Below are 121896 nucleotides of genomic sequence, written 5' to 3' on the forward strand. Positions count from 1 at the left end.
GACAGATTTTGAGCACCTCTTGTCGTCTTCTGTTTCAAGCTTCCTTTCCACATATTTTTCCAAGCTCCTTATCTCTTTCTTTTCTCCTTCATTCCTTTTCCCATAGTTCTTGTCACTTTTTTGTTTTTGTTTTTTTCCTTGTAGCATAATTTTAAATGGTGAGCTCGATACTGTTTCATGCGTTTGTGCATTGACTTACCTTTTCACAACTTAACACTTCAGCAAGGGGTGAATATAAAAAAGCTGAGTGGTCATGTTGTTCTTTGCATTGTCTTAGATGGAATACCTAAATAAACTGATTTCATTTTCTTGTTTTGGATTGCTTTGAATGTTTCACTGCTATTATTTCCAAATTTACCTTGTTTCTTTTCAAAAGCTTTATCTTAATCTTTGCATCAATTTCAGCAGTAGTTAATCCTGATAAATGACCTGGTTGAGAGATGAAGTTATTAAATCTTTCACTGGAAAGTGTTTCCACTCGTTTTATCAAGTTTCATTTAAATGGTCAGCTTTCCATATCCCAACTGTAATGAAAAATCTTAGCTATGTTTTCATCAAAGCCTATACGGACACCAAGTTATCACGAATAATGACAGTTGGATAGTCTTCTGTTTCTTGTTCTCCTCCACCGTAATTTGGCATGTTGACAAAAACATGGGGATGTTTCTCAGTCACTGAAGAATGGGCAAAAATCTTCAGTAAACACATCTGGATTGAAATGTTATATTCCAGTTACCTGAAACCCTTTAACAGCCCCAGCTGCCTGAAACCCTTTAACAGCTTTCTCCGTTGTTGAGATCCTGTTGTTCTCTAAATATAGCACTGACAAGTGAGTGGATCGAAGTAAGTCCTGGATTGGTCACCATCCATTTTTCCACCTCTACCGAGTATGCAGATTACAGAGGACCAAAGAAGGATTGTCGGTATGCCTCTGTGTGGGCTCTAATCTCTCTGATTTTATCCTCATGGTCTCTTCGCGAGATATACGTAGGAGGGAGCAATATACTGCTCGACTCTTCGGTGAAGGTATGTTCTTGAAACTTTGACAAAAGCCCGTACCGAGCTACTGAGCGTCTCTCCTGCAGAGTCTTCCACTGGAGTTTATCTATCATCTCCGTAACGCTTTCGTGATTACTAAATGATCCTGTAACGAAGCGCGCTGCTCTCCGTTGGATCTTCTCTATATCTTCTATCAACCCTATCTGGTATGGATCCCACACTGCTGAGCAGTATTCAAGCAGTGGGCTAACAAGCGTACTGTAACCTACTTCTTCTGTTTTCGGATTGCATTTCCTTAGGATTCTTCCAATGAATCTCAGTCTGGCATCCGCTTTGCCGACGATCAACATTATATGATCATTCCATTTTAAATCACTCCTAATGCGTACTCCCAGATAATTTATGGTATTAACTGCTTCCAGTTGCTGACCTGCTATTTTGTAGCTAAATGATAAAGGATCTATCTTTCTGTGTATTCGCAGCACATTACACTTGTCTACATTGAGATTCAATTGCCATTCCCTGCACCATGCGTCAATTCGCTGCAGATCCTCCTGCATTTCAGTACAATTTTCCATTGTTACAACCTCTCGATACACCACAGCATCATCCGCAAAAAGCCTCAGTGAACTTTCGATGTCATCCACAAGGTCATTTATGTATATTGTGAATAGCAATGGTCCTATGACACTCCCCTGCGGCACACCTGAAATCACTCTTACTTCAGAAGACTTCTCTCCATTGAGAATGACATGCTGCGTCCTGTTATCTAGGAACTCCTCAATCCAATCACACAATTGGTCTGATAGTCCATATGCTCTTACTTTGTTCATTAAACGACTGTGGGGAACTGTATCAAACGCCTTCCGGAAGTCAAGAAACACGGCATCTACCTGTGAACCCGTGTCTATGGCCCTCTGAGTCTCGTGGACGAATAGCGCGAGCTGGGTTTCACATGACCGTCTTTTTCGAAACCCATACTGATTCCTACAGAGTAGATTTCTAGTCTCCAGAAAAGTCATTATACTCGAACACAATACGTGTTCCAAAATTCTACAACTGATCGACGTTAGAGATATAGGTCTATAGTTCTGCACATCTGCTCGACGTCACTTCTTGAAAACTGGGATGACCTGTGCCCTTTTCCAATCCTTTGGAACGCTACGCTCTTCTAGAGACCTACGGTACACCGCTGCAAGAAGGGGGGCAAGTTCCTTCGCGTACTCTGTGTAAAATTGAACTGGTATCCCATCAGGTCCAGAGGCCTTTCCTCTTTTGAGCAATTTTAATTGTCTCTCTATCCCTCTGTCGTCTATTTCGATATCTACCATTTTGTCATCTGTGCGACAATCTAGAGAAGGAACTACAGTGCAATCTTCCTCTGTGAAACAACTTTGGAAAAAGACATTTAGTATTTCGGCCTTTAGTCTGTCATCCTCTGTTTCAGTACCATTTTGGTCACAGAGTGTCTGGACATTTTGTTTTGATCCACCTACCGCTTTGACATAAGACCAAAATTTCTTAGGATTTCCTGCCAAGTCAGTACATAGAACTTTACTTTCGAATTCATTGAACGCCTCTCGCATAGCCCTCCTCACACTACATTTCGCTTCACGTAATTTTTGTTTGTCTGCAAGGCTTTGGCTATGTTTATGTTTGCTGTGAAGTTCCCTTCGCTTCTGCAGCAGTTTTCTAACTCGGTTGTTGTACCACGGTGGCTCTTTTCCATCTCTTACGATCTTGCTTGGCACATACTCATCTAACGCATTATGTACGACGGTTTTGAACTTTGTCCACTGATCCTCAACACTATCTGTACTTGAGACAAAACTTTTGTGTTGAGCCAACAGGTACTCTGAAATCTGCTTTTTGTCACTCTTTCTAAACAGAAAAATCTTCCTACCCTTTTTAATATTCCTATTTACGGCTGAAATCATCGATGCCGTAACCGCTTTATGATCGCTGATTCCCTGTTCTGCGTTAACTTTTTCAAATAGTTCGGGTCTATTTGTCACCAGAAGGTCTAATATGTTATCACCATGAGTCGGTTCTCTGTTTAACTGCTCAAGGTAGTTTTCAGATAAAGCACTTAAAAAAATTTCACTGGATTCTTTGTCCTTGCCACCCGTTATGAACGTCTGAGTCTCCCAGTCTATATCCGGCAAATTAAAATCTCCACCCAGAACTATAACATGGTGGGGAAATCTACTCGAAATATTTTCCAAATTATCCTTCAGGTGCTCAGCCACAACAGCTGCTGAGCCAGGGGGCCTATAGAGACATCCAATTACAATGTCTGAGCCTGCTTTAACCGTGACCTTCACACAAATCATTTCACATTTCGGATCTCAGTCAATTTCCTTCGATACTATTGCACTTCTTATCGCTATAAACACGCCTCCCCCTTCACTGTCCAGCCTGTCTCTGCGGTATACATTCCAATCTGAGTTTAGGATTTCATTACTATTTACATCTGGTTTCAGCCAACTTTCTGCCCCTAGTACTATATGGGCGTTGTGACCGTTTATTAATGAGAGCAGTTCTGGGACCTTTCTGTAGACGCTCCTGCAGTTTACTATTAGCACACTAATATTGTTATTCCCTGTTGCATTTTGCCTACTCCTACCTTGCTGCGTCTCAGGAGGCGTCTTGTCGGGCCTAGGGAGGGGATTCTCTAACCCAAGAAACCCCCATGTGCACTCCACACGTACTCTGCTACCCTTGTAGCCGCTTCCGGCGTGTAGTGCACGCCTGACCTATTCAGGGGGACCCTACAATTCTCCACCCTATAGCGGAGGTCGAGAAATTTGCACCCCAGATCTCCGCAGAACCGTCTGAGCCTCTGGTTTAAGCCTTCCACTCGGCTCCAAACCAGAGGACCGCGATCAGTTCTGGGAACGATACTACAAGTAGTTAGCTCTGATTTCACCCCACGAGCAAGGCTTTACGCCTTCACCAATTCTGCCAACCGCCTGTACGAACTGAGGATGACCTCTGAACCCAGACGGCAGGAGTCATTGGTGCCAACATGAACAATTTGCAGTCGGGTGCACCCAGTGCTCTCTATCATCGCTGGTAGGGCCTCCTCCACATCTCGGATGAGACCCCCTGGCAAGCAGCCAGAGTGAACACTGGCCTTCTTCCCCGACCTTCCCGCTATTTCCCTAAGGGGCTCCATCACCCGCCTAACGTTGGAGCTCCCAATAACTAATAAACCCCTCCCCCCGTGTGCCTGCTCGGACCTTGCTGTAGGAGCAGCCACATGTCCACTCACAGGCAGAGCGGGCGACGCCACACGGCCAGCCTCCACATTGACCCTCCGCCTCGTGCGCCGCGAACGCCGCCACTCCCCTTGGGGAGAGGGTGGCCCAACCGCGCCCAGTACACGCGAAGATGTCTCGACAGCAGGGACAGTGGGTGAAGCATGTAACACCTGGGGTGTACCTTGCGACGCACCAGACTCCCCACTGCCACTACACTCCGAGGCAGCAGCCTGAAGACGGCTGACCGTGGCCATCAACACGCTCAGCTGTTCGCGAACAGTGGCCAGCTCCTCCTGCGTCCGTACACAGCAGTCACACATCCTATCCATCCTAAGGAATCAATTTACTGAAGAGAGTTAATCAACCTTTAACTAGACTGCTAATTCAGTAAAGGCGGCTGTTTATTAACTAAACTGTGGTTGCTAGGCACTTCTTGTAGAAAAAAATGAAAATAGCACTACCTGTCTCTGGACTGTATTGAAAACAAACACTAGCACTACTGGCACTATGGCTGACTAAAGGGACTCACTCTGACTGTATTCAAAACAAACACGAAATCTATGGAACACTATTAATAGCACCCAACAATTGAAGCTTCCTAAAAGCAAATACACACGGAAGAAGACGTGACAAGTAAGAAAAATACAGTTAATACTTAAATTAAGGTAGCTCGCTGCACAGCAGACGTGAAGCAGACGGCAGTTACAACGACACTGAGGCATCCACCATTTCATGAAACCTGGGGCACATATGGCTTTTTAAAAAATACCACGTATGCAGCAAGTATTATTCCCCATGTCCCATCGGGTTCCATCTTGGAAATATTGCATTCTCTTGTTTATATTTCACTGGTTACTTTGCTAAATACTAGGACATTACATTCTGGTAAATAGTAAGTTGGGTGCAACTTTAGAAAGAGCTGTTCATGAAATCGTCACAGGCATTAATAAATGCTTTGAAGCATCGTGTAGTCTGCTTACAAGAACACAAAATTCACAAAGTTCACTGTTGCTGAGTCTTTTTAAGCTTTTCTATATGCAGTTCGGAACCTTAATGAGATTTTCCCCAATCATACAAATAAATTATGAGAACATGGTTATAGAAGACGTTAACAAATTTATATCCCTGAGATTACAGCTTGATAATACATTCAGGTGGGAGGATTATATCATAGAAATGCTGAAGTGCCTAACAAATAATTTGGTTACATTCATTATATCACATGCTGTTTCAAATTTTGAGGTAACACCCCAAGCAAAACTAAAGATCACAAGAGTTCAAAAGCACTCATTTTTTGTATTAAATTGAAAACATTTTACAGACACATGTTCAAAGGACTTGGCATACTAACTGCTGCTTCTTGGTATAGTTATTCCTTAATGATTTATTTTTCATTTTTTGTAAATTATACATCCCTTTTTAATTCAACCGACAACTCAATTCCCATATTAAAAACAAGAAATAAAAATATTGTGCATAAAGGCACTTATTTTGAATATACAGCATGTATTATTCAAGAACACATTTTTTCAAGCAATTGCCCCAACCATAAAAAACATTAGATACTAATAAACTACATTAAAATAGAAGTTGTGTGGACTTAAGTTGATCGGCTTCTACTCTGAGCAACACCACCTAATGTGAATACAAATTGCCCACCGAGGTTCTGCCCCCCTCTCATGATAATGCATAGCTGTGAGATTTTTTTTTTTTACTCAGAAACTTCTTTCTCAATACTCTTGACCACAGGAAATCACTTTGTATAGTTACCTGTGTAAAGAAGGTAAAAATACATCCATATTCTCAGTGCTACTCAGCAGAGCAAGCCATGTCTACAATCATGAACTGGACAGAGTGAACAGGACAGTGTCGCTTGTGTAGATTGTTCAGTCTGTCAATGTATCTTCAACAGTCATTTAACTTTCACCACAAGCACATTGTCACTTTATGAGAAGTACAGTTGTTACCCACTAAAGTGGCCATACATCACAGCAACGTTACTCAGATATTGAGCACATACCCTGAGAGACTGTCTCATAATTACCTCCACCCATAAAAAATGAATTGTAGGTGTCTCAAGGTGGAGGCAACAGAGCTGCACACTGCCTTATTGGAGACAACTGGGAGGCCTGTGTCACCCTAGACAGTACGTAACCGTTTCCAAACTACTAATTTTGCCTAGAGCTGTCCATTAGGAACAACAGCACAACAGTCCCAGCACACTGTCACATTAAGAAGGAACACACAGGATTGGACCAGATTAACAGTGTCAACTGTACTAAAATGAAATTAATGCAGCCATGAGGATGAAATAATGAAGATGAAATGACAAATGAAAACTGTATTTAAATACAACTGAAATTACTCGAAATAGGACAGATTTTTGCTTCTTTCTGTGTCAACTTCTACAGTTAAAATCTATGTCTGGTGATTTTAAGTGCTACAAATGCATTTAATGAAATTTTTTCACACATGTCAAGAATAATTTAAAACAGGATCAATTTACAAACAAGACCAGTGTAATTTAAATTGCATATATTTCTTAATGTTACATGTTTTTACAATTACATCAAGTTTTCTCATTTTTCTATCTTTCTATATTTTTCTGTCTTTCTATATTTCTATCAGCACATTACCATGTGTTCATATTTTTCCACCACTTGCATGAAACTAAAACTACACAAAGAAATAATATATTTTTCCCTTAGTTGGTGGAATTAGTTTACTTTTAACTGTTTTTAATAGAGACATATTCTGTATTTTCATAAACTTTATATTGAAACTGAATGCCATTTTCTTCTTGGATACCCGAAGGTACTGTAGGATCACTGAAAAATAAACAAATATATAATTAATGCAAAAATTTATTGAGTAGGTTCATTACAAAAGTCTGAAAAATACTTGCCATACTAGACAATGACACACAGTACACAGTACACAATATAGAGGGAAACTGACTGTTGGAACCTATTAACAAAGACAAAAAGTGGCTGTTAGCAGTTCAATACGCAGCCACAAACATATTTGATCATTTGCCCAATAACACAAACTATGCTGACAGGTAGGAAATCAACTTTTAAATTTAGCCTTAAACAATTTCTTCTGGACATCCTACCCCATTTTGTAGACAGAATTTTAATTAAAACTTGTAGCATGTGTAGCTGAAAAACTGAAGTGTGCCACTAGTTACATGAGTAGTGTTAAAGACTAATATGTTAATTCTTATTAAATTTAACAATGTGTTGTTTAATGACCTCCAAATGGCCAACATACTTATACACAAATCATACATACATACATAGCCTGTAAACTGAATCATTGCGCACAATTTCAGTAAAAATTGTGCAAATCATCAATGGAACATGCAGCATCTCAATCTCATACAGTACTTTGTTGTAGGAAGTTATAGTAGAATGTAAATACTTTTGGATTAAAGGAGATCACTCACCAAAAAGCAGAAGCATTGTGTTGTCAATAGGCACACACAAAACAAAGGAACACACAAAACAAAGGAAACTTGCTAGCTTTCAAAGTTTTCCTGCGCACACGCGCACACACACGCGCAGGCGCGCACGCACACACACACACACACACACACACACACACACACACACACACACACACACACACCTATACCACTATATGGTGTCAGTTGGACTAACAGTGTTAGTACAGCTGGCACCATGTATGGGTGAAGCAGCTCGTCAAAGGATAACAGTTTTTGTGTGCCTACTAAGAACTTCAAACTTCTGCTTTTCAGCGAATTTGTCTCCTTTCGTACAGCATTTTGTTTTCTCTCTCCTGCTACCTTCTCTCCATCTATTTTCTAAATTTATGAAGTTACGTAAAACAGTCTTCTAGTATATGCAACAGAATGGAAAGAATGTAATGAAACACAATAACCATATTAACACAGTCATGACCTTTTCATCATTTTAAAGCACATACCTAGAAGTCATATGATATCAACTTTGGTCTTGTCTGAAGCAAATTTTGAAGTCTTTCATCATAAAAACTGATTTATGTCAAATATCCCACTAAATAAAAAGAAGAGGAAAGTCAATTCACTCTTTTTGATGTTTATTTATTTCCTGAAGCCTTAACATTCATTACATGATGGACACCAGGATCAGAGGCTTCAAATAATGTATTTCTATCAGAGTTCGATAGGAACGCAGAGACCATGACATCAAACATCGTTCAAATTCTTTAAACGTACTAAGTCTGCTGCTGGAAAGTACTGAAGTTATGAGGTGTTTATTTGAATGTACTTAGCAGAAGTTCCTTATGCAAAATGTTTATTGTACATACTCCTGGTCCTTGGTTCGATTATTGAAAAAAAGAAAGAAAGAAAGAAATTGCCTCAGATTGAAAATAAATGCTCTTATTTTATTATATCATGATCAGTTTTGAAGGCTGTAGCCTCATCATCACACGTGCTTGTTAACAAGAGAAACTTACCATAAGTCAATGCTACACATAATAAAATTGTATTACATACTGTGTACATGCTAACAAGTTTATTGGCCTCTTCTAGCCTTGACACTGATTAATGGCCCTAACACTAACATCAAGAATGTACATAAATCACAAATGTCCATAACAACTGACAAGTAACATATAGGTATTTAAGAACTTGATGGTGTTGGCAATTTGATTATGTCTTAGTTTAATAAAAACTGGAAATGATGCATTCCATACAGCACGTTTTTGCACCAGAAACCAAGTTAAGTCATGTGGTATAGAACAGTAGCAGATTTGCTTCCATATCGACGGAGACACCTTCAACTGTGGTGTGCGATATGTGATGTAATACCATTCGGTAAATAAGAGTTGTATGTGGATCATTGCATGGAGGTATTAGGCAGAAGCTTCTAACACCTTAATAACATAGAGTTCCCATAGTGTCTTGGAACTTTTAAGTCCTTGTGTCTTATATTAAAGAATTGTACCTTGTTTTATAACAAGTTCTTTAGCACATAAACAATACATAATGTAATTACATTATGTATTGCACTCATTTACTGCACATTTCTATTGCAAACAAGTAAATATGAGGATAAGGCTAGAAGTGCCAATATCAATCATGGTATAATCAAATTAAGAGCATTTAATTACAGTCTGAGGCAATTTTTTTCCTAATTAATTGTAAGACTGTGATCTCCACAGACCCATCAATGACGGAAAGGTAAAATAACCTTATTTCAGTTTAGTTATGTGCCTGTTCCATGTACTGTAATTGCAACTTCTCCTTATTTATCATTTGGTTGGTGATCAAAGAATTTTGTAGCTGAACATCTTACTCCTTTCTGTCACTATCTATGGTTAAGAGATGAATACCATAAGTAATTTCTTCTTCTATTATCATATTAATGAACATTGCTGTTGTTTTCTGTGGCTGATGGTTGAAAAAAAACTTGATAAGCGAGTTAATGTACTGTGACACTTAACAGTCTTGTTCAACTTGTTAAAGAATGGTATCTGGTTTTACAATACTTAACTGATTAGTCCTATTGTTTCACTTTATTTATGGCATACTAATATGGGACAACAAGACAGTATGAAGTCACTGTTTATAAGAGCTGTCTATGCCATGTCATCAATGTTACAGCCTCTATGTTGCTACACGGCCACACCTATTGTTGATGAGGCTGTGGCTGCTATCTAAAAATGGATAGGAACTAACATAGTTCAGAATTTACAATTTTGACACATTTAATTATTTTTTAAAAGTGCTGCAATGTGGAATATTCATGGTGAAAATCAGAAACAAAAATTGCAAATTAACAGAGTTCAATCTTCCACTGAAAAGTCAGGAGGGCACAAGTGTACTGCCTGGCTACATTTTTATTACTTTATGCACATCATGTATGTTGAGACAATGTGATAATGGAGCAAAAACTACACTAAAGGGTGACTGAAATATACACAGCAGTAAGGAGAACCTGTTTCACCCCCCCCCCCCCACCCACCCCTCTTGGCACCCATATCACCCTGGACTGCAGCAACGGAACCATTCCCCACACCATGATTTTGATTACCCATGATCATATACGGAAATGAGGGATATCCTACCCGAGATTCTTCCAACCCTTTCTAAAGTGGTATGTCATCGCCACACAACTGACACAACATGCCTATGCCACTCCCAATTCCTTGCCACATGGGTCCTATCTCCACGGAAGATCCAGGTGCGAGACCTGCTCAGTTCATCCAATCCAGTGCATCCCACTTCAATGCAGTCACAGGCATGTCCTATCCTATCACTGTGAAAACATCCATATCATCTGTGGTACAATCCCTGCACAGCATTTTATGTGGAAATGACCACCAACCAGCTGTCCGCCAGAATGACTGTCCCATCACTCTGCAGCATTTTATGTGGACATGTCCACCAACCTGCTGACCACCAGAATGAATGGCCACTGTCAAACTGTGGCCAAGAACAAAGTTGACCATCCAGTGGCACAACACGCCTCTGGGCACAACATGCTTAAATTCAATGGCACCATCTGGATTCTTCTCCCTAACACCAGCTTTTCTGTACTATGGAAGTTAACTTTGAAACACATCCTTCGTTCCTGTAATCCTCCTAACCTCAAAAAGTGTCCACTTATCCACTGTCCTCACAACCTTGATCCAACAGTTCCCCTCCCACTGTTCTGTCATCCCCTCCCAATCCACGCCTTCATATCATCTTCACCGTGTGTCTTATCTCACCGGCTCCAGTACCATTGTGTTATGTGCCCAGCCTATGCATCTGCCACACCTCCCTACAGCATTCATATGTTGCAGCCCTGCTGCCCCTCAAGCCCTTAGCTACATGTCCCCAACCCCTCCTCCCACCTCTTTCTCCCTCTACCTATCCCACCTGACACAACCTCCACTTTCAGTCCACCTGCTGAACTACAATCCCGGCATTGTGTGTCTGGGCAGCACAATGTAGGTGCACATGTATGTATGTGTGTATGTGTGTGTGTGTGTGTGTGTGTGTGTGGTTCTTGAATGTAATCTGTAACAGCTACGCTGCATATTAAATTGTCCAGTAGTTGAGACCTATTACTCTTTCTCTGCTAAGAATCTGAAGGCTTCAAAACATGTGTGAAAGCACTTAGCATAATTGAGATTTGAAAATCTGGTACATTTGTTCAAAAACATGAAGGCCAAAACATTACTGAAATTTAAAACACAATTAAATGATCTTCATTCAGACAAACTAAGTGAAACAAAAAAGTTGTGTAGACAGTTAAAATCTATGTACAAGTGTTTTTCTGGTGAAAACTTGCAGCCATTGTTTTATGTTAATTCTTCCTGTCTCTTTAATCAGCACCTGTAATTAGTATCCCTGTCACGCTGAAGGAGGAGGAAGAATGTCTACAAATAGAGAGCAGTCAACAGTACTTTTCACTGTGAACACAAGGCTGTTGATACTAGCAAAGCAAGTAATTCTCCATGCACTTCATTCTCTTGAAAGTAGCAACAGGACATTGCAAACTTAATAGGAAACACAAATCATTCGGAAAGGTGAGAGGAAGGTGAGGTAGCAACTACAATTTTATGAATTTATATGAGCATGCTGAAGTGTGCTATACTGGGAGCTCACGAGGAATGGTCAATTATTCAGGGATACAACAGGAATGATTATTGAAAGCAAAAGAAATCTAGTAAACATTGGCCTTAAAATGCATACCTTAAGAGCTACGAGCACTTCATCTTCGATACTGTGAAACAAATCTCTTCCACTGCAAAATCTTTGCTTTCCATATTTTGAGAGGTGGTAACTGCCCAAGATCTTTCAAATTCTTCCAATCTGACAGCACCCTGGGGGCAGATGAAGATTATAGAACACTATACACAACCCATGCATAACCCCACACCATCCACCAGTTAACTTGTTTGTCTGGATCTCTATGACCACAAATATTAAATATAATGTTGTCTCAAAGGCACCTTCAAGATTCTAAGCTTTTCAAACTAACTGGTGACATTTTTGCAAGGTGTGATAGGCATTAACACCACAGATAAAGAACTTAAGCAAATGACTACACTTTATCATGTTCACTCCCTTCAAAACTTCGAGTAACTGGGCATGAAATGATAACAGTTCATCCGATTAAAAAAAATAAAAATAAAAATAAAAAAAAATAAGTGTGTGCAATGCAAATTTCTCCAATTGGGTAATAGTGCTACTGTTAAGGTTTCAATTATCATTTAAAATTCTGTTTAACATATTGTGCTTGCTGCCTGTAGAAAATATGGGTACATTGTGAGTCCTCTAACAGTTGGCATTTGAAGAACTTCTGAGCGCAGCTTTCCTAATTATTAATTCGCAACACATTATTTCTCAGCAGTGATGGCTGGAAGTCAGTTGGTCACTCTTTAAATACATTGGAGAGCTGCTAAATGGATGTTCCTGTTTCCACAAAGTGCTTCTTGACTTGAAAAAGGTATTAAAGGCATAATGAGTTCCCACACTTCTGTTGTTGCAGTATGCTTCCGTAATAGTCCTGATAGAAATGTTTGTCACAAAACGTGACAATTTGACTTATGAAGACATTCTGTAGCTGCTTGAAGAAGCTGGTTCTAAAATTGACGATAATAGTTCTGAAATCAATGACAGTAGTTCTGAGACACATGATAATCTGCTTGAATCTTTCATCTTGCAAGCAGGAGCCATACAAAGTATGGTGAAAAAGTTTACTATGTCTGGGGGACTGCAGCAGTCACTGAGGCCTGACTGGAATGTGTTAAAGAAATCTTAATTAACCCTCGAGTAGACTCGCGGTATACTTTGTACACACATTACCAACATAAATATCTGTGAGCAAAACCACAGTTTAATCTTAGTTTAATAAAACAATGATAATATAAACTTACATAATATGAGCTAACACACAGTCTAATTACATAATAATAAAATAAACTTTCGTTATATCACTCTGTTGCCATGGACACATGTTACGCCACAGTAATGACTCACTCGATGCATTAAACAGAGTAGTGGTATCAGATGCCAGCGAACCCCTTATTCGATTATTAATTGGGGTCGTTTTCTTGCATGGATCATAAATTTTTCCTCAACTAGCTAACCAGCTATTTTATATTACTGCTGCCTACTGTGGCATATGACAACACAATTTATCACTGTGTCTACTGAAGCAATAATGAAGGAATAGGTATGGACTTGCAGTTGAAACAATAATGGAACAGAGCAATTTTATTTGTGGTTGGCACTTGAGCATTAACACTGTCTAACTTTGAACTTATATCAGTGAGGTAGACAGCAGCAATAATGACTCAGATCATTAATCCACACCTATTTAACTCACTATAATATATATTCGTTGGAAAAAGATTTTAAAATACCTCACACCTATGCATGGATGATCAAGCTTTCAATCATAAATAAATGTTGAAAATGTTACCCACTCTTTAACTGTACTAAAATAAATGAAAAAGTCCATCATCTAACTCCAACTAATTCATTTATGAGACTGCATACTGTCACACTTTTAAAGTAATCAGGCAGAGAAATGTCATAGCATTTGTTTCCCGAGATAGAATACAGCACATGTTGGCACGGAACACAAAGCAAAGCATACATCGAAGTTCTAGCCCAGACTGGACAATCGGAACCAACCGACAGCTGAGTCATCCTGTGGCAATGATGTCATTCGGATGCAGTATGGAGAAGTCCTACACACTCCCGGCTGTTGTTAGCCTTCTACTTCTCACGTAGCTCCTCTGTTGGCATCACGAGACATCTGTGTACCCTGTTATATTCCTCCCACCAAGAAAAAATCACTGGCAGTACTGGGAATCGAACCTGGGTCCTCCACATAGAAGCTAGACCCACTGACCACTGAGTTATAGAGGCAGACTGGCACGATAGGGGACATAACTGATTTTATAAGATATTTAGTCATTGGACCCCGAATGTTTGATTAAGTTATAGGTAAATAAGGTTTTTGGGGTGTAAGGAGTGGCCAGGGAGGGATAAGGAAGCACAAGTGTGCACATCATAAAGTCTTTTCTGTTCCCCACCCCCTCTCCCGAAATGATCAGAGGTTATCACATTAATAATGACACCTCCCATTCTCCCACCCAAATGGGATGATACAAGTATAGTTTTAAGCCTGAACTACCCAAAATGGTCAAAAGATTAATACTAGAGAACTGGTGGCTGCTAAATATCATTGTTGCCACATATTACACCACCATAAGATAGCCAATAAGGTTTGCAATGACACACAAAGAAGTTCTGTTTGCTGTAGATTAAAAGCCTTTGCTTCCCAGTAGACATACAACTAAATTTGCCCCATGTAACTGGTATATTAGTTTTTCACATTTAAATTCATCAATCTACAAACAACAGTTTTTTAGCATTACAACTAAAAGAGAATTTAATCAAACATTTGTGCCTGAATTAAAAGTGAGGTTAGTTATTTCTTTAATATGTAGCACACACATAAGCCAAACAGTGTGTTCAACAATACTCAAAATGTCAGAATACCACTAGAGAAACAAAGCAAACATTAAGAAACAAATTCAAATCTATGCCTATCATCAGCAGGCGTGTGCCCTATGGAACAATGAGACCATACTGCTCCCAACATTCCTGTGGGTGTAGCTTGAAAAGGACAGGTATCCTATCGTGAGCACATGGTGGAGGGAAGGAGCACAATTTCAAGGATTGCGCAGAATTTTAGAAACAGTCTGCTGGACTGTACTCTGGCCATGAATGATGAAGTGTTTCTGAACTGGTGTAGACAGATAAAGCAATGACCCATACCTAAAAAAGGATATGTTAATAATTACCTCAAAAAACATGGTAACAAATGACTGATGAAGTGAAAAAAAACAATGTAGTGATTACAAAAGATTAATGATACAAAACAATAAGAAGCAAGAACCAGTAATACAGCAAATATTCTCCTTTCATGCGAAAATCTTTCATGGTGTTCATGGAATCAATGAACCTGGGAAATAAGTATTCCTGTCAGCTATTGCAATACAGAAAAATATGGAAAATATTAATGGGGGCAATTTACGGAAGTGTGCTGAAAAGAACTGGAATAATGGTATGGCAAAATGAAATGAAAATGTTCCAACCACACCTGCAAATCAGCCACAAAGCAACATCAACTTCATTAGATACATCACGGGCTGGAATGACTGAACCACTTCTACCACCTCTATTTAATTTCTTGAGCATTCCATTACAATAATTAACACAAGTCCGTTTCTGAGCTTTAGTCAAACTGTGTAAAATTCATTAGGAACAGATATTTATCAAACTCACAGAAAATCATTTCAATGAAAACTCTCACATGAAATAAACCATTTTGTTCACATCTCAACAGCATCATCTAGTATCTGTCTGCAAAAACTTAAAAATCTGATACTCTTAATGTTTTATCCATATATTTCATTGCCCAACTACAGCTCAACATTTCCTCTCTCAGTGACTGCAATCAACACTATTTTTTTTTTCCATTCTTGTATTAATTTTGCCACGTACCTCATTCCCACATTTCAATCCTGTGTTGTCAGTCTTTCATTGTTGTTTCTCTATTCAGCAAATTCTTTCTTGACACACATTTGTTATTTTTTCTTTTCTTTCTTTCTTTCTTTGACACACAAATTACCCCTAACATACTATCCATGCAGTACAGGATAATTTTTGCAATACTCAAAGTCTTCCTTGAACCCTTCAGTAACTATTTCAGCTGAGTTGGGGTTCCATAAATGAACCAATTATTAATTTATTTTTGTTGTCAATTACAACCTTTACCCGTATTAACCCACATAAAGTCTACTTCAATGTCACTACAAGATAAACTATTTCTAAGAGCAACCAACATGCTGCAACCAATCATCATCTGCTTCAGTGCTTTCTATGAGCGCTTGGAATTCTGGTTCCTTCCAGACAAAACTATGACAATTCGGAACTATGATACAAATGTGAGACGTTAACTTTTCCCAGCGAATTGAATGTTCAAATAACTTACGGGTTTGCTGCTAGGTGACGTCGTCGACCACTGCCGATATTTCGACAGGAGCACACACTGCCATTCTCAAGGCACAAATGCAAGGAGGAAGCAATGTGCAAGGGAATTTAATACCTCGGTTCACAGAGGAGAAACAAGGAAGATACCACACACAGAACAAGTAACCGCAGAGTCAACACACAACCAAAGACAACCAACATCAGAAATATCAATGGTGACTATTAATCAACAGGTGAGGTAGCACTAATTCTGTCCCTCTGTTTTTTGACAAGAGATAGAGCCGGATTTCAAGCAGCATTTAAAGAAAATCCACCATCTCTGTTTATAAGGTTGCTTGATAGTTTGATTTCAACAGCTTCCTTAATAACACTATCCCAATAGCTGGACGTGCAAGCCAGAATCTGTGTGTTGTTGTATTCCACAGGATGACTGGTGTCAAGGCAATGTCCTGCAGTAGTGGATTTGCTCGGCTGTTGTAAGTGTGTGTGACATTTATGTTCAGTCCTGTTGATTAATAGTCACCGCTGATATTTCAGATGTTGGTTGTCTTTGGTTGTGTGTTGACTCTGCGGTTACTTATTCTGTGTGTGGTATCTTCCTTGTTTCTCCTCTGTGAACCAAGGTATTAAATTCCCTTGCACATTGCTTCCTCCTTGCATTTGTGCCTTGAGAATGGCAGGGTGTGCTCCTGCCAAAATATCAGCTGTGCTCAACGACATCACCCGGCAGCAAACCCGTAAGTTATTTACACATTCAGTTCACCGGGAAAAGTTAAGGTCTCACATTGTTTACCTCTACGGGGAGGAAATGTATCATTGCTTGTGGAGGTTGGATAAACTTAGCAGCAGTAGAGTAAGGTTGGAATGTGCTTTATCGTTTTTATTGAAGTGTCAAAATCATAGTGTGGTTCCAACATTTGCTAAGGTTATGCATCATATTAATTCTCCTGCCACCAATCGCATCAAGCAACGTGCTGGTTTAGCTCTTGTCAGTTAGATTTTGTTTCTAAGGAATTATTTCAGCTTCATTTAATGATGGTGTCTAATGTTTCTGAATTTTCTTGGGATTGGGTGGACGGTGCCTCTTGGTCGCAGTCTGACAGGGAATTTCAATCTGTAACTGCTCATAATTTGGAGAGTTTGAACGTTTCCTTGGCTCAGTGTCTAATTCTAATTTTAATTCTCGACGTTCTGTGATCAATCTCACAGAGAAAACGTTTGACGACGCAGCTTTGTCTGTGCTGGGGAAAGGTTTGAATTTCGCACCAACGCCTAAGAGTTTGCCAGTCATTGATTTTATTAGTTCTATTGAACAGGCTGTTTATAAACTACCTTCCAAGGCTGCGGAAGAGGTTAGGAGGGAGGCCTGTCATGTGTTGACTGGGGCCCGTCCACCGAACTGCAATATACAGCAGCTGAGGCGGCCGCTTTACGTTCACTCAGAATGGATCCTGATATTGTTATTTTACCTCTGGACAAGGGAAATGCCACGGTTTTGTTAAACAAGCACAATTACATTCAAAAGATGCAGTGTCTACTTTCTGATTCGGCGTATCGCAAAATTGGTGCTGACCCTACTAAGAGTGTTGAGAGAAAGACTAATAACCTCCTGAAGAAAAGTTCTTTGTCACAGGAGACTATCAAGAGTCTTAATTCTTACTGTGCTGTACCACCTAGATTATATGGCCTCCCTAAGGTCCATAAAGAGGCTGTCCCATTGAGGCCTACTGTTTCTAATATTGGTGCTCCGACATGTCATGTAGCTGAACATCTTGTTAGTTTGTTGAGCCCACTAGTAGGTAGGTGTGAACACCACATTAAGAACTCTGCAGATTTCTTAAGTCGATTGCAGTTCCTCTCTCTGATTCGTTGCAGCTAATTGAGGTTAAGTTTGGTGTCGAGTTAACAAATCTATTTTGACATGTGCTGACTTCCACTTACTTTTTATTCAACGGTCAGTACTATTAACAGACTGATGGAGTTGCAATGGGAAGACCACTGTCACCTATTATGGCCAAATAGTTTATGGAGGACTTTGAGGAACATGCACTGGAGTCAGCAACCTTGAAACCTGCTTGTTTTTTCAGATATGTAGATGATACTTTTGTTGTTTGGCCTCATGGTAGTGAGAATTTAAACTGGTTTTTGGAACACTTGAATTCAATCCACCCAAATACTCGGTTCACTATGGAGGTGGAAAAGAATGGATGCCTTTCCTTCCTTGATGTGTTAGTCAGAAGCAAGACTGATGGTACGTTGGGATATTCTGTTTATAGGAAGCCTACTCACACTGACTTGTATCTGCGAGCCGATAGTTGTCACATCCAGCTCAGCGTGAAGGAGTACTTCGTACCTTGGTTCACAGGGCCCACGTTATCTCAGACCCTGAAAGTTTGGCAGCTGAGCTATCACATCTCTAAGTCCCCTCTCGTCAGAATGGTTATAGTGAGAGGCACATCAAACGTGTGTTGCGCTATCAGCCTTCTGTGCAACGGATGAGTGGCGACAGCAACGAAGTGGCACCTAAGTCTACGGCCTTTTTGCCTTATGCAAGAAGCATTTCCAACAGGATTGGCCGTATTTTGCAGAAATATGATGTGAAATATGTTTTTCGACCACCTTCCAAGATTAAGGCCCTGTTAGCACCCGTAAAAGATGATCTTGGTTTGCGTAAGGCTGGTGTCTATCTTATTCCTTGGAGTTGTGGCATGTCATATATTTGTCAATCAGGGCTGTGGAAGACCGGTGTATTTAACACAAACATCACACACTCTTACAACAGCCGAGCAAATCTGCTATTGCAGAACATTGCCTTGACACCGGTCATCCTATGGCATACAACAACACACAGATTCTGGCTTGCATGGCCAGCTATTGGGATAGTGTTATCAAGGAAGATGTTTAATCAAACTATCAAGCAACCCTATAAACAGAGGTGGTGGATTTTGTTTAAATGCTGCTTGGAATCCGGCTCTGTCTCTCATCAAAAAACAGAGGGACAGAATTAGTGTTACCTCACCTGTTGATTAATAGTCACCATCGATATTTCTGATGTTGGTTATCTTTGGTTGTGTGTTGACTCTGCGATTACTTGTTCTGTGTGTGGTATCTTCCTCATTTCTCCTCTATGAACCGGGGTATTAAATTACCTTGCACATTGCTTCCTCCTTGCATTTGTGCCTTGAGAATGGCAGTGTGTGCTCCTGTCGAAATATCGGAGGTGGTCGACGACGTCATCCGGCAGCAAACCCATAAGTTATTTGAATATAATACAAATGTTTCTTAGGTCTACCATTGTTCTGTGTTTGACCTGCACCCTTTGAAACTGAACACTCATTTTTACTTTCCTGAGACCCACTACCCCAAGAAATTGCCCAGATCACTCCACACAGCCCCCGCTACCTCAAGTAGCTGCCTCCTGTGTGAATGGACTCTTAATCCATGAAGCAGATCCCAATATCTCTACAGTCCATGGTGCAAGTAAAGGAAAATGCAGCCTGCATGGTCACAGAAACTTCGCATCCGCTGATTCAGACTATCACTCAGCTCTGTGCTAAAGACGCACTGCCAGTCCTGTCAACGATGCTGAAGATGGTGAGCTCTGCATGCATATTGCAAGCAAAACTGGCTGTCTTTATCACTTCAGAGCCACCAGAAGCCAGAGAGAATCTCTTCCAATCCTAATTGACACACCTCAGTATTCATATGAGCAACTACCTACCGTTGGCTGCACCCTGTGCTCTCCATAGCATTCGAAAGTACCAGGTACATATCTGGGATGACTCACCCGGTATGCAAACTGCGTGCACACAAAATTTCTTTCGCCCTTTGACAACTATATCACGCGCCTCGCATTGGTGTTCCCAAATATCAATAATCCCAATCTCTGTGACTGCTTGTATCTTGTTGGCTATGAGGCTTCCTCTGCAACAGGGCAGGCAATTGCAGCCGGCTCAAAATCTTTATCAGCTATAAATGTACCTGAAACATATTTGTCAGAAAAAAAATTGGGGAGGCCAGTCGATTGGTCCCCCAGAATGTCTTCCGCTGCCAGCCATACCTTGAAATGACCTCCCAATCGACCACAGGTGATGGCTCAACCTCAATACTGGTGGGGTCAGGCCAACCACAGTGTTAGACTGATCGGGATAAATGTGAGATGTGCTGGATTTTCCTTGAGTCCTCCACACACAATGAAATCCACTGGCTGCATGACTAAAGCCAGAACCACCTGGAGCTGTGACTGAAGGGTCTCCAACTCAACTTGCATACCAAACACAGCTTTCACAGTCACTATTCATACTAAAGATGATGGAAATATACACTACACAAGCATGTGAGAAATTTAGTATTAAACTACAATAGCATACACAGAGAGCTAAGTAAGTAGATCTTTTTAGTTCAAAGTTCCTAATACAATGCACAAACAAAACAGCTAATCTCCTGGTGCTGCACAAATGAAGGTTGACACATGAATGCCATTTCAGACAATATTACTTTGATTCCAGTTTCTGTTGTCACATTACTACCACTTGAAATCTTTTTCTCTCTTATGTTGCTACATTTTATCTCATTCATACTTCACAAATTTTTCCTGGGCCAATTTGGTTAACTGGACCATGTTTGTTTGCCTCAAGGACAACATACATGCCACGAAACATTTTTGTACAATGAGGAAACAATGGCACTCATTCTGATACTTCTTACTGTTTCACTGAATAATTTATCACTACCATCCAATTTATTTTTCATATGAATCTTCTTCATATATTTACTAATTTATACGCACTATCTGATCAAAAGTATCCAGACACCTATTAGTGGACATTAATATGGGTTATGTCCCCCCTTCACCTTTACACTGTCTTGAACTTTGCTGGGGACGTTTTCAATGAGGTGTCTGAATGTCTTTGGTGGAATGACAGTCCATTCTTTCTCAAGAGCTGAAACCAGAGAAGGTAGTGATGTGGGATGCTGGTGTCTGGAGCAAATTCGATGTTCTAATTCAGTCCAGAGGTGTTGCATTGGGTTCAGGTCACGACTCAGAGCAGACAAGTCTATTGTAGGAATGTTACCATCTATGAACCATAGCACTTCACAGGTGCTGCTTTGTGACAGGTTGCACTGTCATGCTGATAAAATCAATCACTGTCACTGAACTTTCCCTCTGGTGTACACTGTACACAATGATGTAAAACATATTCATAGCCTTCCACATTTAGAGTTTCCTTAAGTGAAATAAGGAGACCACACCCTTACCATGAAAAACACCCCCATACTATGACACTACCTCCTCTGCACTTCACAGTTGGCATTACACTAGATGACAACTAACAGTTACCAGGCATCCACCAAATCAAACCATTCATTTGGATTGCCTTCGTCCTCTTGTCTCAATAGAGTTCTGGATGTTTTTCACTTGTTTACCTGCTGGATAAATGCGCTGTGTTTGCTGGTGATCACTCACAGAGTAAGAGCAGAAAAAGTGTGTGTCATTTGCATCAGGGAGTGAGTGAGTGAGTGAGTGAGTGAGTGAGTGGGAGGGGAAGGGGGGAGAGGGAGGGAGGGATGGAGAGATTGGTTGGTTATTTTGGGGAAGGAGACCAGACAGCGAGGTCATCGGTCTCATCGGATTAGGGAAGGACGGGGAAGGAAGTCGGCCGTGCCCTTTGAAAGGAACCATCCCGGCATTTGCCTGGAGCGATTTAGGGAAATCACGGAAAACCTAAATCAGGATAGCTGGACGCGGGATTGAACCGTCATCCTCCTGAATGCGAGCCCAGTGTCTAACCACTGCGCCACCTCACTCGGTGAAGCGAGAGAGAGAGAGAGAGAGAGAGAGAGAGAGAGAGAAAGAAGTAACATATATACAAATATCAAATATTTAAAAGTCATTTGTAAAAATATCCTGAGAGCACCCTCAGGACATAAAACCCAGTAGTCAAAACCTCCTCACAGTTCAGACCCATCCGATTATTAGCACATAACAACCTAGACTTACCAATTCATTCAGAAATTTCATCTTCAGAATCCCAGCAACTGAGGTCTAGAAAACCATTATGGCACACAGAAATCAGCCTGCAGGCCATTAACTTCAACATGCATGAAGCCTGGAAAAATCAGTGGCAGGAGCAATCTTCCATGAAGCATCACATTAATCAAAACTACCTTGGGGCAATCAGCAGGTTTTCACCTACCTCGACAACATAGGTGCACACTGAATCGGATCAGAAGTGACCAGGGCAGATGTTGCACCAGTGTGGATAGAAGTCTTCCACTCAATGTGACTATAGTGAAGAGCAGCAAACAATACATCACATAATGTTTGAATGTTCCCTCAGAGCACTCAAAGTATCAATGGAAGACTTCACAATTAGTCTGCAGAAGCTTCTGCTCAGCTTTCCAACCTGGACTTACAGTTATGAACTCGTTACTAACTTGTGATTGTATGTACCTGTTTAGAAATGTATATATTTGTCATATGTAGTTGTCTATATTTCTGTGCCATCATACTATAAATAAATAAATTACCATATAACTGTGATATTCTCGCAAGAACCATGGACCATGCCATTGGTGGTGTGGCTTACGTGCCTTAGTGATACAGATAGCTGCACCATAGATGCAACCACAATGGAGGGGTATCCGTTGACAGGCAAGACAAATGTGTGGTTCCTGAAAAGGGGCAGCAGTTTTTTCAGCAGTTGCAGGAGCAACAGTCTGGCTGGCTGACTGATCTGGGCTTGTAACATCAACCAAAACGGCCCTGCTGTGCTGGTACTGTGAACGACAAAGCAACGGGAAACAACAGCTATAATTTTTTCCAAGGGCATGTAGCTCTACTGTATGGTTAAATGATTTTTCCTGAGGGCATGCAGCTCTGCTGTAGGGTTAAATGATGATGGCATTCTCTTGAGTAAAATATTCCAGAGGTAAAATAGTCCCCCATTTGGACCTCCGGGTGGGGCTACTCAGGAGGATGTCGGCATCAGGAGAAACAAAACTGGCATTCTAAGGATTGGAGTGTGAAATGTTAGATTCCTTAATCGGACAGGTAAGTTAGAAAATTTAAAAATGAAAATGGATGGGGTGAAGTTGGATATCGTGGGAATTAGTGAAGTATGGTGGCAGGAGGAACAAGACTTTAGATCAGATGAACACAGCATTATAAATACAAAGTCAAATAGGGGTCATGCAGGAGTGGAAATAGGAATGCACGTAAGCTACAATGAACATCATACCGAATGCATTATTGTAGCCAAGATAGACATAAGGCCCACACCTAGCTCAGTAACCCAAGGCTGTAGGAAGCAGTAATTACTTATGAAGAGGCTTGCATAGCATAGTCTTCAGAGTGAAGACCACCACCACCACCACCACCACCACCACACCACCACCACCACCACAACAACAACAACAACAATTGTGATATTAATTTAACAACAATGAGTTGAAGAAATGTAAATCAGTAGTACAACTGATGTTCTTCAGTAGCTCTGAAGTAACCCTTGGCAGCAAGACGACAATTGGCTCCAACCCTGGATTGTAATTGATACATGGGCCACATCATTAGGTCATGCATTGCATGCTTCCCAAATAGTCTTGCTGCATATGGGCAAAATGTGAAAATCAATTCCATGGTAGGACACATGCTAGACAGCTACGCTGATCTACCTTGGGGCACTGAAGTGGATGGCTCCTCAAATTAATCCCATCATCAGCGTCATTTATGCTCTTTACACATGCAAATCACTCTTATCTATATACAGTCACCAATAAGAGCACATAAGCTTTACAAAACTGGTAAGCATGTGCTGTGCCCTCTCATCAAATCCTGTGTTTAAGACACTTCAGGGTATTCAATCCTTCATGGACCTTGCTCTCAGGTCCTTTAAACTGGGCTTCAAGATGCAACACATTACCATGGGTCTCATTGTAACGGAAGCTTGTCAGTGTTTTCTGGGACACCCTGTACATCACCTATTGAAATGCAAACAATAACAAGCATAAATTTCTCCAGCAGCTAATAAGCAGTGTAAATGCTAGCCTTCCTTCAGGTTATGTCATTGTTGGTAATTAGTTTCCTGTTTTCAAATTTCCACCTCAATTATAATGAGAAGCCAGAGAAAAGCATCATTCGACATATGCGCAAAATTTTGGACTTGGGTGAAGGAAAGCTGGAGCTGCACTTGATTGTTAAGTGCAATACCCCCATGTATTTTGCATTTATGTACAAACTGAGACACCTACATTCTTCCTTTCCTACACCATTTTGCTTACTTTATGAAAAACATTGGGTCATATGAATAAAATGGAGAAAGTACTTCATACTCAGAATTTCAGAGAACATTCTCACATTTGCATGAATAAAGTGAGTCAGAGGATGTACTTCACACGAGAATGTTGATAGGTTGAGTAAAAAGGTGGGGGTAGTTTTCAACACACAGAAAATTCTCCAATTTCGTATGAATAAAACTAGAAAAGTTTCTTACAAGAGGAGAACATTCTCAATTTTTTGAAATGAGCTTTGCAGTATACTTTGAGCTGAGTTAGTTCTGTTAATGTTCTAAGTTTTACCAATGTTTTTAGTAAAAATGGAAGAAATTATGGTACTTGAAAAGGAAAAAAATATATATTTAGCACAAAGAAATACTGAAGAGAGAAACTGTAGAAGTTTACACAGGTTTAACAATGAAAACATTATTTGGCTTGTGAGTCACTTTCTTCCCGAAAATCATGAAAAAGGGGGTGCCTTTTCAAACAAATTGGGAACGAAAACATTTTTGCACTATTTAGCAGACCCAGGTTTTCAGACTGGTGTAAGAGAAGACTTTAAGTATACACCTGACCACTGTGTCACTGACATTTTCAGTTACTGTTCATCATGTTATCCAAAAAGCACTTTTGTGGATTCAGTTTCCCAGAAACATATGCAAACTAGAAACAGCAAAAGTTAAGAGACTATCAAGGTATCAGTTTCCATGTGCAGTGAGGATTCTCTATCGCATGTGCATACCAATCATGAACCCCTCTGTACATGGAGATGAGTATGTTAATTGAAAGGGCTTTCCTTGTATAAATGTCAAGGGAACATGTGAATATAGTGAAAAGTTTACAAGTGTCAGTGCTTCATGGCCTTGATGATAGAATATGGAGAAATTCTAATGCATGCCAGATACTAAGACGGAACAACAGTAATGCTTTCATTTTAGGAGATGCACGGGTTGGCACTACATCATGGTTAATGACACCATATTACAGAATCCTACAACAAACCTAACTCCAAAGAAAGGGTGACAATCAAATGGTGCTTTGGACAGGTGAAAGGCATTTCCCAGTTCTTCAAAGCAAAATAAGACTTAGTCAAACAAAAGTCTATAAAATGATTGCTGCCTGATTTGAAACTTCCTGGCAGATTAGAACTGTGTGCCCGACCGAGACTCGAACTCGGGACCTTTGCCTTTCGCGGGCAAGTGCTCTACCATCTGAGCTACCGAAGCACGACTCACGCCCGGTACTCGCAGCTTTTACTTCTGCCAGTACCTCGTCTCCTACCTTCCAAACTTTACAGAAGCTCTCCTGCGAACCTTGCAGAACTAGCACTCCTGAAAGAAAGGATATTGCGGAGACATGGCTTTGCCAAGGTCCCGAGTTCGAGTCTCGGTCGGGCACACAGTTTTAATCTGCCAGGAAGTTTCATATCAGCGTACACACTGCTGCAGAGTGAAAATCTCATTCTGGCTGCCTGATTTGTTTCGCACAATGTTGCAAAACAGACAGGGGATGAGTATTTTGCAGCACCTAGTGGCAACGACAATAATCTTCCAGTGATGGGAGAAGAAGAAGCAGCAAACACACCTATGCCTTGTACAAACAGAAAACAAGAAATTGCTAATGTTATATGTCAACTGTAGAGCATGCGGGATTTGTACATAAACTTTATATATAGAAGCCTAATTTGTGTAATTTTTTGTAATTAAATAGTCTTTTGGTTTTTCTTGGACTAACTGAAATCTGATTTGGAAACTTTACTTGTACCAAAGATAGTTTCAAGGGTGTGCACCAGTCATGTAAAATAATGATTTCTAAATATCCATGTGTTATACTGTTGTTATAACTATATATTGTTGCATATGGTGTGCTGGTTATTAGCGCCAAAAAACAGTACCACAGATTACATTTGTTATCTCATGCACCCTTACATTCTCTCTCCGTAAATGCTTGTTCATAGATACAAGCAAATGGTAGCAAAAATTAGTGAATTGTCTGCAGATGTGCATTTGCTAGTGTTTTCTTCCATTCACTCTGGTGTAAAGACGGCTTAAGGGACCTATAGTGAGACTCAAATACTGAAAAACCTAAACTGGCAGATACAATGAGAAAGACACAGCAATTTTTTTTGTGAAAAACTGCTTAAAAATTATAAGAATAAGCTTTTTGAGCAGAGACTTGAAATACGCTTACACAGAAATCCGGAAGAGAGGTAAGTAATCATTCTTTCCACGCTCAATATGTGAATAGCATGGGCACAAAACTTAATATGGGCAACACTATGTACTACACTCTGTCAAACACTTGTAGGAATTTGCAGAATGTAGATGAAGATGTCAATAGGTGGTGGCCATGTACCACACAGGAATATCTTAAGTCTTGCAAATGTGACTTCTTTCCATTGGAGTGACTGCAGTGACATCAATCATTTGTATGCATTTGGATTTACTTCAAACAGTTTGTTACTTTGTCCGTCTTGCCACTTTTTCTGTCCCTGGCATATGGCCCTTCTTCTATGCTGTAAAAAGATAACATACAATGGAATGGCACACTTCATAGCAAGATTTTTCTGGATCCTATCTTGGGCTGTTGTGTCAAGTCCCTTGTTCATACAAATTCCCTCATACTCTGCTAATCAATGCAACTTTACTTCCTCCGATTGTCGCTATAACAAGAAAAGCTAATCATGCATGTTTTGAGCATAAGGTATATTGTCCGAATACACTACAGAGCAATTAGAGAATCTCAGCAGAAGAGGAAGTTCTTGTCTTGATCTAGTTGCACCACCTCCAGTTCCTACAGCTCTCCAATGAACACTGTAAGTAAATCTCAATCACACTATTAGGGACAACAACCACGCAGCCAACTTTCTCTACATGCTTGGACCCATCAGTCGATGTGGCTTTAAAATCGTAGTGTTCATACAGGAGTGCATATAGCCTCCTCAGTCCTCTAGTAGCGTATATGCTGCATCCAACTTCAATTTTTGCTTCCTCAGGCAATTAACTAAACTTGCTGTGCCCGATTGTAGTGTGTACTTTACATCATGTGCTCCCTGTGCATCACTTGTTTTCATTTCTGCACGCTACCAGTACATTTCAGTACCTGATTAAAGAAATCTGTTTATCACAGTTCTAGCATGGCTTCTAGAAATAAACATAATTTCTGCTTGTTTTTACTACTTCTGAATTATAATGTATTTACAATATGCTTTAAGATGCTTATATATGCTAAACTAGTGAATACATGATCTTTTTTCCCCCTCACAATAATACGACAACACATTCCCCCCTCCCGGTGTAGCACTGGGTCTACATTCAGCAATGATCTACTTTCTCATCACAAGAGACAAAACAAGAGGAAGTAGAGAATGATGAAGAAGAGAAGGAATATGTTGATAAAAATGATGCATTTCCAATGAGGAAATCCCCCACAGCAAGAAAGCTTGTGCCATCATCACCAGCAAGAATGTTTCATGCCATGAATCTACCTGACATGATAAATAAAACCCAAAAAATCATTTGAGGTGTGTGCTGCCTGCATGCAAGGTTATCACTTGGAGAAATGCATGGTAAATACTGTGCTGTCTTACAACATATTTATTCACAACAGGTTCTGATCATTGATCATCATCACAGTAGAAAAATATTGTGACAACTTCAAATGTCATACACACTATTTCACCAGAAAACACTGGGCAATGAAACCACCAATGTTTTCCATTTGCATTAGCCGGTTATTATGGTGTGAATTACCTTTTTCTGATGTTTGCAAGTCAGCTATGACATCTTTTCTGGTGAAATAGCATGCATGACATGTGAAGTTGTCACAGTATTTTTCTGCTATGAAGATGATCAAAACTGGTTGTGAATAAATATATTGTAACACAGCACAGTGTTTACCATGCATTTCTCCAAGTATATCGATGCTGTTGACAGTTGCCTGAAAAACATTTTTAAGGCTATCACATTTGTGTGGTACGCAAAATACATTATATATCTTTGTTTCACAGAAAAAGGAGCTGTTTTTTGCAATGGTGTTAAAAAAAGCAGGATGTACGTTATGCCCCAGGGAAGTGTGATATGATTGCTCTTATGCTCAACCTACATAAATGATCTTGAAATCAGAGTGAATAGCAATTTACAGCTGTTTGCTAATGATGCTGTGGTGTACGGGAAGATATCATCCTTGAGTCATTGCAGGGAGATACAAGACAAGCTGGACAAAATTTCTAGTTGGTGTGATGAATGGCAGCCAGCACTAAATGGAGAAAAACATAAGTTAATGCTGATGAGTAGGAAAAACAATCCTGTAACAGTCAAATGCAGTATTAGTAATGCGCTGCTTGACACAGTCATATTGATTAAATATCTAGGCACAACATTGCAAAGTGATATGAAATGGCGTGAGCACATCAGCCTGGTAGTCGGGAAGATGAATGCTCAACTTTGCTTTAGTAGGATTGTTAACGGCATACAGAATGTTAATACAACCAACTCTTGAGTATTGCTCACGTGACAGGGATCCCTACCAGGTCAGAGTAAAGGAAGACATTGAAGCAATTCAATTCAGAGGTGTGCTGCTAGATTTGTTAACAGCAGATTCAATCAGCACAGGAGTATTATGGAGATGATCCGTGAACTTAAATGGACATCCGTGGAGGGAAGACAACCCTCTGATTGCAAGGCATTATTGCAGAAATGCATAAAACTAACACACAATGTGTTAACATTAAGTCCCCTCATATGAAAAATTTTTTGATTGTATTTTCAGATATCATAATTAGGGTAACATTTTGTGACACATACATGTATTTAATATTTATGTGTGACTTTAGCATGAATTTATTTATGTATTTCGATTGTTAGCTTATTTATAAAATCCATCAAAGGAATCCCTGAAAACATGTCAATACTAGGACAATAAATATATTACTTTTGTCTTTCATCCCAGAACAACAAATTGACCAACAATATAAACTTTTCATTCACAAAATCTAGGCTCAAGGCAGACGAGGATAAAACATGCCTAAAACTTAACTCTGAGTACAAGATAGCTAGTATTAGTTTCAACTTAAAAACATTCAAGGCTTCATTGCTAACTCGGATGGAAATATATTCCAACCCTTGGTTACAGCATTCATGTTGCACAACAGCTACAATGGTGAGGTAGTCCTTTGCTCAGATTCCAACATGATTCATTGCTGTAGTATCATTAAGGGCTGATAGTATAAACATTGCTGATCAAATTTGACATTAGATCAGAAATTGAGCTACGTTCAGGGCTCAGCTCTACTGTACCACTAAACTTGGATCCACTGAAGCAGGTTCAGATTTGATCTAAAGTACTATGTAACATGCTTGGCAACATGGCTGAAATCCGCTATCGACACAATTATTGTGTTTTGACTGTAGATATTTATTGTACATCATAGATACACAGTATTTATTATCGACAGTGTCGTGTTATAACTATGGAAGCAAGTAAACAAAAAGGAATGATCCTCAAACTTTTCTCAATACAAAAAAGATTTACTGCTGGAAGTTGTGTTGGGCCAGCATAAAGACATACTGAGTGAAAAAAAAAGAAAAAACTGATAAAGTCACTGCAGCAAGGTAAAGGCATGGAGAGAAGTTGTGTGGACTTTAATTCACATAACATCAGGACAGATTGTGATTGAAAGCGTTAGAAAACATGTTACAGAAATGTTCAGAAAAGGACCAAGATGGCATTAGCGCATGACAATGTATAATTTCAAGACATACTTTCTAATTATTACATTTCATTTTTTATGTATGTAGTATGTAAACTGGAGCAAAAACAGAGTCAGATCTCTTCAAAGTAGAAACGCATAGAACTGGAAGTGGTAATTTCGTAAGGCCTACTGTTACAGAAAGTGGACAAAAGCTAACTGCAGCCCTGAAGCCAAATTTTTTTCCTATTTCTAATGCCTACGATGCCGATGCAGATTTTCATCCTAAAGTTATGTGCAGTGGTTTGTAAATATTTTGACATAATCGCATAAATTCTTATGAAGCAACTTTATTGTGTAAAAGGTAATTCATAATGTTCTTCAAATGGCTCTGAGCACTATGGGACTCAACATCTTAGGTCATAAGTCCCCTAGAACTTAGAACTACTTAAACCTAACTAACCTAAGGACATCACACACACCCATGCCCGAGGCAGGATTCGAACCTGCGACCGTAGCAGCCTCGCGGTTCCGGACTGCAGCGCCTGAACCGCACGGCCACCGCAGTCGGCTCATAATGTTCTTCGTTACATTCTTGTTCTGATACAGATAGCACTGGTTACAGTTCATTCACAACATCAGTAAATGAGGCGACAGCTGCAACTTCAAATGAAGATATTGCTTTTTTAATAATAATGAAAATGAAGGAGAGAATGTTTACATTGAGCTGGTAAAAATGGTAATGCACTAAGATAATGTAATAACTTTACTGTGACAGCACAAAATTGTGTACTTTACACAGAAAATTACCTCTAATTACAGGTAGATGTGTAACGTGCCAGCCAGTATTCTGTTATAGCAGGAAAATCTTGTCCCAAAAACAAAAGAACAGAAAATTTTCTCGATAAGAAAGACCAGTTTTACAAGAGAAGAATAGAATGCCTTGAGTGTGAACATGAAATCAGAGTTACAGTAATTGCTTGCAAAACATGAGATAAGACTGGAAACCCTCAAAATAGATAAAGAAATTAAAGAATTGGAACTTATAGAAATGAAAAAGACAATCCAGACTTTTAATCTGACACATTGTAAACCTTTCCAATCTTGTGACCTTTTGTATAAATACTTTGTTAATGAATTTCACACTTATTGCACTGTGACTGCTGTTACATTCGTTTTCTGTTGGTATGTAGCCTACTGGAACTTCATGGACAGACTTTCAACCTGAAGTTATATGCCATGTATCGTATACATTTTAATATGCTCTGGTTAATGTTTTGAGCTCGATCTGTTGTGCAACAGGGAGTTTATAATATTATTTGTGGTGTTCTTGTTCTGATAAAGAATTCAATAACCAGGACACAGAGAAGTAACTAGAACTAAACGAAAGGAAAAGAAAATCTGGCTTTCAAACTGACAACTTGTACATTTATTCCAATTTTTAAGTACTTACTTAAATACATTGTCAATGAATGCCACTCTCACTGCATTAAGACCCCAGTTGACTTTGCGTTCTGCACGTACTCAAATTTCTGTGTACACTCTTCTCCCAGCAAATACAAGTCATCAATTTCAGACTCCTGCTCTGATGCGTTGACAGCCATATTGTGCAAAAGAAATGCTGCAACTATTGTAATTGCTGCACGATTTACTTTTACTCTGAGTCCTACACTCAAACAGGAAAATCGTCTTTTTACTATCCCAAACATTCTTTCAATTGCTGATCTTGTTTTCTTGAGGGCATGATTATAGATACACTCAGCCACCATTTCTTCATGAAATACAGGTGTCAAAAAATAGCTGCAACACTGATCGCCAGTCTCCCAGAAGTATGCCTTCTGGAATTTCTCCTGTTTCCAACTGAGCAGGTACATGTGAGTTTGCAAAAATACTGCTGCCATGGACAGATCTTGGCGATCTAGCTAAAATATTTAAACATCATATTTAGCGTATGAGATCACTTGTATATTTAAAGAAAACCACCATGACGATTTCTAAATATCTCAGCATTATCGGCACCAGGTGATTCGATGAGGATATGCCAGGAAAATGTGCTATTTGACAAAAATTACACTGGATGTTCCTAACGTCATTTTCATAATTGGCATTTTGATAAATTCATTTTTCAATGAAGCAGTGCAGCCCGATACCTTACGGACAGCTCTGCAAGTTCTTGCTATGCCTACTTTAAACAGATCACCAACCACTAAGTGACAGGTTCCTGTGGTGTAAAATCTTAACATTAACAGCAACATGCACGTTGGAGTCAGTGGCTGGTTTCTTCTGGTTGATCAGTAGCCTCTAAGCCTTAGTTCCAACTGCTCTACAATTCTTTATTCCAAACAAAACCTCAGCTTAAATGACTTGTTATTTAATTCCAAGAGTGAGTTCACCCTTTCAGGGAATGTGGCAGGGAGCTCACTGGATCTAGTCGTCGTCCTCAGTGGACACATCTGGATACTCAGATATCTCTAAAGTAAACGAAAGCAAACAATGTAATTCACATCGCGTAGGGTTGTTACATACAGAATTTTGCCCAATAGTGGTCCAAAACACTCAGGAAACACAGAGGGTAAGGTATGGTTTCAATGGTATGGAATGGAATGTCACGGTACTGTTGTTATAATTATCTTTACAAACAATAAAGTGGAGAAAGTAGTAAGAAATGGAAAAAAAATTTCAGAGATTTGACATGGGTTTGAACACATGATCTACTGCACAGCAGTCACTAATGCAACCTCTGAGCCACTGACTCGTATGTATCAGGTCACAAGGTTAGATGTTCAAAGACACTTGCTTACGTTCTATTTATCACCGTACGTACATTGAACTGTCATAGCAGTTTAAGGATGTATTCAGTAGTTAAAAATGTAATACAAATTCCATAGTTACTGTTGCTCAAGCTGAGAGAGAACATATACGAGATGTTGAATAGCTATTAGCTGCTGTCAAAATTCCCATTCACTGCAAACATTTCAAATCTTCCTTTCTTATTCTGCTGCTAAGTGTGTATAAAATGGCTTTGAACTAATCACATAAATTATGAATCACCTCCCAAGAGCTATGATGAGATTGATCATTACATACACACAGTAGTCGTAATTCCCTTAACCTAACCTTCCAGATGGAAAAAAATTATTTTGAGCATCAGTCAGGTGAGGGGGCTTAACACACATTTACTTACCATTTTTTGTGTTAAGAACAACTTTTCTTATTATTTCAATTGGTATCTACAAAAAACAAAAGCGATGAATCATAATACCAGAACACTATAAACTGACAATTAGAGCTGAACCTGACTTTGAATCGCGAATTTTTGCCAGTCAAATATGGTCTAACTTCATGGTGATATGATCTAGGATTAACATTTATACAACACAGATTTCCAGGTTAAATTTGATCTGAGGTAATTTTTCTATTTTAATCTACAGTTAAATGCTTTATACAATTGACCCTAAGGAAAATACATTCAGTTAGCAGTCATGCTTACACACTGAGTTAATATTCAAGTGGCAAAAATCAAGACCACAGACATCACAATTGACTTAACATTATGAAAGTCCCACACCACAGGAATATTTTCTGAGTGGGAAGTGATGGATTACCAGCTTCAGTGCATATGCCAGATTTATGATTTACTGCAAAGAACCTGCATCATGGCTGACACCCTTAACACGGACACTGTCCGACATTTTCAGATATGATGGTCGCACTGATTCACATACTTTACAGTTAAAGAGTACCGCTGGAATTGAGCAAAGGCTTTATAAAATATTACAATGGAAGGTCTGTCTCTACTCCAAACCCAAACACAGGGGCATTTCAACATGTACAGTGACAACCTGTAACACAAATCTTGGCCCCGAGAATCTAACTGGACTTTTAAAACTGAAAACATGTGTCCTCCGGTTGCAATTGTCTTATATCGGAGGAAAATAATATTCTGAGACACATCATTCTTTAAGGAGTACAGGTGAAAACTACATTACCAATTTGATACCTGAAATATTGTTCCACAAGAGAAAATTGTAGTACAATAGGGAGGCAACCATGAACCCAAAAATTATGTATTTGTTGTCAGATATCACACAGCCAGTTGTTTTCAACATCAAAAAATACATCTATTAGGTTCTGACTGACCAATTAAGACCTCTTTATCACTGTCTCCAGATACATGAAATGGCTTTTCAGTTTATTGGATGCAAGAAAACACACTAAGTAGCAGCTGTTAGAGACCTCAAATGTCTTCTTAATGAATCAGGTGAGAACCACATTACAATAACTACCTCTATTAGTACCATCTTGCTTTTGATTCAGTGGAGTGACAACCACACTTAATTGGAAAGAGTGAAGTGCTGGTCTTTGGATGTGGCATTTAAAATCAATTTTTAAAAGAGTACTTCATCTGTTGTGGTGCTCTTACGTGAGTCGCTGATAAAGTATGTTCCAACTATGATGTTGTGAATGGGTAATTATAGTTCATGAAATAAGCTTAATTGGAATTCAGATGATACCTGTAAAATGAATTTTAATGGTTGCAAGGTGTAGGTCCAAGATTAACACTGAATCTCAAGTTTGCAGAAGTTACTGACAATTATCTGGGAGATTGTATATGATGTGTTTGTGACAACACCATAAACATGACGACTGTTGGGGGTAAACTGGCTTTAGCATTCATCTAACTCTACATCTACAAACATACTCTGCATGCCACCATATGGTGCATTATGGAGGGCACCTTGTACCACTACTGGTCATTTCCTTCATCTTATCTTCATGGTCTTTATGCTAAATGCTCATGTTGGCAGTAGAATCGTTCTGCAGGCAGCTGCAAATGACAGTTCTCAATCTCCTCAATGGTGTTTCACGAAAGGGGTCGCCATTTGAGATGATGAAGAATCTCTGTAATATTCATGTACTGGTCGAAACTACTGGTAACACATCTAGCTGTCCACCTCTGAACAGCTTTGATGTCTACCTTTAATCCAAACTGGTTGGGATCCCAAACACTCACGCATTACTCAAGAATGGGTCACACCAGCCTTTTATCCACAGGTCTCCTTTACAGATGACCCAAATTTCCTAAAATTATCTCAATACAACGAAGTGAACCATTTGCCTTCTCTATTACCGTTCATACACAGCCGTTCCATTCCAGTTGATATCTCTTTGAAACATTACAGTCAGATATTTAACCCTTTTGCTGTTAAAAACCGGCTCTTTGCATTCTGGGCTGAGGCTGCTTTTGTTATGGCTGTCTGCCATAAATGCTGGTGTCTGTGCTGCAAGACAGTGTTTTACTCAAAATGAAATACTAATCATGTGGTTTTTCAAAAACTATTAGGTGAAAAAAATAGATTTTTGCACATCTTACAGTCTGATATCTTCACTTGATAAAGAACTGATATCTTTCATTATCCACCACACTTACTGTGCTGCATCAAATTAAGTAGAACATTGCACTAAATTTTAAAGACTTCACAGAGGTAAATACACATTACGTAAACTTTGCATGTGGTTGATTTTAGCTCATACTTTCATTCTCAAGTTATTAGGTTTTATATCCGATGGACGGTCAGGTGTGACATGTCATCTGTTTTTAAGAAAACTACATTTAAGAAACACCAAGGTGGAGGCGAGAGATTTCACTACAGTATCCTCTTTAACAAAACTGTCAGTCCTGCAACACTAGCAGGTGTGAATCTCACAAAATCAGAACAGGAAGAGATAATGGTAGACAATGTTTATGTCAAGTCACAATACAAGTTCAGACTGGTTAGTTGGTAAAATAATTCCCACAACAAACAGGGCTCTGGATTTGTGTCCCAGTTCTGCACACTTCTCAATTGTCAAAAAAGGTTTGTTGCCACATTGCTAATTAATATGTTTTCTTTCCCGCACAATATTTAATACTGCATGAATGGTAAAGTCAAAACCACAATGAGACTGCTATTACAATGGCTATCTCTGACATTACTGCCAGTACCTGTAGTTAAAACTTTAATGTCCTTGTCAGCGATTTAAATAAATATCAGACATGCAATAAAATAAGGCATAAGAAATACTATATTTTCTCTTTCATGATTTCACTTCTTCCAAAGCTTTGCATAAGGAAGAATATGTAATAACATATTTATTCGATAGGAGGTTACTCTACAGGTCCTCCCAACAACTGGCTAAGTCAGCTGGTTCCCTCCTCAGAGCAAGGCAAGTGCAACAACCTTCTACTGGTGCATACTTTTGATAAAACACTAAGGTGTTTAAATTACCTCCAATATGATGATTATTTTTATTTTATTGTAAAAAATCAACATACATGTTCTGCCTGTACAGCATAGGACTATTAGCTTTCACCGAATTGCTGTTTCACAACATCGACTGTAGACAATATACATGTAACACCGTACATTGTAACAATCCCAATGAAAAGACAACATTAAACTTAGTCTCAACATATTTTTGAGTTACTCACCTGACAGATTTGTACTGGCTACCAATTTCTGGAAAGAATGTATCACAATTGTAGTCTTTCAAAATATTGGTTATATATAACCTGTGACAGTATGAGGATTTCATCATTTCCTGTAAGAATAACAAAAGAAAACTAATACCTGTAATGACAGAATTAAATACAGGTTCACACATAAACATTGCAAAGATCACACAGTAATGACACTGCACATTATAACAGTTTGAATGTACCAAGTCTCAGGAAATGTGTGAGTCTACCACACGCACTATGTGATCAAATGTATCCGGACACCTGGCTGAAAATGGCTTTTAAGTTCGTGGCGTCCTCCATCGGTAATGCTGGAATTCAGTATGGTGTTGGCCCACCATTAGCCATGACAGCTTCCACTCTCACGGGCATACGTTCCATCAGGTGCTGGAACGTTTCTTGGGGAATGGCAGCCCATTCTTCACAGAGTGCTGCACTGAGGAGAGGTATCAATGTCGGTCGACGAGGCCTGGAATGAAATCGGCGTTCCAAAACATCCCAAAGGTGTTCTATATGATTCAGGTCAGGACTCTGTACAGGCCAGTCTATTACAGGGATGTTACAGTCGTGTAACCTCACTGCCACAGGCCGTGCATTATGAACAGCTGCTGCTCAGGCATGTTGAAAGATGCAATCACAACCCCCGAATTGCTCTTCAATAGTGGGAGGTAAGAAGGTGCTTAAAACACCAATGTGAGCCTGTGCTGTGATAGTGACATGCAAAACAACAAGGAGTGCAAGCCTCCTCCATGAAAAACACGACCATGCCATAACACCACCACCTTCGAATTTTACTGTTGGCGCTACACACGCTGGCAGATGACGTTCACCGGGCACTTGCCATACCCACACCTTGCCATCGGATCGCCACATTGTGTACCGTGATCTGTCACTCCACATAACGTTTTTCCACTGTTCAATCATCCAATGCTTACACTCCTTACACCAAGCGAGACATCATTTGGCATTTACCGGCATGATGTGTAGTTTATGAGTAGCCACTCAACCGTGAAATCCAAGTTTTCTCACCTCCCGCCTAACTGTCATAGTACTTCCGGTGGATCCTGATGCAGTTCGGAATTCCTGTGTGATGGTCTGGAGAGATGTCTGCCTATTACACATTACGACCATCTTCAACTGTCGGCGGTCTCTGTCAGTCAACAGACAAGAATCGGCCTGTGCGCTTTTGTGCTGTACGTGTCCCTTCACGTTTCCACTTCACTGTCACTTGGGAAACAGTGGACCTAGGGATGTTTAGGAGTGTGGAAATATCATGTGCAAATGTATGGCACAAGTGACACCCTGACCACATTCGAAGTCTGAGTGTTCTGCTCTCTCACAATATCCAATGACTACTGAGGTCGCTGATATGGAGTACCTGGCAGTAGGTGGCGGCAAAATGCACCTAATATGATGAACATATGTTTTTGGGGGGTGTCCGGATACTTTTGATGACATAGCGAATGCACATAAAACACTTAACATATTTAAAGAATTTTGTTTATTTTCCTTCACATAGACACTGAGGCATGATGAAATAAAAAATATTTGCAATCGTTTATCTTAATGTCACTATCCCATTTTACTATTCATAATCAGCATATACCTTATTTATAGGTAGTACAGTTTGTGATTACTGAAAATCAGTTCACAGTTTGTCAGAGTAGTAAAATATGTAAAGTCCACTGTTCAGTAAAAAGGAGAGAGTTTGGAGCTTAATGTCATGTTAGGATGGAGCACAAGCCCAGACTGGGATAGGATGAGGAAGGAAATCAGCCTTGGCCTCCTCAAAGGCAGGATGGCTGGCAAGTATCTGAATCTCAGTCCTGAATGCAAGTCCAGTGTCTTAAAGTTTACATCATCTCACTCAGTGTCATTACTTGGAGGTCAGAAACAAACACTTATCACAACTATCAATTCTTTATGAAAACTGCTTGTTTTTATTTGCAAATCCAGGAACGAAGATAATATGTTACATATCGGCACACTTTGCACAGAGAACATTAAATATGAATAAATTGTCAAACTTATTTTTCCATTTTTCACATTTTATTCTTCTTTCAGTTCTATATGGCAATTTACAAATATTTACTCATGTGTTTCAGTCGTTCAAAAACACAATTTCTCAGAATCTACTAAATAATGGTTTATTTCAGCTATTATCTCTTCATATGATGGGATTTTCTTTTCATTAATCCACTTTCTCCAGTATTCACAAAAAAACATCACGAAGTAGCCAAATCTAGAAAATTGGCAGATGATGTAGCAGCTTTTGGCACAATTTCACAATTTTGACTGTGGTACCTTCAGACATGTGGGAAGGTGCATTACTCTGCTGAAATAAAATCCTTTGCTTAGTAAAATTGGGTAACTTTTTCTTCAACTTTTACAGAAATTTGATATACAAAATTATACTATTTGTAGTAACCTTTCTGCATTTTTGATGGGGGATGGGGAAGATCCGTTTTCACCAATATGGTGGAAATCCAAAAATTACAATGTAACTGAAGATCCTGTCAATAGCTTCTCCATAGCTAAAGTTTCTTCTAGAATATTAAATATTTGTTATTTTCTATGTTGTTATCTTGCATATCTATAGTCAGCAGCTGCCCAATAGGATATAAAAACACTGGCCTTTCCCCAAAGGCTTCTCTCATGTACTTGTCACACACACACACACACACACACACACACACACACACACACACACACACACACACATATATATATATTTTTTTTTTTGCACACATCTCCTTTCCCCCCTCCCTGTGTCGACTTCTACTTACCCGATCTCTGTATCCATCTCATCCTCCCCACTCTCTTTATCCAACTTCTCCTCTCCGTTCTTCCTTTTCCACCTGTCCACTACCTCTTTACACCTTCCTCAGGGCTCCTGCATCTGCCCCCCCCCCCCCTTCCTGTATCTCTCTGTCCATCTCCATCTCCTGCTCTCTCTGATCACCTCCACCTACGCCTACACCTCCACACCTCTCTGATCATCTCCTCCTCCTCACCTCTTCGCTCTGCATGTCCCCTCCTCCCCGTCTCTCTATCAATTTTCTCCACCTCCCTCTCTCTGCCCGTCTCATCCTCCCTGCTCTCACTGTCCACTTCACCCTCCCCCACTCACTGTCTCCTCGGCCCTCCTCTCTTTATGCAGCTGTGCCCAGCAGCATATGTCTGCAAGACATGCCATTACTACTCACACAAAACCTCTTCCCCTCTGTCTATTCTTCTCTTCTTACCCCAACTCTGTCTGTCAACCCCCATCCCTCCCTCCTCCTCCTAGCCCCTCTCTTGCTGTCTATACTTTCCTCCCCCTCTCTTTATCACTTCCTCCCCATCTCTTTCTGTCTGTCCCCTCCTCCTCCACTTCTCCGTACACCTCATCCTCCCATCTCTTTCATTATCAATTTCCTCCCCCCTCTTATTGTTCAGCAGCATCCATCCGCAATTGTAGACCCTGTCAGGTATGCTGATACTACACACACAAAACACCTTTTGTGTACAGCAGCCTACTAATCAGGGGTTGAAAAAAAAAAAACCCTTTTTTGCCCCCATCTTTCCTTTTGTGGCAGCTAGGACTTTCTGAGCCCACAGCACTGATTTTCATGTAGCAAGCAGCATGTGCACCAAATTTGGTTGAAATCAAACCACTGGTTTAGGGGGAAATGCTGGACACATGCACAAATACATACATAAATCCTGTTTTTTTATATATAAATTGCTAACACCCACAGACCACAATACGTGGTCAGCACTTCTCTGCGCGTATGTACACAATCGAAGTCTATCACTTGTGGGTCATACTATGCAAAAGAGCACACAACCAAAATTATTTTATTTTTTCCTTCTATCCTCTTGAATAATTTTCAAGGCAAAAAGTTCTATTTTATGCACACTCTTCTCCATTTAGAAAAAGAAACAAATTTTCTGTGTACCGACTACCTTCAGACTGTCTCACCAGTGTTATGACAAAAAGATCCAATTGAATTTCTCCAAATATATAACAGTTGCTCGATTTCAGAGATAAATGAAAGATGTAATTAAAACCCCCTTTCAAATTTCAGTAGTTAAATTGTTTGTAACAAATCTAGTCACTTCCATCGTTCTTAAGAAATCTCTCCATAAATAATTTACAGTTACTTTGTGCTCTATCAAGGTTCCATTAGTATGAGGACTGTTCAAAAAGTATCCTACTTTTATTTATAAAATCAATATTTATTCAGACATTATGTTTTAGTCACATTTGGCTTCTACACACCTCTCCCAATGCTGCTGCCACTGCTGAAAACATCAATGGACAGCCTCTTTTGGTATGGTGTGCAGCTGCTCCGTCGAATTCTGCATAATTTTTCCCTGTTCTGAAATCTGGTCCCTCTCAGAGTCTTTTCAGTTTAGGGAAAAGCCAGAGGTCACTTGGTGCTAGGTCAGGGGAACTGGGAGTTAGACAAAAAACAGCCATGTTGAGGTGGTCAAAAAACTGAATTAACTAAGAACAATGAGCAGGTCAATTATCGTAGTGATGGCACCAACTGTCCACTGCCCGCCAGTGTAGCTGTTTGGTCTCACTGCTTCATGAAGATGATGCAGGACCTCTTAGTAGTACTCCATATTGACATTGGTACTTTCTGAGGCATACTCATGATGGACCACACCACTGGAGTCAAAAAAGATGGTCAGCAAGACTTTCACACTACTGCGGACCTGCTTCGCTTTTTTGGGTCTCAAGGATAATGGATGTTTTCACTGTGATGATTAGAACTTTGTTTCTGGGTCATACCCGTAAACTCAGAACTCATCAGCAGTGATCACTGTGTTAAGAAAGATGGGATTACTGTTCATAGTATACAGCATGTTCTTACGATCTCCAAAGTTGCTTATGCTTAGTTGTTAGCAAGTTTGGCACAAGTTTTGCTGAGAGACTCCTGAGGTCCAAATGTTCTGTTAAAGTAGAATGAATAGATCCTATACGAACTTTAGCTTCATCTGCAAGTTCTCCGATTGTGATTTGTCTAGCTTGCATCACCAGATCGTTACCTGATCAAGAACAACCTCATTTGTTCATAAATTTTGACAGCACAGTCTACGGAGAGCAGCGGCCTGATGTTTTATTTAAGTTACAACGAACAGTCGAGATCACAATAATATTTCTTTATTGACAGGTTTGGGCTTATATACAAGCCATCTTCAGTCTCCCTCACACCTATGGCTGGTGATGAGGGCTCCTCGGATTTCTTGTGGTATCACGATCAACGATCGTGATGCCACAAGAAATCTAATAGATTAAATTCATTTGGTTTTACTGTTCTTAAACTGGTTGCATTAGAGATTGCATTCAGTTGGTAATGGCATGTTCATTGCTGTAAGAGGTAGTTTATCTTGTAGGGAAATTGAATTAGTTGCTGTGACTTAGTATGGGCAGATGTTATACTCAACAACCTACCCTCGATATGCTGGCAAAAATACATGTTTAAATTTGGTAGTAAGCATAAAACATCATCCAATATTGCACTAAATGGTTGCCGAGATAATTATTTTGAACAAGAAGTTCAGGACCCCAGTCAAAGTGTAAGCAGTTGCAATAACATACTAGACCTCTTAAACAAATACTCCTCAGTAAATAGGAAGCGTAACAAAGGATATAAGGACTAGTGACCACAATGTCGTCGTAGCACGACTGAATACCATAATATCCAAATTCATCAAAAGTAAAAGTAAAATATATCAATCTGAAATGCAGATAAAAAGTCACTTGATGCCTTACTGAGAGACAGTCTCTATTCCTTCCAAACTATGTAAGCACAGATCAGATGTGGCTTAGATTCAAAGAAATAGTATCAACAGCAGTTGAGAGATTTACACCAAATAAATTAATGGCAGGCAGAACTGATCCCCCATGGTACACAAAACGGGTCAGAAGACTGTTGCAGATGCAACCAAAAAGGCATGCCATATTTATAAAAACCCATCATCTCCAAGGTCAATGATCTTTTACAGGAGCTCAAAATTTCAATGTGAGAGGCTCTTAATGGTTTCCACAAAAAAACTCTGTCTCAAAATCTGGCAGAAAATCCAAAGACATTCAAGTTCTACATAAAGTACAGCTGAAGCAACACACAATCAACACCACCATTACAGATGAGAGAGTTGCTGAAACGGGGTTACCAAAATTCCACCAACAAAAAAAAGTTTAGAAATAGTCTAAAAATTGTTCGAGGAACCTTCTGCTGACCATTTAAGTGTAAATGCAGAGTATTCATGTGGATGTATAGCTACATCTTAAGTCAATTCATTGTGCCACTAACACTTGCAAAATATGCACACACTTCAAACAAAAGCACCAACGCTACTGAAAACAGGTACACTGCAAAGTCAGTTCACACAACAGCAACAATAAGAAATTGTACAGTCCTACAATAAGAAATTTTACAGTCTTACAGGAAAATTAATAGCAGTACTAAAAGTCATGTAAATTTAACAGTTTTCCCTGGATTATACTACTCAACACCATTAATTAAAGTGTATTATATGCTTCAGCTTAACAGGATGTACAACAAAATTGCAGTCCAACAGCTTACTTCTTTAGTAATGTGTATGGTTTTATATATTCCCCTCCTTTTTTCCTTCATATTTTCTGGGCTTCATATATTAAACCCAATCAATGGTATTAAATTTTGTTTAGTTGGCTAAAAACATAAAATATGATTTTCCCAAATACAATCTATATAGTAAATTTTATCAACTATTTCTCATAAGTCATTCCATGCCAAGTCAACTCAGTTGCCAACCTGATCATCTCCAATCTTCATCAAATTTGGTGTGTTTGTTGAAATAATGCTAAATTACAGAATTGCAGCGTAGTATGACAGGAATAATGGCAAACTGACATTCTGAAAATCTGTGGAAAATTTGACAAACACTGCAGACAAAAATGATTTTAACTTCTTTTCCAGTAGACAGAGATCTGCAAAACAGGTAATTTTGGAAGGTCTGAGAACAAGCTTTCAGATAATAAGCAACATGGCCATAAACAAACAATGTACACAGTTAAGATCAGTAACTTAGCGACCTAGAATATCTCAAACCAGGTCATGTTCAAAACTAATAAAAAACATACTTGCTTCATGTTTCACTACACAACATAGTAAAAATTAAAGTTGGGATGACATTTCAATAAGGAGACATAAATTAATAAGAACATGTTCCGAAAGAAAAACCACAACCTGTCACGTCATAGCAGTGACTAGTGTAGTGAAACCAGGGGTAGGATGTAAAAATGTTGTAGACACTAACAATCAAACAAAATTAATGCAGGGGAATGACTTTATCATCTGTATAATGGGATCAAATGATGTGGCAAAAAAATGAAGCAACTGTTTTGTGAAAACGCTGCAGAATTTTCAACAAGATAACAAATGCAGAAACACAGTAGTTACCACACTGCCTCATATGCTTGATCTAATTTATAGTTCATATGTAACCAAAGAAATTCGAAAAACAAACATTACAATAAGGAAACTATGTTGACAATATGCTAAGTGCAATGTACTGGATATAAGCAACCTGCACCGACATCTGCACACAAAGCGTGGACTGCATTTGAACTATGAAGGGAAAAGGTTTGTTTGTGATCGTGTTAATGAAATAATTAAAGAATGACTTTTAAGGAATAGAACTATATCAGTTTCCTATACATCCTTCCAACACGACAGCGAGGAAAACAAAATGAATAAGAAAGAAGAACGAAAATAAAAAACAATACTGATGATCCTAATTTAAACTAAAGGTATGTGATGCTGTAAATACACTATGTGATCAAAAGTATCAGGACACCTGGCTGGAAATGACTTACAAGTTCGTGACGCCCTCCATCAGTACCGTATTTACTCGAATCTAAGCCGCACTTTTTTCCGGTTTTTGTAATCCAAAAAACCGCATGCGGCTTAGAATCAAGTGCAAATTAAGCGGAAGTTCTGAAAAATGTTGGTAGGTGCCGCCACAACTAACTTCTGCTGTTGAATTATGTAGCGCTACACAGGCATGCTTTGCAGGCACAAAGATAAATACTGGCGCCAAAACCTCTGCGTCAGTAAAAAAAAAAAAAGGCGGAAGATGAGCTTTTTCTCTTTGCCTCGAGTTTCGACCACTGCATTTTCATACATTATCCAATGAAGTAAATACAAATTCCGTATTGGTCATCTTCGAATATAGAAGCATTCCAACGTACTACGAAAATCCGACTGGCAAGACTGTTTGGGATGTTTGTCAATATGGCCAACTCTGCATTCCGAATTTTTTCCTACCTGTGACAAGAGATCGTTGCTAATAGGAACTTTTATGAATTGTGAATCACATGCAGTATTCTCTTCACCATAAAAATAAGATGAATATAAACATTTTGCCATGTACTCTTTCGTATTTGCTGCTATCTCATTTAAATCCTGTCTGCCTAATAAACCGCGAAACTAGAGTGAGACAACAGCAAAGGCGGAATAATATACATATCATGTCATGTTTATATTCGTATTATTCTTATGCCTAATAGTGATACAGTCAGAAATGAAGCACGGCAATTGACAAGATTTTTAAATCTAAGATGACTAATTTCTGTGCAGAATGTGTTGTACTACAGAGGCATCGGCAAAGATTTTCAAACAAAGAAAAATTTTCGCTAAACTATCGTTCAGAACATCTATCATACGCAGTCTATTATTTGGTTCTTGTTGATCATTATCAAAGAAAGCAGCAGTGTAAGTAACAACAAATAGCAGTCTCTTGCCATTGTTTTGCTAATGAGACAATTCCTCTCTTTTTTAAATTGTAAGCTGTGTTAGCGCGCACAAAAGCAAGTCATGCCGCAAGCGGCGACAGGTCGTAAACACACATTATCAGAATGCAACAAACAATGCGTGGCACAGTACAGTAATGCATTTTCAGCTTAGAGTGACGTAAACACCTATAACAAAGAGAACGGCACTTATCAGATCAATGAAAAATAAGCAGTCAATTCAAACCAGATGAATCACGTGAAAATGGAATGGTACCCGTATAAATACGGACGGAGCACCTGACGCATAGCAATGGCTACATGGTAAAGCTTAACTGCTAAGCTTAAGACTCGAACCAAGCTACTGTAGCTGTATCGTCATTCATTCGATCTAAATTGTGTCTCATATTACAGTAGACCAACTTTGTTTCGATTTGGAGGTGCGGCCTAAAACTTTTCTCTCCCTTGGAATTTCGAGTCTCAAATGTCAGGTGCGGCTTAGATTCGAGTGCGGCTTAGATTCGAGTAAATACGGTAATGCTCGAATTCAAGAAGGTGTTGGCCCACCCTTAGCCTACATGATAGCTTTCACTCTCGCAGGCATACGTTCCATCAGGTGCTGGAACGTTTCTTGGGGAATGGCAGCCCATTCTTCACAGAGTGCTACACTGAGGAGAGGTATCAATGTCGGTCGACGAGGCCTGGCGAAATTGGCGTTCCAAACCATCCCAAAGGTGTTCTATATGATTCAGGTCAGGACTCTGTGCAGGTCAGTCTATTACAAGGATGTTGTTGTTGTTGTTGTTGTTGTTGTTGTGGTCTTCAGTCCTGAGACTGGTTTGATGCAGCTCTCCATGCTACTCTATCTTGTGCAAGCTTCTTCATCTCCCAGTACCTACTGCAACCTACATCCTTCTGAATCTGCTTGGTGTATTCATCTCTTGGTCTCCCTCAATGATTTTTACCATCCACGCTGCCCTCCAATACTAAATTGGTGATCCCTTGATACCTCAGAACAGGAATGTTATTGTCGTGTAACCACTCTGCCACAGGCCGTGCATTATGAACAGGTGCTTGATCGTGTCGAATGATGCAATTGCCATCTCTGAATTGCTCTTCAACAGTGGGAAGCAAGAAGGTGCTTAAAACATCAATATCAATGTAGGCCTGTGCTGTGATAGTACCACACAAAACAACAAGGGTCAAACCCCTGCATGAAAAACACGGCCACACTATAATGCCACCGCCTCCGAATTTTACTATTGGCACTACACATGCTGGCAGATGATGATCACTGGGAATTCGGCATACCCACACCCAGCCATCAGACCGCCACATTGTTTACCACGATTTGTCGCTCCACACATCATTTTTCCACTGTTCAGCCATGCAATGTTTACGCTCCTTACACCAAGCAAGGCATCGTTTGGCATTTACTGGCATGATGTGTGGTTTCTGAGTAGCCACTCGACCATGAAATCCAAGTTTTCTCACCTCCCGTCTAACTGTCACAGTACTTGCAGTGGATCCTGATGCAGTTCAGAATTCCTATGTGATGGTCTGGATAGATGTCTGCCTATTACACATTACAACCCTCTTCAACTGTTGGCAGTCTCTGTCAGTCAACAGAAGAGGTTGGCCGGTACGCTTTTGTGCTGTATGTGTCCCTTCACATTTCCACTTCACTATCACATCCAAAACAGTGGACCTAGGGATGTTTAGGAGCATGTAAATCTCGCATACGTACGTATGACAGAAGTGACACCCAATCATTTGACCACGTTTGAAGTCCGTGAGTTGTGCAGAGCACCCCAGTCTGCTCTCTCACAATGTCTAATGAGTACTGAGGTCTCCGACAGGGAGTGCCTGACAGTAGGTGGAGCACAATGCACCTAATATGAAAAACATATGTTTTTGGGGGCGTCCGGATACTTTTGATCACATAAGGTACTAACCCCAATTATCAAATCATGAATATGCCAGATCTAAAAATTTATCACCATAATGTGAAATCCATGCGTAATAAGATCGATGAAATTAATGTACTATTAACAGATGAACTTAAAGATATCTCAGTGTTATGCATTTCTGAGCACTGGCTTAACCCAGAATTAATTCAGAATATGAAAATAAACAAATTCATTTTGGCTTCTTACTACAGCAGGAAAAACAGCAAGCAGGGTGGGGTGGCAATTCACAAAGGAAAACGTAGATTTTATTACCCTACCTGACTTAACTAGAGCAAATGTTGAAAAGGATTATGAAATTGCAGCTATACAAATTATTCAGTTTAACTTGGTTATTACTACAGTTTACAGATTACCATCTGGAAATTTTTAACTTTTCTTAAACACAATGGAGTCATTGTTAAATAAAGTAAATAAAATGTATTGCGAGTTGATAATCTGATGACTTCAATATTGATTTCCTCACAAATAGAGAGACCCTTTTGAGCCCTGCAACATCCTTTAATTTAAAGGTCAAAGTAAAATCTGCTACCCGAGTAACAGAAACTTGCCAAACAGCTCTAGATCAATTTCTACTCAATAAGAGTTTACACACACTTCACTACAAATTTTCAATGCATGTTTTAGTGACCATCTTGCTATAATATTAAGCATAAAAGTAGAAGGCAGTATTATTAACAACAAATCTTTAAGAACCTCATGTAGAAGTTATAATCAGGATAAAATAAACTACTTCAACAGCTTATTACAGAAATAAAAACGGTCAGAAGTGTACAAAATGAACGACATAAATGAGAATTCAACATTTTTATTGATACATTAACCCATTTCTTTCAAATTGAATTTCCACTGAAAACTGTAACCATACAGGGGAACTCTAGAAAAAATAGCTGGACAACAAGGGGAATAAGGGTTTCATGCCAGAAGAAAAGACTACTGCATGAAATTTGTAACTCAAAAAATTCCTCACCTGAATTATGTGCATTAAAAAAAAAAAAAAAACTCCAAAATATTAAGAAAAGCAATAAAAGCACTAAAAATTATGCATAATGATGAATACATTTATAATTCAGCTAATAAATCAAAGGCTATGTGGAGTATTATAAAAAAGGAATCTGGAGAATACAGACAATCTTGCAAAAATATAACACTATCACAAAAAAATAAAAAAGTAGCAAACCCCTTAGAAACAGCCAACACTTACCAATTTTTTCACAGGTGTTGCTGATAACATGTTACAATCAGACTTACATAAGAGCAACCAGGCACATGAATATAAAAAGTGGATGTAGAGGATCAATGTACTTCAGTTCTGTTTCAGAAGATGAAGTAGCTACAGCAATGAAAGGACTAAAAAATTCCAACTCTGCAGGCATTGATGGTGTACCTGCGACAATATTAATGAAGAGTGTATCAAACCTAATTGAAATACTCACACACTTATGCGACTGTTCACTTCAGGCAGGCACTTTCCCTGATGTACTGAAAACATCAAAAGTTATTCCTGTATATAAAAGAGGTGAGAAGGAATAATGTAAATAACTACAGACCCATCACAATTTCCTCTTGCATCTCAAAAGTATCAGAAAAAGTTGTGTATGACAAATTTATAAAACTTATAAATAAAAACAACATCCTATGTAATGAACAAATAAGAGGTCAATGACAACTGCTATTTATGAGTGCCTCAATTCCAGTCGAAACCTGATGGACACAAAACAGCAGTCAATAGGAGTATCTACTGACCTGTCAAAAGTTTTTGACATGGTGGATCATAAAATTCTGTTATCAGAGCTTGAAAGATATGGTATTCGAGACTGGATCAGTTCCTTCCTGACTAATGGTTAGCAGACAGTGTGCATCAAGCTTACAAATATCAAACTAAAAACTGTATCTCAACACTTGGTGTACCCCAAGAATCTGCAATTGGACCCCTTCTGTAAATAAATGACCTAAACTTAAATATTGATGCACATAAAACAAATATATTTCCAGATGACACCACAATTCTGCTAAAAGGAGATAGCAATGAACATTTACAGCAGTCAGTAAACATGGTGTCAAAACAACTTAGCAGCTGGGCACAGAATAATCAACTTGGGGAAAAAAACACCATTGCACTAAAATTCTAACATTCCACAAAGCTCCTAACATGGGTGCGTTTATCCCATGAGTCTCTAGCAACGACGAAATAGTTGGTAACAGTACTGAAACCAAATTCTTAGGACTTTAGCTGCAGAGCAACGTAAAATGGAATATGCATATTGAATATCTCAATGTAGAACTGAGCAAAACATGTTACCTTCTTTGCTCATTAAAATCATGCTGTAGTGAGAAAACAGTAATGAATGTATACCATGCCTACTTTCATCCTCATCTTTGATATGGGGTCACTTTCTCGGAAAACTCTAAAACAGCTAATAGCACTTTTAAACTAAAAAAAAACGAGCCATTAGAATCTTGTTTGGGTGCAAGCCTAAAGACTCTTGTACGCCTCTGTTTAAGAAATCTGGTATTCCTCCATTACCATGTGTATACATTATGGTTACCCTTTTATTCTTCAAAATACATGTAATAGGTAAGGACTGCAGACTGCAAAAAAACTGTGATATACATGATCACTTTACCCGATAAAACAGAAACTTATACATAACCCAAATTAGCAAACCTCTGTGCCAAAAACGTACTTTTCACATGTGATTAAGCTTTATAACAAACCTCCTGAAAACATAAAAGCTATTACTGAGATCAACACCTTTGGAAAACCTCTAAAGTCATATTTACAGCATCATTGTTTTTACTCCATTGAAGAATATTTGAATTTATGAAGTCCATTGAAGAATATTTAAATTTATGAAGTGTATTACATAAATACTTATGTATAAAGTGTATTATCTTAAACAAGTGCATCTAGAAATGACTTTAATCTGTACATTTACAACTTGACTTGTCCAATTTCTTATGCATAAGCTGCTTTGTAGACAAGAGGACCAATAGATACAATACAATACAAAAAACATATCTAAGTGATGCAACAAAACAATACAAATAGTATGCAGACTAAAATTAAATAAATAAACGAATAAATAAAAGACAAAGTATTGAAAAACGTGCACAGTAGCTGTATGGGTAGGCTAATAGCAAGCATCTGTAGTATGCAAAATACGATATAACCACCCCAACAAAACATGTTTGCAAGGCACGGAACATAGGGTTGGGTTTACACAATCATGATGACAAATTTATCACCAGGACTTTTATGTCTCAATACTTGGTAGCATGATATAATAATGTTTGTGCATCTTTTGGTGAAAGAACATAAATTTGGCCCATTGCTGTTCTCACATGAACGTTTGTAAGAATGTCCTCCTTGTCTACTATAAAGATGTCAAATTTCTTTGGGTATACAAATGAAGGTAAAGGGCCATGAGGATTTAGGAAGCTAATTGTCACCCCAACAATGTCTTTATTGCCATTCAAAACATATCCAACATATCAATAACCTTCCTGTATGCACAACCCTGTGATATCACGGAGGTGGTGTTAGAGATTCATTTCTGATGTTTGGTGAATTGGGAAAAACTTTCATTTGGTTGTTACTATGACCAATGAGAATAAGACAGTGTAACTTGTGCATACCTGCAATTGTGTGAATTTGTACAAACAGATCTCAAAGGAGAGATTCTCTGTCATATTCACAGTTTGTTGTACAATGAAAGTGACACTGTAATGTTCTTGGAACACCACTCGAACAACTGCCTGAGTGTCATTATTTACGAGTTGAGATGCACTGCAGACTGGCACAGCCAGCCAGTCTCTTGACAACACTAGCGATACCATCACATGGTCCATTGCCACGTAATGTGGCAAAGAAATGCCACAATGCACAGATCCAGAAATTACTCTGATGAAATAATTTTCTAAAATTCTTACCGTTCTTATACTGGGCTGCAGCACCATCTGAGAAGTAATACATGTACTAGGGTATTCCATGGACATGGGATATCACGATATTAACCAAATGGCATTGGAAAAGATGAACATTCACAGTGGTGGTATGATAACAAATGGGATGTGATCTACTGCACAGGTTTCTGGATGTCTATAATAAACAACAAATATGTGAATGGTCGACTGTGCACTGTTCCACTAAAACCATGGACTTAACCTGCAAGACAAATGAGCAATTCTCTGCAAGTGTCCCATATCACAACATATTCATTGTCACACACTCTTTCTTTCAGATGTTGTAAAAATTCAGACTGTTGAGTGACTATGAAGGAGTGCCGCAGGACATTTTTCGTTTGTCTGCAAGGTTTTCCAAGATGTCTTCCACAGAAGACAGATATGTCTGAAGAGTTGTTCTATCTGTAGATGCCCACAGTTTGTATGTTATTTCATGAATTCAATTTTTGACAAACAACTCTTCTAGAAATGTGGTGAACAAATGTGCACCTCAGCAGTTCTCACAAGTTTGCATATAGCATTTTGGCTGTGCAGAATTACAAATGATCTGAGGAAGACAATGTTCGTATGTGTTGACAGTCTGCATCGCATGTCAGCTCTTTCAGGTTGAGGTAAAAGTCACATAGTACAATCTCCTCGCAGTTTTCATAGTTTATGTACAATATATGTGCACAATATTCATCAAAATACTCATTGCAGACTTGTCCATTATCTAATATACGTTTTCTCAATTTACCTTGCAGCTTTAGTTTTTATGATGAAACGAGCATTAAATATGGCAAAGTACATATAAAAATGGTGTGAATGCAAACATTAGACTTTGCTACAGGCCAATCTAACACCACAACCTTTATTTAGCATTCATATTCATTGCCTTCACCAACTCTCAACCAAATTATCACCTTATCTAGACCTCATATTGCACTACAGCTCAGTCTGTCACCACAACTAAGATTTCAAGGGGTGGGGTCCAATATCAAACTCAATCTGACACCCTCCAACCTAAGCTTCATAGTTTGGTGAATACTGCATACACACATACTACAGCTATCATTTGCAACAGCTAGAACACAATTCTTTAGTAGTAAATGTCAGAATTTGGATAATCTGATTTTCAGTTCTGGATGTTCATCTTCGAATCCTCGACACATCTCATACAGGTTTCTCAACAACAATCGTTTTTGTTTATGAACCCTGGGACTATTTTCCTTGACACAAATAAAATCCTTCTTGCCAAACAAACTGCAGCTTATGTCTTCCCTGTTGTAGAATTCTATAAAATGATTCACAACATGTTCACCCACGACACATTAAGGTCTTTGATTAGGATTTGTTAAGATACCACATTATTTGACTAACTGTTTTGCTTTTTTCACTAAATAGTTTGAAGCTCCAAATTTGTTTTCAATCTATCAAATCACTGATGTATCCTGCTGCTAGCGCAAGAGTGAGGGTGTGCTGATTGTGGCCTCACCATGAGTGTGTACTTAAATCAACCGCCAACTGTATCAGGGTGGGCCAGCCATTAGAGGCCACCTGTAGGAAGCTTACACACGGCACAGTCTCTGTTGCAGCATCTACCAGTGACTTGTGCCTACATACGTGCGGAGCAGCACTGACTTACTCTCATTATGTTCTTTTAGTTTATACTGTGGTCATCAGTTGTTCTCTGTTTCACTTATGTCACACCTTTTGTATGATTCTTTTGTTTTGTTACATGTGGAGTCATGACAGGCTTATTTTCGTTGTTGTTCAGAGGTTTATGAATAACGCCATATTTGTGTTACTTGGATCTGTTTTCTGTATTACTCGGTTACTACACGACTAGCGCAAGTCACCTGTAGGCGGCATGGTGAAGACCATTCTGTGCTTCCCACAGGTGGCCTCTAGTGGCCGGCCCACACAGACACAGTTGGCGGTCGATTTAAAAGTCTACGCACATGATGACATTACACTTAGTATAAGTAAAACTTATGAAACTATGAACTGTTTGCACTGCTGCCATCCACGGCTCAGTTTATGTTGGAGTCTCCCAATTATGTGCTGCTGCCAGGGTCCTCATCAATGGCAGTGCATGAAAGGCAATTTGCAATACATCATCGCACCTCTGATATTCATCCTCCAACTCTTGCACCATTCTGCAGTGGCCTTTGTTTGAAGAGGCTCGCCAAAGTATCATATCTAGTCAACCAACTGGAAAAAGCAAACTATATTGCAAAGGTCCACCTCCTGCACGTTATCGTCACACATGATCAGACTTTTCTGCACACACTATTTTCATCACCTTAGGGTCTTATTTATTCAGTGGTTTTTTTTTTAACTGCCTGCACTCGCATGGTGCATTACCCAACACAATTACTGATCAGAGTGGAAAGTTAGGAAGCACCTTTTTGTAAAATCATTTTTCAAAATTAGCGGAGTTCATCTGCTCCCGATAATCGTTCAGTGACGATTTAGCCAAAACTAGAGCTGTTCTTCCTTGAAAAACATTGTTGAGGCACCACTTCCTATTATAAGCCTACTGCGGGACTTCTCCACGCTGTCATGCCCACCGCACCTGTCTGTTAGCAATTTCCACATCTAAGCCTTGTCAGTACAGGTTGTGACATAGCACGTTGATTCTTCTTCCCGTCTGTTATGTCTTTCTACATCCACAAAAAAGCATTTTTCAATACATTTATCTGTTGGTATGTAAAACTTAGATAAAAATCTCAAGTTCTTATTTAGACTGAATTTCACTGAAATTTGTTATTAATAATATTAATTTGGATGTTCTTATTCTACTGGTGTAATTATTTTTCATTAGGGCACCATTAATTAAAAGTTGTGGTTAATTAAATTATATCACTACAAGCAAAAACCCATGAGCTAACACATATATTTTAGAAAGGTGACATGTCATTTGAAAGTTAAGCATTACGACTTCCCAGTACTAGAATACATTACTTAACGTATTTTTAATGACCTAAAACTAATTATCTTCAATAATAATTGAGATTTGAAATTCATAAGCAACCCTACTTTCCATTGCAGATTTCATAATAATCACTGTTAGGTTCTGAATTTTGACTATCTACCTTTGTTAGGTTAATTTTTCTGTACAAAATGACTAGCACTGATTGATTGACTCATTAATTAATAATTTCATGTAATTCACTCTGATTTGCAATATGGTGCACATAAATATAAGCAATGCGATTCTGACCAACAACATTTTCAGTAAATCAAAATCATATTAGTTCTTGAGGTTCATCAAAAACAGTAAAATCCAGCCTATCTGAATTTCAAAGCATTAAGCAGTTTTCAAAATAACAGTTTGTTCCCATGCAAGTCTTTGTAAGATCTTCTCAGTGATGAAAAAGTCAGTCCACAGTTTCAAAATAGATGAGTAACATCTATGTTTGAGCATACTCTCAGTGTTGGTTCATGTCAGAAATATATTTGTTCTATACATGAAAATTTGTGCAACAGTCACTGCAAAACTCAGGAAATCTGTGTGTGTGTGTGTGTGTGTGTGTGTGTGTGTGTGTGTGTGTGTGTGTGTGTGTGTGTGTTTTGATGTCATCCATTTTTTAGCAAACAACATTCCATATTCATTTAAACTTTCAGTTTTGAGGCAATCAAGACTGGCACTACCGAGGACAAGAGTACAAAATTAAGATCAGATCTGTCGCAAGGTGTCATCTAAACAGTTGGTTGCACACAAGCAGGTTTTAGCTATAGGCAATGGGTATTTCTGATGAATTCTGGGAAATCTGCACAACCTATCTTTGTGTTTGTGGAGACACAACCTTCTGGTCGTTACCTCTAGTTCTCTGAAACAGTGATCCTGCCTCCTCAGCTTACCGCACAAGAGTGGATTTCTGCAACGGGCCACGTTCAGGAAGTCCAACAGTTATCCGGTGGTTTTCATGTGGCAACAAATTTTAAATGCTTCAAGTATGGGGAAAGAGTGAACTAATGGCGACATCAAAATATCCACAGAAATAGCCACATACTAATACATCACAGCTAAAAATGGTGCTGCGGCGTAAAATCTAGATGTCATGTAAATTAAAAATTATAATTTATCTGTATTCCACACTTGCAGTTGGTGCATTTCACCCTATTACATGTTTGATGTTTGTGTGGCATTCCACACTCAAGTATGCATTTTAATTCATTTTTAATTACTCAGCATTTAATTTGAACATCTCATGTTGACTTGTCCACTTCTGTGGCTTAGTAGTCAATGTGGCTAGTTGCCATGTGGAGGACCCGGGTTCAAGAGGTGCCACTAGACTGAGTAGTAGTGGCACCAGGTCTGTTAAGCCAACAATGACCAGGAACTGCCCCTCCATACCGCACCCACATGATGGCACTGACTGATTACTGACACTGCAGTCAGTCAGTCCCAGCTGACCAGTGTGTGTAGAGAACTGCAATGCTATTATCCTATGTTGACTAAAGGAATGACGAATCCAACCACTACAACTTTCACAGAAATATTTGTATGTAATAGATATATTTGTATCTATTCATCTCTCTATTTCGGTTTCACTTGTTAATACTGGGACACATTCATGTACTTTTATTTCAGCCAAAATTTTCGGAGATGGATAAATATGCAGACACATTTGGCCGGCATAACCAATATAATTCGTTAAGTAATCTATGTTGTTGTTGTTGTTGTTGTCTTCAGTCCTGAGACTGGTTTGATGCAGCTCTCCATGCTACTCTATCCTGTGCAAGCTTCTTCATCTCCCAGTACCTACTGCAGCCTACATCCTTCTGAATCTGCTTAGTGTATTCATCTCTTGGTCTCCCTTTATGATTTTTACCCTCCACGCTGCCCTCCAATACTAAATCGGTGATCCCTCGATGTCTCAGGACATGTCCTACCAACCGATCCCTTCTTCTAGTCAAGTTGTGCCACAAGCTCCTCTTCTCCCCAATTCTATTCAATACCTCCTGATTAGTTATCTGATCTACCCATCTAATCTTCAGCATTCTTCTGTAGCACCACATTTCGAAAGCTTCTATTCTCTTCTTGTCTAACCTATTTATCGTCCATGTTTCACTTCCATACATGGCTACACTCCATACAAATACATTCAGAAACGACTTCCTGATATTTAAATCTCTACTCGATGTTAACAAACTTCTCTTCTTCAGAAACGCTTTCCTTCCCATTGCCATGCTACATTTTATATCCTCTCTACTTCGACCATCATCAGTTATTTTGCTCCCCAAATAGCAAAACTCCTTTACTACTTTAAGTGTCTCATTTCCTAATGTAATTCCCTCAGCATCACCCGACTTAATTTGACTACATTCCATTATCCTTGTTTTGCTTTTGTTGATGTTCATCTTATATCCTCCTTCCAAGACACTGTCCATTCCATTCAATTGCTCTTCCAAGTCCTTTGCTGTCTCTGACAGAATTACAATGTCATCGGCGAACCTCAAAGTTTTTATTTCTTCTCCATGGATTTTAATACCTACTCCGAACTTTTCTTTTGTTTCCTTTATTGCTTGCTCAATATACAGATTGAATAATATCGGGGATAGGTTACAACCCTGTCTCACTCCCTTCCCAACCACTGCTTCCCTTTCATGTCCCTCGACTCTTATAACTGCCATCTGCTATCTGTACAAATTGTAAATAGCCTTTCACTCCCTGTATTTTACCCCTGCCACCTTCAGAATTTGAAAGAGAATTCCAATCAACATTGTCAAAAGCTTTCTCTGAGTTTACAAATGCTAGAAACGTAGGTTTGTCTTTCCTTAATCTTTCTTCTAAGTAAGTCGTAGGGTCAGTATTCCCTCATGTGTTCCAACATTTCTATGAAATCCAATTTGATCTTCCCCAAGGTTGGCTTCTGTCAGTTTTTCCATTCGTCTGTAAAGAATTCGGGTTAGTATTTTGCAGCTGTGACTTATTAAACTGATAGTTCGGTAATTTTCACATCTGTCAACACCTGTTTTCTTTGGGATTGGAATTATTATATTCTTCTTGAAGTCTGAGGGTATTTTGCCTGTCTCATACATCTTGCTCACCAGATGGTAGAGTTTTGTCAGGACTGGCTCTCCCAAGGCTGTTAGTAGTTCTAATGGAATGTTGTCTACTCCGGGGCCTTGTTTCGACTCAGGTCTCTCAGTGCTCTGTCAAACTCTTCACACAGTAACATATCTCCCATTTCATCTTCATCTACATCCTCTTCCATTTCCATAATATTGTCCTCAAGTACATCACCCTTGTATAGACCCTCTATATACTCCTTCCACCTTTCTGCTTTCCCTTCTTTGCTTAGAACTGGGTTTCCATCTGAGCTCTTGATATTCATGCAAGTGGTTCTCCTTTCTCCAAAGGTCTCTTTAATTTTCCTGTAGGCAGTATCTATCTTACCCCTAGTGAGATAAGCCTCTACATCCTTACATTTGTCCTCTAGCCATGCCTGCTTGGCCATTTTGCACTTCCTGTCGATATCATTTTTGAGACGTTTGTATTCCTTTATGCCTGCTTCATTTACTGCATTTTTATATTTTCTCCTTTCATCAATTAAATTTAATATTTCTTCTGTTACCCAAGGGTTTCTACCAGCCCTCGTCTTTTTACCTATTTGACCTTCCGCTGCCTTCACTATTTCATCCCTCAAAGCTACCCATTCCTCTTCTACTGTATTTCTTTCCCCCATTCCCATCAATTGTTCCCTTATGCTCTCCCTGAAACTCTGTACAACCTCTGGTTTAGTCAGTTTATCCAGGTCCCATCTCCTTAAATTCCCACCTTTTCGTAGTTTCTTCAGTTTTAATCTGCAGTTCATAACCAATAGATTGTGGTCAGAGTCCACATCTGCCCCTGGAAATGTCTTACAATTTAAAACCTGGTTCCTAAATCTCTGTCTTACCATTATATAATCCATCTGATACCTTTTAGTATCTCCAGGGTTCTTCCATGTACACAACCTTCTTTCATGATTCTTGAACCAAGTGTTAGCTATGGTTAAGTTATGCTCTGTGCAAAATTCTAACAGACGGCTTCCTCTTTCATTTCTTAGCCCCAATCCATATTCATCTACTATGTTTCCTTCTCTCCCTTTTCCTATTCTCGAATTCCAGTCACCCATGACTATTAAATTTTCGTCTCCCTTCACTACCTGAATAATTTCTTTTATCTCATCATACATTTCATCAATTTCCTCATCATCTGCAGAGCTAGTTGGCATATAAACTTGTACTACTGTAGTAGGCGTGGGCTTTGTATCTATCTTGGCCACAATAATGCGTTCACTATGCTGTTTGTAGTAGCTTACCCGTACTCCTATTTTTTTAATTCATTATTAAGCCTACTCCTGCATGACCCCTATTTGATTTTGTATTTACAACCCTGTATTCACCTGACCAAACATCTTGTTCCTCCTGCCACTGAACTTCACTAATTCCCACTATATCTAACTTTAACCTATCCATTTCCCTTTTTAAATTTTCTAACCTACCTGCCCGATTAAGGGATCTGACATTCCACGCTCCGATCCGTAGAACACCAGTTTTCTTTCTCCTGATAACGATGTTCTCTTGAGTAGTCCCCGCCTGGAGATCCGAATGGGGGACTATTTTACCTCCGGAATATTTTACCCAAGAGGACGCCATCATCATTTAATCATACAGTAAAGCTGCACGCCCTCGGGAAAAATTACGGCTGTAGTTTCCCCTTGCTTTCAGCCGTTTGCAGTACCAGCACAGCAAGGCCGTTTTGGTTATCGTCACAAGGCCAGATCAGTCAATCATCCAGACTGTTGCCCCTACAACTACTGAAAAGGCTGCTGCCCCTCTTCAGGAACCACACGTTTGTCAGGCCTCTCAACAGATACCCCTCCGCTGTGGTTGCACCTATGTTACGGCTATCTGTATCGTTGAGGCACGCAAGCCTCCCCACCAACGACAAGGTCCATGGTTCATGGGGGGGGGGGGGGGGGAGGGGGGGGGGGGGGAAGTAATCTAACTGCATACGAAATCTAACAATGTAGCACCAAATATTTTCTACGATGATAAGACTCTGGCAACAGCAATAGCTTTTGTTATCATGGGGGCATCACAAGAGTTTGAGAGCTTAAAGAATCTGACTGGACACATAAAAATCCTGATTGTTGATGTTTAGGCTTACACTAATTTGCGATTTAAAGCACCAGAAATGTACATTTTTTGAAACCTTTGTTCAGTAAACTGCTTATCTGCTTGCGTACCCATTATTTTTTCTTTTCAATCTTATCACAAATGGTGATTCTACCATGGGCAATTTTAGACTGTCTTCATTTTCAGTTTCTCAATCAATGTGCATCAAACACGAAGCTATATTTTTCATTCTTGCAATCAGATGACCCCTTTATCACATGAATGATCAATACGAAGTAGAAAATTATGTGAGGAAAACTTGGTCCTGCAGATAGAAAATACCTCACATGTTGTTATTTATTTTCGCTTCATACATTATGTACATTTAATTTTATGTTAATTACATGTGGCTCAAAAACAGCATACAGTAGTAAAAGTTTTCACCAAGGACTATTTATAGCAATCTTCTTCTTCTTCTTCTTCTCCTTCCTTCTCCTTCCTACCACCCACAGAAGCTGTGACCCATACATTTCAACAGGATCTCAACATCATGCACCAAAGTAAAATCAAATTAAGATAACCAAACACAGTTTTGGGCCCCACTCCTCTCAACCACAATTTTGGAGTTCAAATCCCACGAAAATAAAATAAATGCAATAGAGAGAAGGCTGACTCATTCATTATCCACTAGTTCAAGAGAGATGAAAGCTACTGAGGAGAAAGAAAATCCAATGGTATTGCGAGAAATTTTTGTATCTAAAATTCCAGAGAAGTTAAAAAAATACTGCTGATGAAAATGTAGCTGACTACTTACCACAAACAGTGGTTAATTTGTCTGCAATTTAGAAGATAAATATGTAGAGAGAGAAAGAGAGGGAGGGAGGGGGAGAGAGAGAGGGAGAGGGGGAGAGAGAGAGAGAGAGAGAGAGAGAGAGAGAGAGAGAGAGAGAGAGAGAGGCGCGCCAGTAGGACCCACGCTCTCATTCCCAACATATTTATGTATAGATGATTGATAACGATGACAAAAATTTCGTGTGGCTCAATGGCCTGGTGAAAGTCTTTCAATTGGACATCACTTTGGTGAGTTACATGGCCTAACCTATCAACAGTTATCCAACCAGGGAAGGGGGACCTGTAGTTTAATGTGGAATCTGAACTACACATTGTTTCTGGTGACTCTTCACAGCCTTTAGAGGCGAAGGCTAGAAGGCTAGATTGAAACGAAGACTGAGAAGTGTGTGGTCTGACAGATTCTATCGCATGACCTCTCTGTTTCTGGACAAGCATTTTAGTGTTAGACCACCAGGCCTGATATGTACATTAATAGTTCATCTATAGGTTTTGCTGAGTAAGTTTGCAAGTATCAAAATATGTGACATACATGACTGTATCTTTTGACTACATTGACTTAGAAGCTTAAATTTTCAGATCACCAAGTGACTGCAGACCTTAGTATGTGGCATAAATTTCAAGTTGATACCCCTGACCGCTTCTGAGAAATAGGTGTCTAACTGTCAGATAGACAGATGGACAACAAAGTGATCCAGTAAGGATTCCATTTTTTCAAATGAGGTATGGAACCCTAAAAAAGAGGAAAAAGAAAATAAAGTGTTCAAAGAAAGAAAGAAAGGAAGACAAGCATAATTTGCAGCCTACATATTCCATAAAATAGATTCCCACAAAGATTTTTATTCTTTTTTATATATAAGTATTAATTTTTATCAGAATATGCACTAAAAATAAGTCTTAAAGGACTGTTTTATTTACTACTCACGTCATAAACAGAACTTCCACCAATCACCCACACAGTTTCTACATCTTGCCTATTGTGCAAATCTTTGATGGCATCTTCAAGGCTGGTATGAACTATTACTTCTTCACCAAGTGACCTGAAACGTGAATCACCAACATTAACAGATGTTTCATTCTTCTACCTGATATACCAAAGTATTAAACTGTAGTGGTAAAGTACAGAACAGCCATAGTAGAATTCACAGCTACCTGATGTACCAAAGTTTTAAATTGTAGTGGTAAAGTACAGAATCAGACATAGTAGAATTCACAGAAGTGGTGCTTCATGCTCTTGACAAGTAAGAGTGAGTCAGAGGCATACTGTTATATCTTTCTAAGGCTTTTGTTACAGCTGACCATATGATTCTACTAAATAAGCTATAATCATTTGGAATAACAGGTGTACCTAATGACTGGTTCTGATCATACCTAGCAGATAAGGTACATACACCTAAAATAAGGCAAAGCCTTAAGTGAAACACTTACTAGGACCAATACTGTTCCTGATATGTATCAATAACTTTTTCAATAGTTGTAGTCATGGAGAAAAAGATTTTCTTTACTGATGAGATCAACAACATCTGTAGTCATTGAAAAAAGAAGAACGATCCTTGCAGAGAAAGTAAATTAAACCTTCATAGAAATTTACAACTGGTCAATACATAATAACATTACATTGAACATAAAGAAAACGAAGGACATGAACTGAAGAGGGAAAATGAAACTGTTCAATTAAATAGAGATGGAACCGCTGAATGTCATACCCTTAAATAAAAGACAGGTCCTGTAAACAATGTAGAAAGTTAATCAGATTCGAGCTTTATGAAGTGAACTCCATAAACAGTGAAGGAGTGAACAAGATAACAGAATCAATGAAGCAACGTTCTCATACAGTAAAGACTAAATAAGGTGATAAAATTAATGAAGCAAGGTCCTTAGGCAATAACTGCGAGACAGAAAGTACAAACTGTAAGTGAGAAAAAGAGGGGGCTTGTCGTGGGGACTACGCTATGTCATGAGAAGCCAATAAAAAGTTTATGACGTATTCTGTAGCCCTACAGGAAATGACCTCCTGTTCCCTCCACACAACCTCCAAAAGGTTCCTCAAGAATAACAAGCCACGTCAGCTAGTAAGACCATGTGAAGCCTTTGATGCTTTGTCATGCTAGAGGCTAGCAGGGTCGAAGGGGCAGGGAAACGAAACAAGACAACCAGCGGTCCAGAGGAGAGTTGTACAGAAATTTAGTCAAGAGTTATGGCCAAGTAGGCAGAAAGGGTTACAGGTGAGAAGCTATCATCGACAGAGGATGCCAGAATGTTAGGCTGAAGTCACTGGAAGCAATCAGATAGCTGCGAGGCTCTGCTGACCTAATATTCATACAAGGAAATCAGTCAGTAGATGGAACAGAAAAAACAGTCGCTGTCTCTGTGCAAGGACTTTATTTCAACATGGAAGCACCTCAGTTAAGAATAGTGATGGGAACAACTGAATGAAAACAATCGATTCATTTGGTTGTTAGAAAACTATTGACTAATTCGGTTTTCCTTGTGTGTATCGGTTGAATTATTCATTCATTCTTTTGAGTGAAACGAGTCTGTGGGAGCAACCGAAATATAACAATTGTTCAATTGGTTGGACTACTCATTCATTCTTTTGAATAAAACCAGTCTGTAGAAGCAACCAAATGAAAACAGTCAAGTCTCAGTTGTACTGTTAATTGTCAGTTGGATTATCATTCATTCATTTCCTTCAAGTGAAACAAGTCTGTGGGAGCAACCAAATGAAAACATTCAACACCGCTGTAGCTTTGCATATTGACTGAATTACTCATTCCTTCTTTTCAAGTAAAAGCTGTCAGTAGTTTTTCTGTTGGTTGAACCATTTATTTATTCTATCCACTGAAGCAATCATTTACTGTTTTAGTTCATACTGGCAGAAGTTAGCACTAGACCTGCATATCTCATGGGGTATGCCGAAGTTAAAATAAGCATTATACATTTTCATCTAATTATGTACCGAATCAAGTAACTTCCCTTTTCTTAATTTAAAACTGATTCATATTACAGTGTTGTGGATTAAAATGTTATACGTGCCATTACACGTAACTAATTAAGCTGATGTATCACTGGGGTATGCCTGCCATCACTTAAATTGCTGGCCCCAGACAAAAACTTTGAAAACCCAAGACATCTGGGTCAAATCAGATTATTTTCTCAGAAACACACAGTCTATAGGCGATAAGTTAGCCAATGGCCACGATATGCTGTGCGAAGCGGAGACATTAGAGGGGGAATGTTTCCTAGCTCACGCGTTTCAGTGCTGACAAAACCAGCAGGTGTGCGCCTCCTACCGATCAGCAGATGATAAATTACACACGAGAGTAACAAGGGTTTGTGAAAGCGCATTATAGAGACATTAATGTTCAAATGTAGTACTCATTTGCAGTAAGGCATATGAACACAATTTGCATCAGTTTTAATACAGCTCAGTGAATAGAAGGCAAATGTCATTTAAAATATTCAGTTGTCTGGTGGGCAGGGAGATGACACAGTGCACGTGATTATCAATTGTCTGCAGTTTCCCATTGTGACAATAAAGAAGTGTGAAAAATACAGGGTGTTCCAAAATGATCTTTACAGCTTTGATCACGTATATTTCAGAAATGGAGTGAGGTAGAAACGAGCAGTCTGCATATAATGTTCATATAAACCTAAGATTCTGGTAGCCACATGCTGTAAAATTTCTTCAGTGTGTCTGGTTTCTTCAACAGTATATGAAAACATTCAACTCGAGTTTCATCATAATTTATTCTGGTCACTAACATTCACTGCTCCATACATTGGGAAAAATCCTTTCAGTAGCAGCGTACTGATACAGGTGAAATGAAGATCTAATTTGTAATAAATTGTTTTGTAAATCCATAACAACTAGGTGTCCCGAGTTCCTTTTGGAAAACCAAAACGGGGGAACACACAGCTAGAAAAATCATGACTGCCACAAAAAAAAGGGAGGGTGGAGGGGAGGGGAAGGGAAGGGGGGGGGAGGGTCACAAATAGTCACCTTACATGTGAGCACCATCTGAAGCATACAGGATATCTAAGTGACATTCCAGTTCCATGCCCGGCCAACATGTCCTTGTTAACACATGCTGTTAGGTGTACGTGAACATTGTGCAGCAAACTGTACCTTCCTACCTACTTCCCTTTCTGAAATATATGTGATTGAATCTGTAAAGATCATTTTGGAAGATCCTACACATGTATAGGAGAGTGTCTGTGTAATTGCTTCTGCAATTTTTAATGTACTAAAATGAAGAAAGTACCTTCAGCCCAGTACTAATTTGATGAATTTCAGCTATAGTTTATTATTGTATATTCCTAATCAATCGAATTTTCCCAGACACAAAAAAAAGGTCTGCATAAAAATCCCTCCAGCAAACCTCTGCACGCTCTTAACACGACGATAAATCTGGGGAAACACAATGTCCCAAAATTATAACTTTTCCATAAGCGAATTAACTGAAATATATTTGTGCTCACAGTAACACTGAGCGAGTATGCCCATGCTTATTTGAACACGGGTACAAGATGTTAAATGAAATTCAACTGAGCAGTTTTAAGGCATTATTTTAAAATATGTCTCATTGCTGTGTGCCAGAATTCGGAAGGCAAGACCTGTCTTGGTTAGATTCCCCGCCACCTGGAATTGCTTTTTCGAGCTAGACTGAGTGCAGTTTTTTACAGGGTTTCTCCACACTCGTCTAGAGGAATGCTGAGCTGATCAACCATTTCAGCCTCATTTACACGATGGACAAACACTTCCAATACGTAAAACATATATACATATTAACACTATTCTGCAGGCACATTTCAACACACATAAGACTACCTGTAGAGGTAATGTCGGGTTGCATCGTCAAGATTATTGAGTTTTGATTGCTGTAAGAAGTTTGCAAAGTTTGAAATTTATAAATGTGTTTTGTTCATTTGTACTGGTTCAATGGCAACAAATAATACTGCAAGTGAGTCTGATGTACGAAAACCCTGATGGAAACGAAGAAGCCTTAACTACTACATGAATCAAAGTAACATATATGAATGGGAGAAATCGTATGACTGAGAAAGACATGATCCTCAAGATAAATTCAATGTGATATACAATATCAAAATGATTATATTATGAAACTATATCAAGCAAAGAAATTCAAAGGAAATTAACAAATGCTGACACTTAATTTTTGTGAAAAATACTCCCCACAAGTGGTGGTAAATGTTTACAATGCAACTGAACAAGATACCAATTTTTAAAAAAAAAAAAAAAAAAAAAAAAAAAAAAAAAAAAAAAAAAAAAAAAAAAAAAAAAAAAAAAAAACTGTATTGTATGTGGTTTATGATCATGTCACCTCAGTATTTACTGAAAAAGAATTATTAATGTTGGGTACTAACTGGCAGTCCCTACCAGGGGACACCGCCTTAGCATAGGCACCTTCAATGGCGGGCGGGAGGGTTTGCATGCTCCAATGATGCCGAGAGCTGTGCCAGCAGTAGCGTAGATACTGGCAGGGTCACCCAAGCCGGATTGATCTCGACAGAGGAGACAAAGTGTGTCCTGCAACATGGGAGGGGGGGGGGGGGGGCCTCTATAGGCGTAGGGAAGCCAACCCTCCTCGGGGAGTGAACCCTAAAAAAAATTCAGGTCCTCCAAGATGGGGGTTGGGTGTGAGGCTAAAAACCTCACCCTGGAGAAAAAGAGCTTGTTATGGAACCAAAGGACAAAGAAAGCCAGATGGATGTAATGGATAAACGGCCTTGGCAATGGAAACGGCACACGAATTGGTATTTAGCGACATGGAATGTGAGAACAATGAACAAGTCCGGAAGACTACAGAACCTGAAAAAGGAAATGAAGAAATATAATGTGACGATAGCAGCAGTACAAGACGTGAAATGGAAAGGAAGTGGAATATTAGCATTTGGGACACACATACTATTTTACAGCTGTAGAAGCAGGGGCTATGGAGGCATAGGTTTTCTGGTTGATAATGCTCAAAAGGCTGCCACATTGAACTTTAAGCCTGTTAGCGAAAGAATATGTGTATTACGAATGAAAGCCCATTTCTTCAATATATCCTTGGTATGCACATATGCACCAACAGAACATGCGGAGTCAGTGGAAAAAGACATGTGCTATGAGCAACTGGAGCAGGAAATAGCAAGGGTGGCAAAGCATGACGTTAAGGTGGTTATGGGGGACTTCAATGCTCAAGTAGGAAAAGAAATCTCATACAGGAAAACAGCTGGTAAGGAGAGTCTGTATGAAGTTTATAATGATAATGGTATCCAACTAATTGATTTTTGCCATGAGCAATAAGATGATTATTAAAAGCACATGGATGCAAAGGAAGGATATAAGGAAAGTTACGTGGAACTCCCCAGATGGGATCACTAAAAATCAGATTGATCACAAACTCATAGATAGACGGCATGCTTCAGATATATTAGAGGTGGATAGCTGTCGCGATGCAGATGGAGATAGAGATCATTATTTGGTAGGAATCAAATACAGACAGAGGATAGCCAATTATAGACAGACCAAGAAAGCTAACACGCCCAGATTTGATGATACCAAAGTTAAAAAAATGATGAAAATACAGTACAACAGTATAAAACTAGCTTGACAAACAGACTTAATGAAGCTGAAAAACAGGCAGGAGAGGATATTGAAGAAAGATGGGAAATGGTTAAAGGAATAATACATGACACAGCTGATACTGTACTGGGCAGAAAGATGCATTCGAGAACCCAGAGCTGGTTTGGTAAGTACTGTAAGAGGAAGATAGAAGAAAGAAATGAGGCAAGAAAAAGAATGCTTCAGAGGAGAACTAGAAGTACTGTAGAAGAATACCAGGAGAAGAGAAGGGAAGCAGATAAGGAATATAGGAGGAAAAATTTGAAAAACGGTGGATTGATGAGTTAGAAGAGAGAAATACTGTTCAAGCAACAAGGAAATTCTATATGAGGGTTAAAGATATAAGGAAAGGATTCCAACCCAGAGCAGTTTTCTGTAGAGATAAGGAGGAAAATATGATTGGAGGAAATGAGCAGATTTTAGACAGATGGATGGAGTATTTTAGTGAACTACTGAATGCAGAATCAGAAAACGAAGGAGGCATTGATGCCGGTATGCCAGAAGAGGTGGACCAGGAAGTAAACAGAGATGAAGAGCACCAGGAATCAGTAGCAGAACCCACACTGGAAGAAGTTATAGTTAGTATCAAGACTCTTAAAAACAATAAAGCTCTGGGAGGAGACAATATTACAGCAGAAATGATACAATATAGTGGAGAAAAACTAGTAAGGGTTTTGCATGAGATTATAGTGGAGATATGACGGAAAGAAAATATGCCGAAACAGTAGGGTACAGCAATACTCTTCCCTATACACAAGAAACATGACAAAGCTGACTGCAGGAATTATAGAGGAATTGCACTACTCTGTACAGTATATAAGGTATTAGGAAAAATCATGGCTGGGCGGTTAAGAACATACGTTGCAGAATATCTAGGAGACTATCAGTGTGGTTTCAGAACTAACAGATCCACTACAGACCAGATTTTCACTACCAGACAGATCCTTGAAAAATGTTACGAGTACAACACCGATGTCCACGAGCTGTTCATCAACTTCAAACAAGATTACCATAGTATCAAAAGGGATCAACTTTGGAAGACAATGCAAAAGGCAGGAGTCCTTAACAAACTGATAAGATTGGTTCATATGACTTTGAAAGAACAGTATGCAAAGTAAAGATCAAGAGCACTTTAACACAGGCATTTGAAGTTAACCAAGGACTGAGGCAGGGTGATGTGCTCTCCACTACTCCGTCTAATGTCGCCTTGGACAGTGTAATGCAAAAGACACAAAGCAACAACCCTGGGGGAACACTGTTTAATAGAATGACTCAGGAGGTTGCATATGCAGATGATATTGATTTGTTACCCAGGAGGAAAAAGGATCTTGAAGAAAAGCTCAAAAAAAGTAGAAAGATATGGCGTGGAGATGGGGCTGACCATTAATCAGTCAAAGACCAAGTATATGTTAACATCTAGGAAAAGATATAGTGAAGGAGAAAGAAGCATGACTTTGAATGGAAAAGAATATGAATGCTGTGAAAGCTTTAAATATATTGGGTCACAGGTAACTGAGAATAATGACATGAGAGGAGAAATACATGCAAGGATTGCAGCTGGTTACAGGAGCAACTTTGCACTGGTTAAAGTGTTTAAAGCAAGAAGCCTTAGTAGGATTCTGAAGCCGAATGTGTATTGTACAGTTGTGGTGGTGTATGGTTCAGAGACCTGGACTATGACACAAAACTATGAGGAGTTGTTGCTGAGATGGGAAAGGAAGATACTAAGGAAAATCTACAGGTCAGTGAATGATAGGGGTTTTTGGAGAATCAGAAATAATACAGAGATCAGAGAGTTGTACAACAAACCAGATATCATGACTGAAATAAAGAGTAATAAACTACATTGGTTGGGATGTGTAGAGAGAATGGTGGAAACAGCACAGTCAAGAAAGTTTTCAAAGAAAAACCCATTGGACGTCATATAAGGGGCAGACAAAGCACCAGATGGCTAGACAACATGGAGAACTTGAGAAGGATGGGAGTGAGAAGATGGAGAGCCAAGGCAGCCAGCAGAGAAGAGTGGGCAGAGGTTGTGTGGGAGGCCAAGGCGCTACAAGGGCTGTAGCGCCAAGGAGTAGTAGTAGTACTAACTGGCGGGAAGGGAGAAATAAAGCTCCAATAGATTTAAATTAAAAATAATTATTTAAATAAAAAACTTTTTAATATAACACATTTTTAAAATGTATTAAAAAATTTCTCCTAGGCTTGCACAGATAGTCCTGAATATTTGTGTTTGTGAATTTTTAATAGCTATGACAATAATTTTAAAATTAAAAAAAAAAAAATACGACACACATGCAATAGTTCACCTGAGTCACTAACGGTTTCATTGCACTTTAAATGAAATGAGCTGTTATGTGATTTTCCTCAACGACCGTTACTATTATCCATCGCATGCAATCTATTTTCAATTTTACAAGTACTGTCAGTGCTATTAAAACTCACAAGCAAAAATTTTCAGTACTACCAGGATGGCGTTAGGAACCTGTATGGGGACTAGAAGACGTTATTTAACACTTTTCAGTCTATTTTAAAAATGCGTTGTATTAAAAAGTTTTTTTATTTTAATAGTTATTTTCTGCTTTTTGGTTCTGTGTGTGTGAAATTTTTCAACTAATTTCACACATTCTGATGAAATTACAACAGAAACATGTTACATTTAAGGTTTATTCCAGTTTCTTTTCAACTTAAGTAACCAATATATTTCTTCTTCCTACATATATCTCACAAAAAGACTGCAAATGTAAAAATTAGATGGAGTCTAGCTCATGCAGAAGCTTAGCAGCAATCATTATTAACTGCAAAACATTCATGACTGGAACAGGAAAACATGGAAATAGCGATTGTACAGCAAGTACACTCTGCCACACACCTGAAAAGAAAGTGAGTTAATATTGCATTGTCATTCAGTTCTGAGCTAAGATGAAAGTTCCGAGTCTTAAGCTTATCGAGCTGATAGTCAAAAATCAGTTGCAAAATCTGTACTGAATAGGCAGACACAGACTGGAAAACAAAGTATACCCTCCACCATGCACCAGACTCGAAAGTGAATCTTACAATGTCATCCAGTTCTCAGCTATGTTGAAAGTTTCAAATGTCTAGCTTATCGAGAAGTTAGTTTAAAGACAACTACAATATTTGTAACGTACAAACAGACAAGAAAGCGACCTTATAGAGACGTGTTAAAAAGTGTTAAGTTTACAGTGTAGCGCCAGATATTAAACTTTTAACACCAAGCAAAAATTGATATTTAATGCCACAAGTACGAAAATTTGTATTTGAGTTAAGTACGTACACACATACAATTTGAAAACACTTTATTTTTAGAAATAAAAGTTTTATTTTAAAATAATTTAGTTTTTGGAAATATATGTTATTCACATTTTGAAATAATATTATTTATTACCTGTAAAAAAGTTGTCAGTCCTAGTCATGGTTCACGTATAACAGGCAAGGTTGACAAAGTATGTAAATAAAATCACTAAAACCCAGAGACTGAGTGAAAACATTCATTCATATAATGGCTGCAACCAATGGAGACATGTTTCATTGAAACCACTGAAACCTGGTGCGTGGGTGAAGACATTCATATAACTGACATGATACTAAAATGTAAACTTTCACGGCCGGAAATATCATGTCCATTATAATTATCCGGGCTGTTATGCCGTGGTCGGTTGATGAATTCTGAGGTGATTCCCAACGTTTCGTCTCCGACTGCGGGAGACATCTTCAAGGGGGTCCGTAGCTTGATGGAAGGTCCAACACACACACTGGCTCGCTACTGACTGCCGCTAAATTCCGTGTCCGCGCGCCCCCGCGCCGCGGCGTGACGTCACGTGTTTTGAAAACGTCAGTGCAATTGGCCGCTGTCCGTCGCCGTCGATCGCCGTTGCCATCACCCAGTAGTGGACGAGTGGTACACATCTTCTTTAACACCGGCATCCATATACCGTTTAATTTGATGCCCTCCTCCTTTCGGTTGAAATTATTTGGGTGTTTAGCGATTTCGATTGCCTCCCTGTAGAGCCTTTCGTAGTATCCGCTCGTGGCCGCTAGTACGTTCGTCTCGTCGAAACGAACATTGTGGTTCCCTGGCTGGAAAGCATGCTCCGCAACAGCTGATCGTTCCGTTTCTCGTCTTCTACAATTTCCCTTGTGCTCTTCCAAACGTTTAGAAACAGTTCTTTTGGTGGTACCCACATAAACATCACCACAGCTGCATGGGATCCTATACACTCCAGATTTTTCCAATGGTTTGCGAGCGTCCTTGGCAGGCCTAAGGTATTCCTGTATCTTCCTGGTGGGCTTGTAAATTACGGTAATATTCCGCCTCGTCAAGATCCTGCCTATTCTTTCCGTTACATTTTTAACAAACGGCAGGAAAACCTTAGATTTTGCAGTAGCCTGTACGTCAGTATGATTTCTGCGTGGCTGCCTCAACGCACGTTTTATTTCGGCGGACGAATATCCGTTCTTCGTTAGTGCATTGTGGAGATGTTCCATCTCAACGTCGAGCAACTCAGGTTCACAAATATTTCTAGCTCTGTCCGCTAACGTCTTGATAACACCCCGCTTCTGTTGTGGGTGGTGGTTGGAATCCCGGTGCAAATAACGGTCCGTGTGCGTGGGTTTGCGGTACACTGAGTGGCCCAAACTACCATTTTCGTTTCTAAACACAAGCACATTGAGGAAATGTGGTTTGCCGTCTACCTCCTCCTCCATAGTAAACTGAATTCTTGAGTTTATACTGTTCAGATGTTCGTGGAACCGGCTTAGTTCCTCCCTACCATGTCTCCACAACACAAACGTGTCATCCACGTATCGGAACCATACATTTGGTTTCTTGCTGGCAGTACCTAAGGCCTGTTCTTCGAATTTCTCCATAAAGAAGTTTGCAATTACGGGACTTAGGGGGCTTCCCATAGCCACGCCATCCGTTTGCTCATAAAACTGTTCATTCCACTTGAAGTATGTGGTCGTCAAACAACACTTAAACAGCTCTAAAGCAAGCACAAACTATAAGTTAATGTCTCTCCATATTACGATCAGTAATAAACTGTGCAGCGGTGACTGGGATAAAATTGATAGACTACTGCATGATACTATGGGGAAGCGTATGTTGACGACGTCTAGTAGACAGAAGAAGTAGTTTGATAATTTGCTACCTAATCAGACTGTTCGGCATTTAGACGTTTCCCGGACCGTTATCAATTTGTCCAAACGTTCGTTATCTGACGATGAGACATCTGTGCTTGCCAAGGGAGGAAATTTTGCTGTTAGTCCGCGTTTTGTGCCCACGGAAGAAATTATAGCCAATGTAGAAGCAGGAATTCGCAGTGTAGATTCGGTAACAGCTGAAGAAATCCGTATAGAAACAGTGAGAATATTAGCCAATGCAAAACCGCCGAAAAGTAATACAACTGTGGGTGAGAGAAGAGCTTTCAAACTCCTGAATGACGACGATAGTATTTTGGTTCTCCCAGCTGACAAAGGAAGCGCAACGGTAGTTATGGATGTGGCCGACTATCAGAGAAAAATTACGGATCTACTGGATCCGCAAGCATATAGGAATCTGAACAAGGACCCCACTAACAACGTTCTCAGAACTGTGTCGCGGTTAATAAAAAAGTCCTCCATTGAAGAGAGTGTACAGAAAGGTCTCTGCAGTTCGGTTGCGCTACCACCGAGGCTTTATGGATTGCCCAAAATTCATAAAGAAAATGTTCCGTTAAGACCGATACTAAGTGCCATTGGTTCGCCCACCTACTCGTTAGCCAAGTTTTTGACTACGCTGTTAAAACCACATGTGGGCCGTTCGGACTCGTATATAAAGAATTCGACACATTTCATCAGCAGATTGAATGGCTTAGTGGTCCAGCCGGAGGACATATTGGTCAGCTTCGATGTGGTATCGCTGTTTACCATGGTTCCACTTAATGATGTATTGGAACAGCTGGATCGAATTTTTCCTGCCGATATTTTAGAGCTGTTTAAGTGTTGTTTGACGACCACATACTTCAAGTGGAATGGACAGTTTTATGAGCAAACGGATGGCGTGGCTATGGGAAGCCCCCTAAGTCCCGTAATTGCAAACTTCTTTATGGAGAAATTCGAAGAACAGGCCTTAGGTACTGCCAGCAAGAAACCAAATGTATGGTTCCGATACGTGGATGACACGTTTGTGTTGTGGAGACATGGTAGGGAGGAACTAAGCCGGTTCCACGAACATCTGAACAGTATAAACTCAAGAATTCAGTTTACTATGGAGGAGGAGGTAGACGGCAAACCACATTTCCTCAATGTGCTTGTGTTTAGAAACGAAAATGATAGTTTGGGCCACTCAGTGTACCGCAAACCCACGCACACGGACCGTTATTAGCACCGGGATTCCAACCACCACCCACAACAGAAGCGGGGTGTTATCAAGACGTTAGCGGACAGAGCTAGAAATATTTGTGAACCTGAGTTGCTCGACGCTGAGATGGAACATCTCCACAATGCACTAACGAAGAACGGATATTCGTCCGCCGAAATAAAACGTGCGTTGAGGCAGCCACGCAGAAATCATACTGACGTACAGGCTACTGCAAAATCTAAGGTTTTCCTGCCGTTTGTTAAAAATGTAACGGAAAGAATAGGCAGGATCTTGACGAGGCGGAATATTACCGTAATTTACAAGCCCACCAGGAAGATACAGGAATACCTTAGGCCTGCCAAGGACGTTCGCAAACCATTGGAAAAATCTGGAGTGTATAGGATCCCATGCAGCTGTGGTGATGTTTATGTGGGTACCACCAAAAGAACTGTTTCTAAACGTTTGGAAGAGCACAAGGGAAATTGTAGAAGACGAGAAACGGAACGATCAGCTGTTGCGGAGCATGCTTTCCAACCAGGGAACCACAATATTCGTTTCGAGGAGACGCAAGTACTAGCGGCCACGAGCGGATACTACGAAAGGCTCTACAGGGAGGCAATCGAAATCGCTAAACACCCAAATAATTTCAACCGAAAGGAGGAGGGCATCAAATTAAACGGTATATGGATGCCGGTGTTAAAGAAGATGTGTACCACTCGTCCACTACTGGGTGATGGCAACGGTGATCGACGGCGACGGACAGCGGCCAATTGCACTGACGTTTTCAAAACACGTGACGTCACGCCGCGGCGCGGGGGCGCGCGGACACGGAATTTAGCGGCAGTCAGTAGCGAGCCAGTGTGTGTGTTGGACCTTCCATCAAGCTACGGACCCCCTTGAAGATGTCTCCCGCAGTCGGAGACGAAACGTTGGGAATCACCTCAGAATTCATCAACCGACCACGGCCCAACAGCCCGGATAATTATAATGGACATAACTGACATGGCCACAGAGATTACTTTCAGTCAGTTGTTTCATTCAACTGGAAACACCGACTAAACGAAAAAACAACTGACTGACCAACTGGTTGTTAAAAAAAGTCAGTTGTCCCATCACTAGTTAAGAGGTCAATCTGTAACTTGATATTCAGAATCAACTTAAAGGTTAATTTACCTTATTCTTCCTGTCATCCCCCAGTCACCTACATCCCACTTCACGGAATTTACATCAGACAATCAAGTCTCCCTCTTACTTCGGTCAACCAACTGAATTCCCTTGAACACAAACCCTGTCGCTCAATCCCTGGCAAAATCCACACTTGGGATGCGACACACAGACTGTGCAACAAACACAGAAAGATGGAGGCTCCAGTCTCCATTCAGCCATCCCAATTTAAGTTTTCCATGGTTTCACTAAATTACTTCAGGCAAATACTGGAATGGTTTTTACTAAAACGCACAGCTGATTACCTGTGCAATCCTTATCAATTAGGCTTATTAAATACATAAATGTCTACATGCAGGGTGTTTCAGGAGGAAAATTAAATGTGTTAAGAAGTGGTAGTATAGACTAATTTGAAACAAACATGCACAATTTTTACTGGTTACAGAGATATGTTTTTTGTTTTGCGTGTTGGCACTCCAATTGCAATGGGTTTATTTACTGATTGTCATTTTTGTTTTAAGTTCAAGTTGTTAAGTTATGCTCGAGTTTACCCAATTGGTTGTGATTTGTTGGCCAATTCTGTTATATCATTTAAGCATACCAAATATATTTACGAGTGATGAGTATGCCAATTTGATGCTTGTGTATAGCTCTCATAATGTAAATACTACTGCTTGTACAGAATACGGTACATGATTTCCAAACTGCAGAGCATCAGATGCAAGAGAGTCTTTCGTGTGGTACTGGTGCAGTGGCCAGCAGTCATCTCATAAGAATGTGCGAATGAACAATGTGTCAATGAATGAGAACACACTATTCAGTTGCTAGAGCATAGTGCAACAGCCCTATGCAGAATTTCTACTTGTATCAGTGTTCTGCATACAAGAATATGGCAGTTGTTACGTATGCACTGCCTCCATTCTTATCATTTACAGCAGATTCAACAACTTCGAGGAGGTGATGAAGACAGACAATTTCAGTTTTGTCACTGGCTACTACAAATCACTAAGTAATCAGATACTGTTTACTGATACAGTCACTTGTGATGGTATCAATAACACTTGTAACTCACACTGGTAGTCTGACAAAAACCCACGTGCCTTAGTGAAGACACTTTCAAGAATCCTCCTTTGTAAATGTGTGGTGTGGTACGATCGACAATCAATTGACCAAGTCCGTTGTGCTACCGTATCATCCCATACAGCCCCTTTATTTGGAATTTCTTAAGAAGGAGCTTCAAACATTATTAGAAAAGGTTTCTTTGGCTGTTATGATAGGTATGCACATTTAGTTTACAGGTGACACATTATCTAGACTTAATATTCCTTGGGAGATGTCCCTGGAGCTCACCCCTTCAGATTTTTGCCTGGGGGGGATGATTGAAGGGCAAAGTCTTCAAAGAAAAAGTAAACACAACGGATGAACTGATTGTTCAAATTATGAATAGTGTTGCCCCAAAACAAAATGCCAAGACAACCTCAGAAAAGCTACTCATGTTGTACTGAAGAGAATTCAAAAGTGCACTAAAGTTTATGAAAATTAACTTCAAATTTAATCATTTGCTTTCGATTACCACATTTTGCAAGTATTTGTTTGTGTTACATCCTAACCATTGTATCTCTGAAACCAATAAAACTTGAACATACGTTATATGAAGAGTTTTATTCAAATTAGTGTATACAACTACCTCCTAAAATATTTACTGTTTCTCCTGTAACACCTTGTATATGAGTTAAATTTTGTTTCTCTTATTCTTAACCCAATGGCTGTTACCAAAAAATTAACTCTTCATACTCCACTGTGCCCCCCTCCCCTTCAAGCGCTGTTGACGAGTTTCTGGGTTTTCCTTCAGTGCTATCGATGAATTAATTCTGGACTCCTTGCTAACCACCAAGTTCTAATGACAAGAGCAGATGTAACATCGTTCAGAAACCTAGGCACTGTTGCCAAGTTTAAATATCCACCCATAACTCAGTAGTTTTGACCAGTTGTGTTGGAATACTTAGTCTGTTGTGATCTCATTTAGCTGCATTTGACTTCACTTTATGTCTTACTGTTTAGCAGGATTAGCATCATAGTGTTTCTCTCATCATCTGTTTTACATAGGAAATGATATGTTGTGGTTACAATAAGGAAGAGATGAATTATTCAGTGTCAAAGTAAGTGCTAACTTCTCTATGGGTTCTTAAAGCAATAGACCTACGCCATTTACGTCAGCAAGTCAAACACCACAGTCTTATGCTTCAACAACAAATGCAATTGACAACTCTTCCAAATATGAAAGTGATAGTAACTTAAGGAATGAATAGCCAGAGTCTTTTAAGTCAGAAACTAATTTTTACACTTATAATAATATTCATCTCAGCAGTGTCAAATCTTAGTGCAACACAAGGAGAGATCGCAGAAAGCACTCCAGAAATATTTGGCACAAAGTGCAGCAGGACAGTTGGGTTACCACAGCCCAGTTAGAAGTCCAAATTCTGGTTTCTTAGTGCAGGTAGACACATTCCAATTCGGCTACACAGAGAATACTCCTCAGCGATGGATCCATACTTAGCTTGCATTTATAGTGAATCTCTCACACAATGGAACATCCAAGTGATTGGACAAAAGCACAAATGCATCTTGTATATATGATTGGCAAAAGAATCAACATGCAAAATTACGGACCAATATTGTTAATGTCGGTCTTCTGTAGAGTTCTTAAGCATATTCTAAGTCTGAAGACAATAAATATCCTAGAGGGAGAAAGCTTATATCTGTAAGTCAACAAGAATTTTGATAACATCCTTCATACAAAGTTCAAGCTGTCCTATTCCCACGTGATATCACGCAAATCATGGATGAAGGGCACATGCAGATTCCATATTCACATATTTAAGTTCCATATTCACATATTTAAGTTTCCGAAACAGTGCCACACCGCAATCTGTTAACGAGGGTCAGAACATATGGCTTAGGTTCTCAGTTACACAACTGGCTCAAAGACTACTCAAGTCAGAATCCAGTATGCTGTCCTGGAAAGTGAGCGTTCATTGGAGACAAAAGAATCATTAGCAATGCCCCAGATAAGTGTAACAGAACCATTCTTATTCTCTATATACATTAAGAACCTGACAGTTAGGATAAGCAGCAATTTGCAGCTGTTTGCTGATGACACTGTAGTGTAAGAGAAAGTATTGTTGCTGAGTGACTGAATGAGGAAACAGGACAAATTGGGTAGGATTTCTATTTGATTTGACAAATGTGAGCTTGTTCTAAATGTAGAAAAATGTTAAGTTAAAGCAGATGTGAAGCAAAAACAATGAGGTAATGTCTGAATACATTATTACTGGTGTGCTGCTTGACACAGTCATGTCAATTAAATATTTACATGACATCGCAAACGAACATCAAATAGAACGAACACGTAATGTCGGTGGTAGGGAAGGTGAATGTTTGACTTCAGTTTATTGGGAGAAATCTAGGTGTACCTCATCCATAAAGGAGACAAGAGTATAGAACATTAGTGCAATCCATTCTTGAGTACTGTTGGAGTGTTTGGGATCACCACCAGTTAGGATTAAAGGAAACCACCCGTAGTTTCGATCCACAGGTAAGTACTATGGATATGCTAGGTGAACGTAAATGGGAATCACTGGATGGAAGAATATGTTCTCTGCATGAAACACTGTTGAGAAGGTTTAGAGAACCAGTATTTGCTACAGATTGCAGAACGATCCTAAAACCACCAACATCTTACATCAGGACCACAAAGACGAAATAAGGGAAATCACTTCTCATACAGGAGCAGACAGACAGTTGGTTTTCCCTTGCTCTATTTGCGAGGGGAACAGGAACGGAAATGGTACATGGTGCCCTCCACCAAGCACCATATGGTGGTGTGTGAGTACATATGTAGATGTAGATGTTTATTAGGAAATAATGCCGCAGCACTCAACATGTAACAAGCACATCTACAGCAGCCAAGGCGACATGAGTCCCACGTCTTTCAAAATCATTCCTCATCTCTTCTGCTTGATATCTAGCTGCTGACTTCAGTAAGATTGTGATGTAATGATCTGACCATTTCTTACGTGGTCAATAAAGATGAATCCTCAACAGACAGTATAACCTAACATATTCGAGCAATTATCTGAGTTCAATGTGGCAAGACCACCTTCATTGGAAAAAAATGCAACACCACCAGGCAACAAAATAACACATTAAATTACAGTTCGTGAACCGAGCAGTAGTTTCTTATGAAAGTCTCAAGTACTTCTTCCTGTCCAAAAGCAAAAGCTTTACATATTCACATGACCATAATGGGAAAAAGATATATTTTACAAAAAATATTAATTAACACACTATATGACAACTATTAATTAATTATCACAGAGATACAACTTCCCCTTTTCCTTTAAGTTCACTTTCACATTATAAATTTGTAAGGATGCGAGTTTAAACACTTTTTCTAGTATTTGACATCATGTAGTAGCTCGCAATTCCATCCACGTTTCAATGGTGACAACCAAAAAATTAGAAGAAGGATTGAACTTGCTCAACCTACTCACCCGCAATGAAAACCACAAACAGCTATATGCAAGATACTTTATTTGGAATCACAACCGGTTTCAGAGCTTAACGCCACATTTTCAGGTGGGTATCTGAATAAAAAAGAGAAATATCTATTAAAAAATAGAACGTGCCCTCAATCAGGTTGGTTTTTTGGGGGAAGAGACCGAACAGCGAGGTCATCGGTCTCATCGGATTAGGGAAGGACAGGGAAGGAAGTTGGCCGTGCCCTTTCAGAGGAACCATCCCAGCATTTGCCTGGAGCGATTTAGGGAAATCACGGAAAACCTAAATCAGGATGGCCGGACGCGGGATTGAACCGTCATCCTCCCGAATGCGAGTCCAGTGTGCTAACCACTGCGCCACCTCGCTCGGTGTGCCCCCAATCACTCATAATGGAAATAACAAATAAATACTCACATAAATTATGTCATATGAGACCCAAATGTGGGTATGGATAGAAGACCCAATATTCACTGTCCAAATAATAATAATCTGCCACATGAGAGTACTGACATATTGTAAAGAGGCTGAATGGTGCTACTGACGTACCCCAAAACTCGAGCTGGAGCCTTCAACATCGCTAGACCAAACTTACAAATCAAGGAACATACCCTTCAAAACTACATCCTCTATGATGGCAAAATTTACAAAAATTAAGGAGCAGAATCTCATTGCACCATATGAGCTCCAGAAACATGTTACTACTGGGTCTGTAGGAACAGATGGCAAACTATCTGGGCGTGGCGCATGCGTGCCGACCATGCACATGCCATACCACCGCAGTGTAGGACAAGAACCGTGCATTACCTATCCTGCAAGCTCGTGTCCAGACAGGAGAAGTTGGGTAACTTCTTTAAAAAATCAAATTCTTTATAACAGTCAAGGACAACAATCCAACATTCAACATTCATAGTTACCACTGGACACAACCCTGCACAATACTGAGATACAAGGCATACCTGAATAAACACCTGAACAAATACAGCAAGTGTAAAGTCACGCTAATAATGTAAAATAATTTACCGGAATGTAACATTATGCATATGTAGGCAAGCGATTTGGCCCCCTTGGAGCTGGTTTGAGGAGAGGTGAAATAGTACAATTGAATGCTAGTGGAACCATGGCTCAGGGCATGTTGTGGCAGGTTCAGTTAGGTGACAGGTATGGGCGAATGCACGTACAAAGACAAGCAGTGTCATCAGAAATAGGTAAATCCCACAGCTGAGAATTTGGATGGCTATTTCTCGCATGGCCTTCGTGCAGGAGATAAACCAAAAATGGTGGAGTGTCAGAAAAGCTGAAAGATGGATTCTTATAGCTCTTTGAGACTTTATAATAATTTACAGTCAAGTATTAAAACAAATCTGAATACATTTGCACTCTTCAGAAAAATGAGGCGCAGCATCCAATGCCACAATAATATTTTCAATATCTTTAAAACTACAGAAGTTAATATTTCACAGTGACTAAACATTTTCATGATGAACTTCTGAATAAAGCTACTTTTAAATGCTTCATTTGATTTCAACAAATGATATCTCAGGTGACAACATTGCATGATAGCTACCATCCCAAAAAGCAGCTCATCTGCAGCTTTTTAGTTATTGACTTATGACGTCTTTTATATCTTTTTCATTATGCAAATGTTTGTCAGAACATTTTATTGTCCACAAGCACACAGCAAATGAATACAGCATGAATACCTCACATATTGTCATGCTTGTGTAGTTATTTAACAAACAGTTTACTTATTTCATCGGTAACTTTATTCAAATGTTGATTGCAAGTGCTATTAAAAAACTGTGCTAATTTAAAAGTGGTCAGTCACATGTGTAATGGACACAACTGAAAAAATAACCACAACATGCTTCTGTCAGGAAGGTGTAAATAATTGTTTAAACAATATTTCATGACAATTCATTGTCAATTAATGTGAGTGCACTTGCACAAGAAAACTAGCTTATTTATTTATGAACAAATGTTTATTTATAATTACTGTGAATGATCTGAGTGTGACTGAATATTTATAACACATCTTTAGCCTGGGAAGTGGTCAAGTTGAGTCATATCATGTCTACAGAACTTAAGAACAATATATTTTGGTAAGGACAGTCTTCAGCTAAAGGAAAAGCAGACAGCAGCAGAACACTACAGGAGTCAAGTGGAGACTGGGATTTCTTGAATGAAGAACTAAAGGGAGCAATTCTGGACTCCTGTATGTTTGTTCTGGAAGAAGGCAGACCTGCCTGTGTCATTGTGTGGTTTTTGATGGAGTCAGTGATAGAGTCTGAGCAGTGAACAGCTGCTACCATACTCTAAATTTCTTAAGGGACTTTGTATTTCAAGAGGTCTGAGTGTGCTCCAGAGTAGGACTAACTTTTTTCACTTGTATTACAGAACTGATGAGAGAGAGAGTATGAGTTTCTACTGGTCATCTCACATGTATTAATTTGTAAATCAGCATGTTGAACTCTGAACTATTTTGATCTGGTGAATATTTTGCTACCACTCTCGTAATACTCTCAACGTAACTTTACTGCATTGATAAGAGTATTTTCTGTCCGTATTTTAACTGAATATCGTAGGACCATTTCTTATTTGTCTGAGATGGCCTTTCTTAAATAAACATTTTTTAACATAATTCTCTGTCATTTAAATCGCTTACAGACATCAGAATAGAATCTATGTTATTAAATCATCCAGACTGCTTTTATTTTGCATTTCTGTGTATTTTATTAACTTTCAATTCTAGCCAATGCATAGAATATTAGACTGCAGCATCATAGTCACAGGTTATTATTTATAGCACATTATCTGTGGGGCATAGAAGCAGAAGTGTGCTACTCGACTCTAAGACTACATCACAGAATTCTTTTTAAACAGAGCTGTGCATAGCCCAAGAACCTAAATTATGAGTAACCACAAGTAAAGACACAACTGGTTCGCTCGTATGGGATGCTGTTTAGAAAAGCAGCTACACTATCAGTAACCATTCGGTATCATCATAGGTATCGATCTGAAACTCTTACACACTGCCCCCTTCCCCCAACCCACCCACCTTGCCCTTGGAAAAGCCACTTACACTTGAAGCCACCAAGTTAAAAAAACCTAAGTGGCAGTGAATTCAGAGGCTTAAATGGAGTAGTGATGTGTAAAATGCAACTTTAAGCAAGTGAAGGTCACCTAGTCTCTCCTATTCAATTCTGTCTCTCACCTCCAAGTTGGAGAACCGAAGGAACCTGAGCAACCCTGTGAAAGATTGTGTTAGGGCAGATGAGAGTGGGAGAAATGGTCCTCCGAAGAACAGGGTGTTGGGCTATGATAACCCATACAAGGAAAAAGGTCTTAGTATAAAAGCTAAAGGAAATAAAGCTGGACAGACCCTAAGTGCATAGACATGGCAAAATAAAAAAGAAAATGAGAATTGAATCATGGAATGTACAGACATTATATAGAATTGGAGCCCTTGGAAGCCTGATTGGAATAGTGAAAACATACAAGGCGGATATCACAGCCTTGCACAAGACAACATGGACTGCACAGGGTACCTTCCAGAAACAGCAGTGTACTATGTGCTACAGGGCCACAATAGTGAACACACATTTGGTGTGGGACTTATAGTCAAGCAAAGCACCGCACAGCTAATGAGAGGATTTAAACGAATAAGTATATGTTACATGTGAATAAAGGGGGAAGTTCTTTAACTAGTCTCCTAAATGCGCATGCCCCTTCTGAGCAGAAGGCAGCAGAGGAGAAGGAGACCTCCTATGAGTGCTGGAGCAAGCTTATCGACAGTGTCCAAGAAAAACGATATGAAGATGGTGATATGAGATATGAATGCTAAAGAAGGGCAGGAGTGGATATTCTCCCCTACCGTTGTTAAATACAGCTTCTGTAAAAAGAGTAATGTTATGGACTCCATCTGATAAATTTTGCATCATTACTTAACAAGACAGTTTCAATCACGTGGTTCCAGCATAAGGATACACATAAAATGACCTGGGTGTCACCAGATAACAATACTAGGAACCAAACTGATCATATATTAATAGATACCAAGCATGGCTCTGATGTACTAGACTTTCAGAGGTGTTAATATGGACTCTGATCATTATCTCATCGCTGGCCAGTGTGGCCGAGCAGTTCTAGGCGCTTCAGTCTGGAACCGCGCTACCGCTACGGTTGCAGGTTCGAATCCTGCCTTGCGCACAGACGTGTGTGATGTCCTTAGGTTAGTTAGGTTTAAATAGTTCTAAGTTCTAGGGGACTGATGACCTCAGATGTTAAGTCCCATAGTGCTCAGAGCCATCCCATAGTGCTCAGAGCCATTTGAACCATTATCACATCAAAACATAAATGAGCAGTGGAAATAAATCATAAACTAAATACAAGCTGCTCCAGAGGAAGTGATTGGTATGGAACAACAGACCAAAAGGAATGAATGGTATGATGAAGTGATGAGGAGGTAACAAGGACAAAGAATGAAGCATACAAAATGAAGCAGGCCAGAAGAATACGAATGCCAGTGGATGGCTATACATAAAAAAGGCATGCAGAAGAGTGGATTCTGAAAGCAAACAAGAAATGCTTTTCCAGAAGACAGCTGCAGGACATTGAAACACTAAATAACGCTAATGAATGCAGGAAATTCTACAGAAAGGTCAATAACCTTAGAAAGGAATTTCAACCAAAAACAACACAATGTACAGGAAAAACTAGTGAACCGATAACATCACAGGAAGGAGTGTTAAATCACTGAACAGAGTACTTTAAGGAATAATTATACTCTGAGAATGCTGAAACATGGGAACTAACTGAAAACCAACAAGTGGAAGAAGAGGAAAATGGGATGCCCTCAATGCAAGAGATTCAGCTAGCAATAAACAAACTAGCCAACAATAAGTCACCTGGCAATGACAACCTGGCAGCTGAGCTTATTAATGGTGGTGGAAAACATCTAGTTACATGCATTCACACCCTGATCTCAGCTATACAGACACAAAAAGTAATCCTAGATGACTTGAATATTGGAGTAATATATGCTACACATAATAAAGGGAACATCCTGGAATGTACGAACTGCTAAGGTATTACATTATTGAACTGCTCCCTGCTTTTGTACCCATGTAAAACCTTTTGCAGAAAAAGAAACTGGCAGATATTATGCAGGCTTTGGATCTTGCAAATCAACTATTGACCAAATATCCACCTAGAGGCAGATAATGGAAAGAGACAAGGGAATACAATATAGAAAACATCATATACTTGTTGATTTTAAAGCAACACATGGCACCATAAAACGAAATAAGCTTATTCTATGGGAAAAGTAGTACGTAAAGTATGAACACAAGCAAATTTAACACCATGTTTTGAAACTAGCTGTGGACTGAGGCAAGGGGATGCACTCTTGTGTATGCTTTTTAACATAGCACTAGAGAAGGTGATAAGGAAAGCCCAAATCAGCACAACAGGAACAATATAAAATACAATGATGCAGGTTCTGGCCTATGCAGGTGATGTGAATATTATTGCAAGAACACAACTAGCTGCTAAAGAAACATATTGGGCACTGGTGGCAGCAGCAACACAAATTCAACTGGACTGAACATCGATCAAACTAAATACATGTGAATAATATGACCAGAACAATGTTAGAAATTGACCAGGTACAAATAGAATCTGTCAATGAATTTGTCTACCTGAGAACACTGGTAACATCACTGAATGATATTAGTATGGAAGAAAAGCGGCACATCCACTTAGCTAATATATGTTGTTATATATGCCTCAGAAACATAGACACTGACATATCAGATAAGAGCTAATAGCATGTTTTGAATGGATGGTGTTACACAAACTCTATGGGGCAACTAATGATGATGGAGCATGGCGTAGACAATATAATTTTCAACTTTACAGATTATATAAAGATCTTGAAATAACATGGCCTGAAATGGTTCAGCCATGTTTTTCACATGGAACATGACAACCGAACAAAAATAGAGCTGCTACAAAACCCAGTGGCATGAAGAAGCAGGGAGGGACCAAGACTTCTATACTCGGATGACATACAAGAGGATTTAAAAATTACAGGTGTCTGAGGATGAGACACAAGATGTTGGACAGGGACAAATGGAATGATGTCCTAGAGCAGGCCAAGCTCCATAAAGGGCTGTACAGCCAGGAGGAAGGGGGAGGCAGTGGATTTAAGACAATACATAGGAACCATGAAATGAATTACTTTGGTGGGAGGATAAGTCCACCCAGTAAAAACAATAGCAAGGCCCTATACACCTGTAAAAGCTGCTGTTGATGATTGTGCAAAAAATATTGAAACTGCAATACGGACAAAAAAAATTACAGCACAATTAAAGTGTAAAAGCCAAATGCCACTCAGGTTGATGGTAACCAAAAACTATGCCAGGAAAAAGGTGGGAGTCAAACTATTACTAACATGTATACAATTACAAGGACATGCGGAACTACTGAGCACTGTTAAGGTAATCACAATTAGCCAAGAGAATTTAATGTCTCTATTCTATCTGTCCATTAAGCATATGTTGGGGAAGGTGCTTTATGCAATACATTATCTCCACTTCTTCCAGGATGATAAGTGCAGTGTCTAAGTTCTTAAATATGTTGTTGATAGAGCGGCAATGATCCTGCAGGTGTGTGCTCATGGCAGATTTAGAATTAACCAGATCTGAAAGCTCCCTAAACCTAATATCAGAGCCCCCCCCCCAGTCTGCCCATGTATCACTTCAGGCAATCATCAAATCTAATACAATATAACCTGTTGCACTGTGCTTTTGACAGGAGACACACTTGTCTTGGCTGTACCTCTCACCAACTTTGCGAGGGATAAAAAATGGCCATTTTTTTTTTTACCTTTTCTCTTCAGTTATTATTTATGTTGTTTACAATTAACTATTTATTAACAGTTGAAGTACTCAGTTGCATTGCCCCCTGTTGTCTCCTTTACATTGCACCATCACTTCACTGATAGATAGAACTTTACTGTGAGGATCTACATTCATTTTAAAGTCTTCTATGAGCAGCAATATAGAAGGGTTGATAATGTCCTTCTCTTTTGGTAATCTGTGGTACGCTACACATTGCAGGCATGCTATAATGTGGGGACTTTTGTCAACATAACAGAGCTACAAAAGTTCAACACATTCCTCAGGGAACATCATCAAGTAAGCACTTGACTCACTCCCAGGAGACATCAGGCTAACAGCAATCAAAACTACCTCTTAAGCACTGATAATAGCCTCAATTCTGCACACAGGACTCTGAAGATGGCTGTCAACACCTTGGAAAATTACTGCGTCGACCGTAACCTCACCATAAATTGTAGTAGAAAAGGCGACATTTTATCACCAAGAATGATGAAATAAACATCCTGATTCTTGCTCACAGTAACCAGTCACGGTATGAAAAACACTCCCAAAATATTACTGAACCACCTCTGTTCTGAACTACATCCCCACACACTACAAGTGCACTCAAAGTCTCATATCATTTGGAAAGAAACAAAATTTTGCCTTTTGGGCCACACTACATACCTCCAGTCAGTTTTTTGAAGACATGCAACTTCATGTGTTGCTATGAATAATGGCATCTTGCAAGATAGACAACTCCAAACGTGCATTTCATGCAGTTCTCTATGCAGAGTTCATTCGGACTGGTTGAGATGGACTGCATTCACTGTCCTCAGCCATTCCTGTTTTCCATCCTTCTGTCAGATTTGAAACCAAGTTTCATTGACAATGCGTGACACTCTTAGCTAGTACCTGCCACTTAGGGTCTTTTCATCACCATTGTTCTTACACTGTGTTAAACAGTTGTGTGTGGTACACCATTCATTGTAGGTGAAATGGACACAATACACCAACGAATCGTGTTGATACACCAACAAATCATGCAAGTTCATTCATGGTGTGGTCATGAATATCTCCAAACACCATAGCCCTTATCTGCTATTCTGTGACATTTCCATATCATCATCTTACTGTGCTGATTCCATACAACCAACTGGCATATAAACACCACTTCGCTGCAACGACGTATGTCAGCTGTAAAGGATCATATGAGCACTTAATATAAGTTCTACTCTCCATCTACAGCACTAAAAGGTGACTAGTAAACTCGGTTTAGTGGGTGACCAATATTTTGGTTGGTGAGCATTTTTAGACAATGCCATACAGTTCACAGTATGTCTGGCGAGCATATTTCAGACATGGTCATACAGTGCACAGTGTGTTGAGAGGATAATATATCAAGTGAGTATGCCTGCTTGGGAAACTGCTAACAGAAAACTCCAAATGGGGTCAAACATGGTTTTTGTTGGACCACAGCAATTGGACCCTAGCAACAGTAATGGAGTAGCAAACAACTGTTCAAGAGGCAGAGGAATTTTGGCAGTTTCCAAATTGCTTAACTAAGGTATTTACTGTGTAAGTTTATGCAGTGTATGGAACTCATTCTTTTATATGTAATGCTTTTGCAGATGGTGTACAGTACAGATGTACAGTAACCTATTCTTGCAATAAAACTACTGCATCCAAATTTATTTTTATTACTAATATCTCTGTTTCCCTGTTAAGTGCAAAAACTGGAAAGATATTGTATTTCTGTTCACCTCCAATTTATTGTCTCACTCTGTTCCAACCACAGAAAGTTCAAAGTTTTTTTCCCATGCAGTAGTTTACAGCTCAGTGCCTGATTATGGACAGATAACTCTTGAGGTTCAATCCCCCATCAATCCTGATATTTTTATTTGTCAATTCCCCTCCAGTCTCCTTTGGGAATCTTTGTTAAAGTGAAAAATGCTGAGTTGCACCTTACTTCAAAGTCCACCTTAAATCATGTGCTCCCATCACTGGAAGGGTAAATCAGTTCAAAGGCAAGGACATTTCCAACAAGACCACACCTAGTAATGCACTGTGGTTTTCAAGCCAACCTTTAAGCTGATGACAACTTTACATTAGTTTACAGACAATATTGTTTCATACCTGAGGATACCACCTAAAATGGCAACATTTCATACCATGTTATGGTGGAAGATCATGCTTTTCATCTCCTGCCATATATCATGAAGGGCCCCAAGACAGGAGGGGGCGAGGGAGGTGGGAAGTAACACCTATTATTAAATTGTCTTCAGTATTTTAGCAAACCATACCTGAATTAAGTAATCCTCTGTATTCTGCAGGTAACATTTGTCTAATTACAACAAACATTTCATAATTTCTTCTTCTATGAGGCTCACAGCAGACATTTTTATGGTGTGAGGGTAAAATTGTGCTCCATAGAGGGAGACTCGTGGTGAACCAGAGATTTTAGAAGTAGGAAGATGAGAAACTGATCATCATCAAGAAATGTAAATGAAATTCATTGCTATAGCCTTCAGTCCAAAGACTGATCTGATGCAGTTCTCCATGCCAGTCTATTCTGCACAAGCCTCTTCATCTCTGTGTAGCTATTGCACAGTACCTCGAACAGTAGTTATCTCATTTACCCATCTAATCTCAGCATTCTTCTGTCACATTGCATTTCAGAAACTTTCGTGGAAGACTATACTCTACAAATACCCTTAGAAAAGATTTCTGAACATTTAAATGTTTATTCAATGTTAACAAACTGCTCTTTTTCAGAAACACTTTTCTTGCCACTGCCAATCTGCATTTTAAAACCTCTCTTCGTTGGCCGTTGTCATTCACTTTGCTGCCCAAACAGCGAAACTCACCGACTGCTTTTAGTTTCTCATTTACTGATCTAATTCTATCAGCATCACCTAATTAAATTGGACAATGTGCCATCAGACTTTTTTTACATTTGTTGATATTCATCTTTTAACTTCTTTTAAAGACACTATACATTCCATACAACTGTTCATCCAAGGCCTTTGCTGTCTCGAACAGAATCACAATATCATCATCAAACATTGATATTAGTGACCATGAGGCATAATAGCAACAACAATTATTAATTTACAAAGGGCAACTGAAACAAAGTGGGAAGATTTACAGTTTTAGTAAGCTTTACAAAGTCATAACCAACAGCCTTGCTGCATTGGTAACACCAGTTCCTGTCAGATCATCTAAGTTAAGCACTGTCAGGCTTGGCTAGCATTTGGATGAGTAATTGTCTGGGTCTGCTAACCGCTGTCGGAAAGCGGGGTGCACTCAACCCTTATAGGGCCAAATGAGGAGCTACTTGAGTGAGTAGTGGTGGCACCAGTCACGAAAATCGGCAATGGCTGGGACAGTGGTATGCTCATCACATGCCCATCCAGAGAAGCGTAAGGGCTGAGGATGATACAGCAGCCAGTCATTACCACTGGGCCTTCAAGGCCTCTTCAGATGGAGTTTGTTTGCTTTTATAAAGAAAAAGTTGTGTTATATCTTAAGGAGAAACTGAAAACATTTAGCTGTGGACAGGAACTATGGCTTAAGTTCAGAAGAATAGTTGACCAAGCACTGGACAGACATTTACCCAGTAGATCAGTTCATGATGGGAGGTGCCCCTTCATGGTATAGTCACTGTACAGAAGCATCTAAGGAAACAGCAACCCATGCACAATAGGTATAAAACAAAGCACACAGCTGTAGAAAGAGATAAGCTGAATGAAATGCATTTAGTTGTCAAGACAGTAATGTGTGAACCTTCAATGATTGATTGGCTGGTTGGTTGGTTGGTTGATTGATTGATTGGGGAGGGAGGGGTTCAAACAGTGACGTCATCAGTCCCACAATCTAAGATGGCAGAAACCAAGGGAGGAACAATACAAACGTCACAGTCCAGTCAAGGGGAAGGGATAATGGGCAAACAAAGAGGGAAAATGGATGTCAGGGAAGCAGAATGAGGAAAGAACACGAGGAAGGCAGCTGGAAACAGGGAGGGCAGGGACACACTGTGTGTGATGAGGCACCAGTACTGCTACCAACCGATCCTGTTACCCACATCGTACCATTATCACGATATAATGGGGACAAACTACGGCATGAAGACACAAAAAAAGGGGAGTACAAAACTCCACAAAAGACCACACAAAATGTAAAGGAAAAAGGCAGAGAACTTGGCTGATATGGAAGCGAGGTCAAGGCCTCCATAACCAACGCCTACACTAACTGAGAAACTCAACTTCTAGAGGAAAATCCAAGGACTTGAATCTGAGAGGACAAACCACTTTAGCGAAGAAAACAAAGGACAGACATAACATCTATATCTACATTTATACTCCGCAAGCCACCCAATGGTGTGTGGCGGAGGGCACTTTACGTGCCACTGTCATTACCTCCCTTTCCTGTTCCAGTCGTGTATGGTTTGCGGGAAGAACAACTGCCGGAAAGCCTCCGTGCGCACTCGAATCTCTCTAATTTTACATTCGTGATCTCCTCGGGAGGTATAAGTAGGGGGAAGCAATATATTTGATACCTCATCCAGAAACACACCCTCTCGAAACATGGCCAGCAAGCTACATCGCGATGCAGAGCGCCTCTCTTGCAGAGTCTGGCACTTGAGATTGCTAAACATCTCCGTAATGCTATCACGCTGACCAAATAACCCTGTGACGAAACGCACCGCTCTTCTTTGGATCTTCTCTATCTCCTCTGTCAACCCGACATGCTACGGATCCCACACTGATGAGCAATACTCAAGTATAGGTCGAACGAGTGTTTTGTAAGCAACCTTCTTTGTTGATGGACTACATTTTCTCAGGACATTCCCAATGAATTTCAACCTGGCACCCGCCTTACCAACAATTAATTTTATATGATCATTCCACTTCAAATCGTTCCGCACGCATACTCCCAGATATTTTAAAGAAGTAACTGCTACCAGTGTTTGTTCCACTATCATTTAATCATACAATAAAGGATCCTTCTTTCTATGTATTCGCAATACATTACATTTGTCTATGTTAAGGGTCAGTTGCCACTCCCTGCACCAAGTGCCTAATCGCTGCACGTCTTCCTGCATTTTCCTGCAATTTTCTAATGCTGCAACTTCTCTGTATACTACAGCATCATCCGCGAAAAGCCACATGGAACTTCCAACACTATCTACTAGGTCATTTACATATATTGTGAAAAGCAATGGTCTCATAACACTCCCCTGTGGCACGCCAGAGCTTACTTTAACGTCTGTAGATGTCTCTCCATTGAGAACAACATGTTGTGTTCTGTTTGCTAAAAACTCTTCAATACAGCCACACACCTGGTCTGATATTCTGTAGGCTCTTACTTTGTTTATCAGGCGACAGTAGGGAACTGTATTGAATAACTTACGGAAGTCAAGGAAAATGGTATCTACCTGGGAGCCTGTATCTAATATATTCTGGGTCTCATGAACAAATAAAGTGAGTTGGGTCTCACACGATCGCTGTTTCCGGAATCCATGTTGATTCCTACAGAGTAGATTCTGGGTTTCCAGAAATTACATGATATGTGAGCAAATAACATGTTCTAAAATTCTACAACATATCGATGTCAGAGATATAGGTCTAGAGTTTTGCGCATCTGTTCGACGACCCTTCTTGAAGACTGGGACAACCTGTGTTGTTTTCCAATTATTTGGAACCTTCCGTTCCTCTAGAGATTTGCGGTACACGGCTGTTAGAAGGGGGCAAATTCTTTCGCGTACTCTGTGTAGAATCGAACTGGTATCCCATCAGGTCCAGTGGACTTTCCTCTGTTGAGTGATTTAAGTTGCTTTTATATTCCTTGGACACTTATTTCGATGTCAGCCATTTTTTCGTTTGTGCGAGGATTTAGAGGAGGAACTGCAGTGCGGTCTTCCTCTGTGAAACAGCTTTGGAAAAAGGTGTTTAGTATTTCAGCTTTACGCGTGTCATCCTCTGTTTCAATGCCATCATCATCCCGGAGTGTCTGGATATGTTGTTTCGAGCCACTTACTGATTTAACGAGAGACCGGAACTTTTTAGGATTTTCTGTCAAGTCGGTACATAGAATTTTACTTTCGAATTCACTGAACGCTTCACGCATAGCACTCCTTACGCTAACTTTGACATCGTTTAGCTTCTGTTTGTCTGAGAGGTTTTGGCTGCGTTTAAACTTGGAGTGGAGCTCTCTTTGCTTTCGCAGTAGTTTCCTAACTTTGTTGTTGAACCACGGTGGGTTTTTCCCGTCCCTCACAGTTTTACTCGGCATGTACCTGTCTAAAACGCATTTTACGATTGCCTTGAACTTTTTCCATAAACATTCAACGATGTCAGTGTCGGAACAGAAATTTTCGTTTCGATCTGTTAGGTAGTCTGAAATCTGCGTTCTATTACTCTTGCTAAACAGATAAACCTTCCTCCCTTTTTTTATATTCCTACTAACTTCCATATTCAGGGATGCTGCAACGGCCTTATGATCACCGATTCCCTGTTCTGTACATACGGAGTCGAAAAGTTCAGGTCTGTTTGTTATCAGTAGGTCCAAGATGTTATCTCCACGAGTCGGTTCTCTGTTTAATTGCTCAAGGTAATTTTCGGATAGTGCACTCAGTATAATGTCACTCGATGCTCTGTCCCTACCACCCGTCCTAAACATCTGAGTGTCCCAGTCTATATATGGTAAATTGAAATCTCCACCTAAGACTATAACACGCTGAGAAAGTTTATGTGAACTGTATTCCAAATTTTCTCTCAGTTGTTCTGCCACTAATGCTTCTAAGTCAGGAGGTCAGTAAAAGGAGCCAATTATTAACCTAGCTCGGTTGTTGAGTGCAACCTCCACCCACAATACGAGGGCTGTTGTTTTTTTTTTCAACCTCCGATCGTCCATCTAAGCAAGTAAGAGGTAGGGAGGGGCCGGACCTGCGCGTCATGCGATTGTGCAGCTCCCCCACCACAACCTCTGCCGTTTTCAGCTGCAGTGTGTCAGTCATAGTCGAGCTACGTCCGTGTAAACATCGCCGCTACGCTCGATGCTCCCGCCAAATGTGAGTTACGAAGTGTAATCCGTTTTTTGCAAGCAGAAGGATGTAGTGCTGCGGAAATCCATCGCAGAATGAGCAACGTGTATGGTAACAACGTTATGAATGATGGTAGTGTTTGGGAATGGTGTCAAAAATTTAAAGAAGGACGAACAGACATCCATGATGAAGGTGGACAAGGTCGCAAGTCTGTCGCCACTGTAGACCTCGTTGAGGGTGTTGATCAGGCGGTGAGACGCAAACGAAGGCTTACAATTAGCGAATTGTCTGATGAATTTCCAGACATTTCAAGGTCTGCTTTGTACACAATTGTGACTCAAGACCTAGGCTATCAGAAATTGTGTGCACGTTGGATCCCAATAATGCAAAGGATGCGTCAGCATTATCGTTTCTCACACGTTATGCCAATGAGGGAAACGTTTATTTGAAGTCGATTGTTACTGGCGATGAAACGTGTGTCCCCTATGACAATCCTGAAACAAAGGAACAATCAAAGCAGCGAATGCACATAGCTCCCCCAAGCAAGCAAAAAAAGTTTAAACATTCATTGACAAAAAGAAAAACAATGGCCACTGTGTTTTGGGACCATAAAGGAGGGCTGCTGGTGGACTTTATGGAGCAAGCTATGACAATAACCAAGGAAGTTTATTGTGAAACTTTACGTCGCTCCGCAGAGCCATTCAAAACAAATGCAGAGGAATGCTTTTGTCTGGTGTTGTTTTGATCCATGACAACGTCCAACCACACAGTGCCAACACGACAAAAAACCTCCTCAAAAAGTTTAAATGGGAAGTTTTTGAACATCCACCGTACAGCCCAGACCTAGCACCAAGTGATTATCACCTGTTCCGAGAACTGAAGTCATGGTTAGGTGGGCACCGCTTCGCTACTAACGAATAACTTCAGGACGCCGTCAAGACTTACCTGTCCTCACTGGCGGCAACATTCTTCGAGGAAGGCATCTTGTGTCACGGTATGACAAGTGCCTCAATCGTTTTGGCGATTATGTAGAAAAATAAGTTAAGACTTTACTGTACTTTTGGTAATAAAATTATTATTTTCTGTACATTTTTCTTTTATTTACAGCCAATCTGAGGTTGAAAAAAACAGCCCTCGTAATTCACAGGAACTATCCACTTGTACTTCACTACAGGATAAACTACTACTAACAGCATCAGACATGCCACCACTGGTTGCATGCAATCTATCCTTTCTAAACACCGTATGTGCCTTTGTAAAAATTTTGGCAGAATTTATCTCTGGCTTCAGCCAGCTTTCCGTACCTATAACAATTTCAGCTTCGGTGCTTTCTATCAGCACTTGAAGTTCCGGTATTTTACCAACGCAGCTTTGACAGTTTACAATTACAATACCGATTGCTGCTTGGTCCCCACATGTCCTGACTTTGCCCCGCACCCGTTGAGGCTGTTGCCCTTTCTGTACTTGCCCAAGGCCATCTAACCTAAAAAACCGCCCAGCCCACGCCACATAACCCCTGCTACCCGTGTAGCCGCTTGTTGCGTGTAGTGGACTCCTGACCTATCCAGCGGAACCCGAAACCCCACCACCCTATGGCGCAAGTCGAGGAATCTGCAGCCCACACGGTCACAGAACCGTCTCAGACTCTGATTGAGACCCTCCACTCGGCTCTGTACCAAAGGTCCGCAGTCAGTCCTGTCGACGATGCTGCAGATGGTGAGCTCTGCTTTCATCCCGCTAGCGAGACTGGCAGTCTTCACCAAATCAGATAGCCGCCGGAAGCCAGAGAGGATTTCCTCCGATCCATAGCAACACACATCATTGGTGCCGACATGAGCGACCACCTGCAGATGGGTGCACCCTGTACCCTTCATGGCATCCGGAAGGACCCTTTCCATATCTGGAATGACTCCCCCCGGTATGCACACGGAGTGCACATTGGTTTTCTTCCCCTCTCTTGCTGCCATATCCCTAAGGGGCCCCATTACGCGCCTGACGTTGGAGCTCCCAACTACCAGTAAGCCCACCCTCTGCGACCACCCGGATCTTGCAGACTGAGGGGCAACCTCTGGAACAGGACAAGCAGCCATCTCCAGCCGAAGATCAGTATCAGCCAGAGACAGAGCCTGAAACCGGTTCGTCAGAAAAACTGGAGAGGCCTTCTGTTCAGCCCTCCGGAATGTCTTTCGCCCCCTGCCACACCTCAAGACGACCTCCCACTCTACAACGGGTGAGGGGTCAGCCTCAATGTGGGCAGTATCCCAGGCAGCCACAGCCGCAGTCCGATCGGGGGATGCGTGGGACGAGCTGGCCGTCCCCGACAAACCCCCATCCGGACCCCCACAGTGATGACCATTGGTAACAGCCTCAAGCTGTGTGACCGAAGCCAACACTGCCTGAAGCTGGGAGCGAAGGGATGCCAACTCAGCCGGCATCCAAACACAGCAGTCGCAGTCCCTATCCATGCTAAATACTGTTGTGCAAAGAACGTCTGAACTAATCTACAGAGAGCACAAATAATTCGACACAAAATTTAAAGGGTTATTAAAATACAAGAATGCTTAGTAAATGCAGTAATGCTGCTACTTGCGCACTGCTGACACACTGCTCGGCGGAAGAAGAAATTAAACAATGCAAGTACCAAAAAACACGCAAAGAAATTAAGAATTAAACTATGTAACAAATAAGTGAGCTAAGAGTATACAACTTGCCGCTGGCAGCTGCTTATCCAACGGCGGCAGGGAGCACACATGTGAGGGTCGCCCGTTAACACCCGAGACAATGAAGGTGGGAGGGCATATTTAGCACAAAGGGCCAAAAGGCAGGGACAGTTCAAAAAAATATGGATTACCATGAGGAGAGCCCCATAACTACAAAGCGAAGGGGGAGGGTGGGGGGCACCAGGAGGTGCTCATTGTGGAGTAAAAAACCATGGATCAACTTAGTAGGGCCAATAGAAAGACAGCAGAGAATGGCAGATTTCCGCCAGGGCAGGCAGAGGGAAGAGTACTACGTAGTGGGAGTCTCCTTCATTGTGCGAAGTTTATTACACAGGGGGATAGCCTCCCAAGAGTCAGTCCATGATTGAGTAAAAAGAGATTTGCTGTAAAGCTGCATAACCGCCCCCAGAGGGATCACAGAGAACGGGGATAGGTTTCCACCCTCCCAAACCAGATGATCAATAATTTCATTACCCAGGATACCTACATGGCCTCGAAAGCAAAGTAAATCATCCAAACAAGCAGCATCACCAAGATCAGTGAGAAGGTCATGGATGGCAGAGACCAAGGGGTGGTGGGAGAAACTTAGAGCAATAGCCTGAAGGCCACTCATTGAGTCCATACATAACAAACCTTGGGTGAGTGAGGACTGTTTAATGAAGCTGAGGGCTTGATAGATGAACATCAATTCCGCAGGAAACACCCCACATGTGGCAGGCTAGAGATGGTGTTCTGTGCCACCATGAAGGCATATTACACATGATCAGCGGATCTGGAGTCACTGGTGTAAAAAACAATGGCATCCTGAAACTCTTGTACATGCATTCATGACAAATAATGGAACACCAATGAGCGATGGAGGCTTCTAGACCCCGAAAGAGATCCACCCACATCCGGGGCCAAGGAACCAATGAAGGTGGGGTGTTTGGGAGAGAACACGAGGAAGAGGACAAGGAGGGGAGACGAAAGTCACGACAGAGAGAAGTGAGGCAGAGCCCAACCAGTAAACCACCTGGGGGTGGGCAGCAGGTGGGCAACGGCCCAGAGCCATGAAAAGAATAGAATAGGGGGTGTGAGCAGGAAAGGAACAGATAGTGATGGGCATACAAAACCTGAAATTGGTACAACCAATTTGGAAACGGAGGGACCTCAGAGTCAACCAGACGACTGGCGACAAGGCCAGTGTGAAAGGCACCAGTGGTTAAACGGATACCACAATGGTGAACTCGATTCAAGAGGAACAGCGTGGAAGAGGCAACTGATCCATAAAATCGACAACCATAGTCCAGATGAGACAGAACTAGTGCCTGGTAAAGGTTGAGAAGGGTCAAACGATCTGCAGCCCACAAGGTGTGCGCAAGGAAGCAAAGGGCATTGAGTTTACAAAAACAGCCAACCTTCAGATGATGGATATGGGGCTACCAAGTAAGCCTGTTGTCAAAAAGATCACCCGAGAAATGGAACTGGGGGACCATGGCCAGGTGTTGGCTTTCAAAGTAGAGCTCCAGATCAGGATGGACCTTAGTATGGTGACAGAAATGCACCACCCACAACTTAAGGGGAGAGAACTGAAAACCGTGTGAGAGCGTCCATGCAGAAGGGTGCCAGATGGCACCTTGGAGTAGTCATTCCACAGAGGCCACCAAGTGGGAGCTAGTCCAAATACAGAAATCATCCACATACAGAGCAGGGCTGATTAACGGTCTGGCCGAGGCCACAAGTCCACTAATAGTGAGGAAGAAAAAGGACACTTGTGCAGCGGCATCCACCGGGGTCAGCAAAGAGCTGACAACAGTGCCAACCCAGACTCTGAATGACCAGTCAGATAGGAACTGGTGAATAAAAATCAAGAGGGGGCTGTGAAAACACCACTCATGGAGTGTGATGAGAATGTGATGGCACCAAGCTGCGAGGTAGGCCTTACAAAGATCGAAGAAAATTGTGACAAGATGGCAGCAATGAGAAAATTCCTGCCGAGCTGCGGTTTCCGATTGAAGCAGACAATCGATCAGAGGCCATCCCTCCCAAAAGCCGCACTGTAAGAAAATAAAAAGGTCCCAAGAGTCAAGGACCCAACTGAGCCGATGAGTCACCACCCATTCTAGTAACTTGCAGGGGACACTGGTCACACTGACTGGCCGGTAACTATCAAGAGACAATGGATCCTTGCCAGGCTTAAGAACACGAACCACAATACTGTCTCTCCACTGAGAAGGGAAAATGCCTTGGAACCAAATATAGTTAAACATCTGGTGGAGATATTGTTGTTGTGGAGGACTGAGGTGTTGAAGCAATTGGTTATGGATGGAATCACGGCCAGGAACTCAATCATGGGAAGAAGAGAGGGCCACAAGAAGCTCCCATTCAGCAAAAGGTTCTTTGTAGGATTCCGCCTGATATGGGGTAAAACTTAAGCGGGAAGTTTCAGCCAGCTTTTTCTGGAGCAGGATGGTGGCTGGATAGTAGGCTGACACCGATGCAGTCACAAAATGGGTCGCGAAGTGTTCTGCGAGAACTGATGGATCAGCACGAAGGCCACCAGGAAGGGCAAGGCCCAGAACGGAAGACTGCCACTGACAGCTTGTAGGGTGTGGAATGCAGCACACATACATGACAAAGGTACACAAGAATGCAAAGAGGAGACAAAGAATTCTTGACACACCCACTTGCTCTCTCTCTGATTAAGTAATGGACTTTGCCGTGAATGTATTTAAAGGTAGTAAGACCGGTGGAGAATGGGAGCCACGCACACCGACTATCATGGATAGCGGTGGCAATGGCTGTGCTCCACTATGAAACTGGTGACGGCAAGGCCTGTCAAGTGGGGAACGAAGGGGGGAGGGGACGGAAGGGGGGAGGGGACGGAAGGGGGGAGGGGAGGCGAGAGCGGGGAGGCGAGAGCGGGGAGGGGAGAGTTGGGAGGGGAGGGCGGGAGGGGAAGGGGGAGCGCGGGAGGGGAGGGGTGGGCGGGAGGGGAGGGGTGGGCGGGAGGGCGAGGGGAGGGTTGGGAGGGGGAGGTGAGAGGGGGAGGTGAGAGGGGGAGAGGGGTAGGGGCGAGGGGTAGGGGCGTGGGGAGAGGGGTAGGGGCGAGGGGAGAGGGGTAGGGGCGTGGGGTAGGGGCGTGGGGTAGGGGCGTGGGGTAGGAGCGAGGGGAGAGGGGTAGGGGCGAGGGGAGAGGAGTAGGGGCGAGGGAAGAGGGGGAGGTGAGAGTTGGGAGGTGGAGTTGGGAAGGGGAGGGGGGAGACAGGGGGAGAGGGGAGAGGGGTGACGGGAGGAGGGGAGGGGGAGACGGGGGGAGGGGAGGGGGGAGACGGGGGGGAGATGGGGGGACGGGGAGGGGAGGGGGGAGACGGGGGGAGGGGAGGGGGGAGACGGGGGGAGGGGAGGGAGGAGACGGGGGGAGGGGAGGGGGAGACGGGGGGAGGGGAGGGGGAGACGGGGGGAGGGGAGGGGGTAGACGGGGGGAGGGGAGGGGAGGGGAGAGACGGGGGGAGGGGAGGGGAGGGGAGAGACGGGGGGAGGGGAGGGGAGGGGAGAGACGGGGGGAGGGGAGGGGACGGGAGAGACGGGGGGAGGGGAGGGGGGAGACGGGGGGAGGGGAGGGGAGGGGGGAGACGGGGGGAGGGGAGGGGAGGGGGGAGACGGGGGGAGGGGAGGGGAGGGGGGAGGGGGGAGACGGGGGGAGGGGAGGGGAGGGGGGAGACGGGGGAGGGGAGGGGAGGGGGGAGACGGGGGGAGACGGGGGGAGGGGGGAGACGGGGGGAGACGGGGGGAGGGGAGGGGAGGGGGGAGACGGGGGGAGGGGAGGGGAGGGGGGAGACGGGGGGAGGGGAGGGGGGAGACGGGGAGAGGGGAGGGGGGAGACGGGGAGAGGGAGGGGGGAGACGGGGAGAGGGGAGGGGGGAGACGGGGAGAGGGGAGGGGGGAGACGGGGAGAGGGGAGGGGGGAGACGGGGAGAGGGGAGGGGGGAGACGGGGAGAGGGGAGGGGGGAGACGGGGAGAGGGGAGGGGGGAGACGGGGAGAGGGGAGGGGGGAGACGGGGAGAGGGGAGGGGGGAGACGGGGAGAGGGGAGGGGGGAGACGGGGAGAGGGGAGGGGGGAGACGGGGAGAGGGGAGGGGGGAGACGGGGAGAGGGGAGGGGGGAGACGGGGAGAGGGGAGGGGGGAGACGGGGAGAGGGGAGGGGGGAGACGGGGAGAGGGGAGGGGGAGACGGGGAGAGGGGAGGGGGAGACGGGGAGAGGGGAGAGGGGAGACGGGGAGAGGGGAGAGGGGAGACGGGGAGAGGGGAGGGGAGACGGGGAGAGGGGAGGGGAGACGGGGAGGGGAGGGGAGACGGGGAGGGGAGGGGAGACGGGGAGGGGAGGGGAGACGGGGAGGGGAGGGGAGACGGGGAGGGGAGGGGAGGGGAGGGGAGACGGGGAGGGGAGACGGGGAGGGGAGGGGAGGGGAGGGGAGACGGGGAGGGGAGACGGGGAGGGGAGGGGAGGGGAGACGGGGAGGGGAGGGGAGACGGGGAGGGGAGGGGAGACGGGGAGGGGAGGGGAGACGGGGAGGGGAGGGGAGACGGGGAGGGGAGATACCTTTACAAAGGAAGATACAGAAATACTACCCCAGTGTAAACATCACTCCAAAGATGAAATATTAGTGTCAGCTACTTAGAAAAACAGCTGCAATTTTAACTACTAAACAAGGCCCCCATGATACAATGGAATCCCTGCTAGGTTCTACACAGAATTTATACCCAAGTTAGCTCTCATTTTAATGATTAAATACAGTACATAACTCGAACAAAATACTGACCCCAGTGGCTGGAAGAAAGCACAGCTCACATTCAATTAAAAGAAGTGTGCCAGTAGCATAAATTATCCAAAAAATAAAAAACACACACACACCCAAAATCACTTATGTCCATATATTGTAGAATCCAAGACCATACAGAAGTTGGACAGAAACATGAAAACTCTGGAAGAAATGTATGCCTGGACATAAATGCAGATGCTAGCCAAGTGGGCAAGTTACGCTGTTTTATTTGACCATGAATGGCACCTGTGCAATGCCCTCAATACATTGCAACTGTCAGCTGTGGCCGGAAAAGTGTTCCATATAGTTGTGAGTGGATTGTGTTGGAGTTACATGAATTCAAATGTGGGCAAATTGTTGGTGCAAATATGGTGAAAGCTTCCATAACCAAGGGAGCCAATGTGATGGGTACCTCAAGAGGCACTATATTGAAGTTCTGAATCACATACAGGGAAAGCAGAAAAACAAGTCACAACCCGGACAAAAGTGTGCGATAGTGTTGTTGGGTGATAGTGTTAACAAAATATATGTCACAATTATATTTTATGACAATGAAACAACAAACCATTTAAATAGGCAACAGCTATAAGATCAGTTGTAGAGTAATGTGAATTATTCCTCATTTTCAAAAATTCATATCTTTGTTCAGTCAGATATCAATGTTGAAATTTTCACTGTACGTTGATATCATATGGGTGTACAAACTGTGCAAAAATCATATTTTTATACTCAGTCTCACCTGAGATAACTAACCACAAACTCTACAAAAAATGAAAATTTTCAAATTTCAAAAATTCATAAAAAATTAAGGACACATTTGTAATTGTTCTTGCTCTATATGAGGCTGGTAGTGTATGATATATAGCTATAGGAAAAAAATGAACTCTCATACATCACTCCTTGTTTGTTATTTTTGGGCCTAAAACGTGGACTTTTTAAAAATTTGGATATCAAACTTAGGTCATTTTGACTGGTTACTTTTGAATTTAGGGTATTTTGTGTAATAAACGATGTTGTAGAGGAGGCTTTTCTAATAACAATCATGTCAATTGCAATGTTGTAACTTAACCCAGTACAGAGATATTAATATTTTTGCTAACATCTCTAAACTGAAACATTGTCGCACGCTTACAAATGAAAATGGCAGCCATTCAGTAAAGGTGAAAGACAATTTTTTTTTTTTTTTAAACTGCTTTGAACTTCTCAACTATAGGGTAAACACACATAAAATATTAAAATATAGAAAAATGGTCAAGCAAAACTCAATTTTTATTGTACCACCTACAGCTCTTCTGAATGGTTTAATGATGATATACTCTTGGGTAAATCACTGTGGAGATAATATAGTCCCACATTCGGATCTGAGAGTGGAGACTACTGAAAAGGATGTTGTTATCAGGAAAAACAGAATTCACATTCTATTAGTCAAAGTGCAGAATGTTAAATCCCGAAATCAGTTAGATAGATTAAAAATTTAGAGAAGGAAATGGATAGGTTTAAATTAGATATAGTGTGAGATAGTGACATGTGGTGACAGGAACTTCTGATCAGGTCTGGACAGTGTGATCAAACAAACAATCAAGTATAATGCTGCAGTAGATGTAACAACAAATAAGAAAATAGGTATATGGGTAAGATGCTATAAAGAATATAGTGAAAACATTATCGTTGCCAAGAGAGATTAAACACCAATGTGTTTCACAGTACTGCAAGTTTATATGCCTATTAGTTGTGCAGATGATGGAGAGACTGAATGGATGTATAATGAGATAAAAGAAATAAGTCAGTTCATTAAGAGAGACAAAAATTTAACTGTGACAGGAAACTGAAGTTCTATAGAAGGAAAAGGGAGGGAAGAAAAAATTGTAAGAGGACATGCAATGGGAGAATAGATTAAAGGAAGAAGCTGCCTGGTAAAAATTTGCACACAGCATAATTAATCATTGCTGACACTTGGTTTAAGAATAATGAAGAGTCGTCGTATATGCAGATGAGATCTAGAGAACCCAGAAAGTTTCAGACACATTATTTATTAGTAAGACAGTGATGATCAATATTCCATTAATTATAATTCATCAGCTCTGCATGCAAATGCAGATGTGTGATCCCCTAGACTGGTGTGATCCCCTACGGGTCCCAGAGAGGACTTTGATAAAAAAGGAGACTGCTTGCTTTCACACTGATTCATAACTCTAGAGATGTCACAGCAGCCACATACAATAATCCACTCAAGACAAGACTGCCAGTTTGTACAAACTAGCTGGCCAGACACTCTTCCTTTGGCAGCCTCACTCAATGCTCCTTTTCACAATACCATGTCCTTTATCTTTTGAAAGGTGTCATATTATTGAATCAATATGACCATCAGTGTTGAGAGGTGATTCCGGACATTCTGTACTCCCGTATATTGAGACTCCTGTATCAGTCCCACCAGGGCATTTCCAGACTGAAGGATGTGGCCTCGCAAAGTGCACTGGTCATGGGTTGATGGGGATATTGGATGCATGGCTTAACAATGCCAATTTTGTCTGACGTAGCAATCTGCTGTACCCCAAGCTTACCAGCTGTGGGACTGGATGCATACGAACTTTATAAGTCTACTCCATGGGACCATGTGGTCAATTTTAACACACTCACACATTCAGATTTCTCATATGTCATTTCAACAGAACATGATGGAGAATATCAGCAAGGCCATTGTATTGAAGGAGCCCCACAAACACCAGTCACCAACAACAGACCACAGTTTCCTTCTGCTGATTTTCAATGGTTTTGCACTCAGAATGGAATCAAGCATATTACCACAAATCTCTTTCACCCTGCATCTAATGGTATGGCCACATATTCTGTACAAAAGTTTAAAACACAGATGAAAAAATTATTCAAATCCAAGCCTATCCATTCTGCATGGCATTATTTTTTATCCTCTTTCTGGGCAATCCTGATTGACAATTTATGACCTGTGGAACATTTGCATGCTTTCCCTCATTGTTCCCTGTTAGATCTCTTGCAGCCTCCATCAATACAACTGGAAGAAGCAGTGACACATTTTAATGTGGGCATCCCTGTCTGGGTGCACATGCGGACATTTGCCTGGCTGGACACGTGGCTTCTTTAACATGCAGCAAGACCGCCAACTGGTCCTGAGGGCCACGCATCATGGCGTTCTCCACTGGCACTGGAACCAGCTCCATATGTGCCATGCCATCCAGAATAAGGTGACCATCCATCCCGTTGTTTTTTTTTTTTTTTTTTTTGCCGAACTTGAGTCTAGAAAATATGGTCACCTTACAGAGAAGGCTCTGTCCCAGGATCTGCCACAATGGCAGAGGCAACCCACCTCGTTCACCCCAGGATGACCAACAGCAAACAAGGGGTTTGGTTTCAGGACATCATAGGCAGTGGGTACCTGGCATTCCCTGTTTTCCAGCCATCGTCCGTAACTCTTATGGATCCGGATCTGGACAATATGTAGAAGGTCCCCCAGTCTGCAAGAGACCTGATGTCAAACGCACAGCTTTATCCAGAACCAGCATCAAGCTGTGAGTCTGAACCTTCATCACCTACTGCCCCTCCAGCGTCAGACTCTGGAGCAGCTCCCCGATTGACAGCATCCAATGGTGCACCCTGTGTTTACAATGTGTCAGTGCGTCAATTGATAGAATTATGCATATGTACAGGGAGGTCACTAGGTGAAGTGCAAAAGTATCCCTCAACCAGTGCCAAGTCACATACCACAACACACGGGGCAGGTTTAAAAACTGCTACATACTGCCACAGTCTCATTTGGCAACTAGCCAATGTTTACAGCAAACTCTCAAGTGTACCTGTTGACAATGACTCTGCACTATGTGGTTTTCTCCTGGACTGTAATCTGGATTTTGTTGTTACCTACCAACGGTGTTCGGCTAGCGCATAGATTTGCCTGTTTGCCTAATGTGCTCATAATTCATCTAATAACTGTTTTTCCTAGAACAAACTGATACTATCTGGATATACAGAGAGTGTGATTTGTATCCAAGAGTTTCCTAGTCAAACCTACAAACAGTGTTCTCCGGCACTGATGTATGAGTTATTCAACAAAATTCGGGGTATTGTACTGACCGCAAGGTATCCACCTCCAAAAGCCTTTTATTTTATATATTTCCAGAAGAGCCAGGAACTGTTATTCCTGTGATTTAATTGCAAATAAGTTGTGCTTAGTACAATCTGTATTGTTGACAAAGCAGACTTACATCTATATCTTTACCTCGCACAAAGTGGCCGATAGAACATGTTTTTCAAACAGATGTAACTTCACTGATTTTCATAAAGAAAAATAACAGTCACATCAAAACAATTCATAATAAATGCAGTTATGACACTCCAGTTTAACTATGAAATATTACACTGTGTACTTATGTTCTCTTAGCTGTACACAATGCTTGGCCTCTATTCCTCAGTTTTCATTCCTTATTGACTCATAATCAGTATAAAGTTACTAGAAGCAATGATTTCACATATTCTTCCAAAACTTATGTCTACTTTGGACAAAACTGTCTTTGTGTAACTTCTGAATGAGCACCTTTCAGTGTGGATGGAACTTCAGCTCATTTTGTAGTACATGCTGTGGTAAAGAACAATACAGATCTTAAGCTGAAGTGCAATGGCTATTGGACTGCCACTGATTCTGAACCATCATTCTCACATTCCCAACACTTTTTGGAGACCAAACTGTACCAGGACAGCCAGCTGATTTTCTCTTCATAGTAGACCCAATAGCGTGAAATTAGGGAATACAATTGAGTGCACTGTTACTATTAGGTATTACCTTTACGCTGCACAACATTAACCATCCAATGAAAGACATCGGGCAGTACTGCTTGAAATACAAAGCAATGTGCATCACATTCCACTATGCCATTTAATAAAACAATGTTCTCACCCAGTAACATCAGTGTATATAGTACCTGTGGAAAGGACCAACGTTATATCAAAAACACTTTTTTTTAATAGTCTGGTGTATTCCTTGGCAGTCACAGACTTTTCCATGCTTTACACATAAAGGGACATCATCTTTAAAATCAATTAAAGCACAGCTAAAAGTGTCATTTGTTTTACAACACAAAACCCTCACTTTTATACATGAATCTTTACTCCGCATTATAATGCCTCCCTTACAGAACCACCTTTCCATTATCCAGGGAAGAAATTATTTAATGCCTCATCTAATTCACTGCAACCAGCAGAAACCTGAGATTTTACACACATCAGTAACAATACCATACTCCCGAAACTCACGACTACTTCTGATAAAAACTGAAGTTTGGAATCTGTCCCAAAAATGGCAAAAATTAAGCCATGTTGGAAAGAAATCATCAAACCAAGCAAAGCAGGGATCAAATGTTCTTATTCAAGGTCTTAGTTTGGTGGACTGTCATTTTTTCATGATTTCTTTGATGGTAAGTTTGTCATTCATACTGTTAACAGCGCAGTTTCTGAGAAATCTCTTTCTGAAACAATAAATATCTGGAATCACTGAACATGCATTTAGATATAAATTTCAAAGAAAATTAATTCTGCTTCATTATAATTATTTTAAAAATTAATTTAGTTTTCGATCTTATAGATGTTTTTCAACACCACTGGACAGGAAATTTCTTCCCAGTTCCATATTAGGTGCTTTCCAGCTTCTCAACATTGTTTAGACTAAGAAACTATCTTGTTTTAAGGACAGTTGCTAGCAAATGCATGTTTCCTAGCTTATGAAAGTTACAGGTTAGACAGACATAACAGGACATCACAAATGCCAACTATTACTATGACCATCAATGAAGAAATTGAAAAAAGAGTTTTCTTTTCACTCTGCAGCAGGATTGCTCTGCAGACAAAATAAAACTATGTGGCAGATTAAGACCTGAACCTGAATCCTCACCTATTATGGGCCTTGCTCTAATCAATTTAACTATCAAGGCATAACTCAGACGCAAGCATCTGACAGAAAATTCCACAATGAATAAAATCGTTTGTTGCCAAACGAAAGATTCACTCTGGAAAAAATCCTTAGGCCATGGGTACATCATGATCACCATAACCTCTCCGCCAAGAGCACTGAATCCACTGATGTATGCAAGAGTGTCTATGGAGATAAGAAACCAACAGAAATTCTCTGATTGTCTGAAGCTATGAGATTGGTTGAGAGTCATACCTAGGTAACTCAGTTGACAAAAATCGTTCTCCTTGAAAGACAAATCTCAAGTCCCAGTCCAGTGCAAAACTTTAACCTATCAATAAATTGTAAAAGAATACAAATTTATCTCTAAAAATACCAAACAAATATCTTAGCCTTCTGTCATCACCACAGAGTCCAAATTACACAATACTACTCATCTGTAATAAGAACATGTATCAACCCCTGACTAAAGTCACAAGATGCCATCAAGTGTAAGTTGTAAGTTCAGAAGGCCCATAAATACAGTTAACAATTCTGGTGAAGAAAAGTGTCTGAGATGCAAAGGATTTTATATATACAGTGACACATAGTGTATATCGTGTAGTATAATAACAAAAGAGGTGGACTCAATTAACTCTAAAACTGAAAACCATGTTGGCGGTCCATTGATACATTCTGAATGCTTTTCGCTTGACACAACTGGTAAACGCTGCTAATAGGGTATAAAAAATTCGGCATTGGTCTTAGACCATCTACTTAAGATATCGACAGGGAACACTGTAATCTATATAAAAAATCTTGGACACCCTGATTATTACTGTCAGGTAATAAAGCTAAAAACAAGCTTGGTAAAACCCAAAACAACTGAAAGCCTACTGATTGCCTCAGACCATAAAATACATATTTTTTGTAGAGCAATGGTAAATTGAATCTGGGATGAAGTGTATATGAAAAACAACAGATGCTAAGTTGTCTAAATCCTGCACACTGTGTAATTTTTGAGGAGGCATTTCCAAAAATAGCCACTTCAATAGCATCAGCTGAGGAAAATAGATGGCTAGCTGCGGGTATTAGAAAGTCTTCCAAGCAAATTTAAAATTCTCAGTTCTTTGCAAATGCACCTCACTGAACCACAATATATAAATTACTATCAGAGGTACAAAATGATATACAAGAAGGTATCACTTGCTTTATAAAAAAAAAATTCAATGACAAAATAATGTGTTTGTTGTTGTGGTCTTCAGTCCAGAGACTGGTTTGATGCAGCTCTCCATGCTACTCCATCCTGTGCCAGCTTCTTCATCTCCCAGTACCTACTGTAACCTACATCCTTCTGTATCTGTTTAGTGTATTCATCTCTTGCTCTCCCTCTATGATTTTTACCCTCCACTCTGCCCTCCAGTACTAAATTGGTGATCCCTTGATACCTCAGAACATGTCCTACCAACTGATCCCTTCTTCTAGTCAAGTTGTGCCACAAACTTCTCTTCTCCTCCATTCTATTCAATACCTCCTCATTAGTTATGTGATCTACCCATCTAACCTTCAGCATTCTTCTGTAGCACCACATTTCGAAAGCTTTTATTCTCTTCTTGTCCAGACTATTTATCGTCCATGTTTCACTTCCATACATGGCTACACTCCATACGAATACTTTCAGAAATGACTTCCTGACACTTAAATCAATACTGGATGTTAACAAATTTCTCTTCTTCAGAAACGCTTTCCTTGCCATTGCCAGCCTACATTTTATATCCTCTCTACTTCGACCATCATCAGTTATTTTGCTCCCCAAATAGCAAAACTCCATTACTACTTTAAGTGCCTCATTTCCTAATCTAATTCCCTCAGCATCACCCGACGTAATTAGACTACATTCCATTATCCTTGTTTTGCTTTTGTTGATGTTCATCTTATATCCTCCTTTCAAGACACTGTCCATTCCATTCAATTGCTCTTCCAAGTCCTTTGCTGTCTCTGACAGAATTACAATGTCATCGGCGAACCTCAAAGTTTTTATTTCTTCTCCATGGATTTTAATACCTACCTTGAATTTTTCTTTTGTTTCCTTCACTGCTTGCTCAATATACAGATTGAATAACATCGGGGAGAGGCTACAACCCTGTCTCACTCATTTCCCAACCACTACTTCCCTTTCATGTCCCTCGACTCTTGTAACTGCTATCTGGTTTCTATACAAATTGTAAATAGCCTTTCGCTCCCTGCCACCTTCAGAATTTGAAAGAGAGTATTCCAGTCAACATTGTCAAAAGCTTTTTCTAAGTCTACAAATGCTAGAAACGTAGGTTTGCCTTTCCTTATTCTAGCTTCTAAGATAAGTCGTAGGGTCAGTATAGCCTCACGTATTCCAGTATTTCTACGGAATCCAAACTGATCTTCCCCGAGGTCGGCTTCTACCAGTTTTTCCATTCATCTGTAAAGAATTCGGGTTAGTATTTCGCATCCGTGACATATTAAACTGATTGTTCGGTAATTTTCACATCTGTCAGTCAGCACCTGCTTTCTTTGGGATTGGAATTATTATATTCTTCTTGAAGTCTGAGGATATTTCGACTGTCTCATACATCTTGCTCACCAGATGGTAGAGTTTTGTCAGGACTTGCTCTCCTAAGGCTGTCAGTAGTTCTAATAGAATGTAGTCTACTCCCGGGGCCTTGTTTCAACTTAGGTCTTTCAGTGCTCTGTCAAACTCTTCACGCAGTATTGTATCTCTCATTTCATCTTCATCTACATCCTCTTCCATTTCCATAATATTGTCCTCAAATACATCGTCCTTGTGTCGACCCTCTTTATACTCCTTCCACCTTTCTGCTTTCTCTTCTTTGCTTAGTACTGGGTTCCCATCTGAGCTCTTGATATTCATACACGTGGTTCTCTTTTCTCCAAAGGTCTCTTTAATTTTCCTGTAGGCAGTATCTATCTTACCCCTAGTGAGATAAGCCTCTACATCCTTACATTTGTCCTCTAGCCATCCCTGCTTAGCCATTTTGCACTTCCTGTCGATCTCATTTTTGAGACGTTTGTATTCTTTTTTGCCTGCTTCATATACTGCATTTTTTATTTTTTCTCCTTTCATCAATTAAATTCAATATTTCTTCTGTTACCCAAGGATTTCTTCTAGCCCCCGTCTTTTTACCTACTTGATCCTCTGCTGCCTTCACTACTTTATCTCTCAAAGCTACCCATTCTTCTTCTACTGCATTTCTTTCCCCCATTCCAGTCAATTGTTCCCTCATGCTCTCCCTGGAACACTGTACAACCTCTGGTTTAGTCAGCTTATCCAGGTCCCATCTCCTTAAATTCCGACCTTTTTGCAGTTTCTTCAGTTTTAATCTACAGTTCATAACCAATAGATTGTGGTCAGAGACCACATCAGCCCCTGGAAATGTCTTACAATTTAAAACCTGGTTTCTAAATCTCTGTCTTACCATTATATAATCCATCTGATACCTTTTAGTATCTCCTGACTTCTTCCATGTATACAACCTTCTTTTATTATTCTTGACCCAAGTGTTAGCTATGATTAAGTTGTGCTCTGTGCAAAATTCTACCAGGCGGCTTCCTTTTTCATTTCTTAGCTCCAATCCATATTCACCTACTACATTTCCTTCTCTCCCTTTTCCTACTACCGAATTCCAGTCACCCATGGCTATTAAATTTTCGTCTTCCTTCACTATCTGAATAATTTCTTTTATTTCATCACACATTTCATCAATTTCTTCGTCATCTGCAGAGCTAGTTGGCATATAAACTTGTACTACTGTAGTAGGCGTGGGCTTCGTGTCCATCTTAGCCACAATAATGGGTTCACTATGCTGTTTGTAGTAGCTTACCCGCACTCCTATTTTTTTATTCATTATTAAACCGACTCCTGCATTACCCCTATTTGATTCTGTATTTATAACCCTGTATTTGCCTGACCAAAAGTCTTGTTCCTCCTGCCACCGAACTTCACTAATTCCTACTATATCTAACTTTAACCTATCCATTTCCCTTTTTAAATTTTCTAACCTACCTACTCGATTAAGGGATCTGACATTCCATGCTCCGATCCGTAGAACGCCAGTTTCCTTTCTCCTGATAACAACGTCCTCCTGAGTAGTCCCCTCCCGGAGATCCGAATGGGGGACTATTTTACCTCCGGAATATTTTACCCAAGAGGACGCCATCATCATTTAACCATACAGTAAAGCTGCATGCCCTTGGGAAAAATTACGGCTGTAGTTTCCCCTTGCTTTCAGCCGTTCGCAGTACCAGCACAGCAAGGCCGTTTTGGTTAGTGTTACAAGGCCAGATCAGTCAATCATCCAGACTGTTGCCCCTGCAACTACTGAAAAGGCTGCTGCCCCTCTTCAGGAACGATTGTCTGGCCTCTCAACAGACACCCCTCCATTGTGGTTGCACCTACGGCACGGCTATCTGTATCGCTGAGGCACGCAAGCCTCCCCACCAACGGCAAGGTCCATGTTTCTTGGGGGGGAAGCAAAATAATATATAAAACACAAGATAAAAGCAAAGTAGCATGGGACGTAATGAAACCAGAAAAGACAAACAGAGGTATAGTGACATACAAATCAAAGATGGGAGTAGAGTAATAGAAGATATTCAGGAGTCGACAAATCTTATAAATGAGTGTTTTTCTGGTATTGCACAGAAGCTGCAACAGAACCTTCCTTAAACACATGTAGCACCCACAAAGAATTGCACTGCAAGCACAATGATGTTTCCCTGAAACACAGCTTGAAGTCAGGAAGACAATATATCAATTAAAAAATAAGTCGTCAGCAGGAATAGTTGAGGTTCCAGCCTCTGTTCTGAAGGCATACATTTACAGTGAACAAACCTTGTTGACGAAAATACTGTGTGTGTCGTTTAGCTTACGTATTTTTCCTGAGAATCTACAGCATTAAACAAGAGTTGGGTTCATACTAAAAAAAAAAGGTTATGCAGAGTATAGAAAACTACAGGTCACTTTCACTATTGTCAGTGTTTTCAGAAACATTGGAATCAATCATGAAAGATAGACTAATGAGTTACATGTATAACTGCAACATACCTAAAGAAGCACAGTTTGTTCTGGGAGAAGTACAACATCAGCCATAACAGAGTTCACAAAAGTAGTATGTGAAGCTTTGGACAAGGACGACTATCACAGGCATATTCTTAGACTTATCCATGCCTTTTGACATTGTTGATAATGTTGTTGATGTTGGTATGGTCTTCAGTCCCAAAACTGGTTTGACATAGATCTCCATGTGAGTCTACCCATGAAAGTCTCTCCATCTCCAAATAACTAATCCAACCTAGACACACGCGCGCGCACACACACACACACACACACACACACACAGGTAAATCCTTGATTTCTCAGATCATGTATCAACTGGTCTGTTTTTGTAGTCAAGTTGGGCTATAAATTTCTTCCTCAATTCAATACAGCACCTACTCATTAGTTACATGAGCTACCCATCTAATCTTCAGTATTCTTCCATAAGGTAGCACCCATTTCATAAGCTTCTATTCTGTTCTTGTCTGAACTGCTTATCGTTCATGTTTTACTTTTGTACAAGGCTACACTCTGGACAAATACCTTCATAAAAGACACCCTAGCACTTCATTTTATATTCAATGTTAACAGAGTACTCTGTTTCAGAAAAGCTTTATTTTTATTTTTATGCACTTTCTGCTTCTCTATCATTAGTTACTTTTCTGCCCAAATATTCAGTTGGTGCCTAAGTTCGTACCATTTTTCCATAAATTTAATAAACACAACAGATAGACATAACAGAGACTTTAGTCGTCAATAATATTTTATTTTTTTTCACTATTTACTACACTCTGCCAACACTGGCGTAACTTTTTAATTCCATGACTGTAGAAATCATGTGGTTTTGAGGTGAAGAACTAATCAAGCCGTGTTCAGAGCCCATTTTCATCCAGAAAGAAAGTTCCTTGAAGGTTGTTTGATAGACTGGAAAAGGTGAAAATCTGAGGGTGCACATACAGGCGAATAACATGGGTGCCAAACAATTTCCCAATCCAACTCTTTATTGGGTTTTTTGTTGGTCTAGCAGCATGCAGGTGGGTGTTATCATGGAGTAGCATCACTTCACGCAGTCTTCCTGGTCATTGTCCTTGTACTGAGTCTGCAAGACATATGAACTGTTGACAATAAATGTCAGCACTGATGGTTACACCTCTGGTAACCAATTCATAGTACACAACATCATTGCTGCTCCACCAGGTGCTTAACATTACCTTTTGTGGATGTACGCAGGTCTTTGTATGGGAAGTTGCTGCTTTGTTTGGGCTCAACCATTCCTTACTTTTCCTGATGTTAGCATAAAGACACAGTTTCTCATCACCAGTAATGATACAGGATAGGAATGGTTGGTGTTTTTCAGGGGCCAACTGATGACGAGCAAGCAGCCACCTGCTGATTACTGTGATTTTGGCTTAGAGCATACGACAACTATACACCCAATTTTTAAACCTTCTCCAGTGCATGCAAATGTCACATAACAGCAGAATGATCACAGTTCACTACATTTGCAAGTTCTCGTGTACACTGATGTGGATCAATGCATCTAAATGATCTTCATCAAACACCAAAAGTCTTCCTGAACATGGAGAGCCACCAATGTCAAAACAATTTTCTTACCATGCTCTCTATCCAATGGCAGTATCTCCACACACTGTGTAAAACTTTCTCGCTCCCCTATACTGAACTCAAACAGAAGAACATGTCAGACATGTTCTGCTTTCCCCACTTGGCATTCCATTTCCTAGTATCTAACAACGCCACTCACTATGATAAAATGACAATATGTAAACTCAAATTGCAATCGTGAACTACAAACAAAAAATGATGATCGATAAATAAACCCATAGCAACTGGAATACCAACATGGGGAGGGGGGGGACCACACTATGAACTTCTGTACCAACCTAATACCAAGACTCATTACTGCTCTCGTATATCCTTCAACATCACCTGATTTAATTTGACTATGTTCCATTAACCTTGTCTTACTTCTCTTGACACTCATCTCACAATCTCTCTTCTAGACACTATCCATACCGTTCAACTGCTCTACCATGTCCTGTCCTATCTTCTCTGACAAAATTACAATATCACTGGCAAACGTCAAAATTTTTATTTCTTCTCCCTGAAAATTACATTCTTCCCCAAATTTTTCTTTGGTTTCCTTTACTGCTTGCTCAATGTACAAATTGAATAACATGGGGGACAGATTACAACCATCTTTTACTCCCTTCTCAACTACTGTTTTCCTTCCATGTCCCTCAACTCTTGCAACTGCAGTCTGGTTTCAACACAAGCTGTTAATAACACCTTTGTTCTCTGTATTTTATCTATGTTACTTTCAGAATTTTAAAGAGTACATTCCATTCAGAGTTGCCAAAAGCTCTCTCTAATGCTACAAATGTACACTTGCCTTTCTTTAACCAACTTCTAGGCTAAGTCCTAGGATCAATTTGCCTCACATGTTCCTACATTTCTCCAGAACCCAAACTGATCTTCTCCAAGGTCAACTACTACCAGTTTTTCCTATCTTTTGTAATTTGTATTAGTATTTTCCAACGATGACTTAAACTGATAATTAAGTCATATTCACACATTAGCGTCTGCTTTCTTTAGAACTGGATTTATTACATTCTTCTTGACCTCCGAGGTTTTTCAACCTGTGTCATTGGGACTTTGTTTCCTCTTCAACCTTTCAGCACTCTGTCAAATTCTTCTCCCAGTATCCTATCTCCCATCTCATTTTCATCTACTTCTTCTTCCCTTTCTACAATAGTGTCTTCAAGCTCATTTCCCTTGTACAGCACCTCTACATATTACTTTCAGTTGGTATTTATCTTTCCCCTAGTTACACGCGATTCTACAGCTTTTTATGTGTCCTCTAGCTATTCTTGCTTAGCAATTTTGCACTTCCTGCCAATCCCACTTTTAGAGGATAAATAATAAATTGAAATTTCATTCTGGAAATAATAAATTGTCTGAAGAGATGAGAAATATTACTACAGTAAACGTTGTTTAAAAAGCCAGCTAAAACATACTTCCCAAGTAATGTGAATGCTATTAAAGATTAATTAGAGGACTCAGAGCAGAGGTTAATAACAAAAGAAGACAACTACAGACCCTGTCACATTACAATACATAATCACAGTGTGATGCTCTTAGAAGCACATGTGCCAACATCTATAGGGCATGAGTTCAACATCTCACTCACCAGGAAGTGATGACGACTCAGTTTTCCAGATGGATTTGATGGGAGGACATGCAAATGTTTACGTCCCTCATCCTGGAGTTACCAGTGAGCATCCATTGTGTGTGCGGTGGTATGGTGCAAAACTATGTTTTATTATATGACAGTTGGTGCAAATTGTGTATAACTGGGACCAACTGTACGAAGGTGTGCAGTTGGTAAGACACTGACTTCGTATTCAGGACGATGGAGTTCGCTCTCTCCCGATTTAGGTTTTCTGTGGTTTTGCTATATGTCAAGCAAATGCCAGGACAGTTCTTTCCGTAAGCTGATCACCTGTCCTATCCTCAAAGAACATACTTATATATTCCACATGTACATTTATTGGCTCTATATATTTTCACTGTATTATGATGCAAAACCTGTATTATTATGAGATGATTCCTGGATGAACGAACAAGTAAAAAATAAAAAGGTAACTGATGATAGTCCATTTATTAATGAGTAGATATGGTTCAACAAGCTGCCACATACTTTGAAAAGTTGTGAAACACAACTGTTCCATAGGAAGTTAAAAGTTTTCCTAGAAAATAAGTGTTTATCTTCACTCAATGGATTCTAAGCAACACACAATACAGGGTGTCCGAGAATTTTTGCAACAAACTTCTACAGGTGTTGGGGGTCTAACATAAGGACTGAGAAATGTATAGCAACCCTACAGCCACAAATGTCAGGGCTTAGTGGCCACAGACGTCAAAGAAACAAGAGTATTTCAATTGAAACATTTATAGGGCATCACGAGTACACACGATGTATGACATGAATACACCTCTAATACTACAACAGATTCTCGAAGTTTGCACTACCAGATGCCACGCATGACAGACACCGAAGGAATATTGACTGACACACACTTAAACACATCAGAAGTTTCTTTGACTGTAGCAGCTGCGCAGATAATTTTTCCGATGATATTTGTTTCAGACTCAACAGGACCACAATACACAAAACTTCGTGGCTCCCCACAGAAAGATATAGACACTCAATAAATCCAGCAAGCATGGGGGCCACGGTGCCAGTCCACCACACCCAATCAATTGAAGCAAGAATGACTTGTTCAAATGCCCATGAACAGCCAGTCCAAAATGAGCAGGCTCCTCATCTTGTTGGAACCACATGCTGTGTCTCACATTTGCTGGAACATCTTCAAGTAGGCGGCATTCCCCGCCAGTACTCTCATGTACAGCAACACCTAGCTGTGTACAACAACATTTATGGACATGGGCTGCTATGATTCTCAATCATTATCCTGTGGCCCATCAGCCCTAGAAGTTTGTCGCAACAATCCTAGGATACCCTGTATATTAAGACAAATGTATGGACCACTACTAAACGAATACATCATTTATATTTATTACAATGAAATCACTGTTTAATTTAAGCATGATGTTTGCAAAAGTTGGGTCACACAAAGAAGGCTACATCAAAAATATTAAATAAATAAGTATGGGATACAAAAAGGCCTGTAACTGAGGTAAAATATGGTTGAATTGCAAAAGCTTACCTATTTGTGCGAGTCAATACAACATTCAACCGCCCAGGAAGAGGTCGAAATTTTTCTGGTATAGACTCCCATGTCTTCCTTCCCATTACAACAGCATTTTTCTTCAGTGGATCGGTAGTACTCTTTGTCATTCTTGAAAAATATGCCAGCTCCTTCCTGCAAAAAAGAATATTTTTATTCATTTCAGCCATTCTGCTTTTCAACATAATGTAGCAATCACACTTTCTAGGTCCAAAAGTGATAAATTTAAATTACAATAACCACATTTTGTGCTTTTAAACTATGTTCATATGTACTCAACATTAAATTATGAAACTATGCGCACTATCTTCCATAGACGGTCAGATGATACTTAATATAAACTGAATTAGAACTCTAGTTGTACAGAGATGTTTAAAATACAGAGTAATTCACCACAGTGACTAAGTACCTGACACACTTCAAACATTTGTTTCAGTTTGTGGATGTGTGTTTCAATAAATAGAAACATTACATTTGCTTCCCATCATCAGAAACTATGGTATTGCTTGATTTAGCATTTCCCACAAGTCACAAAAGTTTGCTATGTGTTAAACACGATTGAGTTCATGTGACCTCAGCTTAATGAGAGTGTTCCTCGAACCATTCTAACATTGTTCAGCTATGACTGGGTGCTGTAAAGTCTTGCTGAAAGTACAAGTAACCTGAAAAGCACTGCACGCGAACATGAACAAATGGCTGCATAAATCTGATTGAAGGCTCCTGTATCGTTCACATATGAGTGACAATGACAATTCTACAAAAAACCCTTGCATCTTCATTATTTGCTACATATAAAGTAAATCTCTGACATATAATAACAGAGGTATACTAATTCCTGCACAAATAATATTGGACTGGGAAGTAAAATTAATACTATTTTGTGCATGTAATTATGTTGAGAGGCCACACACACATATGGTTCCTGAAGTGGTGCAGCAGCCTTTTCAGTAGTTGCAGTAGCAACAGTTTAAATGATTGACTGACCTGGCTTTGTAACATCAGCCAAAAGTGCCTTGCTGCACTGGTACTGTGAACAACTGAAAGCATGGGGAAACTACAGCCATAATTTTTCCAAAGAAGATGCAGCTCTACCGCATGGTTAAATGATGATGGCATCCTCTTCTGTAAAATATTCTGGAGGTAAAACAATCCCCCATTCGGATCTTCGGGCGAGGACTACTCTGGAGGATGTCATCATCAGGAGAAACAAAACCGGCATTCTACGGATTGGAACATGGATCTCAGCTCCTTTAATCGAGCAGGAAGGTTAGAAAATTTAAAAAGGGAAATGCATGCGTTGAAGTTGGATATAGTGGGAATTAGTGAAGTTCGGTAGCAGTAGGAACAAGACTTCTGGTGAAGTGAATAAAGGGTTATAAATACAAAATAAAATAGGCAATGCAAGAGTAGGTTTAATAACAGATAAGAAAATAGGAATACAGGTAAGCTACTATGAACAGCACAGTGAACGCATTACTGTAGCCACGATAGAAACAAATCCCACACCCACCACAGTAGTACAAGTTTATACGCCAACTAGTTCAGCAGATGATGAAGAGATTGAGAAGTGTATGATGAGATAAAAGAAATCATTCAGATAGTTAAGGGGGATGAAAATTTAATTGTGACAGGGTTGGAATTTGATAATAGGAAAATGATGAGAAAGAAAAGTAGTAAGTGAATATGGAATAGGTAAAGGAATGAAAGAGGAAGCTGCCTGGTAGAATTTTGCAAAGGGCATAATATTAATCATCCCAAACACTTATTTTTAAAGTCATGAAAGAAGGCTGCATATGTGGAAGAGATCTGGAGACACCACTGATTATACATTTAACAGCAAGACAGATATTTCAGAAACAGATTTTAAATTGTAAGACATTTCCTGGGGCAGATGTGGACTCTGATCACAATTTATTGGTAATGAACTACAGATTGAACCTAAAGAAATTGCAAAAATGTAGGAAATTAAGATGGGACCTGGATACATTGAAATAATAAGGGGTTGTTGAGAGTTTCAAGAGGAGCATTAGGCAACGAATGACAGGGGAAATGAATACAGTAGAAAACAAATGGGTAACTCTTGAGATATGAAATAGAAATAGTGAAGGCAGGAGAGGATCAAATAGGTAAAAAGACAAGGCCTAGGAGAAATCTTTGGATAAAACAAGATACACTGATGTTTATTAATGAAAGAAGAAAGTATAAAAGCGCAGTGAATGAAGCATGTAAAAGAGAATACAAACATTTAAAAAATTAGATTGATACGAAGTGCAGAATGGCTAAGCAGGAATCACAAGAGGACAAATCTAAGAATTTAGAAGCCTATTTCACTAGGGAAAAAAACAGACACTGCCTAAATCAAAATTAAAGACACCTTTGGAGAAAAGAGAAGCAGCTGTATGAATATCACATGCTCAGGTGAAAAACCAGTCCCAAGCGAAGAAGGGAAAGCTGAAAGGTGGAATGAGTATCTACATGGTCTACACAGGGGACGTCAACCTGAAGGCAGTGTTAAAAAACTGGAATATGATGCAAATGAGGATGAGATGGGTGATATGATACTGTGAGGAGAATCCAGTATAGCAGTGAAAGAACTAAGATGAAACAAGGTTCCACGAGTAGAAGACGGATGAGATGGGTGATATGATACTGTGGGAAGAATCCAGTATAGCAGTGAAAGAACTAAGTTGAAACAAGGCTCCACAAGCAGACGACATTCCGTCAGAACTACTGATGCTGATAAGTTAAGGAAAGGCAAATCTACATAAGTATAATTCGTAGACTTGGAGAAAGCTTGACAATGCCGACTGGAGTATACTCTTTGAAATTCTGAAGGTAGCAAGGGTATAATACATGGAACGAAGGGCTATTTACAACTTCTCCAGAAATCAGACTGTAGTTATAAAGAGTCGAGGGGGATGAAAGGGAAACAGTGATTGAGAAGGGAGTGGGACACAGTTGTACCATATCCTTGACATTATTCAATACGCAACTGAGCAAGCAGTAAAAGAAACCAAAGAAAAATTTAGAGTAGGAATTAAAGTTCAGGGTGAAGAAATAAAACTTTTAGGTTTGCCAATGAAATAGTAATTATGTCAGAGAGCAATGGACTTGGAAGAGCAGTTGAACAGAATGGATAGTGTCTTGATGACACAAGATGAATGTCAACAAAAGCAAAACAACGATAATTGAATGTAGACGAATTAAATCAGTTGATGCTAAGGGAATTTGATTAGGAAACAAGACACTTAAAGTAGTAAATAGGTTTTGCAATTTGGGCAGCAAAATAATTTATGATGGCTGAAAAGTAAAGAGGATATAAAATGTAGACTCGCAATGGAAAGAAAACCATTTCTGATGGAGGGCAATTAGTTCACATCAAATACGGACTTAAAGAGTCCGGAAGATATTTTTGAAAGCACGTGTCTGGAATGCAGCCTTGTATGGAAGTGAAACGTGGATGACAAACAGTTTAGACATGAGGAGAATAGAAACTTTTGACATGTGATACAACACAAAACTGCTGAAAATTAGACGTGTAACTTAACTAATGAGGAGGTACTGAATGGAACTGAGGAGAAATGAAATTTGTGTTGCAACCTGTTCAGAAGGAATCGGATGGTAGGACACATTCTGAGACATCAAGTTATCACTGGAGGGAAGATTGTGATTTTTTTTTGGTGTGTGTGTGTGGGGAGGGGGCGGGGGGGGGGGGGGGGGGGAGGGCAAAAATCGCAGAGGAAAACCAAGAGATGAATACAGTAAGGCAGATTCAGAAGGATGTAGGTTGCAGTAGGTACTGGGAGATGAAGAAGCTATTTGGGGATGAGGCTTGTACAGGATTTAGGAGTCTTAAGAGCTGCATCAGACTAGTCTTTGCACTGAGGAATACAACAACAAATTCAGCTGCAATTACAGAACCGTATGGAAACTCAGAGCTGGCACATTTACTATGGTTGAAGTACAGAAACTAAATACACTTCACTGTAATGCTGAAAAGAACATCCTAACCTGTGGCTTGAATACTCAATTAATGTATTATTTAAAAAAAAAAAAGATTCTCATACTTGTTGCTCCATATCGAAGAATTGATCTTCATTCAAATATTACGTATTCCAGAATTTTAATATTTATTACTGCCACTTTCGTCTCTCAAACGTCGGTACAAAACGTACATGCATGATGTATGTGTAACTGCTCCTGGGAAAACTAACAACTTAATTACTTGTGAAAGAATTATTACATATAGCATCCTGATTGGTAAAGTACAGTTCAGTTTATTGGACCTTAACAGATTAAGAAAAGTTTGGGTCTCATTATCGGTGTTTACCATTTTTATGTTGAAATCACCACATACGGGGTCCATTGTTTCATGCATTATTGTTTTTGTGTCTAATAATCCAATTGTTTTCAAAAAATGTGTCCATGTCGCCACTACATGAGCCGTGTAGGCCCACAGTGATACATGTACACACCTACAAAAATTACCCTACGTTTACTGAAACTGACAAATCATATAGAATGATCCGGATGGTGTGGTAATCCAATGTTTATTAACCCAAAACATACATAATTATATTAAAAATAATCCAAATAGCAAAAAACTTGCCTTAGGTTCCACGGTAATTTACCACCAATCCCTATTCCGTTATTATTACCAACTGCCACGATTATATTGCACTTCATTTATATTACTTCTTGAACACTATCTACGTACAATCAGTTTTGTTACACTTTACCAGCTTTACCGACAACATAAAACCAAGACAAACAATATTATATTCCCGCTCAAATAACCACAGAGTAGAAATATCTTAGAAGTAACCATAGTTTATAAATCAAGAAGGTTATGAGTATCTTAGTATCGATCGGTTGCGCTCGGGTTTGCAGCTAGTGGGGCTTACCGGTTGCAGGCAGTGATAGTTACAATAGTCTTCTGTGTTCTGTTCGCGTGTTTTGGTTATTGTGCGTTTGTTTATATTAATACAACTTTCATTTGGAAAGTGGAAAAATATAGTTGCAATTTGTACACTGCAACATAGGGCAATAATAAAAGATTATAGACCAATTCGCACTGGCAGTCACATCACGTCACATCAAAACATTTTGCAATGCATTTCAAATAGCGGCATTGACACTGGCCGTCCCTTCATGTCACGTCACGGCACCGTCAAGGTTTACTTTATAGTGGTGACTGGTGAGCAAGAAATTGCGAGAAGCTAAACTGCGATTTCAGTCACAACTAGGAGTCCCAAGTAGCCTTTAAAGTCCAACGCCGTGGGCCATCTGTTGGTCGAATTTCGTACTTCTTCCTGCGAACCCGTTGTCTAGCTGCGGTTTCCGTCGCAAGTAGCAACTAAAAAGCAGTTAACATTCAACGCCTTCTGCCATTTGACGGCCTAAGTTCGTACTGCTGTTTTTATTTGTGACACGATATCGAGCCTAACTGCGATTTCCGTCACTAGTAGCGGCTATAAATCGCAAGCAGCAACTAGAAAGCGCAGTTAACATTAGATGCAGTATACTATCTGTTGTCCTACGTTCGTACTTCGCTTTAAGAACCGTATGTCTCACGATATGTATG

General features: G+C 40.3%; 1 protein-coding gene across 3 annotated transcripts; it reads right to left on the minus strand.

Moving 5' to 3' along the window:
* Nucleotides 1–6782: 6782 nt before the first annotated feature.
* Nucleotides 6783–121639, minus strand: LOC124555335 (dihydrofolate reductase-like). 3 transcript variants are annotated; one of them, XM_047129215.1, is made up of 6 exons: nucleotides 121217–121639; nucleotides 116292–116447; nucleotides 61306–61420; nucleotides 36708–36817; nucleotides 11953–12083; nucleotides 6783–7090 (listed from the first exon to the last, which is right to left on the minus strand). In XM_047129215.1, exons 2-5 carry the CDS (start codon nucleotides 116420–116422, stop codon nucleotides 11972–11974), a joined length of 468 nt encoding a protein of 155 aa, XP_046985171.1. In that variant the 5' UTR covers nucleotides 116423–116447; nucleotides 121217–121639; the 3' UTR covers nucleotides 6783–7090; nucleotides 11953–11971. The 3 variants fall into 3 exon arrangements, with proteins under 3 accessions (XP_046985171.1, XP_046985169.1, XP_046985170.1); XM_047129213.1 differs by lacking the exon at nucleotides 121217–121639 and adding an exon at nucleotides 120922–121149; XM_047129214.1 differs by lacking the exons at nucleotides 11953–12083; nucleotides 121217–121639 and adding an exon at nucleotides 120922–121148.
* Between the last annotated feature and the right edge of the window lie 257 nt (nucleotides 121640–121896).

The sequence above is a fragment of the Schistocerca americana genome, chromosome X (genome assembly GCF_021461395.2).
Source record: "Schistocerca americana isolate TAMUIC-IGC-003095 chromosome X, iqSchAmer2.1, whole genome shotgun sequence".
NCBI classification, from domain to species: Eukaryota; Metazoa; Arthropoda; class Insecta; order Orthoptera; family Acrididae; genus Schistocerca; species Schistocerca americana.

What these genes read in the sequence shown, in the direction of transcription:
- LOC124555335 (XM_047129213.1), bottom strand. Translation starts at nt 120,998, where the DNA reads ATGAAGTGCAATATAATCGTGGCAGTTGGTAATAATAACGGAATAGGG. An exon ending in GTATTGACTCGCACAAATAG is followed by an intron (nt 61,421 to 116,291) that starts GTAAGCTTTTGC and finishes TTCACGTTTCAG; the next exon opens with GTCACTTGGTGAAGAAGTAA. An exon ending in GTGGAAGTTCTGTTTATGAC is followed by an intron (nt 36,818 to 61,305) that starts GTGAGTAGTAAA and finishes TTATTCTTACAG; the next exon opens with GAAATGATGAAATCCTCATA.